Source organism: Furipterus horrens, unplaced genomic scaffold, assembly GCF_987537825.1.
Source record: "Furipterus horrens unplaced genomic scaffold, mFurHor1.1.pri manual_scaffold_6, whole genome shotgun sequence".
Classification (NCBI taxonomy): domain Eukaryota; kingdom Metazoa; phylum Chordata; class Mammalia; order Chiroptera; family Furipteridae; genus Furipterus; species Furipterus horrens.
Genome location: NW_028327176.1, coordinates 167,518,223 through 167,637,400, shown reverse-complemented (window position 1 = coordinate 167,637,400; position 119,178 = coordinate 167,518,223). Strand labels below are relative to the sequence as shown.

The following is a 119,178-nucleotide window of genomic DNA, read 5'->3' as shown; positions in this document are numbered from 1 at the left end:
TTATCACTTGAGTATCACCAAGAAGACTCTTCTCATTTAGGCTGATGAAACCAAGGTCTGTAAAGACTCCTGGTTGCTAAGCTGTAATAAACTTGAGTTTGCTAATCTTTCAGGAAAAGTATTAGAGACACATCTCGGTCACTAACAGCACCTATGTTCTATAGCACCAGCTCAGGTTAATTAAAGCAGACTAGAGGCAACACAAGATTCTAACTAAACTAAGAAAATAAGTGAAACTAGACTACCTTGTTACACCATATACAAGAAAGAACTCTAAATGGATTAAAGACCTATATGTAACACTCCTAGGAAAAAAAACATAGGCAATAAAATCTCTTAGCAATATTTTTTCCTGATACATCTCCTCAGGCAGAGGGAACATAAAGTGCTTCCCAGACAAGGTAAAGCTAAAGCAGTTCATCATCACCAAGCTATTTTATGAAATGTCAAAGGGACTTACTTAAGAAAAAGAAGATCAAAATTATGAACATTAAAATGACAACAAACTCACACCTATCAACAACTGAATCTAAAAAATGAGAACAAAATCCAACTAAGCAAACCAGAATAGGAAGAGAATCATAGGTATGGGGATCATTTTGAGGGTTATCAGCTGGGAGGGGGAAGGGGAGAAATAAGGAAATGGTGCAGGGATTAAGAAACATAATTGTTTGGTACAAAATAGACAGGGGGAAGTTATAAATAAATAGGAAAGGGTGAAGCCAAAGAACTTATATGCACGACCCATGGACATGAACTAAGGGGCATGGGATTGCTGGAGAGAAAGAGGGTACTGGACAGAGGGGAGCAAAAGGAAAAAAAGCTGAAATGATTATAACAACATTATCAATAAAATATAGACAAGTGAGTATATATATGTATTCAGCCATAAAAACAAATGAAATGTTATCATTAGCAACAGCATGGATAGACCTAAAAGGTATCATGCTAAATGAAATAAGTCAGCAAAGGAAGGCAAATACAATATGTTTCACTTATCTGTGGACTCTAAAGAACAAAATAAATGAATAAACAAAACAGAACAGACTCACAGATATAGAGAACAGACTGATGGTTGCCAGAGGGGACAGGGGTTAGAGGACCGGATGAAAACGGTGAAGGGATTTAAAAGTAGAGATTGGTAGTTACAAAGTATTCACAGGCATGTAAAGTACAACACGGGGAATATAGTCAATAATGCTGTAATAACTACGTATGATGCCAGGTGGGTACTGGAGGTATCGGGGGAAAACACTTTGTAAAGTATATGATTGGCTAAGCATTATGCTGTACACCTGAAACCAACACAAAATAATATTAAATGTAAACTGTAATTGAAAAATAAAATTAGAAAAAAAAACAAGTGAGACAAGTAGTAAACTGAAGAAAGTATCTTATTTTTTAAAAATCCTTTCCTTTCTCACTCTTCTAACCCTCTACTCCATCTACAAGTAATGAAATGAACAGGCAAACATAGAACACAGACCACATGAAACAACCTTTACTACCTCCTGACAAATACCTTTGCACCAGAAAATATCCTAAGAAGGTCAGAGAACTAATTATTAAGGAGGAAAAAGCACGAAGGAAAACTGAATGTAATTTAGATAGCAAACATCCATGCTTGGCTCCCACCTCTGAACTTCCAGGGAGTACAGTCTCTTTTTAACCTTCATATTAAGCAAATATAAGGCAATATAAACCAAGCCAGGGTCCCTAAAGTCTTTAGGATAATATTTATTAGAATTTTCAAAAAGCCTTTTGGCACATTCATTTACATGATTGAATTTAAGGCATGCTGGAAACATCAAGAGCCCATTCCCAAGCCTCAATCATGACAAATCACTCACTGTCCAGACGCCCTTATATGGCAAGACTTCCTATAAATCTGACAGTTCAGTGTATGCATTGCGTATGTCTTGGCTCTGAGTCACATTCCTCCGGTATGTTTCCCTGGGAGCTTTGATTTCCGCTTTGAGGGCTGGCACAGACTCCTACTTGCTCTTATAAGAAAATGTCCAGGATTCAAAGTTGAAAATGTGCAAAATTCCTTCTTTAAGTACACAAACACTCCAAGTCTAGCCACTTTCCTGTAGTCCTGCCAGGTTTTCTCTGTCTGATATCTGATCAAGTAACTTTTTTTTTTTTTTAGGGGGGAAAAACAACAAGAAACATACGAGAAGGAATGTAGTACATCCACAGCTGAACATCTTACAAGACTTAACCAAACGACCTGCACAAACGATGCCCACATAGACACACAGGTACCTTATATAGCTCTGTAAACAGAGCTCAGTGGCCAGCTTAGTGAATTCCTCATTTTACTAGGGGGAAAAAATGCTCTCTAAAAAGCGTTTGCTAGATAAACACTTGCTTACAAGACAAAATTAGTGCATCTTAACCATTTTGCACACAAATTCAAAGACCTTTTTTTCTCAGTGCTGGACCTACTGTCAATCAAAAGGGTTGGGATAAGTCAGAGTTGGATGTAGTTATAAGAAGCCACTATTTCCACTTTACCGCCCAGGGACACACAAACATTTGCTGAGTCATTTATAATAGTGTAAGAATTCAGATCCCCATGGCATGAGTTAGGGACAGAGTGTCAGCCCTTCCCTTCCCTTTGAATTTCCTGGCACTTGATGGTCCGTATCACAATATAAACATACTTTTGAGTCTGTGAATGTCTTGGGTGTCATTTCTTCCTCTCTCTCTCTCAATAATAATATTTTACTTTTAACCCTTCAAAAGAGTTTTGATCATACATTTTGTAATGCACAGGGTATTTTTCTATTCTGAGATTCCATATTCTGAATATTTCAATATGCTTATTTTCTCTTAGCCAATATTAAGACCATACATTTGGAGCTGCTGTGGACTTTTAACACTTCAAGGGATCACATGAATTTTACAGTATAACCATATACAGCATCATGGTATTTTTATCATCACGGCAGAATGATAATATTTTTGTTATGTTTGTGGAGAAAAGCATATCGAGAAAGACTAAAATTTTTAAAAAGTACCAATTCCCTGAGAATTTTAATCTAATTAACTGTCATTAAACCCTATGAAATAAAAATAATGTTCATTATTATCATCATTTAAAAGTGGAAATGGGAATATTGGCTCCTACTGTGATTTCCCTAAGATTTGTGAATGGCAGCTTCAAGAATACAACCCAGTTCACCCAACTGTAACCCGGTCCAGCAGTTTATTACCTCCATGAATGAAAATCTTCACTCTGTTTCACATGATTCTGTTGATGGTGGCTCTCAGACTCTCCAGAAGGTTAAAAAATCCCAACCTTTCTCCTTTCTACCTCACCCTACAAGCTGAAAGAGTTCACCACTGATCCCACATCCCACCTTAGGTGAGGTTAGAGCTTCACATACCTCCCCTTCCCCATTTACCACACCTTTCCAACTTTTTGTGGTAGATGTAATTGAAGGTTTAGGTCTTGAAAGATTTCACTGTGGCTTCCCACATATTTTGGACTTTTAAAATCATCCACAAGGGAAGAAACAGTTGGGGGCCAAGTTGCCTTTAATACACATGTGGCTATTAACATAACTTGGAATGTTCCTTCTTTAAATAGGAACGTTCAGGCCTCTTCTCTTTGAGGAATGCTTGGAAAGAACATTAAATAACAATGATGAAAATTCTTCCTGAGCTTCAGAGGCCCCCTTTGCTGGCCATTCACACTGTTGACATGCAACTGCACTGTACAACATGTGAATTGTTTAGCAAGGTAATTGTGTACAGATGATGTGGTCTACGCTGAAGTTGGAGTGGCTATGGTTTTTTTTTTTTTCCCCTTGGCTATTTTTCAATAGAATGAATTGAAACTTTTAAAAATATGCCCAGCTTAAACAGGCTGTTTTCACCTTGTAAATCTACAGTGTTGTTTCTGAGAACTGTCTTCACGTCAGAAACAGGTATGGTTATCCTAAACCAATAAAATGAAGCATCAACAACTCATTGATAACATCATTGTCAAATGATGCAGCATTACAGTAGGAAAAAACTGGCACGGTCCTAGAATCACTCTCTTTACATGAAATCGTAATTGGAACTATTAACAAAAAACAACTAAACTATAGATTCTAAATAAAAGCACAGTTCATTAACTAAGTCCTAAGTGAAACTAACAAACAATATTAAGGAATAGAGATAGGCTTAGACATTATTGGCCATGTTTGACATCTGTGCACAAGCAGAGGGAATAAAACCTGTTTTTTCCTTGACCTGATCTCATCCCATTAGGCTGCATACTCCTTGGGTAATAAGAAGTCATCGTCACTATTCACAGACATGTGGAGAATCACTAAAATTATATTATTCACTGACACACTTAATTCATAGCCAGATATAAGGAGAACGCTGCTCTTGTTATATAAAGAGTTTTTTGCTGCAAGACAAACTAAATACAATCCACTCTTGAAGATAACAGGTTTGAGTTTAAGAAAAATTACTCATTTCTCAAAGAGCCACAAGTGTTTTGAACACCCCAAGAACCCCAAGCTTCATAATGGTCCCTCTTGTCTGATTCCCCTGCCTCCCCACTTGCATGTTCTCACCCCAATATTCAGAGCCTCTACCTACACAACACATAATCAATCATCTGCTCTGACATAACAATAAGACCATTTTTCTGGAAATATTGATGCCCACTCATCTCCTTTCACTCCCTATACTCCAACAATAAAACTGCTACGTGGGTTAAGAGAAAACAAAGCAAAAGTGCTGGAAATCTCCCCCACTGCACACACACGCAGACTTCTGGCTTTGTTCTCTTTCTGGTCTGGCAATGGGCATCCAAACCGTTATCCCAAGCCACTTAAGACCAAATCCCTATATCTCCAGTATGGAATTCAGGCTTTTGCAGGTAGGCAGGCTTCCTGAGGATTTCAGCTTAGAAGCAACTAACTCCTCTTCTGCTCTCTGAAGAGTTTCAAAGGCAGACAGCCTCTAAAATTAAAATCATTACGAAAACAATAAATAGGAAAACCATTAAGAGTTTTTTTTAGGTATCTCTGTTGTTGGCTTCCTTAGTTACCTACATTCTAAAAAGGATTTGTCAGCGGGTAGAACAGGCACAGCTATTAGAAACAGAAGCGAGTGTTACAAAAAGTAATAACTGCCGATGTGTTTTTAAATGATATGTAAGGAGTGGTGCGAAGAGGCAAGGGGGGAAAATCCTATTTGGTGCTGGAACTACTGATCCTTTTCTATTTTATTTTTTATTATTATATGTGTGTATATATATACACATATATATACACACACACACACACACACACACACAAATATATATATACATATTTTTTTTTAGTGAACTGGATTGTGCCAGCTTTTTCAGACGGGAGGAATGCTGAGTGTCAAGGGGTCAGGATCAATCCGGTGTGAGTTGATGAGGCAGGAAGGTGGGGAGGAATGCGAGGAATGTCCCTGTTTGTGTGGGACTCCATTCAGCTCATTGGCGAGCCGGGGCCGCCCTGAGCGTATAAAAGCCTCGGCCGCCCGCCCCAACCTCACACAACAACTCTTCCCCGCTGAGAGGAGGCAGCCAGAGCAACTCCAACCACAGGCGACCGACCGCCTCCAGTCCGACAGCAGCCGCCCCGGCCGACAGCTCCAGAAACGACAGCCCGACTCCTCCAGGCCCCCGCCTCTGACTCGAGCCCGCGTCCCAGCGTCCCTCCGACCGCGACGCGCCCACCCTGCCGCACACTCCGACCCCTTGTCCGCAGCGCTCCGACCATGTCCTCCGGCCTGGGTCGCGTCTGTTTCGCCTTTGTGGTCCTGATCGCCCTCTGCAGCCGGGTAAGCGCTTGGAGACCCCCGCGGCGGCCGGCGCCGGTGGGAAGGGACTCGGCGGGGAAGGGGAGGGCCCGGAGGCGCGAGGGGCGTGCGCCCGGCTGACCGCTCTCTCCTCCCCGCAGCCCGCCTCCGGCCTGGACTGCAGCGGCCAGTGCCAGTGCGCGGTCCCGGCGCCGCGCTGCCCCGCCGGCGTCAGCCTGGTGCTGGACGGCTGCGGCTGCTGCCGCGTGTGCGCCAAGCAGCTGGGCGAGCTGTGCACTGAGCGCGACCCCTGCGACCCGCACAGGGACCTCTTCTGCGACTTCGGCTCCCCGGCCAACCGCAAGATCGGCGTGTGCACCGGTAAGACTTGCAGCCCCCGCCCGGGGTCCTTCCCCCTCGCTACCGCCACCGCCAGCCGAGGTGCCGGGGACACTTAGTGCCCGGACACCTCCTCCCTCACGCCCACCTTCCCACTAGAAAATAAGCCAACAAGCCTCGAGAGTTGAGTCCCTTCCTCCGGCAGTTTCCAGTCTGCCCCCTGGAACCTTGCATCCAACTCTCACCCACAATGCGCCTACTGTTAGAGTACTGGGGACCGATGCCTGACCCCGCATCGCCCCTTTTTCCCTTCTTCTCCTTCAGCCAAAGATGGTGCCCCTTGCATCTTCGGAGGGACGGTGTACCGGAGCGGAGAGTCTTTCCAGAGCAGCTGCAAATACCAGTGCACTTGTCTGGACGGGGCTGTGGGCTGCGTGCCCCTGTGCAGCATGGATGTTCGCCTGCCCAGCCCCGACTGCCCCTTCCCGCGGAGGGTCAAGCTACCCGGGAAATGCTGTGAGGAGTGGGTGTGCGACGAGCCCAAGGACCACACCATGGTTGGCCCTGCCCTTGCCGGTGAGTCGAATCTTCCTCTAAGTCAGTGTTGCAATTCTCCCCCAGGGACTGAGCCCTAACTTTGCCAAGGGAAGAAGGAAATGTCTTATCCTGGCATCTTATCTTGTGTTTGTGTGCTCTGCTCTCCCAGCTTACAGACTGGAAGACACGTTGGGCCCAGACCCAGCTATGATTCGAGCCAACTGCCTGGTCCAGACCACAGAGTGGAGTGCCTGTTCCAAAACCTGTGGGATGGGCATCTCTACCCGGGTTACCAACGACAACGCCTTCTGCCGGCTGGAGAAGCAGAGCCGCCTCTGCATGGTCAGGCCTTGCGAAGTTGACCTGGAAGAGAACATTAAGGTACATGTTCTTCCCCTATTAACTAATTTTCATGGAATGATGGTGGATAGGACCAAAGTTAGATCTCCTACCATCCTTGTTATTATAAGCCTATTATCTCCAAAAATATCTAACCATTGTGCTGTTTTGCTGGAATGAGATGTTATGTAATAGGAACCACCAGCTTTCCACTACGAAATCCGCCACAGTGTTAGTTAATTCAGGACATCCCAAGAGAGGCTATGCCTATTTTTGGAAAATTGGCAATAGAGACTCAAACTTCCTCTCCTCAGAATGTAAACAGAAGTCAGACAACATAAGCTCAGAACACAGAGAGATTGGAGAAAGCCACTTCCCTTGTAGAGTCATTGATTTTTTTCTTCTCCCTTGTCTTCCTTAGAAGGGCAAAAAGTGCATCCGTACCCCCAAAATCTCCAAGCCTGTCAAGTTTGAGCTTTCTGGCTGCACAAGCGTGAAGGCGTACCGGCCAAAGTTCTGTGGAGTATGCACGGATGGCCGATGCTGCACGCCTCACAGAACCACCACCCTGCCCGTGGAGTTCAAGTGTTCTGATGGTGAGGTCATGAAGAGGAGCATGATGTTCATCAAGACCTGTGCCTGCCATTACAACTGTCCCGGAGACAATGACATCTTTGAGTCACCCTACTACAGGAAGATGCATGGAGACATGCATAAAGCCAGAGAGAGTGAGAGACATTAACTCACTGGGTTGTAACTTGAACTGATTCACATCTCATCTCTGTGTAAACATGATTTCAGTAGCACAAGTTATTTAAATCAGTTTTTTAACTGGGGAAAAGAAACATTCCCTCCAAATTCAAAATATTGTGCCATGTGACATTCAATCAAATAGTCTATCAACCCCAGACACTGGTTTGAAGCAAGTAAGACTTGACCGTGGGACTACATTAGCACATAGCTCCAGAATGTATACTAAGGCATGGCTTTAGGAGCAGTGGGAGGGCTTGAAATCTTACAGTAGTAATGTGCCTGCTATTTGCAGTGTTATTGAGAAGGGAAACTTTAGCATGCTCACTGACCTACCTATAGCTGACAGCTAGGATGTGATCTGCCATCACGAGGCTGAGTCAAGTTCTTCAAGTTAGAACAAAAGATTCAGCTCTGACATTCTGATTCGAATGACAATATTCAGGAATCAGAATCTTGTCTATTAGACTGGACAGCTTGTGGCAAGCTAATTTGCCTGTAACAAGCCAGATTTTTTATTGATATTGTAAATATTGTGTGTGTGTATATATATATATTTGTACAGTTATCTAAGTTAATTTAAAGTTGTTTGTGCCTTTTTGTTTATGTTTTTAATGCTTTGATATTTCAAATGTTAGCCTCAATTCCGAACACCATAGGTAAGACGTAAAGCTTGTCTGATCATTCAAAGCATGAAATGGATATTTAAATGGGAATTCTGCTCAGTTAGAGTGACAGTCCATCAAAACAGATCATTTGCTGAAGGTGAGCCAGCAATGCCCTTGGAAGTCTGATTTGTAGGTTGAAAATGTGATAACCTCACTTTTAATGAACAAATGACTTTTATTAAAATATGAGTGGCTCTATATAGTTGATCAGTTTTTCCACCTGGGAGCATTTGTTTCTACTTTGACTATGACTGTTTTTTGGACAGTTTATTTGTTGAGAGTGTGACCAAAAGTTACATGTTTGCACCTTTCTAGTTGAAAATAAAGTATATATTTTTTCTATAAAGAGCTTGGTTATTCATTTATTCTCTAAATGCTTCTGAGTTTTCTTGCATATAAATGGGAAGCTTTTATCTTAAAACTATTCACCTATAAATTTCTAATTATGTACTAATAAATTGCTTAATCACATCAATATAATTTTTACATTAATGTATTTCACAGTGAATCAAGTGTCATAAACTTGCAGGAATATACACTATATTGAGCACATGGGCATTTTTCTAGCTTCACAGTACTTTATATATAAACAAATTCAGTTGTGTCTAGATTACTTCATTCTCCACTAGCCCCTATTGTATTACTCTTGATCCTTTTATATTTAATGCCTCTGGCCATTGTAGTCATTTAATTTCCAACCCCACATCACAAACCTGTGCCTTGCATATACAAAATGTATAATTATTTTTTGAATTTGTATGCTCTATTGTAGATCTATTTCTCAACTTTAATATCTTACTGTTAAATCTGAAAAATATAAAATTAAATCTGCATTAAAGTGGAGCAATTTAATAAATTTTATTTTGTATAATCCTGCTTCCAGTTGCCATGATAACCAATCACAAATAGATGGTGGCATAAGTAGAAAAGGGAGGATGAACAAATCTTCAATTCATTAACATTAATAGAAATTTGTCTTAAGTTAAAAGCAACTACTCCATTTCCCTAAGTTTTTGGCTCCTTCAGCTCTCAAAATCCACAGCTTATCAAGAGTGGTTTGTAAGTGACAAAATGAAAGTGCTCAAGAAACATGGTTTGGAAGTGATGTTGGGCCTATCCAGGCCTCTAATGAAAAGTGAACTAAAGTTAAGTGTAGAACAGAAATACTCCAAACAAGTGGAAACCCATTTCTTTCCAGATCAGAATAGGTATAGATTCTATGGGGGGGGGGGGGGGCAGGGGAGCTGCAGACAGAATAATGCATCACAGGGTAATTGGCAATGTTGTAGTCCTGGTGTCATTTTGAGAGACAAAAATAACATCTGAAAATAAAGACTAGTTCAACAAACAGAGTACTCATGCCACAAACCAAAAGGAAAACTTCCCATGTTCAAAATGCAAAAAATATTTCTAGTCGAAACACAACTTTTAGGACACACCCGCATATGTATATAGCAATGCTGTCTGCAGCTACATCTCTCTTCCCAAAATTAATCCACATGTGTGTGTGAGCCATGCAAATACACACACACCGAGTACCGGTGTGTTTAGTTCACTTTTCCTTTCTTTCCATTCACTCCTAGTTTCAAAGATGAAGAGCCTTAGTAAATGAGCCCGACTCTTTTCAGAGGAATTTAAGAATTCTGGCAAGACAGAAGTAGAAACAGAAGCATAGATTTTAGAGTTTCCATATTTTCACATAAAAAAAAAAACAGTAACTAGATTGCAAAATCAAAACTCCCTGAGCAATATTTATTTACAAATTAGGTGGCAAGCCATCCCTCAAACTCTGAAATATGAGTGGGACAAAGTCAACCCCCACAAGACCTGCACTGTGCCTGCATATGTGTAAAAAAAAGCAAAGGGATGCCGGAAGCTATTTGATGCTTCTGAGAACAAAAACACTCAAAAATAGCCAACAGTGAAATAGAAGGGACCAGTTTGAGATCAGCTACTGAAACTGGTAGGGGTTTTGCCCACTTCAGTGAAATGTACAGATCAAGGCTCTTTCGCAAGAAAGAACTCCACACTCTTGGGAGCAGAATCAAATTGATCCGGTCAGGGATAAGAAAGACATTGAGGGAAAAGATCCTGACAAAACTGAAGAGAGAAACAGAGGTTCAAAATCTCAAGAAGAAAACTGTCATTTTTAAAAAATTATATTTTATTGATTATGCTATTACAGTTGTCCTGATAACCGCCCCCCCCTTTTGCTCCCCTCCACCCAGCACTTACTCAGGCCATCCTCACACCATTGTTCATGTCCATGGGTCATGCATATAAGTTCTTTGGCTACTCCATTTTCTATTCTCTAACTACCTATTTGTATCTCATAATCCCCTCACCTCTTCACCCATTCCCCACCCTCATCTGGCAACCATCAAAATGCTCTCAGTATCCATGATTCTGTCTCTTTTTCTTATTTGCTTAGTTCGTTTTTCAGATTCAATTATTGATAGATATGTATTTTTGCCATTTTATTGTTCATAGTTTTGATTTTCTTTTTCTTAAATAAGGCCCTTTAACATTTCATATAATAATGGTTTGGTGAAGATGAACTCCTTTAATTTTTTTCTTGTCTGGGAAGCTCTTTATCTGCCTTTCCATTCTAAATGATAGCTTTGCTGGGTAGAGCAAGCTTGGCTGTAGGTCCTTGCTTTTCATGACTTTTCATAATTTTAATACCACATAAAAACAGCAAAAGAGGGAGCTCTGTGAAGTTAGAAAAGTTATCTAAACCAAGCCTCCTTTCTGAACAAAGTTTGAGAAAACTAATTTTACATAAAAAATAGGAAGACAAAATTATCATAGTCAAATCCAATACAAAATTATCTCATAAAAAAATTAAAGGACAGAATAACCTCCCTATAGATAATTAAAGCATGTCAGAAACACAAGCCCAGAAAATATGTCAAATTATAACCTGCAATTTCAAAATAATATTAAGAAAATAACATTAGACATATATGATAAAAATGGAAACGAGTAATAACATAAAATAGCAACAGAAATCAGAATTAATAAAACAGAAATAGGGTGATAAAACTCAAGAACAAATTAGAAATAAAAGAAATATATCAAACTAGAAAAAGCACAAGAGTGAATAAATACAACAGATAATTCCTTAAGAAGAATAAATGGTGAGAAGGAGAAAATTTATAAATTAAGAAATAATAAAAATATTTCAAGAAAAAGTAAGAAGTGTTGTAGATAAGCAAAGAAGATCTAACATATAAATAGTAGACGTTTCTGAGAAACAAACAAACAAAAAACCCTAAAAACTATAAATCACAAAAACTTTGTTGAAATAAAAATTATTTGAAAGCTCATTTTGATAAAGCATGTCATGTACCTAAAAAAAAAAAATCAACATCAAGATATATTCTAGTAAAATTGCTGAAATAAAAAGAAAAAGGAAAAAACATTGGGACCTTTAGGCAAAAAAACATGAGACTTATAGGTAAAAAAAAAAACTAAGTCATCATCAATATTTTGATAGCAATACTCTGTATCAGAAAAATTAGAATAACATATTTAAAATACTCAAGGAAAAAAATGGGAGCCCAATAATTTTTATCCTCCAAAGATGACATTTGTAAATAAAAGACACAGACAAATTGTAAATAAACATACAAGAACTCAGAGCATATTGTTCCTCTGAGCCTTTCCTGAGAAACCTACTAGAAAAGAAGCTCAGACAACAAAATGTCTGAGACATATTAACATAAGGATTGGTGGTAAGCATTTAATAAAATTTATCTTTAGAATTACAACTAAGTAAAGATTAAAGAGGAGACAGTAAAATCTATAGTGGTTATATCCTGTGACATGGTAGACTGCAACCACACAAGGTGGGGGAGAGAACGGAGGTAGCATATAACTCCCCCCTCCAAATATTTAACTGTTTTGTTTTTGTTTTTTTGGTTTTTTTGGTGATGATAGTTTTATTAATAATGATATTCTGAAACTGTCAGGTATGTAATTTGTGATAAAGCAAATGAGCCATTTTGGATATTCTAATTCTATTCCTAGTTTTGGTGAATACTGGGATTCTTGGTGAGGAAGCCAGAAAATAGACATATAATATAAAAGTGGTTAAGCAAAATTCTGTAGCCCTGAATTTGAATTAAATAGTAGCATAAACTTATGATGCATTTTACTTTTAATAGAAACAAACAAACACAAACATACATTCATGTTTTTCCTGTATCTGCTCATTGAAAAGGCTTAAATATGATGTCAACTCAAGAGCAATGAGCATTCCTAGGCTCAGATTGTGCTCTTGAAAAATTACTTTCCCTTAAGAGAAACTCAAGAATGGCTGATTTCAGAACTAGCAAAAAAAAAAAAAACAAAAAAAACAAACATATATATATCTTACATATATATATATATATGTAAGATAAATACATTTATGTTTAGAATATCTTTTCATGTTGTGTAATAATGAAGTTAAGAAGGACCATTAAGATCATATCTAAAGAACTCAGGAGACAATTTGAAGAGACCCCATACTAAAGATGGAGCAATTTGAATTTCAATGAGGATAAAAATAAAAATGGTGTGCATTGTGTATCATCCATCCTTAAATTCAATAGTTCATAATGAGATTTAAAGAGAAAACCTAATTGGTAATATGAGAATATTAAGAAACCTATTCATTATACTCAAAATACAATCTTTCTACAAAGACTTCAGTATCAATTCTTCAGTACTTTGCACATCTCACAGTGATTGGGCCTCAGAACAGACTGGCCCAATCTGTACAAACTCTAGTCATAGACGGGAGATGACACTTAAAAGAAATAAATCTCTTAGCCAATAGTGTTTACCTCATGATGGTTAGTTTAAAGCAATTTCACATTCTTTTTTATAATTTTCTGTATTTTTTCAAATGTTCCATGTATCGTCGGCAGCCGTCCGTCTCGAGAAACGATGGTGTAGCTTCTTAAGAGTCTATCTGCACCGCCGAGAATGGCTGTGCAGTCCGACTCGGGAGTGACACGGTATCTGTCTCCTCCCGTGTTGAATCGGCATCTTGTGATGACGCTGGAGTGTCCTCTCCAGTGAAGCTGAAGCTACAGAGCCTGGGCAGGGTGATATGGAGGGTCTGCTGTTGCCCATGCAGCAGACCCCCCCCTCTCTTCGCAGCTGAAGGGTCCAAGGGAAAGACAGAGTCAATACAGCTTGGCTTCAGGTGCGCCGCAGGAGTTGCCGGTGTTGACTACAACGTCAAACCGCCTTAGGGACTCCGGCTCCGGATTTTCTGTCGGGGTTTACTCCCTTAGCCTTTCCCCTGAAGAGGTATGCCGCAAGGCAGCGGAGGTTTTTTGGAGACAGAGTTTTCCTTCTCTGATGTGCCCTGACTGGAAGATCGAACCAGTGACACTTAGCTCGCAGGCCGACGCTCAATCCACTGAGCCAAACCAGCCAGGGTAAATGTTCCATGTACTACTTTAAAATCAGAAAAAAATATATTTGAAATAAATCTTTTATCTCCTCATTTAAAACATAGCAAGGCGGATGTCTAAAATACATTCATTTTTAATGATTTCAGATTCAGATAAACAGTTCACAATGCATAAATCAATAAATGGCTTAGCTATTTAAGCCCTATTTTTTAATTAGCCATGTGCCTGGATGCATGTGCAACACATATGTAACTTCTGGAGAATTTCCATAGTTATGTATATCCAGTATTCTCTTACCTCATTTCCCCATGCTCTAAAGGAAATCATGGAAGATTTTCCTACATAAGTTTATAACTATTCTTTACTTCATGAATCATACTGATTATATATAGACTGTTGCTAAGACTGTGACTAAAGTAAACAATATAAAATATATCCTTAAAATATTGTCTGATTCCAGTTTTAAATATAGAATCCAAAGCAATAAACATGGAGACCATCTCCTATGTTAAATGTTAAAAAGCTAGTTGAAGATGAGTTAGTAACAAATGTAGAGTATCATTAATTAATTAGAATTTACATCTCTGGAATTCAAAACATATTCAGAGTTGTTTAAGTCAACAAATTCTAACACTATTTAAGTCAGCACGGTTAACATGTGTAATTTAGAGAAATATATTTTTATAAAACTCTATGACAGTATTTACTAAAGCTAAGTCTATAGCTATCTGTGATATAGCAAAGGTATGGATACAAGAAAAATGAAAAAAAAATACATATATGAAACCCTCAAAGTAGTTTTATCCACCCCAACACTGAAAGTAACCCAAATGTATATCAATAGAATGAATAGAATGTAAAATATTCATGCAATGGAATAATATACGTCAATAGAAAGAACTGCTAACATTCTTCTGAATGGAAGAAGCCCATTTAATTACCTGCACTTCTGACTGACTACCATAAATCATGGGTTCCCACAACCATGGGTTTGGGAACTCTAAGCTAGAAACAGGGATGAAGACCAAATACATATTTCTTATTATAAATCCCAAACTCAAAGCTAGAAGTACCTATAAAAAGGAAGTCTCCCCAAATGCACAAGTATCTTAGAGGGGTATTGGCCTTTCTTTTAATCATTAGATGGACTCATGCCAATTTTTATTTAAATCTCAGAAGACAGGATGACCTCCTCCAACATTCATGTTTTATTAACTTATCAGAAGGCACATTCATTAAAACATACTTCCAAAATGAAAGCAGTGAATAGAAGCCATAAACAGTGTATTTGATGTATATTTAATGGGACCTAATAAACATCATGTAATTATAGAACACAACAAGATTTGAAGGTGTCTGGAGTCCCATGTGGAAAATAACATCTCACTATGCAAAGTTCCACTTCAGCAATGAGAGTTATCAACACATTATATTATGTTTATGTGCATTTCAACAGGTACAAGCAGGCAAATAGAAAAAAACTGCTTTTATGAAAAACAAGAACTGCTCTGATCCATACTGCCTTTACCTAATTAAAACAAACAAACAAAACAAAAAAAAACTAGAGGCACCAGTTAATGGAGCATCCTGGGGCAGGGCAGAAGGAGTCAAGAGAGTGGGGGAGGAGGTGATACTTTCAATAAATTTTACTCCTACACGATTTAATAAAATTAATTCAGCTATCTGTGTTTTAAAAATAACAATACTGACTTCCGGCCAAGATGGAGGCTTAGACAGACACGCTAGGTCTCCCTCTACAACTAAAGAGGAATACAACTACTTCAAAACAAAGGATAACTAGAAATTCCAGAAAATAAAACTACACGGAAGTCCAACATATGAAGTTATAAACCAGCGGTGCCATTTGGGCAGGTAAGAGTTAAAGAGGGCAGTGCTGTTTGCGGTTGCACCCGGAGCGGCGGGCCGCGAGGAATCCCGGCTGCGGTCAAGCCCCAGGCGGTGCGCGACCCCGGCGAGGAGTCCCGGCTACGCAAGCCCCTGGCGGTGCGCGACTCCGGCGCTGGGGAGAGCGGCCGCCGCATCGCCTTGAACAGTGAGGCCCAGGGGGGCGGGAGGACGGATCCCGGTCTCCTAGCGGAATAACTGTGTGAATCCATCTTGGACCCCCGCCCCCAAAGAAAGCACCACAGGGCTGCGAAATAGGTCGCTGATTTATGACGCGTACACAGGCACTGCCCCGGACAGCCGGCCCAAGAAAACAAAATGCATCTGTCAAAATGAGGCAGACAACTATAGAAATCCCGGTGGCACAGCTCACCAGGCAGCAGATAGAGAACCTGACAGATGAACAGATAAGAAACCTGTCAGATGCTCAGTTCTGGGCCATTGTTATCAGGTGGCTTACAGAATTCACAAAAGAGCAGGAAAAAGATAAGAAAGAAGCGAAAAACTTTCATAACGAAAGGAACAAAACCGCATACGAGATAGATGGTGAGAAAAAACAATCCAGAGTTCATTTCAACAAACTGGAATATGGAGAAGGAACAAGCAGTCAACCAATGCAGCGAGAGGAAATGGGAAGCAACAATGAGAGGATCAGAAACCTCTGGGACAGCTATAAAAGGCCCAACATAAGAATCATTGGTTTGCCAGAGAATGAGGAAGATGAACTAGAACTTGAAAAATTGAGTGAAAATATAATAAAGGAGAACTTCCCAGACTTGGGGAAGGGAATAGACTTGCAGGTCCAGGAAGCAAGGAGAGTTCCCAAGAGACTGGACCCAGGGAGAACCACTCCAAGACACATTATAATCAAAATGTCAAAAATTAAAGATAAAGAGAGAATCTTAAAAGCAGCAAGAGAGAAGAAAAGAATTATGTACAAAGGGGTCCCAATTAGACTATCAGCTGACTTCTCAAGGGAAACCCTACAGGCAAGAAGAGACTGGCAAGAAATATTCAAAGTAATGAAAATCCAAAACCTACAACCACAAATACTCTATCCAGCGAAATTGTCATTCAGAATAGAAGGACAGAGAAAGTGTTTCCAGGACAAAATAAAACTGAAAGAGTTCATTAGATCCAAACCACTGTTATATGAGATGTTAAAGGGACTGGTTTAAAAAACAGAAGCTAGGGAGATGAAACAAAGGCAAACTAAATAGGCAACGAGAGTGGAAAAGGAACTGTGGGTACGGGAAGCATATTGGGGGGAGGTCAACAGGGAGGGGGAATGGGGAAAGGGAGGGAGATGATATAGGAATTGGGGATCATGGTAGGAGGGAATGGAATAGACGGAGAGAGGTTGGGAGGAACTGTATGCACAACTAATAGACATAATCTAAAAGGGGGGGACAACTGGAGGGAGGGGGGCCACCGGGTGGAGGGGAGCAGAGGGAAGGGAAATTGGCACAAATGTAATATTTTAATCAATAAAACACATTAAATCTGAAAAAAAAATAAATAAAATAACAATACTACTCTGCATACACTCACTTTCACATAAGAAACCATGATTCATGAATGTCACTTATGACATCTGGGTCCTTTCCCTAAAAACACTGGGCTATAAACAATATAGTGATTACATTTTTAGTCCAAGATGTAATACCAACAAAGGGACTAATAATAAGGTCCATGAATCTAATTAGATGAGAAACATCTTGTACTTATTATCTTGTATTTTCAAGTGACCTTCAGCCTATCATCATTCCTATAAAAATAAGAAACAAAAAACACAGAAAGCACCCAAATCTAACTGTTGATGTGATGGATATTATAAGAAGAAGTTAGAATTTAGGAAATATAAACAGATTTATCACAAACCATATGTGATTCAATATTCAGTAGAGCGATTTGAATTGGGAAATTGTGATAAAATTTTTTGAATTTATGCATCATTCACTGCTAAAAATGTTGATTATTCTCCATTTTTCAATCCAATTCATACTGATTTATTCTATGTGTGGGACTGAGGTCTTTTGAAATTGAAACCATTAACATTTAAAAAAATAAACTATTATTCTTTTAATCTTTTTTCAAATGTTCTTTTATATCATTCCAGAGGAATTTTTTTAAAATGAGAATGGACCTAACTCCTTATTTTTCTCCCCAGACTAAATTCCTCTCTAGCTAAGTTTTTTTTCTGATCTGGATTCAGTATTTGTTATACCTTCTCTAGTGTGCCGTTATGAAATATTGAAAATGGCATTAAATCTAAGGACTTAGGAAATATTTTCTACATGGCAGCTTTTTAAAAATTCTACTTATTTGTTTGTTTTAAAACTTTACCCATAATTTGAGCTGATAAACCCAATGTAAAAATCATTTCCTGCCATTCATAATTTTAAACTCAGTGCTATTAGGCAAGTTTGCATGCTTATGTAAAGATCTCTGAGAGGTCTAGAGCATAGATGCCCTGATGTGGCGATGTAGTGAGAGAGGGGACACATGTGGGGTACGAGCCAAACACTACAGTTCCCTAGATTTGGGGAAGGAGTTAGGGAGCTTATAGTGTGACCTTTGAGACATCTCTCCTAGGAAAGACAGGAGCTTTGTTGGAGCTCTGGGGAAGTCAGTTCCTGTGTTCAGTCTTGGTAAACAGCAAAAGGAAAACAAGTGGGAAAGGCATCATGAACAGTCCCGAGTAATATTATATACGTTCATAGTTCAGTCATACAACACCTGGTGGCTTTCATTTCTTTTGGTATGAGTCTTTGTAAATTTTCTGCTTACATTATGGTAGTCTTTCTGTCATACTGTTTCAAATATGATTGTCTAGTGACCTCCTTATACAGATTGCTCAGCTATCTGGAGTACATAGAGAACCCCACAATAAGAAAACACTCATCAGTCTTTCAACCCAGAAGCCCAACATCTCCGTCTGTGGGACTTCTCTTCCAGAGGTATGTAGAGTAGGCCGTGGAAATCATAAAGGACTTTGAAAGTTAGTGTGGCACTGTAACTGCCCCAAAGGACTTAATCAGGAGCCTATGGAGAGCTGGCCTAGCCTAGAGGAGTGGTGCTGGAAGTTTAATGTTCTCGTTGGCTACCGAGGGAAACTGGAAGCTTTCTGAGAAGATTTTCGGATTGAGGTCCTTTAAAATTAAACTTCTTAGAATTTAAAGGAATTTCATGGAAATAGAAATCAGGAGCTGCTGGCAATCACTTGGAACAGTCAATGTTCATCAGCAAGAGGATCTGCTGGGAAGGGTCTGTGACAATGTGAGTGGCCACTGGAAGCTACTTCTATTGAAACTCATGCTGACACCCTTGGAAGTAGTGGCCAGTGGAAGCTGTCATTGCCAAGAGTTTCATGGTAGCCAAGAATCTACATAGAGATGTTGACTGGAAGCATCATTGGGTGTATCTAATAGAGAGCCAAGTCTGTCTACTTGAATAGTATTGGGGCGGCACTCTGTTAGAGTGCCAATTACAATAAAGTATTGTTGTTTGCTTTGTGTAAACATGCTTCAGTGAATTATCCTTGATGTTAGAGAAAAAGAGGTATACCATTGGTTTTATTATGCTCCACACTAAAAGAATATCATAATTTTGCTCAAAACCAGCTTCGCATTATGATACTGAATTTCTAATAATAACACTATTAATCTACTTGATACCCAGGTGGAAACACTCCACCTCTCTTTCATCAACATTCAGATATTTTAACTTCAGTTTAGAAATTCACTTACAGATAAAATAGTCCCTGGACCAGTTTTGGGGTGCAGGGCATGTTTTTGTGAGCTTTACCTCCAAGAGCTCTGTGAATATTGAAGGAAAGTCCCCTCTTACTTCATGCAGGAGAAACAGAAAAGTACTCTTTTTATTTATTTATTATTTTTCCCTTTGCAGTTTCTTTATTAATTATTTTAATTTTCAATTACAGTTGACATTTAATATTAGTTTCAGGTATACAGCGTAGTGATTAAACATTTATATAACTTATGAAATGATCTCCCCAATAATTCTAGCACTCATCTGGAAAGGAACCATTTTTAAATACACTAGAGCATTCTGTTCTTCTTCACAAGGTCAGCCCTCAGCAAAAATTATTTTACCAGAATCTAACTTATTGCGATTTTTTTCAGAACTTAACCTCTGAAGGGGGAAAGAAATACCTAATTCTAGCTCCCTTTAACTGTGTGGTCACATCTAAAGTGGGGGAAAACTCTCCCCTGTTTAACTTTATTCCATCAGCATCGCCTCCTGGCCACTCTCATGAGCTTTAAACTCGGCCCTGCCTCATGGCTTTTGGATTTTCTATTCCCTCCATCTAAGTAAATCTTCTTCTAAGAATTTTTTAAGAATGGTAAGTCCAAGAGAACAGGGTGTTCTTCCTCTTCTTCCCCACTTTAACTGTAGGGTATAGAACAGTCCTTGACATGGAGTCAATAAATGTTTGCTGAATGAAGGAATGAGACAGATGTAGAAAGACAAATGAGGACAGGCTTGTGGACAATGAGAGAGTGCAGAAATGTAAAGATTAGTGTAATAATTCCAAGGTTCTGAAAGAAGAGAATCCCTCTGTTAAATTTTCACTGCCTGACCAGATGGCTGCACTAAGAAAATTTCAAAGTAGCTTTCACTCAATAAATAAAAATGAACCAGAAACCAGGACAACAAAAAAATCTTAGTGGTTGCTTCTCTTCTATAATTGATGAAAGGTTATGTTCTTCTGAGTCAAGGAACTTCATTTTTCTAGAGCTCAGAGGAAAAAAAAAAAAAACAGATTCACACCATGGAGAAATAAGTAGTGTGCTAAATTAAACATTTGGGAAATGAGTTGATTTAATTAATGTTGATTTTCTGTGACGTGCAGAAAGAACCTTGCAAAGAATTCCTAACACTAGCAAAATTGGCAACAAAGAATATTTTCACACTTGTAATTGAAAAATGCAAAATGCTTACATCAGTAAGTCCCAAAAGATGTCACTGGGGACAAATAAGTAACTTTATTGGCCATTCAAATATCTCCATGATTTCACTCCTAGCGTTCTGACATGGGGCCTTATGGCGTGCAAAATGGATAGCACAAGGATTACTTCTGATGTTAACTTTCTAATTCTGTTAGAGTGCCAATTACAATAAAGTATGCACAACACTATTCTGAGGCAAGCGTAAGACTGTGATTAATGCAAAAATCTTCTTTTTTAAAAAATTAGATCAATAAAAGAACAATGAGAACACCCTTCTCACTTGGAGGACTTTTTCCTCCTGAAAACCTGTACTAATCAACCTTCCTTTGGTGATAAACCAGTCCCAAATCTCAGTATAACAACACACGTTTATTTCTTGCACAATTCCATTTTGGCAGCTGTACCTCGCTGCTGTGGCTTAGCTCCATGTCCCTTCTCATGCCAGGAAGCAGACTAAAAGAGCAGCCACATTTTGGACACGACATCATTACTGAGGCAGAGGGGAAAGGGTAAGAGGCAGAGCCAGATCACACAACTGCCCTTAAATGTGTTGCTTGGATGTGGCATTAGCACTTCCCATTGGCTGAAGCAAGTCATATAGCCAAATTGACATGGTTGCAAGAAGTATATTGTGCCCATAGGGTGGCTCTGCAAGTCACATGACAATGGGTGGGAATGCATAATTATCCTACAAGGAAGGGAATGAGTCAGTGGGAACAATAATGCCATCTACCACAAGACCCAGTTAGCAAAATCATTTTAAACATATCCTTTCCCCGCAATAAACGATAATGAGTTTTATAAGATTTGAGGTTCTGAAGCCTCCTGCAGTTTTGAACTGCTTAAGTCCTTGAACTTGAATTCAATTTTGTTTCTTTATTCAAGTGTGTTCTCCCATGGGGCACAAGGATTTAACCCTCCTTCCTTTTTATCTAGACCATACTACCAACCAACTAGGTAACGCATCATATGTAATCCTCCCAGGGATCTCTGCATATTCAAATGGGAGGTCTGAGAGGCTAATGAAGTTGCCAGACTTCTTATGCTAGAAATTAGTATGTCCAGGATGTGAATTCCATTGACTTTCTGACACACCTCTCTACTGGCTATGTGGACTTGCCTCATCCAGGAATGCAAAAGACCAGGTATGCACTGGGTAGTGGGGTCTTCAGGGTCATTTTAAGACCTTGGTAGGAACCAACTTCTTTTTATTATGGAGATTCCACTCTGCATCATATAAAATATATCAAAACAAACCATCCCACACTAAATATAATTTGGGGTTGTATATTTTTTTTAAAGGTTGCTTATAATTTTACTTTCAAAATGATCTGGTTCTAGGCAGCATTTGATTTATGATTGGCTATCATTTGTCAGCTATTACCATGTGTACTTAGGATGTGTTTCAAAGTAAGAAATTCCAACTTTCAAAATTATATTCAAATGCAATGAAATTTGTATAAATACTAAATTTGACAATGAATATAGTTGACATAGTGTTTATTCGTAGATTTTAATTAAACATTTATTACTTCCAATTTTTTCATTTTTTTAAATTATTTGGAGCCCATACATATTTTTTTCAGGACTCAAACATTTTTGTGGGCCTGTGAAAAGTTCATGAGCTCCAGGATTTGTGCCTACACTGCCCAACAAATTAAACAGTCCTGAAGATGCTTTACCCCAGAACTATCTGTTTGGGGTGAGGAAAAACACATCCTCAAAATATGGAGCCCAGAGACAGAGCCTTGAGAAGAAACTAAAATAAAAAGTCAGTTATTGTCCAGAGGTCAAAGCGTGGGATCTATGTGAGACCCCAGGACAAGTGAGACATTTGAAATTAAACCTGAAAATAAGAGTGAATGGGAGGGAGGGTGGGAAGGCGCGCTTAAGCAGTAAGATCACCTCAAGCATCAGTGCCTCTATGGGCACTGTGGAAGTTGAAGCTGCTGAAAAGATGGCCTTTACGTACAGCACATTTGTTTATGGTTCATCTTGGGTCCAAAAAATGTGCCTTTCACTTTCTGGCTCCAAATGACTACTCCGCTAGACTCTAGAACTCCTGAATGGCACCATTCTTGCCCTCTTCAGTTTTCAAAGAGATCCCTGTAGCTCCCCTTCCAGACTCTTTGCAGGAGATACTTTTTCCCCAGAATGGCCCCAGAGTTCTTTCCTTGGACATTTGGCTGTCCTGAGCTTTCAATGAAGTGTCGCTGACTCTGATCCCAAGAAAGCCATACCCTTGCTGATGTGTTTCTCTCTTGATTCGACTTATCTAATGGAAATCGTTCCGCTGTTGAGGTAGATTCTTTCCACAGGTGAACTGCACTTCTGCTCCCACGATTCAAGGTGATTTCCATGTCTTGCTCTCACTTTCTTATACTTTGACTTTATTAGTCTTAGGGTCATGTGGTCTCAATGATAAAAAGGATTTGTTTGACTGTGATGGAGCATCTTAACCCTCTGACATTTTCCATTTCCATGGAATTAATATTTTCAGTCTGAAGAGGACTACTAGGTTTCCACTTGATTTTGAAACAGAGACAATTAATATATCATCAGTAAAATTGTTTCCATAGCTTCTCTTTAATTATGAAATCAGGTGTCTCTTCACCTAATTTCAGCAAAAAAACTTCTAGACTCTAATTACTATTTTAATTTTTTTATAAAAATACTTTTTAAATTTAGTAATGATGCCCCAATGGGGAACACGATTATGAGGCCTAATCTCATCCCTTATTTATATGAACTGTGAGGACATTTTCTCAAGCAGTCTCTTACCACAGAGTTATCATGGAGATATCTGTTTATGTTAAAAAAGTCTTCAGGAGAGAAGATGTGGCTGTCTGGCCCAGTACCAGGTAGATGTGGAGGGAGAGTCATGAGATGCATGAGAGCACATCATCATAGTGGGAGAACCTGGAGCTGAGGATGTTCTGAATGTCGTGACCCACTCGACCGGCCTTTAGGGTGAGGCGACCATCTGACCTGGTAGTATCATTGAAGGCATCTGGTGGCCATGTAAGTTGATGTCCCCTGGAATTACACAGTTTGCCACCTGTGAAATCATACATTGTGGGCCTGACAAAGGGAACTGAGTCTGATAACAGAGAAATGGAGTTAAGATCAGGACAAGTGAGCAGAGGGCAGAGCCTCAGCTGCTCTGAGTTTCAGAACAGGAAGAGTCATCCTCTGGGGTCTAGAAGTGATCAGCAATTTGAGACTGCACGGAAATAATTTCACTGTTATACTGTCCAGAATACAGCCACTAGCCATGTGTCATTATTGAGCACTTGAAATGTGTCTAGTGTAACTGAGAAACTAATTTTGAAAAAAATTAATTGTAATTAATTTAACTTTTAAATTGATAATAAATTCGGTTATTGGAAAATTTCATATGTGATTGGAATAACTTGAGTAGATAAATATGTTTTTCAGCTATAAATTAATGAAATCTAAAGACATCAAATATTTCTCACAAAAACTTGTGTCCAAATTGAGATGGACTGTGAGTATAAAGTACACACTGATTTTAAACACTAAGTATGAAAAAAATGTAAAATATATCAATAATTTTATATTGATTTGATGTTGATATATGCAATTTGTATTGGGTTAAATAAAATGTATCAACATATTTTATCATGTAGATTAATATATTGTAAAATACATTAATAAATTGATTTAATATATTTAAATATAAATGTTAAACATTCATCTATTTTATATAAAATATATATTATACAAATTTAAAATAAATATATTTAAGAATATATTAATATATCATTACAATTAATTTTACCTGTCTCCTTTTGTTTTAAATGTGACTTCTAGAAAAGTTAAAATTACATAATGAGTTATATTTTTATTAAACAGTACTGCTCTATTACATATTGATGTATATCCTCTAAATTGTTTAATAATATAATTTTAATAGTCAAATATTGAACAAATGACTAAATTACCTTTTCCTACTCTCAACACATCAAGAATATTACATAAATAGATGCTCATACAGCTTCATAAGGGTTAAAATAAATGAGAGATCCCTGTTTGCTGGGGTAAGCTTCTTACTGAGCCAATTATATAAGTTGGATCTCCATTCCTTAATTAAACTTTTTCCCAAAATATTGAGGGCAGAAAGCTGGCAGGTGAGGGAGCCCCGAGCTACTCAATGTGTTTCCAGAATCTGAATAGAGACTTGGATAAAAGCAGTGTTTATGAGCTAAACCTTTCATGTTGCATTTGCCCTAGTTGCAGTAACTATAACAGACTATATTGTCTGTCAAAAGTATCTATGGGTTATTCTGTTATACAGGTTTATGATCAAGCAATAATACTATTTTTAGGGATGACTCTGTATTGTGCCTCTAAGCAACCAATACCAAGCAGATTGATAGGGCTTGCTGCACTTAAAGTCTTATAAGAGAACAGGGAATAATGAAAACTCAAAATAAATTTTTATAAGAAATTTTTCCCTTAAATGTCAACTTTTGAAGTTCAACTCAAGTATAACAAATCTGGACTTCTCATACATAACGGATAATTATTTTGTACGTATGCCTACATATACTGGCATATAAAGGCTAAATTATTTCACAGATTTCCAGATCCCAAAGCAATAGTTAATGGCATCAATATTCCTTGCACAGTAAAAATTATCCAAAGACAATATTCACTATTTTTTTAATTTTTTTTAATATTCACTATTAATGCTACTTCTCGGAGAGGTATTATGGTACTGTAGAAAAATCATGAATTTCTGGTGCTTCGAAGGCTGGCATATAAGTCCTGGATTGACATTTACTGGTTGTGTGATCTTAGACTGTAATTTAACCTTCCTAAACCTCAGTTTTCCCACCTGTGAAATGAAGCAATAGTAAATGCCTTGTGCATCAATGTGAATATCAAATTTACTATTGCATTCGATGGATCCTTTTAAACATTTATTATGTGCTAGCACATAATAGCTAATACATGATAAACCATTGGTAAATATTCTTTTTATTCCTTCCTACATTATGTTACTTAAGCATCTAACCTGGGTACATTAGAGAACGTGGAAGTAAAAGAGCAGAGATAAGAAGAAAATAGAAATAAAGTACAACACCCTCCACAATAGGATAATAAAACTATATATAGTTTTGGGTTTTTTTCTCATTTCACTTGCCTGTAATAATTTATTTTTAAAAGATATTTTAGAGGGAGTTTACTGCAATGTATCATTTACTCTTTCCTTTAATTACATCGACATTGGTGGTCATCTGAATATAACTGGAAATTGCCGATTATTATCCCCACATTTTTAACCTTCATCTGCAGAGTTGCTGCTCTATGAAGAGCTGAGTCTCTACATTCAAGAATTAAATAACAAAATAAGACAGAAGTATATATACTTATTTTAGAGGCTTTATTATCCAACATATCAAACGTTAAAATGCATCCACATTCCCAATTCAACATGTTAGATGGATAATTATAAGACCTGAGATTAGTTGACTAAATGATATTGTTTTGTGTTATAGTTAATGAACTATTCATTTTCATTTACATTTTGATACTTTCTTTTTGTGACTTGGAGATGAAACTTTGTTTTTCAAATTACACACTTCTTTGGTAGGCTTTTAAAATCTTATATCCCTGGGCAAGCACTCAACAGATAAAAAGCTTCTCAAATGTTAGAGATCATCAACATTCTGCAATTTTTGTTAAAACAAAGACTACTGGTCCCCACCCTGGAGTCTGACTCAGTAGATCTAGGGTGAGATCTGAGGACTTATATTTCTAACAAGTTCTCTGGTGACTCTCATACTCTGGGTCCAGGGACCACACTTTGAGAACCACAAATGTGTTTGCAACTGCGAGAATCCATCGGATGAAAAACACACCATTAGTGAGGGGAACTACACTTAAATAAGCCAGGGTGCCTGTAAATATACAGAAGATTTTTGGTTTTTACCTCAAACTGCTTACTGTGTGGCAAGAGTTCCTGTCTCAAAGACATGGTGCTGGTGCGGAGAACAGTGGAGTTCCAGTTTTCCATTAATTTGTAGAATTCTCTTGGGAAAGTCACTTCCTCTCTCTGGGCTTCAGTGCTGCCAGCGTAGAATGGGTTCTGAGTATCAATGAATTATGAAATGGTAAGGCACTATATCATTGAAAGTTATTCTTCTTATTAAGTGAGAAGTGAAATAAATGGGGAGCTTAATATCCTTGGAGGAAATATATGCAGTCTGAACACTAACGCAAAGTGAGGGGGCAGGGAGCTTCTGGGTGAGAACGCCAGTTTGGCACAGTCACTGGCTGAGGCTAAAAGGCCCTCAGTAGCATTCGCTCTCTCACAGCTTTAGAAAACAGTTGCTGATAATCTCGGAGTGAACTAAAAGAGCTGCAACCTGGCTATCCAAGTCAGGGTTCCTGCAAATTGTAGCAATAAACAGCAGGCCCCTGGACTCTGCAGGACCCATACCCAACAGCGACACCATGTGACAATGACAGTAGCGAGACTTCAAAAGAGAGACTCTAGACACTTTTAATAAAGGTAGTTAGAGTTAAAGGGATTACACAGAAAACTAAAGTGGCCCGTATTTGTACAGTGAAATTGGTGACCTGGGTCATGTTCATAATATAGTGTTTCTGCCTTGGGGAGAATGGTCCAGGTCTCAGTCTTCCATGTCTGAACATACAGAGATACAGATAAGGAGCAGCTGCCTCGGGTCTCACCCTGTTGCCTGTGTGTATGGATGCTAAGGACTGCTTGCATGTTGTTAGGCATTAAGGACTTTCTGGATGGATTTCTGTTTCTGGGCAGTAGATAACATTCTCTCACTAAAAACCTAGAAATTCTGGATAAATATAGCCAACATTCTTTAAAATGCATCATTCTACTCAAGAAAAAAAAAAAAAAAAAAAAAAACAGTTCTATACTGCCTTCAAGTCAAAAGAAATGTGAAACTCCAGGTATGAATACAAATAACACTGAGTCTACTTGGGAGGGAAGAGGGTTTCCAGTCCTAGTAACCAAAAGTCTGGGGTCTTAACACCCACATGAGCAGAGAATATGAAGCCCTAACACCAGGAGGTAGAGATGAATATAAGACCAGCACCCCACACCCCTGCCTCAATAAAGCCAGAACACTTGCTGTACCAAAGCCTCAGAGAAAGTTTGGTCTGTCCAAAGAGTAAAAGAAATCTCGTCTGACATATGTCTCCATGGGCTCTTCCATAAGCAGTTTGAGGTTTGAAATAGCATTACTTATGGAGTCTGGGAGCCCTCCCAAGCTAGGAGACCAATGTAAAAAGTTCATCCCAAGCTGCTAATGTCTCCAGGGTGCCTGACTAAAGCAAATTGGAAACACTGTTGGGAGACATATCCCCAAGCCAAGGCTGTGGAGTATTTCCATAGATTAAGATGAGTTCATAATTCAAAATTACTAAACAAATATTAAAATAATCTTTCACAAGTGAACATTGGAGCACAATAAAAATATATTTTTAAAAACCTCCAAAATTAACAGAAAGGAGGAACAGACATCAGCTGGGGACAGAGGTGAGGTGTGAGAAATAGTTCTCTGCTCCACGCACACGGTACGCGATGGGCAGCAACTCCCCTGAGCTCTTTGTGCAGAGGCTCCGAGGCGATGTCCTGGCTCAGTGGGCAAGTGTAATTGTCATGTACAGTGTCATGTATAGTTTGTGTACTTCTCTCTCCGGATCAGGCATACCAGGAGCAATCGGGTAGTTGTTGACGAAAATGTTTGTGAATAAAAGAAAAGCAGCAGTGAAATGTGAAGTCCTCTATAAAGCCTCCCCCAACCTACTCCTTTTATAGTTCTCATTGTGCTTTGTACACACCCATTCACTATTATAATTTATCAGGGACTAAGATTAGAGATTCAGAAATCTGCCTCCAGCCCTAGGTAGTGAGCTCTTTGGAGGAAAGAAGAACCATGTTTTGTTCAAGTGTGTATCCCTAGGGCTTATCCGAGCACTTGGCACATAGCATGCATGGGTTTAATGAAAGCGTGCACAACTGAACTGAAGAAGAGGAGTGAGTGAGGGGAGTTCAAAGTCAGAAGGTAACATTGTTTGTAACATAAGCAAGCATTTCATTCTTTATGTTGTCTTCTCAGACAAAAGAAAACTATTCACTTTATCCAAAGCACTAAAAAAATTGACAACCCCCAGAATCTGTCACTGTTCTTGGCACGTGTTCTTTGCTCAACAAATTCTTGGTAAGTGATTGCTAGATCAGCTTCTCTGAAACAAAGCTCTTGAGCTCTTTGCTTAGCTGCCTGTCTTCCTGGAATCCTAGAAGCCATGGCCTGGGTAGTGACACCAGCTGGTTAGAAGCATCAAAGACGGCATCAGCCCCCAGAAGACAGTCCCAGTGGGGCACAGGAAGTAAAGTAATGAAAGAAAGAGTAAGCAGCAGAACTGCCCTATCGGCCTCCTAAAAGCCACTGTTTTTACTCCTCACAAGGTATTTTCCACTTCAAAATCGTTGCCCTTTTCCTCTCGATATATCTTTTACTTCTCAATTAAGTTTCAGGCTTGCTTTCTTCCAGTTTCAAATCCAAATTCCCTCCCCGGAGATCTCTCTCCAAACACGGTTTTATGGGAAAGGCTGGTAGACCTGGACTGGAGGGGTTCCGGGTGAGAATGCACACAGCTCTCTCACCTCCAGGGAGTGCTGCCAAGCAGGCAACCACTTGAAACAGACAGAACTCCAGCCCTCCTCCCCTTCGTTACACCCCACATCCGAAATCTCTATCCATCATTCACACTCCTGTTTGGTCTGGACAAGGGAGTGACTTTGGCAAGGTTCGCAGAATATTCTTCATGAACTCCAGCATTCCGCTTTGCGGTCTAGTCAACCACAGTGGATTATTTCAGTTTCCCCTTTTAACGGAATTTTAGGAGTTAGTAGGCAAATTTAAAGACTCCTGTTGTTGAGGATCAAACTACTTGGTGTACAGCAGAATCGGAAATGTAAAGAGAAAAATGCTCCACCGAAGAAATGGCATTTGAACAAGACCTCAAGGGACATGGAGAAGGACACTCGCTGGGGACAGGAAAGAACACACACAAAGATGGAGAACAAGATGGGAGTGGGAGGTGCCTGTAAGACATGCCCAGAGTCGTGGTTTGGGTAAAGCATAATAAATATAACAGGATGAAAAAAGATGAGAAATAAAAAATAATTCTAATAAGTTGGTTGGGGTCAGATGGTGAATATGAAAGACTTCCAAGTCCTTCTGTGGTGAGAACCAAAACCACAACCATTTGAGTATCTACTACATGCCACGTTCTACCACGGCCACTGAGGTTACCATGTCGTCTCAGACCCAGGCCTCAAAGTCCCCTCCAGGAACTCAATGTCTAGTACCTAGCCACTAGATGCCTGAGAAACACACATAAAATAAGGGTGTTTTACCCTGGGACTTAACAAAGTGCCTCAGAAGCCAGAAGCCCAGGGGAAGAAGTAGCAGGGAGCAGGAGAGCAAGTTCCATGTCACCGCAAGAGGAAGTGAATTGGTTTGTCTTGTTTTTGCCTTTTAGCCTCCTTTACCCATTTACCCACCCCCTACCTCTGGCAAACACCAATCTTTTCTCTGTTTCTAAGAGTTCACTTTTTTTGTTTTTAGATTGAACATAGAACATACAGTATTTGTCTTTCTCTGACTTATTTCACGTAGCATAATACCCTCAAGAACATCATCCATATTGTTGCAAATGGCAATTTTCCTTTCTTTTTAGGTTAAATAATACTTTATTATGTATAGATATCACATTTTCTTTATCCATTAACAGACAATTAGGTGGTTTTTCATGTGTTGGCTACTGTAAATAATGCTGCAGTGAACACGGGAGTGCAAATAACTTCTTGAGATAGTAACTTCATTTCGTTTGGATCTATACCTAGAAGTCGGATTGGTAGATCATATAGTAGTTCTTTTAAAAATTTTTTGAGAAACCTCCATACTGTTCTCCCTAGTGGCTGCACCAATGTACACACCCACCAACAGGTGCAAGTGGTCCTTTTCTCCACACCCTCACCAACACCTCCTATCGCTTCTCTTTTTAACAATGGCCATGCTACTAGGTGTGAGGTGATATCTCACGGTGGTTTTGCTTTGCATTTTCTCCCTGATAACTAGTCGTGTTGAGCACCTTTTCGTGTACCTGTTAGTCATCTAGATATCTTCTTTGAAAAAAATGTCTATTCAGGTCCTTTGCCCAATTTTAAGTTAGATTATAATTATTATTTTGCTATTGAGTTGTGTGAGTTCCTTATATATTTTATATACTAATCCCTTATCAGATATTTGGCTTGCAAATGTTTTCTCCCATTCTGTAGGTTGCTTTTTCATTTTGTCGATCATTTTTCTTGTTGTGCAGAAGCTTTTTAGTTTGATATAGTTCCACTTGCTTGTTTTTGCCTTTGTTGTTTTGTGATTTAGGTGTCATATCCAATAAAATCATTGCCAAAACCAATATTAAGGAGTCTTTTCCCTATGTTTTCTTCTAAGAGTTTTATGACTTCATGTCTTATGGGTGAGTCTTTAATCTATTTTGAGTTAATTTTTACAAATGATGTAAGATAGGAGTCCAGTTCCATTCTTTTGCATGTGGCTATCTAATTTCCCGGCACCATTTATTGAAGAGACTCTCTTTTCAGTATTGAGTGTTCTTGGCTCCCTTGCCAAATATTGGTTACCCATGGAAGGAGGTCAATTTGAACTAGGCTTTGGAGAGTGAGATAATCCAAGGTTTGGGAATGGATAGGATATATGAGCAGCAGAAGCGGTATTGTTGAAGGCCAAATCAAGTGTATTTGGATCAGTGGGATATTAGTGAATATTTAACAACCAGTAGAAGTTGATGGAAGGTCATGGTTTGTGGCAATAGAAGATTTCTACTGCGAATGCTCCTATGAAAGCCAATTTCAGAACCCCAATGCAAAGTCAACCAGCTTGCAAAATCCCTGGCAAATTACGAATTGGCTCTTAACCAGCACACCACTGCCTGATCTAAACATGTCGAATTTGAGATGACTGTCAGACATCTAGGTGACTAGAAAGAATTACAGATGGGTTGTTCCCATGAGAAGCTGAGGCAAAGCAGAGGTTTTTCAAGTCCCAAAGGTCTTATTTATTTGGGCAGAGTGGCACTGAGAAGTTAAACTCCAAGCCCCTGTTCAACTAAGGCAGCTCCGCTATAAATCTCTTTTCAGCTTAAACAGTAGGTACCACTTCACCAGTTTAAAGGTACCAAATAAAATAAGAGTATTTCAGGTGATATTCAAATTAAAAGCTAACTTCAGATTAGTTTAACGACGTATACTCTTGGAATTATCCTTTCCAAACAGCCCTGAATAAACTCCAAGGTCTTTTTCGCTGATGCCTGTTACAGTATTTGCCATAATCATTTACTGCCATCTACTGGTGAAAAACTGCAGCACTCAAGGATAAACTATCTCAAGAACCAATCCATCTTTTAAGGAGCTGGGTTCTTTGTCTTCTGCTGTCTCTGTTGTTATTAAAGCAAAGCCATGAAAATACACCTAACTAATCTTTGCAAAAGGTCTAAAAGTGACGCAATAGCCTTTTCAACATGTGTGGTGCTGGAGCAACTGGATATTCATAGACAAAAATATGAACCCTGCCCTAAATCTCACATTTTATGCAAAAATTAATTCAAACTTTTGGATCATAAATTTAAATGGAAAATTTTAAACTATAAATTTTTTTGAAGAAATCACCAAATATTCAAGACCTAAGGCTTGGTGAAGAGTTCTTAAACCTGACACCAAAAGCATAAATCATAAAAGAAAAAAATGAGTAAATTAGACTTCATCAAATTAAAGTATTTGTACTTCATGAGACTTTGTTGAGAAAGTAACCAGAAGCTACAGACTAGGAGAAAATATTTATAAATGACATATCTGATAAAGAACTCACACCTAAAATGCGTAAAGAATTCTCAAAATACAACAGTTAAAAAACAACTCGTCCAATTAGAAGATAGGAAAAATACATGAAAAGATATTTCACCAAAGGGGATATAGAGGCCAAATACTTCCAGCAAACACATTGAACATCATTATCGAATAGGGAAATGCAATAAGATCATTTTGAGATATCATACACATATCAAAACAACAAAAATGATATATATATAATGACAACCCAGAATGCTGGCAAAAATGAGGAAAAACTGTATCTTTTATACATTGCGGTTAATGATGTAAAATGACACAGACACTCTGAAAAATAGTTTGGTAGTCTCTCAAAAAAAAAAAAAAGCTAAATATACACTTCCTATATAACCCAGCAATTATCCTTCTGGGCATTTATCCCAGAGAAACATAAACTTCTGTCCACTCAAAAACCTGCTTATAGCAGTTTTATATGTAAGAGCTAAAAAACGGAAATTAACCAAAACATCCTATAATAGGTGAATGTTTAAACAAAAAATGTACATCTACAACAAGAATACTGCTCAGCAATTAAAGAAAAAAAGAACAAGCTAGTGATATATACAACAATTGGGAAGGATCGCAAAGATACTATGCCATGGGGGGAAAGCCAATTATCAACAACTCACATACTGTATAATTCCGTTTATATATCATCCTTGAAATGACAATGTACCCAAGTATAATTCCTGCTCTTTTTTTTTTATTTGTTTGTTTATTTATTCATTTCTTTATTTTTAGAGAGAGGAGAAAGGAGAAAGGGAGAGAAACATCACTGTGTGGTTGCCTCTCACTCGCGCCCCCAACTGGGGACCTGATGTGCAACCTAGTCATGTGCCCTGACTGGGAATCGAACCAGCGACACTTGGCTCGCAGGCCGATGCTCAATCTAATTCCTGCTTTTGACTTACAAAATTTTCACGTCTATGTCTCTCTGTTATATGTCATATCCAGGGGCCAATGCCCTCCTTTGACAGGTCAACAGTTGCCAGGAGTGAAGGATGGTGTAGAGAGGAGGTGGGTATGACCATCCAGGGGTAGCACTGGGAGGTCTTGGTGGTGATGATACACTTTTCTTAGTACCACTGTCAATTTCCTGTTCTGAAGATGCATTCACTAGGAAAATGGGGTGAAGATTACACAGGACAATTTGTCCTATCTCTGCAAATTCCTCTGAATCTGTAATCATTTCAAAATAAAAAACTGTTTTTTAAAAAATCCAACTAGAAAAAAGACTGCTCTTTGACAGTATATTTGTGCACCCATGTATGATCCACTTAGCTCTTCTTAGTGAACTAAGGGCAGGAATCCAATTCACTAATTACACTGATGCTGAACCTCTTTACTGCTCCCTTTACGCTTCAGTTTTTGTACTCTATACATGGATGACTTCTATCACACATAACTTTTTATGGCATGTGATTTAATGGTGGACATGGCTGTGCCACTCTATTTGATGTCAAACACAGGTCCATGCCAATGTCATTTTTGAAACCTGTGTTTTAGCTCAGTGACTGGCACATAGTAGGGGTTAAATAAAGGTTGGTGAATGGGTGAGATATACAAATTACCTGTACGCTCATTTTAAAAACTAGAAGAATGAGTGAGTAAATAATTACAGAAAGTAGCTATGGGAGTTTAGTGTCTCTACAGGAAATATTGCAGAGAATGAATGAGGACCTGCGGCCCTCATTTCCTAAAGCTGAACAATTCCCAAGATAACCAGCAGGGGGAGAACTACTCCTTAGTTTATATTTAGAATCTCACATACTATCTGTGGCTACAGGAGTTTCCTGTGTTTAATTTTATCCAATGCTTACATTTATAGAACTAACAATGTCTCTAAAGTAACAATTGTTTTTGTTATTTTTACTGCTGTTGTACTTATTATTGCTGTGAAGCATATTTATAAACTTGCAAATTCCCCACCTACAATCAGGACTTACCACCTATCCTGTCAACATGTCCTCACCCCTCCTCAATTATTTTCTAAATTGTGGCAAAACAAACAAACAAATACACACACACACACACACAAAACACATAATAAAATTTACCATCATAGCCAATTTTAAGTGCGAATGTTAGCAGTGGTGAGTATATTCACATTGTTATGCAATAGATCTCCAGAACTTTTTCATCTTAAATAACATAAACTCTATACCCATTTACCAACAACTCCCCATTTTGTTCCCTCTCCCCCCAGCCACTGGTAACCAGCAAGCTACTTTCTGTTTCTATTAATTTGACATCTTATAGATGCCTCATAGTGTGGAATTGTACAATATTGTCCTTTTGTGTCTGACTTACTTAGCGTAGTGCCCTCAAGATTCATCCATGTTATAATATGTGACGGATTTTTTTTTAAGGCTGAGTAATATTTTCTTTTATGTACATAACATACTTTGTTTATCCATTCATCCACCAATGGACATTTGGGTTGCTTTCGCCTCTCGAGTATTGTGAATAATGCTGCAATGAACATAGGTGCACATCAACATGTCCTTTTAAACATGAAATCGGCCCCGGCTGGTGTGGCTCAATGGATTGAGTGCCAGCCTGCGAACCAAAGGGTTGCTGGTTCTATTCCCAGTCAGAGCATGTGCCTGGGTTGAGGGCCAGGTCCCCAGCTGGGGGCGTGCGAGAGGCAACCACGCATTGATGTTTCTCTCCCTCTCTTTCTCCCTCCCTTCCCCTCTCTTCAAAACAAAAATTTAAAAACAAATTTCTTTTTAATAAATATAAAATCAATATCCACACACAAATGACTTGTAACTGAATTTTCAACTCAGCCTTGTCATCATTAGAGTGCTTGGCAAACAACTGAAGACAGATTTTGAAAAATTGTAACATTACATAACACATAACAAGCCATCCTTTCTTCTGCTTCCAATAGCCTCTTCACAATTTTCCAGTCTCTGCTCACTGTCTGGTCCCAAAGCTAACACCTCACATTTTAAGTTGTTCTTATAGTACTTCTTTCAGGTACCAATTATATATTGTTGCATTAAAAAAAAAACACTCCAAAACATAATAGTTTCAAAGAATGATTTAGTATTTCTCATGAGTCTGTGGTTGTGCTCAGCTGAGTAGTTCTTCTGATAGTTTCAGCTGAGGCCACTCATCAGCGGCACTCATCAGGCAGCTCCATTAGGGTTGAAGGGCATTAGGGTTGAAGGGTGGCCTTACCCTTTCCCATGGGGCCTTGGTACAGTAATTAAGGAGCTAATACAGTAAATGGGGTGTTAACAGGGGGAGGGTTGCATGGGATGATTGTTATTTTCCTCCTTTTACTTTACAGTATATATTTTTTTAATTTTAATTTTAAAAACAGAACATCTGTCAATTAGGAAATCGTCATTCGTTTTTAAAAGAGAGGTTATGGGAGGTAGGGAGGTTTGGGGAGGCCACCTTATTGGAGTTTCAAAAAGGGGGAGCGGTTGATAAGAAAATAAAATCAGGATCAACGGTGTAAATACTGCAGGAAAATGGAAGAACAAGTACATCGTCAAAGCAGAGAGACTGAAGCAGCACAGGGCGGCAATCACAGATGTGTGTCTGAGAGAGTAAAGAGGGTTAACAACTAAGGAAGCAAAGCTCTGGAGGCAGGAAGGGGTCAGGTCTGGGGAAAAAAATCATACAGCCTCCGTGAGGGACCAGAAGGAAAGTGGGCAGGTATGAACACAGAAACACTTGAAAGTGGAAAGGAAGATGATAAAAGACAAACATCTTGTGGGATAGGGCAGAGTTCAAGTCAGCATGGGCCTTTGGGGTGGTGTTAACGTGGCTGTAGTGAATGGCAATGCAGTGAGGGAGTAGCTGTTATTCACTACTTTCTGCTTTTTTGGACACCGACTACCACCCATATAGATATGGTATATGTTGTAATCAGTGCTCAAACCAATAGTTTATAAATTTTTTTAAGTTGCTTAAAGGCATTTTCTGAATTCATTTTTTCCAGGTTATAAAATTAATGTGTTATAGAAACAAGAAAGTGAGGATCACCCCAAGTCCTACCACACAGATATAATCATTGTTAATATTTTAGTAAATTAACTTCCAGAGAGAAGAAAGAGTGGAGACACTGAGAGGTATGGAAGAAGAGGAGGGGAAAGAGGAGGAAAAGGGGATTTTATTTTTCTTTTCACCAAATGAATAAATGATCATATGCTATTTCAAAAGTCATCATTTTCAATTCTGATATTGTGATGTTTTCCACCTTAGTATAAATTTAGATAAACATCAAATCCTAAGAGCATATTCTATCATATGCTTATACTATTATTACCATTTCTCTAATAAGCATCAACCATTTAGATTGAGCATCACTTTCTTCCTACATTGTAAAGTGGCTTCTTCAGAATAAAGTTGAAAAACAGAAATATGAGTCATAGTTTATCAACAATATTTAGACCTTCAAACCACAATTATCAAATTGCCACCAACCTCAAGGCATGACTGCCTATTAATGTCACAACACTGGAGTTCTGTGTCTTTTAATCATTTCCTATATGGTAAGTAAAAAAAAAAAAAAAGTCATTGGCATATCTATGATTTAGTTAATGAGCTAAAATATTTTTATGTATTTGTTTGCTCTGCATTTCTTTCCTATGAATGTCTTAATCCAAACTTCTGCCAATTTTTCAATTAAGAGTTATCATTTTTCTGGTTTTGTGTTTTGTGCTCTTTTTATTTATTATTTTAATCCTCACTTGAGGACATATTTACTGATTCCAGAGAGAGAGAAAGGGGGAGGGAGAGAGACAGAGACAGAGATAAAGAGAAACATCAATGTGAGAGAGAAACATCGATCAGTTGCCTCCTGTAAGCTCCATGACTGGGGTTCAAACGCACAACCAACACGTGCCCTGACCAGGAATTGAAACTCGACCTTTCGGTTTATGGATGATGATGCTCCAGTCAACTGAGTCACACCAGCCAGGGCATGTTTTAGTTTTTTTATTAGTGATATTTCGTGCTATTAATACACTACTAATATTTATTTCAAGAACTGGTTTAGAATTCAACTACTGATGGAGTAGAACTAGATGATCTTGAACATTTTTAGTGCTCTTTTTAAGGAAGCAATATGATTTACCGCTTCCAGCCTTGCCAAGACCTGGGTTCAAATCCCTACAAGGGATAATCCCCTAACCAGGGTTAGGATAGTATTTTCCCATTACAGAATTGTTGGGTGTGTATATATATATATATATATAAAATATATATATTACTAATATATGCTATATATATTACTATATATATATAGTGTGTGTGTGTAGTGATTTACCACAATGTCTGGAACAAAATAAGCAGCCAGTAAAGACTAGCTGTTATTATAATTATCATCACATTTGATCTAGTTTCAGAGATCTTTGTTATCACAATAATATTACTCATAGGGTATATGAAAATTTGAGTTTATTGACTCTTTTCCATCGGACACCTAATGGATGGAATGATTTCACTCACCTCTATCACTTTTTAGTTCAATACATCTCCCCCAATGCCAGATTCCATAAAGAGAAGAGAAGGGGGTGGGAAAACCTTTCTCCTCTTTGGTAAAGCAAAGTTGCCTGGGATGCGTTTGTTTCAGATGCTCCAGTATGGCTGTTAGACCACCTGCTTATTTCCCTTCCAGGCCGATGCGTTTTCCTCACAGCAGAAGGTGTTGTCTGGAGATGATGCCGATGCGTTTTCCTCACAGCAGAAGGTGTTGTCTGGAGATGATGGATGTGAGGACTGGGAGGCGTTCCGGTGCGCCTGCACCACTGCCAGGGCACATTCACAGCAGCAGCAGCAGCTTGGGGCTGGAGAAACACTGTGTGCTTTGTAGGGAGGTTTCATCTGAGATAAAGCTCTGAATAGTTCATTCTTTCTTGTTCAGTTCAGTAGGCCTCATACTTTCCACAGGATGCAATGTAACAACTGTGAATGGCCCTTGATCAGCATTACTTGGGTCTCTGTTTACTGTTTTTTTAAATTCTGCCTTATGCAGTAGGAAGATATCTATAAATGAACTCCTTTTTAAAAATATCCCATTGAAAATACCATCTTGCACTTAAAAACTAAGAATGCGAAAAACTCTTAGTGTCTGTGTGTGTGATTGTTCTAGTTGCATGTCTGTGACCTGGGATCCCTTAGCTATTTAAAATGGATGTTTTGGTAGGATCATCTCATTGGTTTTTATTCATCTGTACTCTTTTATTTTTAATTGAGCAAGTACAATGTACCTGGCACTGTGCTAGAAACAGGGATATATAGATTATTTCTGTTATCAATGGCGGATGACTTAGGAAACAATAGATACATGAAAAGGAATGTATCGATTTAAGAAATATATGCTAAATACCAAATGAGAGTTACAACCACCAGGAGGAAATTCCCACAGTATTGAATTGTAATCCTTGTCCAACAGCACGGTTTTAACATCCCATCACAGTTCCAGTTCTGGGAAATAAGGTCAAAGGATACATGCTTAGCAAATTGAACCGAACACAGGCTGGTGAATGTTTAAGATAGTGCAGCTTCTTGGAACTTCTCAATTTCCTTATGCGGTTTGTGATAATGTGCTCTCTTTAGGACACAATCTTGCAAGGTCCCTGGAAGTCCCATGTGGAACCTATAACCACAACATCCTGAAATTCAATTTCTTTCCTTTTATGGTTTCAGACTGCCTTTAGCAAGTGCTGTGTTTGGATCTAGCATCAGGAGTCTGGGTACTGTTGACGTAAGAAATGCCCAAACCTGTAGAGAATGTTGTAAGACTTTATTTGAGCCAAACTGACAATATAACCTGGGAAGCCAGATCTCAAATGCTCTGGAGAATAACAGGTTTGCAGTTTCCTTTATGCATTTGAAATTAAGGAGAGAGCAGATTACATAAAAGTGGAAGCAATGTGGGGATCAGATTGGATTACAGGATATTTAAGATTATGTGTTTGTTCTCTTGAGGGTTAATACTCCCTTCCAGGGGTATTACTTCTGATATTTCAAAGATGTGGCAATTTAGATGCATAAGAACAATGGGTAAAGCTGGCTTAAAACCTTTCACTAAAGAAGTAAATGAGGTTCTGTGCTCCCTTGAGGGTGGTTACATCTTGAAGGGGTCTGGAAAGGAGGATTTCTGGCATTTAAAAGGTGTTAGCCCCTATGCACAAGGACAATGGACAGAGCTGGCTTTAAAACCTTTGACTAAACATATTATAAGCCTGGGGTGTGACTGCCCATCATGGCCTGCCCAGTTGGAAATTTACGATCAGATCATCTTGTGAGTTTGCTTTCAGTCACTGAACTTAAGCATACACCTTTCCATACACGATGGGCGAGCATGAAGTTAAATTTAAAACCACAGCTTCTGGTGGGATGAAAGGGACTTTTTGTTGTGGTGGTTTCTCCCTTTCGGATCCCATAGCTACACCGCCTGTCCCAGCAATTCTTTCATTTCTAGCAGGCTAAAGCACATTTTATGCATCTATGGTTTCTGGTATGGATATGATTTCTAGGAAACATCATTATTGTCTCTTCAATCACTATTTATGTACAATGGAGAGAACAGATGTAAAAATTTCACGTTGAAAAAAAAATCAATGGAATTTACGAGTTGGAGACTTTTCCTCTGGTTTTAGACCATCCTAAATACTGGAAAGCTATTTATATATGTCTGCTGCTTGTTTTTATACCTGGAAGTGTGATCAAATGTAATTAAAATACCCAAAACAAGAATATAGGTCACAGATCAGAAATGGATGTTTACTCTGTAAACCTGAAATGAACTTTGGCTCTTTTTTCTCCTTCCAACAATATAGCTGTGGTTCATTTTCCCCAACTGCCTCACTCAGTGTCAGTCCCTGAAGAACCGCCACCACCCCCACCTAACCTCGGCCCTCACCCTACACACACACACACACACACACACACACACACACAGGAAAGCAGCCAAGCTTCTGTATATACAACTTGTATTTGTATATCTACATTTTCTTAGCTTAGAGACTCTTATACTCAGTAGATTTCTTTTCTGCCTTAAAATACTCAGGCCAAAAATCCAGGGAGAATGTCCTTGGACTGTAGCCATGATAAAATTTTACTCAACACTCACGAAGGCACACACACACCAAAGTCCAGTGATAGGCTTCAGCAGGAAGTGTAATCTTCATATTTGGTTTCAAAGTTCAAATGCCATTTTCTATTATAAATAAGCATGTACCCACAGAGCAGGGCAGGACAGTCATTGCAGCTAATGAGAGAAAAATGTCAAGGCGGGTAAGAGCCTCTTCTGCAGCAATAGGTGGTTCTGCTCCATCCCCATCTGTCTCTTCTCCTTAAACATGACCAGGCCAACTGGCCTAACAGTCCTCTACTTATCTACTTAGCCCGTGGAACCTGAACATTCTCCTTCTTCCCCCCACGGTTTGCCTTCTTTTCTCTCATATTTGGAAGTATTTTTAAGTTCCTCCACCTGGTCATTTGCCCGCCATGTATAAATTGACTGGCTATGCAATTTTTATACGGTTACTTACCCCATTTAAGAAATACTGACCAGAGGCAGGGCAGTAAAATTATAGATAAATAAAAGTTTAGTTTAGCATTTGAGAAGCAGAGAATAGCCTTTATTGAAGAAAGCAGGAGAAAGAGTTTCTATACATGGTTGTGTGAATTCATCATTCGAATTGTGGAAGTGGTGACAGGTCACATGTTTTAAATGGATGGAAGAGTGGAAGGAGGGGAAAAAGGAACACTGTATAAGAGCAACCAGGAGAAAAAAGCTAAGTAGAAACAGATATGGATGTCGTTTCCTTTAAAGAGTCAGCACAGAATTTATAGTCTGACATTTCCTTTAAGAATGGGAGGTTATTATAATAAAGCAAAAAAAAAAAAAGCTATATATTATAAGTTGGTTGCAGATACTTGTAGAAAATATCTGAAGTAGCAGGAAATGACATTGTCAAAAATATATCCATCCAAGGGAGGCCATAATGTCCTCTCCTCGCCCATTCATCTGAAGAACTCCAATTCACCTTCAAGTCCCAGCCCCAGTGTCTCCGCCTCTGCCAAGCCACCGCTGATACTGCCAAGCAGCACCTAGTGCCTCCTTTGTGCTCCCTGGCATCTCAGCAATGGCTCCATTATACATTTACCACTTTTTAGGGATCGTTGACACCTCTGCAGCCTCTGTTCTTTCTCCAAGGCTGTAAGAAGGGTAATTTGTTTTGCTATGTATTCCTGGTGTCTGGCAAACGTAGAGACATCTACCTATGTAATTAAGATCTGCTAAGAAGCTCCACATTGAGGCAATCATGTGTGCCTGCATGCATTTTGAAGAACAGGTAAAAATCAATGAGATACTTCTATGAAGAAGTAGATATCCTTCTTCTAAGTACAGATAAAAAGCTTGGCTATTCTATATAAAACAAACATAGGAAAATACAGAAAGGGGGAGAGAAGACAGACAGGCTAGAGTACTTGGGACCCAAGTGGAAACACTGTGATGAGTTCCCAAGTTTTCTTGTTAGGTTATATATCCCAGAGTTGGAAGTGATGATGTCAGCAACCTGGAAATGCTGAGTGCAGACAAAAAGATGCCCTAAAAAAGGCCTGCGCTCTCCCACTCACTCTCTCTCTCTCTCTCTCTCTCTCTCTCTCTCTCTCTCTCTCTCTCTCGGCAAAGGGACAGAAGAGTAACCTAGCAAGAGGTAAACAGAAACTGCTCCACTTCAGCCAAACACCACAGAAAAGGCCATGACCCCACCCATGGCAGCAAAGACAGTGTGGGAAGCTAGGCTTCCACCCTTGGCAGGCTGTGAACAGGTGCCCTAAATCTCCTGTCAGGGTGGTGGTAGAGAATGCTGATTAGGGAACTGGTCATTTCATGTCCACCTGGTGATACTAAACCTTCCCCTGCCACCCCTGTCCACAGTATCAGAGACCACATGGGGCAGTACAGGGCACCCTGCACATCCCAGCCAGGGAGGAATCAATGGAGATCAAGTAGGGAGCTGAATTCCCACCATTTCCAGTAGCAATGAGGGTCCCCTCTCACCCCAACCATCAATGGAGGCTGAGTAGGGAACACACCTATCAATAATGAGGCAGTGCTCCCAATTTTCCTGCTAGGGTATTAAGAGAAATTCAGCTAAAACAGAAGGTTTAAATAAGATCAACAGTCATATAACATAAAACCTAAAATATCTAGGTTTCAACTGAAAATCATTCATCACACTGAAAAACAGGACAATCTTTTTGAATAAAAAAAGACACTAGATGCCAGCATAAAGATGACAGAGATGACAGAATTATCTGATAAGAATCTCATAGCAGCCATTATAAAAATACTTCAATGGGCAATTATAAACATTCTTAAAACAAATGGAAAAAATACAAAGTCTTGGCAAAGAAATAAAAACTTTCAGCAAAGAATAAAAGATATAAAGAAGAACCAAGTGGAAATTTTAGAAATAATAAGACAATAACTAAAATACTAAAAAAGAAACAATGGATGAGCTTAAGAATATAATAGACTAGACAGAGAAATGAACCAGTGAACTTGAAGCTAGAATAGAAATTACCCAATGTGAACAATAGAGAAAAATAAAACATTAAAAAAATAATAATGTACAGAGCTTTAGAGATCGGTGGTATTAAAACAAGAACCAATGAAATTTTCTAAATTATTAAATTAATTTAGATGCAAATTATATTATCTAAAGGCCTCTGGGGCCCCAAGGCTGTGGAAGAATAAGTATCATCTGAAGGACAAATACAAATCTTGGTGTACTAAATAACAGAACACCTAAATTAGACCCAGGTAGCCTAAAAGTGAATGTAGCCTTTGAACATTCACAGGTTGGCACTAAAGGATCTAGTCCTTGCAGTGGAGAAATCAGGTTCATTTATCATGACCACCAAGTAGATAGGAAGCGATGGTGACATGTTCTCTTCAAATCTATGAAACTTCAAAATGAACCCCTCAGCACAATGTTGCTCACCGCTGGCGGGGTCATTTTTGTGCAAAGGAAAACATTCCTACCGTCTTGATGAAAAATGCCCAGTTGCAGGTATTGACAAGTTCTCTGAAGTTTCATCAAAATAAGACATTTTTAACAGTCTAAAAGAACCACTTTTAGGGCTATTTTCAACTTATGTTAATTATCAGTGAACAAGATGGGAATATTTTTCTTTTTTGGTACAAATGTAGAGTTAAATTTTATAACAGAACAATATATTCAACTCACAGATTTTCCCTCAAATTTTAACTTGTTAAAGCCATTATATATGAAGAAACCCAATCATAATTAAAAAAAATACAAACAAACACAGGATTACATATTTTGGCTTTGAGAACCTCAGGAATGTTTTGTTTCCATTAATTTTTTTTTAATTAAAACTACAGTAAATGAAATTTCAAAATCACTTTTAAAAGAATCAATGATTCTTGTGAAGATACTAATGCAACATGGATTATTTCAATCCTATTCATAAGTCTGGCATTGCCAGCTCCATAAAAGTTTATTAATGATAATAAGGTTCAAATATCTGGTGTCCAGACAATGTTCACAGGCCACTTCTACCCTTAAGAGAAGTAGAAGAGCAGTTTTAGGTTTGGTCTGTCTTTATTCCCAAATGTGAATAATTCTTACATGTTCAAACATGTGCGAGACTCAATAGGAACACTTGCTGACTGCTATGCTGAGGCCACACGTTTCCCTGAGATGGTCGTATCACAGAGGATTCCCAGTTCTAACTCTGGTCAACAGCTTCCAAACAATGCAACAGTATGAATAAAGGACTGTAGAAAAAAGAAGATTCTTTCAAAAAGATTTACGGTGAGTTTTTGGAGTTAAAAAAAAATTAATCAGTCTTCTTGGTTAAAGGTTGAAAAATGTGTTTTCAACTTTAAAATGTCTGAAACTGGCTCTTTTCTTTCTTGATAGAAGCTGAGTCCAGTAATGTGTTCAACATCTGTGATCCGAGCTCTGTGTAACTTCATCAAATCTTCAACCCATGATGATTCATGCTTCCCGTGCTGTGAGGGCGGGTGGGACATAAAGAAGCGTCACTGGAAAAGTCAGTTCACTTTTCCTACAAGCCCTCCATGTCCCCATTTTAATGAGCTTTGACACTTTCGCTCCCAAATGGCAGATGCCAGAAGATTTATTAGGCATAATCCCTACTCTTGAGTAACTCACCATCTAATATATTCTACACGTTTGTTTAATTAGATGCATCAAATTTGGGGAAAGAAAAGTATAGCTGGATTACATGCTCATTTATTGCATGGGTGCAGAAATTTCATTGGTGTGGAGTTTAAAAAATGTTGGAAAACAGAAGCAACATGAGATGGTAGGAAGAAGCTGGGAATTAGAATAAAGAAACTTGGATTTAAATCATGGGTCTACCAGGCAAACTGAGGCAAGTTATTTAACATCTGAATCCTGATTCGCTTACCTGCACCCTCCTTACAGGGTTGTTTTAAGGATCCAATGTAATGATGTGTGTAAATGTACAATACAAATACTAGTTCTTATCAGAATCAGTTAAGTACATACTGTAACGAAGAAAGGGTTGAAGGAAGTGGTAAACACAAGTTTATCTCTGGTGAGGTAGTGAAGTCTCAGCTAATATGGGATCAGTACAAAACTAAAGGCATACGCTCTGGCACACGGAAGCAGAGGTGGTAGCTGAAGCAAGTAACAGAGGTGGATGAAAATCACACACCCACAGGTTAGTGCAAATTTTTCTGAAAATAGCTACTGAAGAAGGTAGATAAATGAATGAGCGATCATAGGACTCTCCCCAGCCAAGCTCAGACAGGGCCTCATGATCCTTTTGGGCACAGAACTCTAGGTGTCTACCACCGATTCACTGAGACATTGAGAGTGGTATTTGCCAGTGTAGGTCTAGACTTACTTTGTATGACTTCAATGGATTAAAAAAGAAGAAGGAGCAAAAGAAAAAGAAAAAAACAACTAGGATATCTGGGAAGTACTCTGAAAAAAATGTTTTGACTTACTATAAGGAAAAGTGTAAAAACTGCTAAAATTTTAATGCAGTCTTGACGTTCAAAGGTTAGAGTTTAGATTTTTTAAAATTCTGAGCAAATAAAATAACATAAAACAATTATTTCTAAATATTCGCATGGCAATAGAATACAAAAAGATAATTAGGGACAAACATTACTTTTACAATAAAGCAATATATAGAAAATTAATTTGAAATGTTGTCTAACTACAACTTTAAGATTAATTTATAAGCGTGCTGACACTTTTGGAATTACAAATCCACTTTTAAAACAAAAATAAGTTTAAGTTCACAGTTCACATAAACCTAGAATTTAGTTAGTAAACCATACAAAGTCACTAAGTTTTTACATTTTGATCTGATTTTTAGTGTTTTTAATAGACAAGGGATGTCTCACTGAAGATATGTTATCTTAGAGAATCAAATTTTAAAACCTTCCTGTAATTTCACAATATATGTACGCATATATTCAAGTCATGCTTTCGTCCACAGTAATGTAAGACACACACACATATATTTATATTTCCAATGGGTAAGGTAAATTGGCAAAGGCTACTTACCACACAGCTCTCACTGTTATCTGTCCTGTGAGGCAAAATGAAAGCTAAGGTATCTAAATTTTCACACTGTGTGGGGGTCTGGGATGTATTTTTACAGCTTGTTAGCACAATGAAGAAGTGGGTTGGAATCAGAATTTCTTGATTACGGATGAGTCTGCTGTTTCTGCAAAATATGACAATATTCACTTTAAGAAAGAAATAACTATCTTCCTTTTAATGAATATATCAGTAAAACATTTTTTTCAAACACTACATCTAAAAAAAATACAGTCAAATAACTAAGTGTATTATAAAAAGTCAGTAATCATAACATGTCAATCTATTCTGCCAGGTTGAGAGAATAAGAATTAAAAGAATCAGATAAACTCAATCTAAATAATTTTTATTAGAAATTTACTGAATTTGGAATTTTTAAAATTCTACTGTAACACACTGGAACTGAGACACAAATATTTCTGAATACCTACTGATACTCATTTAAACTCTCTGTAGTTGTGGACATGCAGTGGACAGAAAGAGAACTGGTTTGAGACTTTTTATTCCAGCTGCTTCAGAGAAGCCATGCTGCTATGAAATTAATTGTTTTAACTGGATTTTCTTTCCTATACCAATAACTTTATATTTTTTTAATTGAAGCACATTCTCAAAGATATCCCAAATATATTACCTTTGCCTCATGTTAAATCTACTTCCTTTGGTCTCAAAGCTAGTTTTTCTTTTTTTTTTTTTCCTCCAGCATCTTTCAAAATTTAAAGTAGTGGGATTTTGTTTTCAAATACAGTCTTATGTAGAACCATGATATATAAAACAGATTGAAACAGAGCGCTGGTTGAAATGGTGAATGGGAAAGGAACGAAGTTGTTTTCTTTACCCATTCTACTGCTGTGGCTTATGAGGCAGTTACAGGGAGCCCTTATGCCTCAAGGGATATTAGTAAAACCTTTTGTTCTATAAACTAACGTTATAGATATAATGTAAACAGTAACCCCTAAGTCAGCCTGTGAGAGATATTCTCGGAAATGGCTTAAATCTCAGCAGAGCTTTCAGTCCCTTTTTCTCATAGCCTTACTAGCAAAATTGCTTGCAAAATCTTCTAATTATTATTTTAATAAAGATCAGCTTGTTTCTCAAATGTTTTCCATCTCTCCTTTATAAAAACAGCACCACTGATGGTCTTCTCAGGATGGTCACTGGATCATTATCTTCCAGCCAGAGTTGGCTAAAAGCTGTGGCACTCACCCAAGGCCTACAGTTCTATAACCTTGCTGATTCCTTGCATCTAGCTACACCATATGGTTCTTCATCTTCTAATTGGAAGTATGTTAATTAAGATAGTTCCTTAGCCACACATAGATTTTAAACACTGATGTTACCTTCTTAACAACGGCAGGGTTGAGTATTTAACTCGAGCTCAAGAATTACTTATCTGAGCTAAGTGGCGGAGGAACACTACTTCTTTCATCTAAAAAATATTTTCCCACACACTGAGCAGAACATTAAAATTAATCAGATATGTCAAGGGGCTTCCAGTGTAATCAGAAATGTCACATACATAAGTCTGAATAGTATGGGATAAAACAGGTTCTGCTGACTCATCTGAATGGTCAGCCCACTTGATAGCTGTTGTTAGAGGAAATGAGGTGTGTTCTTACTGCTTCAGAGTCTCCGAGGCATCATAACGCCCATCATAATCAGAGTCAAACACAGGGCCGCTGACAACATTGACGCCATTTCTTTCCTCAGCATACCTCGGCAGCAGGGTGCCATGAAAGTAGCGCCATATCACTGAAAGAAGCAGGAGGACAGTGCAGTTTCAAAAGAACAAGGAGCCATGCCATCATGTGAAATAAATCAGCACCAGGATTCAAAATTAAGCATTTGAGAGATAAAAGTCATTTGGCTTCAGTTTTCATGTGAGACCAGAGATTCACTGTTCAGCTTTGGCCTTTGGAAGGACTAACACACAAACGTGGACTTCCAACTCTATTTCAGCCATTCCCGGAACCTGTGCACCATCATGAACTTTGGCCACATTATCACTGCTAAACATTTATTTAAAAATCACGAACAGAAACAAGGCAGGTTATGTACATTTATTGTTAATATCTGAATATTCCTTTTGAAATATTCACAAGTATTCTAGATGTAAATTCGAATAAAAATCTCCTTGTATGTGCTGTATTTTCAAATTCCTTATATAACTGAAGTATAAAAAGTACATTTACTCTTATAAGACCCAAAGGCTGCAATAATTAATAATGATATATTGACAATCTATTCATTTTAAGATTAAAAATATTATCAGGAGCCTCCAAATAGTTAAATAGGGAAACAGACTGGATGTAAATGTTAGTAAACTATATCAGCTTGGTAACTTAAAAAAAGAACATTACATAGTTTTTTCACCGGAAATGTTTATGAATGTTTAAGGAGAGAGCAGAAAAACAGATATTGGAATATACCATAATTATAATACTTGTATAATTTTTTGTATACTGGAATTCTCAAAATCAAACAAATTGGTAAGCATGTATTTGATATTTAGCTATTTAATTTAGAATAGATCTTATTACATATGTTATAGCTATAAACAATACATATATACACACAAACACAGAAATTCATTAAAATTATAAGATATAGGTTTAAAACTTTTTACCTTGGAAACTCTGATACATTGGCACTATATTTGTAGTAAGCAATGCTTCAGAATGCATTTTACTTGAACCTTTATTTAGTTCTACAAAGAAAATAAAAAGGACAACTATTTAATTCTTCACAAATAACATTAGAAATTATACTTTCTCATGGGATGCAATTTTTTTTTTTTTAATAAGCTGAGTATCACCCTAAACCCATAAAACATTCCCAGGTACTGGTTCAAGGGAGAAATGCAGTGTGTTCGTTTAAGTCTTTTAACAAAATAAAAATATTTATATATTTCTTCTTGAAGATGAATTTACCAAGACAAAAACTGTAATAAGAAAGGCCCTAAATTAAACATTTCAAATTTTGCCTTATTAGTCTTATTTCAACTAAAGCATATTGTGTTGACAATCTTCTGTCCTTAAACTCTTTCACAGTGAAAAGAAAAAAACAAAACAAAACAATATCTGGCTTCAGAACAGCACTATCCAGAAAAAACATCACAGGATGTCTGCCTGGAAATACTGTACAGGGCTTCTTTGTATGGATTTTCAGCTTGGACCTGGTCTATTTTTATAATGCAATAGCCAGGTTCTGACTTCAGACACTTATTCCAAGGACTAGACTGGGTATTGAGGGTATTTGAGCACTGGGAGCCTTCTGCTTTTTGCCATTTTAGGGCTGCCTCAAAATGTGTTCTCGTTAACATACAGATTTGCCACTTTAAAAAAAGAGAACCTTTAACTTCAAAAAGAAGCCATTCCCTAGCAGCTGTGTATTGGTGAAAGAACAAGCATACTTAGGCTCTACCTTTACTTAATTCTTTGACAAATTAATTTTATTTATTTATTTATTTATTTTGAGAGAGAGGGAAAAGGAGAGAGGGAGAGAAACATCACTGTGTGGTTGCCTCTCACTCGTGCCCCCAACTGGGGACCTGACATGCAACCTAGTCATGTGCTCTGACTGAGAATCGAACCAGCGACACTTGGCTCACAGGCTGACGCTCAATTCACTGAGCCACAGCAGCCAGGGAATTTTTGTTTTTAAATAACAAAATAGTATCTCCTTCCAAAGAACCCAGATGCATTTTTCTGACATCACTGGCTTTTCTTAAATTCTGGTTAAAAGAGATGCAGAAAAGTGAAGAAGGTCCTACCTAGTGTCTGTCCTAAATCAACTACCCTCCAAACAAAAGTAAAAGTTTTCTAAATCTTGAGTTTTAGACCTCATTTTAGAATTTCCTCTAATAGTAATATTTCTCACTCATAATTTTCATCAATCAATAAATAAGATGATGGACATTGCTGCATAAGAAAGAAAATGAAGAAAGAAAGAGAATAAGGGAAAGGAAAGGTCAGGGAGGAGGGAGGGAACTTACGTGGTGGGGAGAGGAACCCATAACTTATTTTCACATTATTTTTATAAAATGAACATTTGTGGACAGGACTAAGAGAAATTCGAAGATCCTCGTAAAGGCAGTTGGTAAAGTCTTCCGTGGAGAAACTGTCCTGAAGAGCAAAATGAAATGCACCATCAGGTATAGGTGTTTAGAAGAAAAGGAAATCAGTCTGCCTATAGTTGAGGTGAACTACACCATAAAACTATGGAACTCTGGCTGTCTGTTCATGTCCTCCATCATTTTTCCATTTTCTACTATTGTATTCATCTTTTTTGTATCTGAAGGGGAAAACTCTTTACAATATTAAAGACATTGACCATTTGTTACATATATGCAAATATTTTCCTACTATGTTGTGCTAATTCTGTTTCTGTTTTATTTACTTGATTTCAAACTTTTATATAGGGAATTGCTGGTTTTTAGAGATCTGAGACTATCTTCCCTACTCAACTACACAACCCAGTGTTTTGGGGAGGAGTGGGCAGATGTAAGAAAAGCTACTGAATAGCAATGTAATGTGAAGGCCTCAGGAGTAGTGATGATTGAATTTTTGTAGCTTTGATTACATAGGAAAACTGAAAATTTAAACAATGAAAACAACATAGTTGAGGTATTAACAATAAATTGGTTGGGACCTACAAAACTGTGTAGAATGTTATACAGTACAAAGTCAAGAAAAAAAAAGTGCAAAGTGTTTACTGTGGGTTTTTTTTTAGTTCAAGTTTAAGGTAGAAATTTCATGTAAATATCTGAATGTGTGTATAATATGTAGAGAGATTTTCTACACAGAGAAATTACACATATATTCACACATATCCTTATCTTTTTACTTATCAAGCTCAGTGATATTAACAATATTTTATTTTTTAAATCCAACTCATCTAAGGACTCTCAAATCCCGTTTTTATCTTTTAAGGGCATCATATAGCTTGTCTGACAGCTTCGGTTTCTGAAAATCTGGTCAGTCTAGTTTAAAAGTTCCATTCCAAGTAAAATCTAAATCTCATCTCCTCCTTTTATTCTCTCTTCCAAGGCCTATCTTTCAGCATTGCTCTTTATACCACAGCGCCCAGGAGTGAGGAGAAATGGTGATCTTATCCTGGGATAGCTTTCCTCACTCCTCGCAAGGTTGAAATCCTCTGGTCTGGAGGGTGAACAGGATCCCCAGCCTCTCCTGCTTTGGTCTGGGGGCCTTCCCGTGGATGGATGGTATACGCAGTGAGATTACTGAGCTTTCTCCATCAGTGAGAATCCGCTAAGAGCTGAGCAGTTGAGGGAAATCCTTGTGCTCACGTTCTATGTATTTAGACATGAATAATTGTGACTGATTGTAAAAATTATTTCATGACCTTATAAGTTAAAATCATAAGATATTTAAACCAAAGGTAAGGGGGAAGACTTTACTACACAAACTTCATTTCACAGGAAAAGTAACACGCTCATAGTCTCCAAGTCACAAGCTGGTTCGTGGCCGAGCTGGGACCAATTTCCCAGACCCCTAGTTCGGTGATCTAATTTGGGATTAACAGGGAGAAACGATGCTCTCAATGTTGGTGCTTAATGATAATTTGACAAAGGGGAGACAAATACTTGCATTTCTGTCCACAGTGTAGGAGGTCCAAAGGGGCATTTGGATGTCACGGCTGTAACCGCTCACAAACTGGTGCTGGTAGAGGATACAGACAGTGCTATTCTTCTGGAGAATTCTGGGTCTTCCATAAGGCAGAGTGCCACGCTTAATACTCTTCTCTTGGGTCACAGGAGGAAAACGAAACCCCCATTTAAATGTACTTAGGATGCATGACATGACAATATATCTGATACACTCAACTAATTCTCTGGTCTACTCAACCCTTTGAAAAAAATGTTTTAACTCTAAAAAACACTAATTACAAAGAGCAGAACCATAAACAATTAAGAAAACAAAAGGGATTCACTGCACATTTTGCCCCTACAGATTATGAAAGAGCAATGTAATATTAAAGATATCACAATATACATGAAATTTCAGCAATAGGACTTAAATTATATACTAAAATTCTTTGACCTTGTTTCAATTACTCAGTCTTCAGGATGTATTTCCAGAAAGAGAATTTTCTGGATGATATATGTACTTGGAAAGCAAAAGTTCAGAACTGAAATGATGAGATTAAACTGAATAAATCAATAATATTATATAGTGTTTATTGCCCTTTTCCCAAGTGTCAGGTGTTTTATAGGGTTCTGAATAGACATCATCCAGTTTAATTCTTAAATAGCCCTATGAATTAAGGTTTATGCCCTTTTTATAGATGAGAAAACAGTTGTGTATAGGAACTAAATACTTTTTCCATGAACATGTAGTTCCTAAGCTCATATTCAAACCTACATCTACTTAATTCCAAAAGTGTCACTCTTTACCACAATACTTTAAAACCTTGGGATTATCAAAGATTTCTCCACATGAACATTTACAGAATTTTATACAGACAAGTTCAAGTAAAGAATATTACAGAATTCACCTTTTTATTCTGGCAGGAATAAACTGTGAGATGAGTCATTTAATCTATCAAAGACTCTGTCAAAGTGGATCAGAGACTGTATGGAAGTGCCACTGCACATCCAAGTCACAACTGACCAATTTCATCAAGTGTCTGAATATTCTTAATGTTCATTCAAAAGTTATGAAGAAATAATTTTTGATAAATAAATCAACTTATACTCTGTATGTAATTAACTGGCAACCCAGCGAGATAGATATTTAACAGGTATTTTAAAATGGAAACCAGAAGATTTATTATAAGCCTATAAAAATTTTTAAAATCTCAAAACAGCTTCCACTAACTATATTGCATGCTTGCATGCTATTTCCACTGTAAATATCCCTTCTTCCCTTATAAATAACAGTCTAGACTATCAGGCAAAGAGATATCTGTTTCATCAGGTGGTCCTCCACTACTCCTTTTATTTTATTGACTATTCTCAAAAATGCCCCCATACCAATTCTCTGTGGTTTGCACTGTTGAAAAAAAGCCTGTGTCCATGTTCCAAGTTCAAGAATAAACACTCCTTACCTTCTATTGTGGTCAGATTCAACTGTGTCTGAAAATCCACGACTGGAAAAATCTAAAAAATTAATAATGCTATTTTTAAGGAACACAGACATGTTTTATTTTGGTAACAAACACCTTTTATAACTTAACTATTCCATTTTAGAACAAAGAAAAAATTTAAAACCATTTTGTACAAGTCAAAATTATTTTCTTGATGAAAAAAAAAAGGTAGGAATGAAAGTTGCAAAAATACACAATATTAGCATGAGCACACTATTAATTGAAATATAAGAATATAATCGCTGCTTTAAAATGCTTATCTCTGGTCTTACGGTCTTTCTATAAGCCTAAAACAAAACAAAAAGCATTAACTCCTCCCCTAATTTCTATCTTTAGGAAGCCTGTCATTTTGTTCATAACTTGTCACATATTTTCATCCTTTTATGACAACTATTGTATATATTAAGATTGGAGAAAAATGGAACAGTGCCATGTACCGATTTTGTACCAAAAAATGATATATTTCCCTAAATTTAAAGTAGGTGGTGTTGTACTGTAGAGAAGAAATATTGTGACCGGTTTATAATCAAGACCTCACTGCTGGGATAAGAGGACTCAGCTCAACTTCTCCCAACCTGCAAGTCAAGTCACAAGACCCAGGGATAAAAATAGAGGCAAAAATGCAAAAGAAGGTAGAGGAAAAATAAATAGTAAAAGGTCTGTGTGTGTCACTGAAATTAAAAATAAAGATTATTTTCACTCTCACTCATAAATTTTAATTTAATCATGAAGTATTTCCACAGTACATGCTATGCAGAAAGTGCTATGAAAATACCCACACCAGGCTCAGCTCCTCAGCAATACTTACTGAGGGATCACAGGAGCAGCCAAGGTTACCTCTAGGGGTCCTTGTGAAGGGGCACTGTACCACTGGGCGGGCTTCTTTAGGATGCTTTGGGGTGTAAATGGGATTCTTTAGAAAGTGGTTAAGACTTCCATGAGTTCCATTATTAGGTGCAGGTGTCAAATTCAGTAAATCTGCATAATTCCAAGAATAGTCAAGACTTAGTTGAAAGTTTCAAAGTCAAATAAATAGTAAACTTGTACTGTGATTCTTATTTTTTAAAACCAAACCTATTGGAGTCCTTAACTCTTTTGGGTTTTAGAGTATTTATAACTATGCTATTCTTTTTTTTTAAACGTGAGCTTTTATTTATTTATTTATTTATTTATTTATTTATAGAGAGAAAAGAAGGGACGAAGGGAGGGAGAGAAACATCAATGTGGGTTGCCTCTTGCGCGCCCCCAACTGGGGACCTGGTCTGCAGCCCAGGCATGTGCCCTGACTGGGAAAAGAACTAGCGACCCTTTGGTTCACAGGCCAGCGCTCAGTCCACTAAGCCACACCAGCCAGGGCAACTATGCTGCTCTTAATGGAAATACTGAAATATATGCTGTACTTCTCTATAAAAATTTCTGAACTGTAATGTATATAATAACTATAGTTAGCATATGTTGAATGCTTATTATATGCCAATTACTGAGTTAATATATTTTTATTACTTAATCCTCCAACTATAGCCTATTATCAATAGTTGGTGGATGAGTAATCAGAGCACTTTGCTCAAGGTCTCAAAGATACTAGCATAATAGACCTAGGACTCAAAACTAGCTTTGTCCACATCTAATATTCATGCTTTTAATAATAATAGTAATAATAATAGCAAACAAATATAGTAAAGCACTTACTATAATGCCAGGCAGTGTTTTAAGTGCTTTAGGATCTATAAACTCATTTATGTAGAGCAGATCCCTTTAAAAGAATTATACCTAGGATATACTTAAGGTTTTGCAAATGCCCAGTATCATTATCAGAAAAAGAAATATTTAAGATGTAATACCCCACCCATAAAGTACTAATTAAGAAGCTACAGAGTAAACCAAGAATATATCTAATGGGTCTGCCTTCATTTTTACAAACTTGACATTGCCATCTATTAATGCTTGTAGAAGATCCACCTGTTTTGTCTACATCTCACAGCGCCCTAACTCTTCTCTGGCTTCCACCACGGATCTGATTCAACGGTCATATAATTAAGCCCCAGGGCTTGTCAAAGTACTGGGCTCTGGAGTACTGGGCTCTGGGGATGTACACACCTCCTCACTCTGGGTGCTGTACTTTACTGGAATGCAGCCTAGTGGAAGAATCAGATAAGTAATAAGATGGTATGTCTGGCACATATTTTCAGTGACTCTGGGTCAGGAAGAAAAATGGTGAAAATGTGAGCATCTGTCTTGCCTCATCACCATCTCCACAAAGGTGGCTATCAAGTGGCTTATCTTTGATCATCCTATTCCAGCTCTGTTTTCAGAAGGGACGAAAGCTGCCTCTTCACTTACCACACATTAGATTGTAGACTTCAATATTTTCAAAGGAATCAACTTCCATGCCGTGCTTGAACCCAGGTCCATAGCCAATAAAGAGGGCCTAGATTGACCAGAAAAGTAGCAGTTCATAAGTTCCTGTTATGCATGTAGTTAGCCAAATATAAAGCATAGCATAGGGAATATACTCAATAATACTGTAATAACTATGTGTGGTGCCAGATGTCAATAACTAGACTTACTGGGGAATCACTTTGTAAGTTAGATAAATGTCTAACTGCTACACTATACATCTGAAACTAATATAATATTGTATGTCAACTGTAATTGAAAAAGACAAAAATAATGTTTTTTAAAAGTTACGTTATTTTATCTATATTGTACATATATAACCTTGTTATATTAAGAGGAAAAATACTATGCCTAATGAGCTTTGTGGAATTTTTTTTTTTAACCCCTATTGCACAAATAATCTAAGGCCATCTGGGATATTTCTCTTAGCTTTACTATAATTCTTGACTTGACATTCAGAACAGAATTATGATGAAATCAATTTTCATCTATGAAATGGAATATAAACCTTACCCTTCCCACTTCACACAATGTTGCAGGGATCAAGTAAAATATCATTTACTTCTTATTATAATGCTCAGGCTTAAAACATCAGCAAGTTTCACGTTGAAGCATTCTGGATGGCACTGAGCTGAGCTCTTGTCTCTGTTTATGGCTTAGTGAGTTACCTGAAGACTTTTTTTTAATCATTTTTTTATCGTTATTCTATTACAGTTGTCCCAATTTTTTCTCCGTTGCCCTCCTCCACCCATCCCACTCCTGCTCCCACAGTCAATTCCCACAGTGTTGTCCATGTCTGTGGGTCATTCATACATGTTCTCTGTCTAGTTCCTTCCCCTTCTTTCCACCATTATCCCCCTCCCACCTCCCCTCTGGTAACTTTCAGTCTGTTCTATGTTTCCATGCCTGGGGGTCTATTCTGTTTGTTAGTTTATTTTGTTACTTAGATTCCTCTCATAGGTAAGATCATATGGTCTTTCACCAACTGGCTTATTTCACTTAGCATAATATTCTCTAGTTCCATTCATGCTGTCACAGAAGGTAGGAGTTCCTTCTTTCTTTCTGCTGCATAGTATTCCATTGTGTAAATGTACCACAGTTTTTTGATCCACTCATCTACAGATGGGCACTTAGGCTGTTTCCAGCTCTTGGCTATTATAAATACCAGCACTTGGCTATTTAAATAGTACCACTATGAACACAGGGGTGCATAAGTTCTTTTGAATAGGTGACTCAGGATTCTTATGGTATATTCCTAGCAGCATACTTAAAAAATGTTTAAATGCAAGGTAAATTTAAGATATTATCTCCATTTAGAATATAAGAATATCTTTTCAAATATTAACACTGTCTTGCATTTACTGTGGAGCAATATATATTTTTAATGAAATATAATATATACAAAATAATTATTAGAAATTTTGTAGGAGGTACATGTTACATGTTCATGAAATATGAATATAACAGTTTAACAAAATTTCATTAATGCCCAAAGGAAAACAGCTATATGAAAGTCGTTGGCAGCCGTCCGTCTCGAGAGACGATGGTGTAGCTTCTTAAGAGTCTATCTGCACCGCCGAGAATGGCTGTGCAGTCCAACTCGGGAGTGACACGGTATCTGTCTCCTCCCGTGTTGAATCGACATCTTGCGATGACGCTGGAGTGTCCTCTCCAGTGAAGCTGAAGCTACAGAGCCTGGGCAGGGTGATATGGAGGGTCTGCTGTTGCCCATGCAGCAGACCCCCACTCTCTTCGCAGCTGAAGGGTCCAAGGGAAAGACGGAGTCGATACAGCTTGGCTTCAGGTGCGCCGCAGGAGTTGCCGGTGTTGACTACAACGTCAAACCGCCTTAGGGACTCCGGCTCCGGATTTTCTGTCGGGGTTTACTCTCTTAGCCTTTCCCCTGAAGAGGTATGCCGCAAGGCAGCGGAGGTTTTTTGGAGTCAGAGTTTTCCTTCTCTGATGTGCCCTGACTGGAAGATCGAACCAGCGACACTTAGCTCGCAGGCTGACGCTCAATCCACTGAGCCAAACCAGCCAGGGCTATGAAAGTATATACTTCATTACTTCTTATTCAAGACATACAATGCCTGTGTTTTTAAGTCTAAAACTTTATATATCAGTTTTTCTTCAGATATAACTATGATTTAAAAATATATAATAGGTTTACTCACTTGCATATTTGAAAATATGTTGTCGGAGCCATGAAATCCACTTCCACAATATTTCCTTTCTGAAGGATTCCTAATTTTTACATAATATGAATTAATGTAAAGTCCATTCATAAAGCAACACTGATAACCATGGCATTATTTTCATTAATAAAGAATAAATAATGATTTTGTTAAACAAGCCAAGGAAAGGTAAATAAAATCACCTGGCTTTGAGAAGTATTAAGAAGCCACCTTTATTTTTTGTTTTGTAGACAAATCAACTATAAGAAATATAGTATAGAGGAGAGAAAAAAAAACACTGTCACTGAGACAGAACTGGTTTTGAACCCTGATTGTGATAGTAATTAGTTGTGACTTTGGAAATTTAATTCTCTTTTCTTGGTTTCAATTTTGTCATGTTGGGTTGTTTGTAAAAGTTAAATGGTTTAACCTCAAGAAATGCTTGGAACATAGTAGATGTTCACTAAATATTAGTTTTCCCATGTGGGTAAGAACAACCCTCTCTCTCATATTCCCCAGCACCAAAAGCACAGCTCTCTAATAAAGAAGAGTGCACTTCTGTTGACTAAATTCTGGTTCACTGCTTAGGTTTTGCTTGACAGGGCTATTCATCATCCCTGGCTTCCTGGCAGCCATCAAAAGAGTTAATGATCAAGTTTTGAGATGTTAACCATATTAATTATCCACATAATTTGAGAAACACATCAATAAACTGAGGATTATTGATGGATTAGTACAAGAATTAAAAAAACTATGCATAATGATGAAGGTAATTGGACATTATAAAGTGCTTTTGCCAATTATTTGCTGGACTCGGATGATATTGTTAGGCAAAACTGAAATATGCAAAAGAGATACAATGGCAAGTGGTAACACAAATCTGGAGTATATGAAATAATCACTATGGATTTGAGTGGGCGGAGCAGTGGTTCCTAGCTGTGGGTGATCTCCCCTTGTCAGAGGATTTCTGGCAATGTCTGGTGACATTTTGGGTTGTTACAACTATAGAAAGAGTATTTTCTCATCTAGTAAGTAAAGCCAGGAATGCTGCCGAACATCCCACAATAACAAGACAGCTCCCCACAACGAAGAATTGTCTGATCCAAAATGGCAAGAAGCCAAGGTTGAGAAACCTCAGGATAGAGTATAGAGAATTATATTTGCGCAGTTTTCATATAACAACATTGTTGGAAAGGACCCAACAGTTACCTTGAATTACTAATAGGTAAGGCTAAGTTTACCTGGGAGGTTGTCAGAACTTACAATGCAAGTTGCCACTGTGGGTCCAAGTAGAATGTCAAGGGCTCAATCCTGTCACTTTTAGCAAAGTGCAATCGTTTGGGTAAGAACTGTTTTAGGTAGGGTTTAAAGTGCTGGTTTGGCTCCCGGCACTGAAATTGTAGGAGGCAAAGAAAAAAACATTACTTGCATATTTTCTTAAGTGTAAACTTCTTTTGAAAGTGCTTTCTAACTCCATACTAATTTGTTTTCTTACATTTAACCAGCATGCCCAATAAATCACATATGGAAAAACATCTGAGTTCTTACTACTGTATAATGTACAAGTTGAATATTCCCAGCTACTGAATATTCTTATTTTTAAATGAAGTCATAATCATTGTATAGTTGTCCCAGGATGCTTAGAGTGTGGCACAAGATTAATTTGAGGTACTACTGATCATCCTATTTTCAAACACTAATGCAACCATTACTGTAAGAATTTTCTCCAAAAGTGAAAATGTTCGATCAAGTAAAAAAAAAAAAAAAAAAATGTAGTACAGATAGCTCATCACCAGGACAAAAGCTTATTTTAAAAACAGGTATTAAAAAAGACTGGTTTTATATATATATACACACACACACACACACACACACACATACACATAACAGTGTTTAAGGTGGTAAAGCTATAGGGTGCTGTCCTTCTACTGCTTTCAATAATTTCTTGTACTATTACACAAATTTAACAATGTCAATAAACAAATTCTTAAAAACTTTCAAATCTAGATCATTGGGAGATGTCCTTAAGCTCTTTAAAAACTACAGAGTATTTAAATGTGGGCCCAGATACTGAAAAATGCTAATCCTATAATACCAAGAACAAACACTGAACCTTTTCTAAATATACAAATATATTATACAAAACTAACAGTAATTAGATAATAGAAAAATAAAGATACTCACAGAAAGATTTCTGACAATGTCTTCATAATTAACTGAAGGGGATAAAGATAAAAAATAACAGATGATGGCATGCTACAATTAGAAATAAAAATAAGACAAAAATAATAGACTGTCAGACTCAAATCACATATTTAAATATCAAAGCAGGTTTCAAACAGCTCATTTAAAACATTATATATTAGCCACTGACAGGAATAAGACAGGTGTTTAGGAACCCTCACCCCAGGTCTATGAAATAATGTCATATTGTTAAATGAAAAGGCAAGTTACAGAACAGCCACCTATCCATCCATCTCTCCATCCTCCATCTGACCATCGACCCAACTGCCTGTCCATCCACCTATCCATCCATTCATCCATCCATCTGTTCATGCATCCAAATACTCATACATCCATATATCTAGAGCTAATATGGTTTCATTTTATAAAAATAAAAATGAATGTGTTTTATTTACACATAGAAAACATATGAGGAGACACATTCCAAACTTAACAGGGCTCATCTCTAAAGAGAGACACTGAGTTGTGAATTAATTAGGGGAATTTAGGGTAAGAAACTGCTACTTTGTACTTTATATGCTTTGATATTCGAATTCCAGAATTTCAAAATAAGAGGGATGTAGGGGAAATCGGAAGAGAGGACAAGTACAAGTCCTGTAACTGTATTTTTTGCATAGCAAGCCCACAGTTACCTACTTAATTTAACATGTGTTAAACTTTACGTAAATTTGAGAAAATTATCCAGATAAAAGAATATGTACTGTATATACACTTTTATATATGCATTTAGATAAGTAGATATAGATTTTGCTTTAATCTGGGAAACTTGGGGGGCCTAACTGAGCTAAGGGTGTGGCCAAAGTTTTGGCCTCGCCCTCCTAAAGATTTCTGCGATCTGCCATTGCCTCTATAGTTTTTGTAAGAGGTTTAATAACTATTGTGTATTAACTTTTATGTATTTAAAAAAATACTAATTAAAGGTTGCCATGCAGATAGAGTCTGTGCTTTGGGTTACTATGTTAATATATTTGCATAACCATTTTCCTGCAGCAAAGTCTATTTTTTTCTTTATGAATATTCAACCGTATCTTCTATTCAATAGAAATGCATATAGCACTGTGGTGCCCAAACCTAACCTAGTTTTGATAACTATCAGAAAGATTTGTCTCCTTCTATTTTAAAAGTTAATTGTCACAAAAAGATAAACAAAATTTCCCCAAAGTATCTGAAAATTACCAAGAGTGATCATCAAAAAGAGGGATATACATACAAATTCTTGAAAAAGATTATCTTCTAATTTTAGAAAAATTGATAGCCTTACTATTGTAAACTTCCCTATCTATAATAATAAGATTTTATGACTTGTACAAACAAACCAAAAAGAGGGGCATAACAGAGGTGTAAACAATTATGAAATAAGTTTGACTTGCAAATAAATCAACATTTAAAAATATTTCTTGGCAGTCCTGGTGGTCAAGAGAGAATATAAAATTTTTTCTTCTGTTTACAAAATACATTCTTACTGCTTTTTGAAATGGTTTAAGGAAGCCATTTGGAGGACAGAAATCAGTTGCTTATATAATTAAATTAATCATCTCTGCCAGCATTCCTCCTCATAACAGAATACTATTCTATAACTTTGGTAAGTTATTTTAATAATATATCATTAAATGAAGTTGAAAAAAAGTAGTTTAACTTTTCTCATAAGTATTTCTTTATTTTAAAGCAAAACCTAATACAAGCAAAACACACAACCCAACACAAAACTGTACTGAGTTCACTGAATAATATTCCTACTCATGAAGTGCTTAGACGTGTCCTTGCACCCAGTCCCTTTGGGTGCAGAAGGTCTGCACAAGAGATGTTTAATCATGAAAAGGAAATCAACTTTGTTTCCCTTTAGTTTAGACATATAATGATTTAGAGGAATATATTCTAAATATAATCACATTCAAAGCTAGCACAACGCTATACTTACATGAATAGTATTTATCTGGGACATCAGAGGGTCTCAATCGAGCTGCAGGTCCATATACAACTTTAATATTTTTAACATCCCCCAGATATTTATTCAGATATATGTATTTCTTACAACTGCCCTGTTCCATGCCTAGGTTAAAAAGAAATCACAACATGTTGCAACTTTAATAAAAAATTTAACATGTAGAACAAAATTGCTTTCACTTCCAGAATTTAATTCAATAAACATGTGCTCAGTGCTCATGTTAGTTAAATATCTAACAGGTAAGACACAGAATTTCAGCTGTATATACCACTTCACTTTAAAAATAATTTTTCTTTTTCCTTTATCCAAAATTAGTTTTATTTTCTTATTTATGTATTATAATATCTTTATGCAAGTGAAGAGGAATATCACATTTTTAGACTAAATATGAAAGCCTCGTTATTTTCCCCCAAATCACCCAGGATTTAACTGGGAGTATAAAATTCTTATTCTCATTCCAGCACTAGAGTTTCTTTAAAATACGACTTTTTAGGACTGTTTCTAGAAATAATTCGCAGTAATTATTTCTAAAGCAAACAACAATAACAAGAAAAAAAACAAACAATAAAAAGAACTTGTTTTCTATTTTCTTCTATAGTCCCAAGGCTATATAGAAGCATGTGTTATAAAGGTCACAGTAAAAGTGAAAGTAAAATATTGCCAAAATTAATATATACTGCCTCCTAAGTCAGACTTGTCATGCTAAAAAAAATAGAAAAGGTATATAATAATCTGTTCAAATTAAATCTAAAATTGTTAGAGTAGATTTACCACAATTTAATATTGAAAAAAAACTATTTTAGCTATCCAAGTTCCTGGTGTAAGCCTTCCCCAAATCAGGAGATGGGTGCATTTTGATTGATAGGCTCTTAGATTTCTGTGAATTCTGTTTCGTTTGTACTTTACATTTAATATATTTTCCTAAAGACTTTCCACAAGAAACTTTTTTTTAAATAAAATAATCAGAGGAAATAATGAACAGTAACTGATCAAGGACATTTGGGTGGGGTAGGGTACCATTTAACTGGATGGGTAAATGATGCAAATTCAGATTACCATGATCTGAAATGAGGATGAGGTTCAGGCATCGATGCAAATTCAGCTCTTTTAGACCATCCATCAGCATGCCAACCATGTTGTCAACCCTCTGTAATGCTTTGATGACCTAAGAAAGAGAACCAATCTTATGTGATGCATTCCACAGTAAGGGCTATTCCTATACAAAGTTATGTCTGTGGAAGGAAGGAAGGAAGGAAGGGAGGGAGGGAGGGAGAAAGGAAGGAAGGAAGGAAGGAGGAAGGAAGGAAGAAAGAGAAGGAGAGAGAGAGAGAGGGAGGGAGGGAAGGAGGGAGAGAAGGAGGAAAAGAGGAAGAGAGGGAGGGAGGAAGGAAGGAAGAAAGGAAGAAAGGAAGGAACAGACTTCAGTGGTTGCGAATACTATGATGAACTGATTCACATTAGCCTAAGAAAGTCAGCTAACACCATTAACAGTGGAAGGGCCCAAATTTCATACGTGCTTAATCATAAGTCTTGGAAACAGTGTTAGCTGTACTGATCAGCTTTCCCTCCCTGAGTTTGGAAAGTTACTCCTTAGGCCGGACTCAATTTAAGCCAAAGTAATAGTAACCCAAACTCATAGTTTTTGGCCAGAAACAAATGTATTCTTACTTATTACTTCCTTTTCTACAATCAATTTCCCCTTGTTCTTTCTGATTATCTAAATGTTTACTGCATAAATGCAATGGTTTCCTCATTTTCAAAAATGTTGCAATCATTCATGAAAGGCTTCTACATATTTTTTAAAAATAAGAACTCCTAGGGATACAACCCATTATATCTTTATAATCTGCATGTATTTTGCACATAAATACCACAAAAACAGGCAAATGGTTTTGGCAAACTGCTTTTAGTATTTCTCTTTTCCTCTCTTTTTATAAAACCATCTGAGGAAAACTTTTATGCACTGTTGTGTGTGTGTGTGTTTATAGTGTTTCAAATCAGTCTAATCTTTATTTATAGTTAGTGTATTTCACTGTTTATTAAAACAACCTCTTTCAATATGATCTTTCATTCACTCAAAGATATCTAAGCAACATGAATTGGAATTTTCAAGTATTAAGATAACATGTGTTTTTGATGTGCCAGTAATAATAGCAGAGTTAAAAAGAGATTACAGGTTGATGAATACGATTCCAAAGCAATGGGCTCAACCTTGAATAAAGATGAATCCGAAAACCAGGTAACTTGCAAAATCTTTAGTGAATTGGAAAAGGCAGCACTGATTTTAAAACTTGTATGAGCTGCAAGTACAAAATAATCCTTAGTCTCCCTTGTAGCCAAAACTGACCTAGACATGGGTCTTGTGTCAGTGACTAGTGAAAAGACTGACGATTACACTAGCATCTGGCCAATTATTCAAACCAAGATAACAGCTACAAGAAACTTTTCCCTTTGACCAATTATGATATGGCCACTTTGTCGCCCACACATCTTCCTTATCCCTCCCCTAAGAAGGAACATTTCTACTTAAAGAACAGGATCAAAACAAGAGCACAAGGGGTTACTAACTACATTGGAGCTGCTAGAGATGAATTTTGCTAGAAAGAATACGAAGAGTAAATATGACTCAGACAAGGGGCAATATTCCTCTCTCCTAGCTTCCTTTTATCTGATGAGAAGGCACCCTACAGGACCCTACTCTCCAACAGGGCAGGTCTAGGGTAGGCCCAGGCGAAGGGAAACCAGAGGAAGCTGCTTTACATTCAAGTGAGAAAGACGAGCATGCTTCTCCTCTCTTCCTTCTGCTGTCGCTGAAGTAAGCACTTGGAGCATGCAGCACCCTCAATCCCAGGGCCCACAATAGACATGACAGGTCGGACTCTCAGAACCCTATGCTAAAGAGTCCTTGAGGGATACAAACTCTCTAGCCTGGGCTGCCTGGGCAGGAGAACTGATGAGAATTTGGGAGTGAAACTCTAGTTATTAAGAAAGAGTGTGTTTTCCCAGTCTTTTATTTCTTGGAGTCACGGAGGGAGGGAGATAATTAGACAGGAATTCTGAGATTAGGGTTCCTGGCAATATAGCTCTCTTTCCTCATGACCAACGATATTTACAGAGCCCGACTTATTGGTTTCTCTTCATATTATAGGTCACAAGTAAAATCTAAGTCATAAGGAAAGTAAACTTAGAGACACAAGGAAAGATGTTCATATCATTTTCTGTTTAAATGTTTCCTGTGCTCCGTGGTACAAAATGATATGGCCACACAGAAACGGAAAGAGCATTTGAGGTTTTAAGGCACTGTACCAATTACAAACACAGCCAGGAGTGGGCTCGGTTCCTAAAAGGGTGTCAGGTCAAACAAAATGGTGCATTGAGAGCCTCAGACCACGAGCTGTTTCCCTATCCCTTGTTTCCTAGTAACCACTCAAAACAATGTCAATAAGACAATGATTATTTGAAGTTCACTATACTTTTGATAAAATTGCCAATCCTTTGATGTCTGAGCTCTGCTGTAAGCACGGGCTCAGATGGTCAGAGGTCTCCTAAAGCGGAGAGTTCATGGGAGGCTGCTTCTGCTATTTGCTATATTATCCTACATTTTCCTAGAAAACTGGAGTCTTACCCATTTACAAAGTTTTCAAAGAGCACTTAGTTCTTTGGCCAATGTAGGGGAATATGGAGTGGATAAGGGCTTTGGAATTGAAAATACATATTGGATTTAATTCATCATCAGTTCAATTTACCACTAGGAAAATTTAGCAAAACTATTCTCCCAACTCTTACTTTGATTAAAGTGCATTCTTTGGTTTAGTAAAATTGCACTTAATACTCGCTCTTTCCAGAAATCATGAAATCTTACAAAACAGTCTAGAAACCTGCTTTAAATCAAGGTTTAGTTAGGTATTATCAGGTTTAATGAAGTAACTACTGATAAAATGTACTTACTTCACTGCTGACTGGTCCATAGGCATGACCTGAAGAATCTGGTTCTTCTAAATACAGAGTGTAAAAGTGTGGTCTAAATCAAACAGTATCAAAATGTAATATTTTATGAACACATTGTAAAAGAGAATGGAAAGAATAATTCAACAATTCATAGTGAACAAAAATTATACAACACTGGGGTAATATTTCTAAACTTGCTGAGGAAATAACGTACAGGTTTCAAATTCTTCAAAATGTGACTGCAATTGCTCACTAAAGAGTTTATTTGGATATAAAACCTCATAGCCAATACCTAAGTTTTCTTGTAGTCTATTTGAAAACATATTGTGTAATTTCTGTAAAACAAAGGAATATTTACAATACATACCTTTCATCTTTAGGAAGCTGTAGCCATTTAAGAACAGCTAAAATTCTCTCTTCAAATGGTACTGAACTAAAGTTAAGAATAAACAAAATGAAACAAATCTGTGACAATTGTTTAGGTTTAAAATATAGCATTTTTCTTTTAAAAATTGCATTAAGAAAAACTAAAATATTCTAAAGCATCAATTGTGTTTGAAACCACATCAGGATTTTATTTCAAAACTTAAATTTGTTTTCCCAACAAAGGAACAAAAGTTAAGTTTTACACATATGAAAGTTATCATTGGGCTTAAAAACTTGCTTCCTATACTCTACTTGGGGATATTTTTCCTCTACTTGAGAACAGCAGTTGCTACCACATGAAAACCTATGTATCAATACACTCTTCAAAGGGTACCTCAGGAAGAACCCACTTATTGAGATTCAGTAAAAGAGGGAGGTAAGCCACATTTCCTCAGCAGAATCAATTGCACCTTCCTTTGGGCACAGGACTTTGTTTACAAAATTCCATCAGAATGCGTGCTTGTCCAACTCGAAGTACAATTAGTTGTATTCTCTATTAGACTTTAAGAAGCCAGACAACATATCACTATTCTTTGGAACTCCAGTGCCAGTATAAGGCATGGCAATTAAATCTCAGTTACCATCCATGGAATGAAATTAAAGGCAAATAATAAGGTGGGAAGGGCACTGTACTGTACTCAAGTGAACCATAAAGAATTAACAATAGCATAAGATCACCAAAGAAAATCATTATACATTTCTTGTCTAGAATTTCTATTGCATTGATTTGGGGACAGAAATTTCCTAAGTGTAAAATAAATACAATTATTTTGGTAGTGTCACTAAAGTTACCCAAAGGGAGTCTTCCCCCCAAAATGTTTGTTCTTTCTTTTTTTCTCAATACATCACAGATTTTGAATATCACAGGGAGGTGACTCTTATCAGTTTCTCCATGGAAAAACTGCCTTCCATGAAACCAGTCCCTGGTGCCAAAAAGGTTGGGGACAGTTGTTATAAAGGCTAGAAAAAGTACATCTACACATACCCATTATATATTTTATAGATGTCTGGGAGAATACCATTAATTTTCACATCTGAACCTGGCCAAAAATATATGCCAGTCTTCAGGCCCTGATGGTTTGCTGTGAGCCATATCTGAAAAAGATAGCAAAGAAAAGTAAGGAAATTATGCAAATATTCATCTCCTAGGAAAGTATGTGTTCATGCAACATCAATGTATTCCTCTCAAGTGCTAGGAAGTTTTCAAGGTTAATGAGATACAGCAGTGATATTAAAAAGTAAACATGTAGTATGACTCTACATATAAATAATCTCTAAAATAATTAGAGATTATTTTAACCTAAAAAATATGGACATAAGTCAGTTGGCAACTACTGCATCTTTTAAAGCCATACTCCTACTTAATAGGCTCCTCTTGAAAAAAGAAAAATTCACAAATATACATGACCAATTTATTGATATTTGAACTTATATAACTAACATTTATTAAGCATTTATTATTGCCAATTACAACTCTAAATTATAGTCCCATAAGCATCTTAGAGTACTAATTTAAGTAATCCTCAAATAACCTCATAAGGTAGGTAACAGTATTATCCACAACATAGATTTGAGAAAACTAAGAAACAGAAAAAAATAGTTTGCCCAGAGTCACAGAGCTTCAATTATCAGAGCTAAAATTTTCATTTATAACCTATAAATTAAACATCATGTTCCTTTTTCCTTCTAAAAGGATTATTAAAACTATATCCAAATAGATCCTATAGAATTGTTACAATTTTAAAAAATAAAAAGGATACATCTAAATCACAATCAGAGAGAATCTTCTAAGTTAGCATATGCAAAAGAAGTCAAAGTGTACCTCTTACAGAAACAATTAGCTTCATGTAAATCAAAATATTACCTTCCATTCATCGACTGAAATATGTTACTAGTGCAAGAATGTAGGATCAAGCGAAAGGAAAAATGGCTCAGAATAACCCAAGCCCAGTTTTGAAATAAACTACTACCCTCATTATATAATAACACAAACTGCCTTTAGGATTATCAGCATTTATCTCCACTTACAAAAAGATGGCCATAGACACAGTAAATGAAGTAGGTTAATAAGAGTGCCAGGGAATCTGTATTTTACTCTCAATTGAGATAGATGAGAGTAATAAAAGAAACTGTTTTAGTAGCTAAAATAAACAACTTACCGGTTCTCCTTTGTACCACTCAGGATTAAATTTCTCTTTACTTCTAAGTGCAAAGGAAGCATTCATTTTTGGATCGTACATTTTATTGTCAATTATGCCATGGGATTCTGGATAAAGACCCTAAAAATATAAAATACAGGTTTTATGCAAGTTTTAAGTGTTTTAACGTTAAAAATCACAATTTCATCAAAGAAAAACAGGTTACTGAAGCTACAAGAAACAACACAGTTTAGGGAGGGAAAAACAAAACAATGGGTATTGTCAAAAAACACAATGATCCACTCAAAATTTTATATAGTATTTGTGTTTTAAATTATGTAATAGGAGAAAATAAGACAGCAATACTATGGATGAAGGTCTATATAAATAGGCTGCCTCCCAAATTTTGAGAGAAGTACTTTGTTATCTTTTTGCATTGTTGAGTGAAGCATTTCTGCAGAACAAACTTTTATTGATTGCGCCCAAGAATGGCTTTTATCAATCAATACAAACTAACTTATTCATTTTCTAGCTTCAAGGCCAAATGAATTCCACTTTTTTTTTTCTGGATTCACATTAAATTTGGAAACTTTGACTGCAACAAAAACAGTGCTGTAATCCTATCCAGTGTCAGGTAGAATGACTTGCTCAAACTCATACATCAAGATGACTGGAAAGACAAGTTGAGAACACAAGAATGTGATCGTTTGGGGGCTCAAATAAAGTAAGCTACAAAACTAGTAAGGAAAAACAGAATTTATAAATCAGAGATCTTAAAACTAAAAGGAAACCAAGAAATCATTTATTGGGGTCATTAGTCGCCTCCTTTCACAGATGAGAAAATTGAGACTCAGAAGGTAAAGTGGCCTTCCCAAGGCCATAGCTGAGACCAGAATCTAGGTTTCTTGGCTTCACTATACATTGGAAAAGAAGTAATTTTTTTCTGATATGATATCTAATTAATCTCTCAAAAAGTCCTAAATTTACATCTCACTTCTGTGAACACACAAAGTTGAAGTGCAGAGCTTACTGTGACAATGCTGTAGTGATTGGGGAAAGTTTTTGTTGGATATACTGGTCTCATGTTTTTAGCATATGTTCCACAGTTTTCTACAAAGGAAAAAAAAAAGATTGCTATTAAATACAACTGACAATCTGTTTACCTCCTTTAGCTTTGGTACCATAACAGTCTAAATCATATAAGAAACAACCCAGAAGGAGTTTATAATCACATACAAATTCAGGGTGAATTATAAAGCAAAACTGTGAACTCAAGTTCAATGTTAATATTAAAGTAAATTTTTCTCTTTGTCAAAAGACATGAAACAATATAATTAAGCCAATGAAATAATTATTCCATACTAATCAATAACATTAAGTTCCAAAGAAACCAGTTGTACAAATGATGCTTGTTAGAGATCTTTGTTACTATTTAGTGGTCACGCACTTCAGTTGCAAGAGGAAGTACAAAGCACAAAACAACAGCAACAAAACACTGAACTAATACCTAAGTCTATAAAATTAAAACTAGCATGAAGCAGTGGCTGGGGTGACAGTGTCACAACCCATAGATTCAGAACTAGCTAACTGGACAAACGCAACGCTGATGAAAGAAAAAAAAACAAAAGGCATACTCTGGCTTCAAGTCAGAGATAGCGCAGAAGTCAGACTGTTCCTGACTTAGCCCTGGTGTCACGCTTCTCTTTTCCTGTGTCTGCTATTGAGGAAGGAACATATAACTAACAATTTTAGGGTTTTAATACCCCATGGCCTGAAAATGTTCCTTAGATTGGCATGTGTCTATCTCATCGCCTTCCAAACAGTTCATAATCTCAGATCACATTCCCTAACTATCCAAAGCTAGGACTGTGGCTAATTGTGTATTGGTTTCCTTTAAACTTCACATATAGATACCTACAGCTACTTAATTCTGAGCTCAGGACACCACATTAGATGCCATCAAGACAAACATTCCTCCTAATGGAAACAATGGGTCAGATTCAAGCTTCAAAGCCCATGGGCCTGGCTGATTAGGGCAGAGCCCTCCTTGCTTGCGTAAGCTCTTTACTAAAGAGTTTTGATGTCAAATGATTATTTATAAAAACCACTTTCTTCCAGTTAGATATTAAAAACTCAAATTTTTAGAAGTTTTCCAAAATTATTTTAGCTTAACACAAGAGAAGTACAATAAACGTACATATGAATTTAATATTGAAACCAATTTCAGATACTCAGGTCCAGCAAATAAATATTTTAGAATTCCAGAACATAAAGTATTTGTATTTTCTTCTAGTTCAATTCAATATTACACTGTAGCTAGTTAAATACTGATCACTGATAAATAAGCAAAGTTCTACAGTTTATATCCCCATTTTCAATTTTTGTTTCTTTTTTAATAACAATGATGATATAAGTGATACCTGTATTACTGATGGGTAATGTGATTTAAAATGTTGGCGTTAATACTGAGAAAAGACCGTTCTATTGCATCAATAATTTATAGAAAAACCAATTAAGGCCTTGATTGAGACAAAGAAATTGGAAGGATGCAACAAGATATTATAAGATAGCTAGCAGACAAATATTCTACGTCTACACTACTAGTATCACATCAGAAATACCTTCAGTTTTTGAAATTCTGTTTGAAGATATAATACTTATTAAATAAAGAAATGATTTTTCCATGAAAAATATTGAAAAGTCTAAGAAAAAAATTATATATATATAAATATATTATATACATTAGCTAAGGGATAAAGAAGTCCTAAGATAACTCTATTATCTTAAAAGTATTTAAAAGGCAGCTTTAGAGTAATTATAATATTAAAGACTCGTTCCTTATCATCAGGTTCAACCTCTTTGTATGTATTATAGTTTAGTAAAACAGTCAAGTTCAGCCAGTACTTTTCCAAAAAAAAAAAAGACTGCATCCCTAGTGTATCTCATTGAAATTGTGATACTCACTTAGTCTGCTAATAACAGGAAGAAGTCCACCCCAAGTGTGTAAATATTCTGCTCTGAAACCATCCAAAGAAAATAAGAGGGTAGGAGGCATTTCAAACCTGGGCAATAAGAGAAAAACAAAAAACATGTTTAAAGAAAGAAGACACACCAAGTGAAGATTTTCTCCCTCCTTGACACAGATCCAGTGAAGATTTTCCACTGAGGTCAGTATGCAATCTCGAGTTAACTAACAAGCTCAGCAAGCAACCTCATAAAGGATATTTTACAAGCATTTATATTCACATACAGAGTGCTTTTATATTTTTATTATATATCTATCTATCATCAAATAGTATTTATTAAGCTACTCATACACTGACACATACAGAGAATATCATTCATGATTTCTTCTATTCCATGAACTGACCAAATGCTACTAAAATGTAATGTAATATTTTCCCAATACATAGGAAAATAAATGTTAACACACAGTATTTTCTTAATTATGTTTTTGTTTCCATTAATTTTTTTCCTGAACAACTGCTTTCTGATACTGTCTACTTGACTCTAACAGATGGTACCTAACATCACATAAATTGTATACAATATTGTTCAATATATTTTAAAAATATTAATATTTAACACAGAAGTTTAAGAAGTAGTTACTGCATTTAAATATATAAACAAAGAAATGATCCGAAGCTACAAATGAACAAGCAATGATGGCACACATGTGTGCACACACATGCACAATTCATGTGTGTGGTGTGGAAATCTAAACAGGGAAGCAAAAAAGAAAAACAACCACACGCAATAATATACTCAGCAAAGGAGAAGAACCACAGGCAACTATTACATGGCTTCACCAAAATAGGCATGGTTCAGAAATGTTGCAACTTCTAATGGTATCTGGTAGATGGTGGGAGAGTTGTATACCATTGAATAACCACAAAAAAACTTTCCACTGAAAATTTACTCAGTAACTCAAATTTGAGAACTAATGCTTGCCTTGCCTCACTTATTTCAACAATATCTCCTCCCCAGCTTACTCTCATATACAAACACAAATAGAAAAAGGAGAAAATGTATATATAATTTACGTAATTTATACCAACTCAGAGTTCTGTTGGGTAACTGCAGAATCAGCTGCATATAGTCTCAATGGTCCGTTTTTGTGTAAAGTTCTTTATATTCAATCAACAGAAAACATAAAAACAGTTTGCTGGACCACCAGGTAAATATACTGTCATAATAATTTCCAGAATAATAAAATGTATTTTAAATTATGATTTTCTTGTAAAGAAAGAAGTTACATGTTCCTCTAAAAGGTCAACATTAAAATTGAAAAATAATAATCAATGTTTAGAAGGAAAAGGAAATATTCAAATTCACTAAGTTTAAGTTTTCCAATAAACCTTGCACTTCAAGGCAGATTAGGGTACATGAAAAGTGGTCTTTGAAAAAAAAGCCTCTTCTTTTGGAACTTTTTTATTTGAGTTTAGGTTTTTTCCTATTGCTATTAGTATTACTTTAAACAACAAAAATATATTCTCACATCCAAAAGAAAAAAAAGGCACATTTATAAAGCAAAAAGAAATTATATACATAAATAAAATAAGCTAAAATACAAATATAAAATGTTTAATAGTTTGGAAAAATCATTTTAAAGTAGTAAAATATATTTCTTAAGATGAATAATTCAAATTATATGACGTAGATCTCAAGTGGAGGAAAGCAAAGTGTACCCAATACCTTTTAAAATTTTTTCACCATTTGAATTCCACAAAAACTTTTTTTGATGGTCTTGTGCAAAGTACTGTGCAAAATACTTTAAGGACAAAAAGAACAAATATGAATTTGTAAAAATTATGTAACATCCTCTCACAGGCGTGTTGCTTATCCCCCAAATTTACAAATGTACCAAAATGCAAAAAATAAGGAGAAGCTGTCATTTGTTACGAGCTCAACGCCCATAACTCCAAGGGAAAGAAAAGGGCCTTCTCCTAAGAGGGAAGATACAAATATTTCCACCCCGCACTCATGAATAGTAATGGCTACATGCTCATGCCCCCTCTTTTTTCCACCACCTTCCAGGGTGGGAGGTCATATCACTCTATACCTCCTCTACACCCCCAGTGCGAAGAGGAGGCCTGACTACAAATCGTGTTTAATGAACCAATGAATAATTATTTTTATCTTTTCAATTTGGAAAGGAAATAAAGGTATTTCTAAAAAAGAAGAAATTTGTATCTCAGAATATCATCTTACCCTGCTGGACACTGCGGCTCATTAATGCTCTCACATGATTCTTCTACCCAACTTTTCTCACCTAAAATATTTTAAAGAAATAAAACACATGAACACACTTGATAATAACGACAATTGTGATGCTTGTGAGACACATTAGGATAGATTCCAAAAACAAAATATGTTAACGTTTACATAGGTAACATGGGGCATGATTTTAGGGGAAAAAAATGAAAAGAGGGAGGTTATCTGTTTCAAATTAAAAATCTGTTTCCAAAGAGTTAATTGGTATCAGGGAGAAAAAAGCAAATGTATGATTGCAGGATTAAACATAACATTATATTTGTGAGATCTTAAAAGCATCTTTTCCATTTTGATTTTTAATGAACTTATTGGGGTGACCCTGGTTCATAGGTTTCAGGTACACATTTCTATGATACACGATGCATATTACATTGTGTGCCCACCAACCAAAGTCAAATCATCTCCCATCACCATATAGTTGGTCTTGCCAAACTGTTCATATTTTTAGCCAAAATTCACAACCCTCCTTCCGTCCACCCAACAAAATCGTCAAGGCAAGACATCCTAATAACAGCAGTTTACATACTACCCTATAATCTTTTGCAATAATTTCACATCCACTCTCTCAATGCATGGCAGACTTTTTTCTTTTTTAATATAAAAGTGTGAGATGCTGTCTATTTGCTAAGAACTCATAATCTAACTATGGAGAGAAAGTAAACATGAGACTATAACAACTGACAAAAGAGAATCTGCAATTAAGTTTGAAATGAGTGACACCAGCAATATGTGAGAGAGTAGGTCAGAAACGAAGTAGATGGGATGGACACTTCTCTCCTTGTGTTTTAACGTAAGCTTCTTTTTAATGATCTATAATACTACTACTGAAATTTAAGAACCTAATTTTTTTAAACAGAATATAATCTTAATACTATGCCTTAGGAAGTTGAGTTTTTAATATTTTCCCACTGTACATTTCACAAAATAAACAGGTTATCCTAAATGCCTAAATTATTTCTGGTAAGAATTTAAGCAATGGGCCTGGCCAGGTGGTTTTGTTGGTTGGAGTGTTGTCCCATCCATGAACAGGTTTGTGGGTTCGATACCTGGTCAGGGCACCATTCCCTAGGTTGTGTGTTTGATCCCTGGTTGGGGCACATATGGGAAGCAAACAATTGATGTTTCTCAGATTGAAGTTTCTCTCTCACATTGATGTTTTTCTCTCTCTCTTTCTCTCTCTCTCTCTCTCTCCCTCTCTCTATATCTCTCTCTCTCTCTATCTCTCTCTCAAATCATTAAACACATATTCAGGTGAGGATTAAAAAAAAAAGAATTTAGGCAATGTGTAGTCACTTTTTCCCCAGACATGATGACACTTTTGATGCAATGCTATATTCTTGCTGCACTTTTTTTTTTTTTTAATTTGAGGAAGTGGTCACTTCCCTTCCTAAGACCCTTTGACCCAGCTCTGTGCTGTGGATCCCCAGACAATCTGCAATAACTACTTGACTACACTTTTAGGAAATAAGATGACAGAACCCTATGGAAAAGTTAGTCCCATGTTCATTTGAAACCAGCCTCATGATTCCTAAGAGAGGCAGAGGCCGTTGTAAAGGACAAATGTACTTTTATTCAGTGAGGCATATAGAGACAGTGTTCATTGTTCGAGCACAGTCCCTGAAGCTGTGAGCCAGCTCTCAGCAGTGTCTCAGAATCTTGTGACCATGTCATACTCACTGAGCTACGTCAGGCTACAGTGTGCCCAATAGTTAAAGCTATATATAAGCTCCTCCTATTACTCATGTCATAAATTCAGTATCTAAGTTGTTGCTATTTTTAATTAAATTTATGGGGGTGGCGTGGCAGGATTTATCCTCAATTTTTTCACAAAGGAACCTGGGACACAGGAGACAGCCAGGACGATCTTTCCACAATATAGCATTAAATATATAACTAATGTCAAAATAACATGGTCGGGGGTGGGGGGAGGCGGCGTTGGCAGCAGGCAAATGAGATACTATGTGCAGATAATAATTATTAAGCTGGGTATGGATACAATGTTCATTACACGTGCTCTGTTTACTCATATATATGCTTGAAATGTTCTTTAATATGATGTTTAAAAACATATTTTTCAGCTAATAGAGTTGGCCACTAAATATGATTCCTAATGTAAAAAAATAAAACCTATGCCAAACTCAGCTAAGATCCAGGAAGATATCAGGCTGTGGTCAAGCCTATTGAGCACATGGAAGCCTGACCTCGACACACAGGGCTGTAGTTGATGCAGCAGTCACCGTGGTCCCTGCAGTCATCTGAACAGGAGCAGAGGCTTCTGGGTAACCTTTTCTCACCACACCTGAATTTGCTGCAAGTCCATATGCGCTCTAGAAATAAATATCAACAAAAATGTTATGGTCCAAATTTAACACATCCAAAGTAAACTCAGAATTGTGGTCTTCTGGAGCAAGACCCATAAAACACAACAAACCAGTCCCTAACTCTTAAGTCACTCCCAGACTTTGCTATCAGAATGGTCAATTACAACCAACAGATAGAAAACACACAGGCGGCAATTGTGATTACTTCCCCCAAACCCCAGAATCTCATCATTTTAAAATGGGACAAACAATTCTTATTACACAATTCATATGAGGGTCTTGGCTTTTTCTACCAGCCATTTTCAGGGTTCTCAAACTTTAATCTAAATCTGGCTCACTCCCATTGAAATATTATTCCATGTCATACGAAGAGAAGTCCACATCAGACTAAGATAAATTTCCATGTTCTGAAGGTTTTATTTTAAAATTTAAGTGAACATCTTGCTTTAATAAGCCCACAATGAAAACATTTACATATTTTATGTAAATTTAATTTAAATGCAAATTAGTCTGTGTAGGCTTTAAGCGTACATTAAAAATAGGCACAGTTTTGCTATCCATACAATGTTTAATGGCAAAATATGTGGAATTTTTTTCTCTAAGGGAATATGAAAGCCAAATTTTTTTAAATTTCAAATGAGGTAAATCACAAAACTTAAGGTGCAGAACCACCCTACGATCTTTCATGAATGTCCATGACTGCATTTTTTTTTTTTATCCCTGCACATTTTTACCTGGTTCTATACAGGTCTCCTGGTAATCTAGACAGCAGTTTCCAAGTTCAACACAAGCAACATCACAGCGACAGTTCCCAAATGTTCTTTCAAAACAGCGACCTTTGCAACTTTTAACTGAAATATTGAACAATGAGTTAGATGTTTCTAATCATTATAAAATTACAAAGCAAACATCAACTGATACACCTAAGCTGGGTGCAGAGTAGATTCAAATACTACTTTTGAAAACACAGATGGGATAATAAAGTTACCTAAGAAACTTTCACAAATACACATGGAAACTGATACAAAGAGAAGGTAACATGTACACACTTTATGATTTTCTCTCTTGCTGTAGAAAAAAGAGAACTTTTTTCTTTCACGTGTCACAAACCGGACTGGTCTGATAAGACTTAAATACTTTATGGTATGGTAAAGAATCATCAGGATCGGGGCTTGTCTGACGGTTGGCTTAAACAACCATGGAGTTCTCTATAATTTCAAAATGTGAGAAAAGAATTTTACAGTGATTATCTCTGAATCTTTCAGAAAGAGAAATACCTGACTTACCTTATTCCCAGTCTTAGTCACTTAATTCCATTTTTACCTAGATTTATTTGATTAGTAGCCCAGTCCCACACACGAATCAAAATTCTTAAGAACAAAGGCCACACCTAAAGTTTGCCCAGCACAATGTATCCCTTATACCCAACAAGACACTTGACTGTCAATTGGTACTAATAACTTTTTGTTAAATGGATAAATGGCAGATATGGGGAAAAATACTTTTCATTAAAAATAACAATTTTACACTGTACCTCTTTACTAGACATCTAGAAAAACTTAGAATTGTATTAATTTCTAAAAAAATCAGGTTGATGAGAAAAAAAGCACATGTAAAATAATGGAAGACTAACAAGAAAAAGGAATGATCTTAACTCTTGACTTTTAACAGCCTCCTGACCCAAAAGACACTGCCACAGAATTTAACTCTCATGACACTGGGAAACTAGACAATTTTTAAGGACATGAAATTTTTAGAGTCAGAAGTATTTATTTTCCTGACCTAGAGTGGGGGAAAAGTTATTAGAATAATAGCTATTATTTTAAGCTCATTAATATGCATCTAGCAATTTTTAAAAATACTATGGGCACTAGGTTGGGCTTAGATTAAAAATGTTAACTTTATGTGCCAAACTGAACTCAAGGTAAATTACTCCATATCAAAAAACTATACACGTAAACACTAAAGTCTGCAGCTTCTTAATTTTTCTCTGAATACAGGCATACCTCGTTTTGTTGCGCTTTGCTTTATTGTGCTTCACAGATGCTGCATTTTTTTTAACAAACTGAAGGCAAGACCTCCAACTAGCAAAAAGAACACAATTTACTTTATTGCCATACTGGATCTATTGCAGTAGTCAAGAACCGAACCCGCAGTACCTCGGATGTATGCTTTATCTTGTTAACTAAATACATAAAATTATTACATTTCATTCATTTCAATAATAAATGATAGCTTAACAATCACTGGAAAATTTTTAAATAATTAATATTACAATTACAGAGTAGTTGAGTACAGGAAAAGAATTTTCAAAATTTAAATCTCTGGGGAGACCATCAATGATTTTTACAAGGGGAAAAAACCTACCTCAGAGGCAAAATGACTACTGCAATGCACTGTGATTTGGTTTTATTATTTACAGTAATCTTATCAATGCTGGATAATTTCCACACTCGCTATAAAGAGGAAAAACACATGTAGAATCTTAAAAACACCACTCTTGCTTTGAAACCACCAATGCCCACAATTTTAAAAGCCTTAAGAGCAGGTAAAGATGAGTTTCTGGTTGCCCAGGGATGCTGACTGGTCACCTAGTAACCTCTAGGGCTGCTTCACAACTAACAGCTTGGGGAGAAAGAGCATCCTAGAAGTGCCTGGAGGAAGTCAGGGAGCTGGCTCCGGAACTGTGACACCAGAACCTGCCAGCCATGTCTGCTTGTTTGTTTCTTTGTTCTTAATTTATTTTTTGTTTTTTCAGGGTTTTTCTGTTTCTTTGGTTGGCTTTTCAATCACAGCCCCTCTTTGTGGTTTTGGGATAAAGTTTTGCAAGTAAATGAAATATTATATGAATAAAATAAAAGTTTTAAGATGGCTCAAGCCAGCATCAAATATGCAATTTCTGAGCGGCCATAGGATTAGCTCACCACATTCTGAAGGCCGACTATCAACACACACACACACACACACACACACACACACACACACACACACACACACACACCGGACTAATTACCTTCTTTGGCACAGCTTGGTTTCAGCCCAAATATACAACCGAGGATTGTGGTTAACACACAGACTGACAATACCTGTAGGCAGAAAAAGAGAAAATTATATAGCTTCAGAACCCTTTTACTTCTTCAAATGTTTTTGTTTTGTTTTTTTTTCTTCAAATGTTTCTAACCTTGCTGGTGCCACCCTATTTCCTGATCCAGATGCTGGTCACACAACTGTGTTCACTTTGCGAAAATTCAGACTGCATACTTATGTTTTATGGACTTTTCTGTATGTATATTAAACTTCAACAAAAAGGCTATTTAAATGTTAGCAACAAACTGGTGCCATCCAAGGTTAATACTGTCAGAAATTTTCGACTTAATGTAAATTAATCCAGTTAGAGAACTTGTAATTGTTAGAAGGGAGAAACGGGAAAATCTAGTTAGAGACTTGAGTTTCCCATTTGTTAATCCATAAAAGGCAATGCAAATATTAGATGACTCCTTTAACAGTTTGACTACACAAACCTACACAAACCTACACACTATACTCACATGCACTGTGGCAGCATGTGGGAATGAGCACTGGACAGGGTTAGGTGAGTACATCTCTGATCCAAATGTTACCACAGTTGGTTGCATGATTTGAGGCAAGTTACTTAAGCATTCTAAACATACAAGTCCAGGAAGCATAGAGAGTCCCAAACAAGTTGGACCCAAAGAAGACCACACCAAAACACATCAAAATTAAAGTGCCAAAGGTTAAAGATAAAGAGAGAATCTTAAAAGCAGCTAGAGAAAAGAAGAGTTTGCCTACAAAGGAGTTCCCATAAGGCTATCAGTTGATTTATCAAAAGAAATGTTGCAGGCAATAAAGGACTGGCAAGCAGTATTCAAAGTGATGAAAAGCAGGGACCTGTAGCTATCATTTAGAATGGAAGGGCAGATAAAGTGCTTCTCAGACAAGGTAAAGATAATCCTTATCCTCATCATCATCAAGCCATTATTATATGACATGTTAAAGGGACTTATTAAAGAAAAAGAAGAAGATCAAAACTATGAACATTAAAATCATAACAAATTCACAACTATCAACAACTGAATCTAAAAAATAAAAACAAAAACAAACTAAGCAAACAACCAGAACAGGCACAGAATAATAGGTATGGGGATCATTTGGAGGGTTATCAGCTGGGAGGGGTAAAGAGGAGAAATGGTGCAGGAATTAAGAAGCATAATTGGTAGGTACAAAATAGACAGGGGGATGTTAAGAACAGTATAGGAAAGGGAGAAACCAAAGAACTTACATGCATGACCCATGGATATGAACTGATGGGGTATTGCTGGAGGGAAGGGGGATACCAGATGGAGGGGGGAAAGGGGGAAAAATTGGGACAACTATAACAGCATAATCAATAAAATATACTTAAAAAATAAGTAAAAATAAATAATAAAATCTTTTTTAAAAGAATATTTTCTGTGTCTTTGTGAATTGTCACATTCCTTTCTAGCTTTAGATCAGTTTCCAGTGCTTTAACCTTTGCCTTTTCAATATTATGAAATACCTCCAAGAGTTCCTTTAATACAAATTTTTGGGTCAGCATCACTTCCTTTTCATCACAACCACACTCCTTATTTACGTCAGTAACTTTGCCATCACTAAGTTCCTCTGGCTGCATATCTAGAGTTTAGTAAACAGTGGTAGTGTTAACATTTCACAGTTAGCTATTTCTTCCATCACCCCATTTACATTTGATATGAAGTTCACTTCCAACATTATCACTTTTATTTTCTTAACAACTGACTTAAAACATACATGGTATACATAGACCTTTACCCTCCTGTTAAGCTACAGAAGAGACACTGATTTTCTGAGTCACCTCTTCTTTGCTAAATGATGCTACTTAGATTTTCCGTGTATAAGGTAATGCATAGCATGTAACTGAAACAGAAGTACAACAGAAGCAATCATTTCTCATCTATAATCCCATCCATACAAGATGAAACTTGGATTACTCACTACTCCGTTACACAACACCCAATCAGAACAGTTTCCAGTAAGAAATTTCTCATCTACAATTTTGAGAGCTATGAAATCTAATTAGATTTGAATTTTCTTCACCAAGTAGTTTAATTCTATAACACAATAGCACAATTTCTTTATAGAATAAAACTATAACTTCAAAACTATCTCCATTTCTAATTTATAATAACCTTCAATATAAATCCTTTATATCTCTGTATTTACAACTCATACTCCACCTCATCAAATTAGATTTAAAAATTATTAATGTCTACTTGTACTCTGCCAGGGGAAACATCTAATGTGATAACAGTCTTAAGCAGAATACCCTTTTTCCTCAAAATTATGTCAGCTTTGGCAAATATGGGAATAGTGATATTGTTTATTATCTCATCAACTGGTCTCAATTCAGAGTCAAAAGAATACCTATCAACTTCCGACTAGCATAGACTGAAGACTACAATGACAGAAGGAAGAAAACGTGCTAAAATGAAAGTAATCTAAGAGTCATTTTGTAAAATTGTAAGCAATAAGTAGCAATTTATTCAACTACATACACCATACATATATACATACACAATGACAACAAACCCCCAAATATCTAGGGTCTTGGTGGACAAGGTCATTTATTAACAAACCACTGCTTGTAAGAGTGACTAAAGGGCCTATCAGAAGGCTAATGACAACATAACAGAGGATAACTCTACAGCGGTTACTTTGGCTCCGCAAAGATTCAGACATGTGCGTAACTTGTCACTACATGATGAAACCCAGTTATAAAGCACTTCTAGGACCTGGAATTTCAAACAAGCTAAGACCGAAAGCCATACAACCTTCCCTCAGAGAGACTCCTATTTCTGTGGATTAAAAGAATCTCTGCTCTATGGATACCGCACAGCAGTTTCCACAAACATAAAAGGGGAAAAGTAAGAGATAGTAAGTCCACAAAACAGGCTTCAAAGACATATCACAGAAGTTTTGTTTGACTTTCCAAGAATCCAACATCAACAATTTTTTTTTTTTTTTTTTACTGTAACAATTAACAGAATTGCTGGATGTATGCCATCATTTCCAACAGTACTTGGTTCTAATTTATGTCAGAAATTGTGCCATGAACCCGCTGCATTTTTTAAAGTGGCAAATACTTCTCATATTTAGTAAGTGGGAAAATGAGCAGCAGGCTGAGTTTAAAAGACTTTACAAAAGTGGATTCTAGTTGTGAGTCAAGTGAACTACATTCACATTAAAAAAACAAGCAAACAAACACATGCTCGCCTTAGTGGGTGAGGCTTAGTTGGTTGGGCATTGTCCTGCAAACTGGAAGGTTGTTGGTTCGATTCCCAGTCAGGGTACATGCCTGGGCTGCGGGTTTGGTCCCCAGTTGGGGGCATGTGCAAGAGGCAACGGATCAATGTTTCTCTCTCTCACACTGATGTTTCTCTCCCTCTCTTCCTCCTTCCCTTCCCCTTTCTCTAAATCAATTTTTTTTTAATTTTTTTTAAATCACACTCTTCTTTGGGATCTCTATGTTCTTCTTTTTCTCATATCTTTAAAAAAAATAACATAAGAAAACTAAAATTGGAATGAGGTAGAGCAGTTTTGTAAGGTACGAAACAGAAACCTTTAAATCGCTGTTATTTTAAATACTGGTCCTTTTAAATGCTCCCATGTGGCATTCAGGGGCTCTGGGCCTTTAACCCTTTCCTAAGTGAGAAAGCAAGATAATAGCTGATACTTTTTTTTTTTTTAATTCAGGTATGACACTATGCACATAAAAGACAGAGAAGACAATGCCTCCAATCTAACATAAATCTGTCAGGAGTCGCTGATAATAGAAAGTGCAATTTAAAACAATTATTTTGAATATGCACAGGCAGAACACATTTCGTTGAACTAGTCTTTTGGGAAGATAAAACTATGAGATTCTCCTCTAAACTAAAATTAATAGTCCATGTGTTTTTGGGACCTTTGATATTTAAGCAAATAAGCCATTTCATCATTTCCCTGCTTTTCAATGAATTATCCTGGTCAATAAGCATTTGAAGAAAAGTCTCAAAGAAAGCTCATGTCAGTAGTCCATGGAAGCTGGTAATGACCATTGAAAAATATATTTTTAGGCTGAGTTGGTGAAGAATGGGGTGGTCTGTGGGCTTCACTTTAAAACTGAATTCTCTTTTCTATCCTAATGGCTTGGACAGAAAGGGCCCAGAGGTCTGAGAGGGGGGAAACATAAACTATTTCCCTCAGCCCAAACTAAATAAAATGGGCAAAAGGGTTTTGGACAGGAGAGATGTGCCTAGCACACCTTCCTCCAAAGAAGCCCTTTTTTTTTTTTTTTTCTCCTAATGTGGAACATTGAAAAATTAATCCCTGCCTTTTGCCACCTAGTAGTTATGGATTGAATGATGCTTTTTAACCCTTTTTGCCAAATCTGTTGCCCCCAGAACACAACAAGGATGCCAGCCTGCTAAACCAAGCACACCGTTGTCCGGAGACAGCCAACTGACCTGGAGTCTGCACAATCCTTCCCCATGTGGGAAGGCCACCCTCCCCTCCACACCCCCACTGTTATTAGGGATTTCTGGACCCAAGGGTAGGTAGGACGACGACCATGTCCAGCTTGAAGCAGCTAGAGGAGCTTGAGACCTTCGCCCATTGTCCTTTACAAGATTACAAAGGGTCTTAATATCTGAGAGGGAGGGATAGTTATTTTTTACGAACCATGGGTATGGACTTGGGGGGGGATGCTGGGGGAGGGAGATACTGGGTGGAGGGGAGTAAAGGGGAAAAAAAAAATTGGAACTACTGTAACAACATAATCAATAAAATATACTTTAAAAAATAAAAAATAAAATAAATAAAATAACTATGGCAGTATCTTAAGACAAATTTAAAAAAAAAAAAAAAAAAGAAAAATATATTTTTAGAAGAACAGTTAAAATAAAGTACAAATTAAAAGGCTGGAATAAGAAAATAAATAATGCTAGTACTTTACCATGAACTATAACAAAATTGTTAAAATTCTAGCAGTTTTTAAATTAAAAATATAAGTACAGCAAAATTGTGACCCTAATCACAAAGAGACCAATTATTCTCATGTCCTTATATCCAAATTAAGATGAGCATTATATTTGGAGCTTTGTGACACTGAGAGAGCCATGTCATCCATAGTCCCTTCATTGGAATGGACTAGATATTCTCTATAGTCCCTAATAAATCTAAGCTATCTACAAATCAACTTCTCCCTGACAACTGATCCTACCTTTATTTGGATCACTCCTGACACTACATCCTACATAATCCTTCATATTAGAATGTTTTCCTGAGACCCTGCAAAGGGCAGTGACTCTCCTTTCCCACGATGTTGCTATGTTTTTGTTTCAGAAAGTACCGAGAATTTTCAAAGGAAAAGAATACCAACACTCACTTTGCCTGAGTGAGAAAATCACTTCTCCCAGATCTCACCGAGTACTTGCACAGACCATTCCTCTCTGAAGTTAAAGGTCAAAGAAGAAAACATCCATTGATAGTATACAGTTGTTACTACTCAGCTTGGATGGCATCCTTCAGCCCAGTACTTGTGGACCTTCACTAAATCTTGAGGTGCAAGCACCTAATCAACAAGGTCAGTAACAAAAAACACCTCAGTAAATGCGAAGGCTGGGAAATCTCAGACACAGCTTTGTGCCTTGAGGACTTCTCTTTACATCCACAAATGGGTAATGCCACAAGTGATTACAGAATTATTAAATACCAATGCTCTGGTTTTGATCCCATGGCTTATGTAACTTTCTTCTGTCTTTAGTAGGACTGTCAGTACAGCAAAATACATTTTTTGTGGCCTTTATATAATCTTCTGATTCACTTAAGCTTCTTAAGGAAAATAATCTATTGAGAGTAAAGATCTTGAGGGAAGTATGTAGTAAAATGCATTTCTATCTCTTGCCTTATAACAAAATAAAATGACAGATGGAATTAATATTTAAAGGTTTACTGGGAAATCACAAGGAGAAAATATGGACAATTATTTTTATAATTTTATGGTGGTAAACACCTTACAAACATTGTGTAAAATTCAGAACTTATAATGGAAAATCTGATGTATTTGAATCCATAAGAGTCCATAGAAATTTCTGTAAAGCTAAAAAAGAGAACATCTACTACAAACAAAATTGGAGTGGAAGAAACTAGAATAAAACATTTTCAACACATGACAAAGGTTATGCCCATTATGAGGACAACAGAGCCTATCAGGATCCCTCACTCCAGATGCCCAGGCATGGGCTGCTTAGAGATAATGATTAGATTCGCATGCGCAGCACACTCACAGTTGTATAAGCATTGACGTCATATTTTGGCTAGTAGCCGGCTTTGCCTATGCATAGTATATAAGGGACAGAATCCCCACAGGAGTATTGCACGTCAAGCGATGGAAGCAGAGGAGTATTGCACGTCAAGCGATGGAAGCATGGTTGGTGGTCAGCTGGCAGATCAGCGCATGCCTGCAGCAGAGGGCAAGCGTGAATGCTGTAATACCTGCAATAAAGGAACGTTAGACATCCCATCCTCACCTCGCATATTTTTCCAGTAACCAGACAAGAAGAACCTACATTAGTTCCATGACACCCATGATAGATAAAAAGTGTATAAAAATCAAGTAGGAAAAGATAACCCATAGGTTTATAATACCAAAAAGAGTAAACAAATGTTTAAAGAAACAGGAGATAAAACTATAAGGTATATACCTTCATTAAAATTCAAAGAACTATAAATCAAAGAGTCCACCTTTTACCCAATGAAACTAAAAAACGTTTAATAAGTTACTATTTCAATGATGAAAGAATGTGGGGTGCAACTGGCATTTTCACACTGTCTTCATGGAAGTTCCTTTCCAAAAGGTCATTTAGATGACTCCACCTAAATTTAACATGTGCATATCCTCCACAAATATTCACATGAGCACATGAAGATGTGTATAGACATTTATTTATTGTAGCATATTTAGGATAGCAATAATGTGCAAATAACCTAAATTCCTGTTAATAAAAAATTGAGTAAATGTAATACATATGGTAAACCCAAACAATATAAAAACTGATTATTTTAAATTACGTAGATCTATCACTGGAATATTTTGGAATACTTGCTCTTAAGTTCTTTTCCCGGCCCCTACCCCACACAACCAGCACTCTACCCTGAGGCCATCATGCTTTGAATAAGCCCAGACTACCCCAGGCCTGGAGACCACTGCGCAAGTCCTAAAACTACAGAAAGTGGGAGAGTGACACCTGGCCAGCTCTTACAAGCTCCATCCCCTGCTGCTGCTGCTACTGCAGCCCCAGCCACCATCTATCTGTCTGACTACAATTGCAAAAGAGTCTAAAGCGCATCTGCCCAGCCATGCCTTTCCCAGATTCCCGACCCATCAAAAACTGTGAGAGGTTTTGGAGTTACAGAGATGATGGCTAGATGCTGAACAGAGATGAACTTAGCAACTTGGTAGACCTAACCAACATGGTTCCCTGACCACATGAAAGAACATGTTTGTTTTTCTCCTTCTCCCAGGTTATATGCCTAAATCATTCCCGAGGAAAGTGATCAGTGAAGGAATCTAAGGATTGCCTCTGCTGAAAGCGCACAGTAGGCCAGCTTCAGAGGTCATGACTGGTTCTTTATCATTTCATTGGAGGAAGGGACATGATTAAGGCTTGCCTCATTGCCACACCATCCCTTGTTTGGCTTTCAGCTCTTCCAACACCTCTGTAACTTATGTGTTTTTATATTAACTTCCCCCGAATAAATTATCAAGTATGGCCTTTGTTTTTCTGATTGGACCCTGGCCAGTAGAGCAAATGATCAGACAGACACACACACCTGGGCATACTCTAAGCTAAATTTGATATAGGCAAAGAATTTTCCATTTTGAGAGTTTACTTGTTTATAATTCTCAATCTCTTAGATGTAAAAAATATTTTAATAACATCTTGCTTCAGCTGAATTTAAAGGAAGAAAAACAGCATGACCAAGATAATCCTGAAAACAGCTTTTCTTCTAAAGTGAAGATCAAGATATGACTCATTAAATAAAAGTAGTATTAAATGATTTAGAAAAAAATGGTTTAAGTCCAGTTAAGCTCATGAGATGGAAAAGGGAGGCAAAGTAGTTTATGTCATGGGACAGTCCTTCCTACCCTCAGGCAGAGGATAAAACAGACTAAAAGTTAAGCACTGTGGATTCTATCTAAAAGACCTTGTTTTTCTTGCTTAGGCAGTTTTCTTGCCTACACAGATAGTAGGTCAGAGATGAAACACAAAGGGTAGGGGGAAAAACACTGGGCTCAGTTTGTTTCTGTGATTTCTTTCTTTTTATTCTGAAATAATTTTTGAAACATAATGACTAGAGCTAAACATGAAAACAAACAGAAAAAAAAAACAAAAACTTCAGTTATATCCAGCTGTTCTTAAAACAAAAACCAAAATCCCTAAAATGGTCTTCAAGGCCCTGCCTGGACCTGGCCCCTGACCACCTTTCCGGTCTTGTCACCCACCACACACCTCTCTGTATACCAGCCACCCTGGCCTTCTCCCTTTTTGGGAAGGCCCATGCTCCCTGCTATCCCAGAGCCTTTGCACATGCTGCTGCCACCTCTCAAAGTCCTCTTCTGCTCACTTGTCACTTCCTCAGACTTTTATGACTAAGCTCTGTGTTCAGCCTTTAGGCAGCACTCATCACAGTTGCAACATGAAGCAACTTTTGGGGATTCTTTGATAAATATCTGGTCCTGGAAATATATTCAATAATATTGTAATAACTTTTTATACAGTGACACGATACTAGGTTTAGTGTAATGATCACATCCTAAGGTATCTCAATGTTGAGTCACTATGCTGTACACCTGAAACTGATATGATATTGTATATCAAATATACTTTAATATAAATTAATTAATTAATTTCTGGTCCTGTGGGGATGGACCACAGAAAGGGGGAATAAGTCTTTCTCCTCCTCTTGTCACTGTTTAGCCCCTACCTTTTCCAAAGAACTGCTCACACAGGAGGAACCATAAGCATTTGTTGAATTAGTCACTAACCATAACAATAAACCCTAATCTAGCATCTACTACCTCTCAGGCACTTTTATAATTACTTCACGTATAATTATTCATTTAACCCTCAAAATACAGTTATGAGGTAGCTACTATTATTATCCCCATTTTACAAGAGAGGAAACTAAGGCACAGAGACATTAAGGGACTTGCCCAAGGACAGACAGCAGTTATTGGCCGACACAGGATTCACATTCTAGCAGTCTGGCTCCAGAGTCTGGCCCTTAACCACTAAATTCTACGGCCTTGATATGCTTAAGTGACATTTGATTAGTTCAGGGACAGAGGAGGGCTGACCAAAGAGCAGCTAAGGAATGTTTCCTGTGGGAGGATAAATTGATTTGGATCCCAGTGTGTTGCATAATAAAAGGGACGTGAAAAAGGTCACTCCTGGGGTAGAGACAGAAATAATCTACGCAAGTGTGTTTGGGGAAGAGTACAAGTCTGAGCTGGGAGTAATGAAAGGTGTTTTAGCAGAGCTGGAGTGTTTGTGAGAGAGACACATCTTGAGTCCCTGACTCTCTAAATTGACAAAATGCAGTAAGAGTAGAAATTGACTGAACAATACCTGAGCCCTTTGAACTCCTAATTCCAAGTTATGCATATAATACACAGGTCCTATTTACAATAAAAGACACAGAGTTTCACTGATGTGTGGGTCCCAGACCAGACCCACTCACCAGCCAACACGTTTGCTCCCTCCTACCTCACACATTTACGTCAATTAAAAGGAGATCAAGTCCTTAACATAGGTTCCGACAAAGACTAGACTCCATCAAGGCCTGTGTGAATTGCACATCTGTGTACACTGTGTACAAGGGCCTGCTCTAAGTGCTTGACAAATACTGACATAAATGACTACACATATATGTCACAGCACTTTAAGAGTGCTATGAACAGAGGAAACTGCTCATCCTAAGTGACACAAAATGAGGTTAAAAAGAATATTGTGTTTAGGAGTACACATTTCCCCACACATGGGGCAATCTCTGGGAAACTCTGAGCAGAATCATAATGAAGGGAAATCATTAGGGAAACTACTAATGAAATCACAAAAAAGACATAAGCAATGGCAATAAAGTTAAGAAATGAATAAACCAAAAATGTGTATTAAAAAATAAATTATTGGGGACTGATTATATCTGAGGTATCAGTAGGGATAATTTCAAAGACTACACCATGAACCAAGGTTAATAAAATAAAAGTCTCAAATCCTATTCCTGAAGATGCATTGAAAAGCTTTCTAGCAATAGTAAATTCACAACTGAGCATAAGTGAAGAAGGGAAATGATACAGTATATACAGTAGGATCTCATTTTTGTAAAATTAAAAAACAATGATCCATACACATAAAAAAGACCCTCTGAGAACAAATCAAAATATAAATAGCATATAATAAGATAGCAACTTATATATTCTTCTGTATACTTTTTTGCATTTTCTAAACTTTCTGCAATATAAAATATTTTTATAACAAAGGGAAAAAATATTGTAAGCTCTCTGTACAAAGATTTTAGACATGAAGGAACACATAATCTAAACCCCTCTTATTATAGTTAAGGAAACTGAAAGTCAGAGAGGCAAAGCAATTGTTCAAAGGTCACATGGTAAATAATTTCTGTGACTCCGAGTTTAGGACTCTTTTCCTGACCCCTGTACCTTAAAACCTTTTCTGAATCATCCAAGAAATATTAATATTCTCTTTTTCTTTGAAAGCTTCCAAGAAATGACAAATGTAAAACACTTCTATATTTCCTTCCTTTTAGCTATCAGTAAGATATTTAAATTAATGGTGTACAGTATAGAGTTGTTTTGTACTTATTTCCCTGGTTAATCCAAAAAATAGAAAAGACCAACACAGCCTACTCCTAATGCTCATGATCCACACCCTCTTCATTTGAATATACTTCATTCACCTGTTTCCTACTCTCCAGAAGATTCTAATCTAAATAATGCCAGGTGGTGCTTTATAGAAAGCCAGTGTGTTTGGCTAAGTAAGTATTATGGAACAAACTCTGTGCCAAGGACATTTAACCTGACTCAACTCCACCTGAAAAAGCCCTAGTAAAATATTCCTTTGTTTTGGTTTTGAGTCAAGTATATTGTTGATTGTGAGAAGGTACTGCCGTGGAAACTTTGAAGAACTCTATTGGTGGTAAGGTGCACAGTGAAATATTCCTAATATTCTGATAGGTGGATAGTTGAATTGGATAGAACCTCTGATGTTATCACATCACAGCAAAGGCAGATTGGCAGAGCTGAAAGCAATGAAGAGCAATTAAAGGACAAGCCAGGGCAGAGTAAGGAAAAGTACAAGAAAACAAATGACCGCACAGGTAGGCTCCTGAGAGATGGATACTGCACAATGAAGGGCGTAAGAGACTGGGTATCCAGTGTATGTAACAGCAATGGACTACTTCCATCAATGCATCTCTGAGGTCCGAGGAGGAAAAGGGGCAAAATGCAATCAGCAGCAGCAGTATTTTACCCCAGCACCAACATGGTTGAGGTCATAAAGGGAACATCTAATAATGTTTTAATTTTTTTATCATAGCATCATGTATGAAGTCAATGGCTGAACAAGGGTTGATGAGAAGCCACAGCTGAAGAAATTCTAGTTGCTTTGTCTTCTGTACCACTCACAGCTTAAGAGTGCTGCTCCTCAAACTTGAATATGCAGGCAAATCCCTAGGGATCTGTGGCAATGCAGATTCTGGTTCAGTAGGTCTGAGATGAGGCTACGTGATGAGATTAAGAAGTTTACCACTTTTGTGATTTTGAAAAGTCTTCCAAATTTCTCTGAGCCATCATTTTTCATCCCTAGCATGGGAAAAATGATGGAGCTGTGGTTTGGACCAAAGGAGGTATTAGATGTAGGATTATTTTGAAATCTATAAAGGACCTTACTTAAATAAAAATACAATTGTTTTAATTCACTGATTCTTTTTATGTCTTAACCACCTCCCCTCCCCCCAGCCCCAGTTCTGAAACAGTAATGAATGTATACCTTTTCTTAAAGCAGATATTCTCAAAACTTTTGCTCTCAGAATTTCTTTCTATTCTTAAAAATTACTGAGGATCCTAAAAAGCCTCTTGAGATAATTGTGGACATTATTCTTTAAAACTACACCCAAATTCTACAAGTGGTAATTTCTTAAAGGCAAAATGCAACATGAAAAGTTAAACAATATTAATGAACTTTTCATACAGTAACACTAAAATCCATTAGTCCATATTGCACTTTGACTGGCACTTAAACCCATGCATGGTTTTGTAAATCATCCATTGGTCCTTTGGAAAATATTGGTTCACTGAGTTACGTAGTTCTTTCAGATGTTGACACATGTCATTATGCCATATAAAAAAATCACATTCCTATCTCCATCAATTTCATCAGAAAAGTCTTTCAGGGCTGGGAAGTTGTCAAGCTTACAATGGCAGATACAAGTTTTTCAAAATTGTAAATTTTGCTTGAAAGCTCAGATTTTATCAGAGACAACAGTTACTTTCATTTGTTTTCCTTGAAGTGACATGCTAACAGCATTCATTTCTGATAATGTATGTGCCAAATACCCAAGTCTGAATAACCACAGCTTGTCAGCTGTCCTTTCTACTGCAAATGATGACCCATGAAAAGCAGCAGCTAGTTCAGCTTTCAACTCAAACAACCGCACAACTGCTTTTCCTCCAGAAACCAAGGGTATGCAGCAGAGGCACTATATGCATACTTCCCTTTTTGTCCCACAGAACAGCAAAGCCAGTCGCTTTAGGGTGGAAATTTAATAAAATCTGCTTCATCAGGGACATTTCTAACTGTGTCATCTAGCACACTCTTTTAAGCAAAACATTTTTTTTTATCCTTACTCAAGGCCATTTTCTCATTACTTTTAAAAAGAGAGGAAGGGAGAGAGAAAAACATCGATGCAAGAGAAGCATGAATCAGTAAAACTTTTTTTTTTTTTTTGGCAAGTGCATGACCACTTGTACAACAGGTGCCACTGCCTTGATTTCCGCTAAGGGGCCACTAGTTCCACTGGCACCAATCTCTTGATACCATAAGTGTAAACGTCACCATAGGGAAAAGACAAACAACATCTTACTGTTGCTGTGGGAATACTGTGGACTTCATGGTTACCCTGGAAGACCTCCTCCCCTTCATCTCTGGATCCACAGACCATGCTTTAAGAACTGCCCACCTGAAATATTTTGGCTGAAGCTCCTCTCTACCTGTGTTATCTTATTTATAAACATATTTAGCCGAAATCACATAAAGGTGCTCTGGAGAATATGAGGCTCTGGTGGAAAAAAGTCTCACAGTAGTTGTATTTATTTTGTGGCACAATAGCATCATTAAGAACCAATAGCATCATTAAGAACCACTTGAGTTTCTTTTTGGTTTTCTCTCCATGAGCGAACACAAACTCCAGATGCTTGCTAATGTCAAAAAGCTAGTTGAGGGAAAGGACCTACTTTAGAACAAGCTACACTCTCAGAATCATGCTCCAGAGAACCATGACATAATGATCTTTAAGGGCTCCAAATAACACTTGTGATAAAATGTTTGTCACCTAAGTGTGTGTAAAGTCAAGAGCTATGATGAGAAAATGATCAATCCACAAATGAGACAGACTTGGAAAACTCACTCCCTCCAAAATGACTTTCTATCATAACCATTTCTTATTCTAGTACATTTAAAAATGTATGAAGCCCTTGCTGCTGTGGCTCAGTGGATTGAGCATCGGCCTGCGAGCCAAGTATCGCTGGTTCGATTCCCAGTCAGGGCATATGAATAGGTTGCACATCAGGTCCCTAGTTGGGGGCACAAGTGAGAAGCAACCACACAGTGATATTTGTCTCCCTCTCTTTATCCTTTCCCCTCTCTCTAAAAATAAATAAACACATAAATAATTTTTTTTTAATGTATGAAGAAGGAAACACCAAATAAAAAGAAGAAAGCCACTCTCCCAAAAGTTTGTGTACACTGGGAGCTCACAGGACTATGGACTTTGCACAAAGCAAATGGCAACTGGATGAGATGGTAATAGCCATTAGTCCAAAATAAAACTTGGCATTAAAACTCCTTTCACTTATCATAGTCCACTACTTGCTGATGGTGTGACTTTTGCCTATAAATCTAACCCACGGTTTCTAGAAATAGAGTACATGAACCACCTACATCTAAATAACTTGAGGCACTTATTAAAAAAATGCAGACTCCTTGGATCCATGCCTGTCTTAGTCTGCTCGGCTGCTATAACAAATACCACAGACTGGGTGGCTTAAACAATAGAAATTCATTTTCTCACAGTTCTGGAGACTGGGAAGTCCAAGAGGAAGATGCTAACCAAGTCTCTTCCTGGTGAGAGTGCTCTTTCCTGGCCTGCAGATAGCCACCTTCTCATGTCCTCACATGGCCTTTTCTCAGTGAGGGCACGGAGAAAGGGTAAGATCCTTCTCTCCTCTCCCTCTCCTTATAAGGCCACTAATCCCACCATGAGAGTCCCACTCTCATGACCTCATATAAACCTAATTATACTTCCCAAAGGACCTATCTCCAAATACCATCACATTAGGGGTAGGGCTTCAGCATGTGAATTGGGGTGGGGATAGACACAAACATCCAGTCAATGACAATTCCAAATTTCCCAAATCAGTCTCTGAAAGTAGAGCCCAGGAAGGAACCCATGTCTTTAAGTTCCCAAGTGGTTCCTATGCACATTAATGTTTGAGAATCCTGGTTGTACCTTTGTGAGCCAAATAAGTTTCCTTATCTGTAAAGTAGGATTGTCACCACACATTCCTGTTTCAAAGTTGTTGAAGTGCTGAGGGTCAACTAATATTATATGGGCCCTGACTGCTGTGGCTCATGGGTTGAGCATTGTCCCACAAATCAAAAAGTCACCAGTTCAATTCCTGGTAGGGCACATGCCTTGATTGCTGCCCAGGTCCCTGGCTGGGGGCATGCGAGAGGGAACCGATCAATGTTTCACTCACACATCAATGTTTCTCTCCCTCTTTTTCTTTCTCTCTTCCCCTCTCTCTAAAAATAAATAAATAAAATCTTTTTAAAAAGAATATATGGAAAATGCTTTCTAACACTGCAAAGTGTTATGTGAATAATTATAATCATTTAATCTTTTGCTACCTACATCTCCACCAAATCTTATTCTAAAAACTAAAAGTGAGCCCTGGCTGGTGTGGTTCAGTGGATTGAGCGCCAGCCTACAAACCAAAGGGTTGCTGGTTCGATTCCCTGTAAGGGCACAACCTGGGTTGCAGCTAGGTCCCCAGTTGGAAGCATGCGAGAGGCAACCGCTTAATATTCACTTCACAGGTTTCCCTCTCTTTCTCTTTCTTCCTTTCTCTAAAATTAAAATTAAATCTTTAAAATAAATAAATAAATAATAAAAGTGAGTGGAGAAGAAAATAATGAAAAATATTATAGATGTTATCCTAAGTCTTGTAATTCAATCTCAGATAACTAAAATACTCAGGAAAGCGTGGCCTATCCAGTTAATATTTACCTAAACTTCCTGGACATTTTTAAAAATCTCTCTTAAATGTATTATTATACTTTCTTTTATTGGTAAATACATAACTTAGCTCTTATCTGATGCCCAAAGGTTTTCATGTTGGGTCAGCATTCTGATTATCAGTTCTTGTTGTTTAGTATTTAGGTTTAGAAGAGTAATCTCTGTTCTTCTAAACACATTTTTGTTAATTTCTTGTTGTTTGGAGGATATTTCATAGTTGATAGATGCATGTTTATTTCAACCAAAGGCAGGCAGATCTCTAATTACAAGTTGTATTCCAAAAGCTTATTTGTTCCTAAATTGTTTGGAACTTGAAATGCCCTTCCCTGTCAGGGGAAAAAAACATGAATCACAGTTCAGTTCTCTGGCTTGTCAAATAAGCCATACTTAAGGTAAAATACATTTGCTCTATCTTATAAGTCACAAATATTTTGCAACGGAATCATCAGAAACAAAATTAGGATATGATGGCGCAGGAGATGGCAAAACTGAGTGTCCAGAGTTAATGGAAAAAGTACTGTAGAACAGAAGGGAAAAAAGAAAGCTCTTGAAAGGGTGGCTGTGTATCCATGAGAAAGAGCCTGCATGGAGTAGAAATAGCTGAGATATAAATGCTGAGAGAGAAAAAGGCCAGAATGTGACACAAAGTAAGAGAAAGCAAGGCTGGAGAAAACAGTTCCCTACAAGAGCCACAAAGACTGAATTTGCGATGTGACTGCAAAGTCACCAAAACAGAAGAGGCCTTGGTATAAGCGAAGGGGACTCATTTTTGCACCTACAGAATGGCCTTACTTGTACATGCCAGATGGTCACACTTGGGTTGTTTGTACCTGAACGAATGCCCAATGGCTAGATCCTAGTTATGAATTCAAGTTATCAAGTTATCACAGAGGCCCTGTCTGGCTTCTTAAGTACACTGGCCTTAGTTATAACTTTTGTTTATAGTTCATTCATCACCTTTTCCATCTCCATTCTATAGCAACAATTATTATATGTAATTATATATTATAGTGCTAATTATCATTACATGCTAATGAAATGTTTGATCCCAATTTGATCTTCTCCCTAAATTTATACCCAAGTTTCATCTCTCTCAGTGCACCTATATTTGGGTTCCTGGCCTTGAATTGGCCATATGAGTACATGGTTGCATATTTTGTCTTTCCATCTGGCCCTTTTCCAAGTCAAAGTGTTACTAGGTCTAAGAGAAAATGCAGGGCATTCATTCATTCATTCAACCAAAAGCTAACATTGAGTGCAAGGCACTGTGTTAGGCCCAGTAGTAAACACAACATGTTTGTCAGGCTCCCAGAAATATTTGGTGCATTTTATCAGAACATGTGAAACAAATACCATAAGGGACAAACAAGAGACTTCTCTGGCCTTTAAGATGCCCTGGTCATTTGAAATAAAATGTGAAACTATGACTGGATTGAGTTTAACTTTACAGACAAAAGGCAATGTTGATTACAAGTAAGATTAAGAGGAAGAACTAGCTTGAATATTCTCCATGTTGTATTCTAGGGATAAGATAATGTGTTGCAAGAGGAAGGAAAGAGAAATTAAGATAATTAGTAACATTCACACCCAAATTTCTGATAAACAGGGCCCACTGCCACTTATAAAGATGTTCTGGTCATTTTGAAATAAAATGTGCAACTAGGCTGGACAGATGTTAAATTTTATAAATCAAAAGGCAATGTCAATTCCAACTCAGATTAGGAGCAGAGAACTATCTAGAAATAAGAAAATCTGCTGTAAAAGGAAGAAGAGAGAATCTTACAGAATTAATAACATTCATGTCTAAATTTCTGACAAACAAGGCTAACTCTGTCATTTAGAAAGAAGTCTTTCAGTAATAGGTGAAAGTAGTCTTCACTTAACCACCACCAACACAGGCCCTTTACACATACAGAGTTCTATGTATTCATAAGTACAGCAGAAGGTCACAAACAAAAATAATGCTGTAGAACAGCTCACTGGAGAATGGACAAATTTATTGCCATGTGGTTGAAAATCACCTAACCCTTTAAAATTAAACCAGGGAACAAGGACATTTCAAGTAAAATTCAAGTTCAATCTCAGTAGAAATGGACATTTCAGTTCAAAAGTTAATTTGGAACCAAGGAAAGGCGTCTAGTATTTAACATGCCTACTGAGGTATATAGAGAACACTACTTTCTATACAAGTAGAAAACTCTTGGAGTTTTCTGCAGTCTGGCTTGCTGCCTACAGCAGAGCCAGAAGAAACAAGGGTAGGGCAGGATCTTCACCCTCGGCATCCACTCTCACATACCTACATCATTTAAGTATCCGAAACATCTTCATAAAAATGCAACAGTCAGGTTGCCACTGATTTTCTCCTGCATGGCAACTCTTGTTTATCCTGTGAGATATAAACTGTGTGTGTAAGGACCTCCTAGGTGGCTGGCCTCTAATAACCTCAACCTCAGATGCAGTGAGTCAATCCACTTCTTTAGCATTATGAAAAGTATGCTCATGTTTAACCTGAAAAAGAAATCCCATAATTGCAGCTCCTTTCTAGAAGATATGTCCCAGAGTTCTTTGGTGACAATTGTCATGTTCCTTTTGGAGACTTTTCCCTTTGGAAGTGCATTGTTTGGAAAAGGTCTGGGGGGAAAACAAGGGTATTGAAGTAGGGAACAAAAAAACTGTGTAAATTAAAATGTTTTAAAAATATAGCAATGAGTTTGGGTGTATAGTAATGTTCCACAGTATTTCAACAAAAGACAGGAGGCAAAGATTATTTCCAATCTAATTTGTGTTAGAGCAAAAGGCCCCACTAATGAGATAAAAAATACTGAGGATTATCCTACTTTTGAAAGTAAGTCCTAGGACACTTCCATGTCATATGAGAGTTGTATCATCAGAACAGAACAGAATGCTGTCTTACCAACCAATTGCAAAGGTCAAAGATCGGAATGCATGTTTCAAAGGTAGAATTTTACTGACACTGATTGTGGATCTCTAAGTAAATGAGTAGGAAAGCTTTAAAAACTAAAATTAGCAGCTAGAAATTTAGCAACCTTTCAAGAATATGGGCATTTAGATATGATTTCACATTGGAATTCACATACAGATTCAATGTATACTTACCGAATACCTCGTAATGTGCTAAATACCTGAAAGTACTGATACCAAGTAATTTAGGTTAAGGTCTCCTATTATACCAAAAACTAGAAGCATGACTCTCATCAATGATGACTTATAATACAAAAAAAAAAAAAAATCTTCAGATAAAAACATACATGATTGGTTCCTTGAAGCAGTGTAATATCTCCATGATATCCAAAATACAGTGAAAATGAAAATTCTTGTGAAAGGAAAAAAATATTTCAAAATCAGAAAAGCTTTCTCTACACAGCATTGTTCAATCACAATATGTGAGGCTATATTTTAGGGTACACTATACATAGAAATCTGTTCTTTCCAAATAACACAAAAATAATTGCTTCTCCTTGTAGTTTTCAATTTACTTCCCCATTCATTGTTCCACGTGATCCTCAATAATCCTATACAACGTGCAACAGGGTTGATGTTGTCCTCATTTTAACACACAACAAACTGATGTTCGAGACGTTATACAAGGCCTCAGCAATCAGTAACAGGCATTGAAACCAAGAACACCTGCCTCTGACTCTCAGTCCAGCACTTCTCACCACAGATCTAGACTGAAAAACCCTCACATTTCATGAAGTTGACTGTGGGTTCTGCAACTGTCGTATTCAAATAGCAGAGGGATAATGAGGACTTTTGTTGGCAACAAAAACCATTTAGCTTATGGTTAAAAGAGTGGACAGAGAATAGTAAGCATTTATTTACACTCAAATGACACACATATTGAACAGGTGCAAGGAAATTCTTTAACAGAGCCAGAGCAAGAAGTATTTTCTAAAGTTCTGATAAAACTTGAGCTCTGTTAAATCTTTCCAAGTGGAATCAGTTAATGGAATCCGGGAGGTCATCAACACTGCACCCTGAGCCACCCTAACGCCACCCAGCAGAGGCAAAACATTGTTGGTGGTTCCCAAGACCAACAGCTTTCTGGTTGCTCATTTTTCCCTCTAAGAACCTTGTACTCTCTGAGGGTTACAGGTGGCATTTCTAAAGATTACAATTTTTTTTAACAGCCGCCTTTTATAAACAGGTCCTTTTATAAGCATCAGGTAATATAAGTGAAAGTGAACTGTTCCCCTGGGGTAAAGGGTAGGCAACGTGAGTGATGAGCACGTATTGCAGCCTGCAGAACGTGAGGTGAAGAGCAGCGAACACGATGCCTCTCTCCGGGCCCCCGGTGCTGACCGAGATCGGAGCGCAGGAGCCGGGTGCTGCCCTCCCCGCCCGGGACCCCGCGCCGGGCCGCGGACCTACCAGCGAGAGCACTTTATAGGTGTTGGGGTCCTTGGCCGGGCGGGCGCGCGCCGCTTTTTCCAGCGGCTCCTCCCCCAGGTCCATGGGGGCCAGCAAGGAGACAGCTGTCTGTGGGTCCCCAGACGCCTCGGCACCGGGGCCACAGCTCGGGTCGCGGCCGTTCCCCGCCGGGCCCTCGCGGCGCCCGTGGCCGCCCTCGCCGCGGCTCCCGCCCCCCGCGTAGCCATCGCGCTCCATCGTGGTCCGGGCGCTCCCGCCCCGGCTCCCAGCCGCTCCTTTAATAGGTTCCCCAGCGGCCCCGCCCCTCCGGGCCGGTGCGACCGCCCCTCGCCGCCAGACCCTTGGCTCCTAGCCCGCCGCCCGGCGCTAGAAGTGAGGGGAAAGCAACTCAACGCCCTGGATTATTTGGCTTCCTGTCTGATTTCGGGCACACTGCGTGTCGGTTATTTTGGGCCCTTTACGTGGGCGTGTCTTTAACTTCCCCCTAAGCCTTCCCCTCCCCGCGCCCCGGGCACCTTTCGAACACTTGCAGGAATCGCCCTGCGTGGCCTCACGGCGCGGGCTGGACTGGAATTGCAGTGCGGTCTGCAGAGAGCATGAGATCATGGGGCCCCAAAATAGAGCCAGAGGAGAAGGATGCCGCGGCCGGGCTGCAAGGTGGGAGAGTGAAGTCGGGACAGACCCATGTTTGTGACTGCACATGCAAATAGACTCTAGGGCAGAGCGTGGGGGGCTGCGACCTCCTTTTTCTCCCACGTAGAAACGAACAAGAACTCCTTCAAAGCCCAGCTACGCACTGCCTATGCTATCCTGAGAGTGGAACATCCAGCCTTAAAGATCTGGTTTTACAAAACACACGGAAGGAAGTCTTAAGTTTTCCACGGGGGAGTGGGTGTGTGTGTGTGTGTGTGTGTGTGTGTGTGTGTGTGGTTTCTGGGTTTTTGTCCTTGCTTTTGTTTTAAAATATTTGCATATTGTTTCTTTTACACTTTCTATACTGAAGGCTTCAAAGTATCATGTCACGGTCTCCTGACGTTGACGATGGTACTTAGTTACTAATATCAAACATTTCACCCAATCTGAAATACTTTGACAGTTTATATTTGAATCAGGACATGAACAGTAGGCCATAATTCTTGGTGAGTGTTGATTCACCTTTGATTCTACAACTTTTACATTTCCTTGCTCATCAGCGAGAAAAACCACAAATGTGTAGTGAAGGGAGTCTTGCCTGTCAAGGGGAAACCATGACTTCCAAGGGTTTTGCAAATAACCTGGGACTGCCTTCCCTAAGAAGAATTATACAATCCAAAACAGTTCATATTCAATTCATTTTGATTACATGAATATGTTCAAATGTTTATAAAAATGAGAACAAGTGTTTAACAAATATAAAGTGTGGTGTTGTCCCCTTTAAAGTAGTCAACTTGGGAGGCTTTCCATTTACATCGACACATTCATTCACTCCATTCATTCATTCATTCATTCACTCAATAACGAATCCTTCGATTCAAGCTGTTAGCCTCCAATACCAGATCAAAGATGAATAAAAGTATATCTTTCCAAAGTGGCTTATAGTATGGTCCAGGAGGGTGAAGGCAATAAACAAAAAATTAAAACCCAAGTCATATATGCATTATACGGTCACAAGTAGGATATTTCAAAGGCTTAGTGGAAAGGGTAACTGCCATTTGGAAGAAGGAAAGGCAATATGTCAAAGTGTTATTGAGCTTTTTTTTAATTTAATTACCTTTGAGTCAGCTTACAACCACCCAAGAGAAACAAGTTTTCAACATTTCATAGTCACATATTTTTTACCCCAAAATTGGCTCTAAATTTTCCCTTAACTGTTTCCAAAATCAGATTCAAGGACAAAGATTTGCTCTAAGGAGACTGATCAAATGAGTGTCAAAACTTCTAAAAGTGACTCTACAGAGAGAGTCCAAAATGGCTTTGAACCTGACAAAACAAAAGGAGTAAGTGTACTCTCTGCATCCCAAGGCAATAAATCACTTTAAAGACTTCAGCTATTGGAAAAGTCAGTGTACAGTCTTCAGGACCACAAATTCAAACATCTAGGCATCCACAGGAACCAAAAATAACTTGAGGCAGCCTCCTTTAGGTGAATGATGTGCCCTGATAATGGGGACACATTTACTCATCAGTAACTGGATCACAATCATGTGCCCATTGTGGCCAGATAGATTTCTCAAGAGAAACAGGAAACTGAGATGTTTGTTTGAATTCTCCAGATTGAGAAATTTTGTCTACAAAATTCATAAAAACAATTTATTCAAACACTTTAGAGGCCAAACAAAATGCAACACATCTGCAGGGTGGACCTGGAACACAGGCCACCAGGATGTGGCCTCTGCCTTACGCTCAAGGCTTGCCTGTGCCAGTTGGGACTTTCATGGGTAACTATAAAAATCCTATTGCAAGTCTAAAATCAGAGGAATAAAAATGAATCAAGTATGCCACTCCTATTGTTTAGCTGTAGACATCACAATGCCTGTCATTAAGCCTTGTCTTGGTCTTATTTAGATTCTAAATGGTCTGAGGGACAGCTTTAAACTCCAAAGTACAATGAGGTCATGAGACATAAAACTGCAACACAGCTTGGTCCTCTGGTTAGTGCAAAGGTGAACGATGAATGTTTCACTCTCAGTTCTAAGACGCTCTGTTTTAAAGCTTGAGGGCTCTAATCTAGTACATCATGAAGGTATTATAAGATTTTATAAAATGTCTTAAATTTTACTGTATCGAAGTACTTAAACATTTCTCCCTTGGTGCTTCACCTGTAGAACAGGCCAAATCACCAGACAAACCCTATTTATCTATGTTTAAACTATGACTTTTCAAAGCTGAGAAACAATTCTTCTCAGATTTTAGAAAATGAAATATGCTGTAGACTAATTATTTTTGCAGCTGCTGTAAAGCTTCCCCAGCTTTCTCAATTCTCCAGTGAAACACCAAAGACATCTAGCCCAGTCTAAAAAGGAAAAATACCTCAAGGCTCTTTAATCTTTAAGAGACTTAGAAAAAAAATTTACTATGACACTAACTTATTTTTAAGATTTTTGTATGACATCTTCATTTCTCTTTCTTTTTTGTAAGCACAAATTTATGCCTTCTGGAATAAGCTTGGATAACTATGTGGCCTGGTAGAGATTACAAGAACTCTCTGAGACCTGTTTTCCTCATTTATAAAATGGTGTTACAAATAATACCATAAAATTGCACTGCTATCTCTAAATGCCAACAAAATGTTTAACATTTCCCAAATTTACATAAAAATTTAAATTTATTCTTTTTCCATTTAAGTCACCTAATTCCCACCTCTAAGAGAAAATCCCTATTTTACTTTTACGTAAATCAGGCATGATTTATACATAATTCTGGGGAAGGTTTGAGCACTAAAGTTGAATGTGCATCTACAGAGGGAGAGCCTGTCAGGGCAGGAAGGAATACGTGCCCATCTGGGATGGCATACAGACACCTTCTTGTCAATCAGGTCCAACATGAGTGAACTGAACCCAGAAGTGTAAGATGCAATTGAGAATAATAGAAACTGTGGAAATAATGGAAAATGCAACCCCATCTAAAGGCACCTGCTGCTGCCAGTTCTTCACTTTTTGATTGTCTAGAGTCTCTGTTCCTCCCCCTTTGTCTCTTATACCTCATTATGCACAAAACCTAGAGTTGCCAATAGTCTGCATTTATGCCTGTCACTTTGCTATTGTTTTCTATTTTTTTAAAAATAATTTTTTTTATTTATGTGTTTATTTATTTTATTTTTAGAGAGAGGGGAAAGGAGAAAGAGAGGGAGAGAAACATCACTGTGTGGTTGCCTCTCACTCACGCCCCCAACTAGGGACCTGACGTGCAACCTATTCATGTGCCCTGACTGAGAATCGAACCAGCGACACTTGGCTCACAGGCCACACTCAATCCACTGAGCCACAGCAGCCAAGGCTGCTATTGTTTTCTATATGCTTCACGTATTTTAACTTTTTTATTTGTCCGCTTTTCCTCCTTTACTTCTTTAAGTTTATCTTAAAACTATTTTTTATTTTGTCATGTTAATTCCTCTGCTAAATGTTAGTTTTTTTTTAAACTGATTTCCTTATTAGCTTATCTAGAGGTTATATCATGCACCTTTAATTTATGATCTACTTCAGATTAATACTGACTTAATTCTAGTAAAACATAGCATTTTTCCTGTAATACATCTCCATTTTCTGTGGAGAAAATAAAACAGAGCCTTTAGACTCTAGGATTCCAAAACTAAGACATAAGGAATTAACATATGATAATTGACACACAGTAAACTGTGCACATTTAAAGAGTAAAAAGAAATTATCATATTAATATATTTAATTAGTTATGAATAATTACCAAAATAATAAATTTAGTATAAAAGATAGATTGAAATGTTTATGCTGAATGCTAATACACCAGCTCTCTGAATACACATTTATTGCCTACTGTATACTATACTAGAAATATTGGGGATAAAGAAGAAAACAAGAATAATCCATTCTCACAAGAAACTCATAGTCCAGTGGGAGAGACAAAAATATTAACATTTAATTGCAATACAGTATGTTGAGGAGCCTGTCATGATGAGGAGACAGAGAAGTATGGTCCAAAAGGGGGAATGCACCAAGGTTCCAGTGGGAGAACTAAGCAACGAGGAGATAGACAACCTAACAAATGAGGAGATAACCAACCTAAAAGATGTAGAGTTCAAAACACTAGTGATAAAGATGCTCACAGGCTTGACAGATATGCTTAAGTATGGCAAACGCATAAAGGAAGACATGAAGGTTATGCTAAATGAAAGGAAGGAAATTCCACACAAAACCAAGGGTGAAGGAAATGAAACCAGGGTTCAAGTCAATGATTTGGAACATAAGGGAGAAAAAAAAAAAAAAACAGTCAACCAGTACAGAATGAGGAAACAAGAATTGAAAAAAGTGAGGAGAGGCTTAGGAACCCTTGGGACAACTTTAAAAATGCCAACATCCAAACCAAAGAGGTGCCAGAAGGAGAAGAAGAAGAGCAAAAAATTGAAAACTTATGTGAGAAAATAATGAAGGAAAACTCCACATATTTGGTGAAGGAAATAGATATATAAATCCGGGAAGCACAGAGAGTCCCAAACAATTTAGACTCAAAAAGGACCACACCAAGACACGTTATAGTTAAAATGCCAAAGGTGAAAGATAAATACAGAATCTTAAAAGTAGCAAGAGAAAATTAGAGAGTTACCTGCAAAAGGGTGCCTATAAGACTATCAGCTGATTTCTCAAAAAAAAACTTTGCAGGCAAGAAGGGACTGGCAAGAAGTATGTAAGGTGATGAAAAGCAAGAACTTACAACAAAGATTACTCTATCCAGCAAAGCTATCATTTAGAATGGAAGGGCAGAGAAAGTGCTTCCCAGAAAAGGTAAAGCTGAAGGAACTCATCATCACCAAGTCATTATTATATGAAGTGTCAAAGGGACTTACCTAAGAAAAAGAAGATCAAAACTATGAACATTAAAATGACAACAAACTCACAAATATCAACAACTGAATCTAAAAAATGAGAACAAAGTCCAACTAAGCAAACCAGAATAGGAACAGAATCATAGGTATGGGGATCATTTAGAGGGTTATCAGCTAGGAGGGGGAAGGGGGAGAAATGGGTAAATGGTGCAGGGATTAAGAAACATAATTGGTAAATACAAAATAGAAAGGGGGAAGTTAAGAATAATATAGGAAAGAGTAAAGCCAAAGAATGGATATGCATGACCCATGGACATGGACTAAGGGGGGTGGGATTGCTAGAGGGAAGGGCGTTACTGAGAAGAGGGGAGCAAAGGGGGAAAAATTGAAACTACTGTAACAACATAATCAATAAAATATACCTTTTTAAAAATACAGTACGTTAAGAACTATGAAAATGTATTTCAAGGTGTTGGAAGCCCATAGAAAGGTACCAAACTTAAAGTGGAGGGTCATAGTCCATATGGCCATGATTGCTTACACCTCCTGTAGTCCACTTTAGAAAACCCGTTTCTCTTAGAGCCAGTCCCATGTCTCCTGGGAATGGCACTGCCCCTGTAATCATCCTGATTTCATCAGATGCCTCATTGAAACCCAGCCCACCCATTGACTGTGTTGTGACTGTGTTTACCCTGGCTTGAGCTATGACACTTGAGAATTTTGCATCAAACACAGCTGAAAAGTCATGACGCAGCTTTAAAGAGCACATGAGAGAGACCACATTGGGCTTTGTGCAAGGTGATTCAGGAGAGGAATCTGTTGTAGACATCAAGGGAAGCATAGAGCAGGCACTTCGAGAGAAGCAGCTTTGCAAGTGAGCGTGAAGTGACCTACTGATTTTCAGCATCCCAGATCAGGATTTGCGTGGCTCATATATTTTGTTTACTGTCTTTGAATTTTACCCATTCTATTCTTAAAAAGAGTGCTCCTTCTTTTTGCCACGATCTAATTTTAGTTGGTTTCTTTCCTTATATACAAAAAGACTAGCACATTAAGAAGACATACCACTTCTACAGTGACCAAGACACGGCAACAACCAGAGTACCTTCAATAGATGATTGGATAAAAAAAGATGTGGTACATATACTTATATACAATGGAATACTATTCGGCCATAAGAAAAAATGAAATATTACCATTTGCAACAACATGGATGAACCTTGAGAATATCATGCTAAGCCAAATAAGTGAGACAGAAAAAGCTAAGAACCATATGATTTCAATCATATGTGGGATAGAAAACTTAAAGCAACAAATGAATAAACAAGAAAAATAAACAAACAAAAACTCATAGACACAGACAACAGTATGGTTGTTACCAGAGGGAAGGAAGCTGGGGAGGTAGTATTGTAAAAAATAAAGGGGGTCAAATATATGGTGGCAGAAGATGATTTGACTTTGGGTGGTGGGCATACGATACAATATACAGACCATGTATAATAAAAATGTACATTTGAAACATATAATCTTATCAACCAATGTTATCCTAATACATTTAATTTAAAAAGATAGGATAAGTTGTGATATTCTGGGTCTAAGAGAAAAATTTACAGAAGAATTGCTGTGTATAAGTATACTGCTTAGAAAACTATTTCAGAGGGGGAAAATGCTTTCAAGATATCTTGATTACCTAAAGCTATAACTAAACTTATTTTTAAAAATTAAATGTAAGATGAATGAAATAGTAATTATTCACAAGTCTCAAACTTTCCATGTGGATCTAAAATCAAGTAATTCTGAGTTCTTGCTATCAATACATTGAGAATCAAAATCTAAATTAACTTTATCATAACAAAAATTAATTGTTCATAAGTTCCCATATTATTGGAATTATCATACTTATTCTAAAGAAAAATAAGTCTTAAACTTGCAAATTTTATTAACGTGTTCAAATTAAAATGAAGAAAATCAAAGGTTTTTTTTAATGTATCAATAATTAACTTTGTTTGCTCCAGGTTATGTATTTTTTGATTGTGGAAATCCTGATAAGAACAGGTAAAACCTATATTAAAAATTTAACTGTTTTAATAAAAACAAATAAAATCAAGGTAAATATACATTTTAATACGAATGATTACTAAACAAATTATTTCACATACCTAAACATTCATTGATTTATTCCTTATTACTATATATTTACAAGTACAGACACATAGTTTATCTTTCTTTTTCTCCATATCTATTGCACAACAATAGAAAAAAATTCAACTATTGGAAACAAACTATTTGAAGGAGCACATAACTTTCAGTTTCTGAAGCCATAGTCAGGTCTCAAAAAAATTGAAATACTCAGCAAATTCATTTGTTCTAGATGGAAACTCACAATAATAATATTAACTATCATTTTATTGAGTGTATTGGTCATGGTTCTGTGGACTTTAGTTAGTCATTCATGTTTTTAACCCCTTTACTTATTCATTTATTCACTAAATATTTATTGAATCTCTACTGTGAACCAAGCATTATTCTAGGCTCAATCTATAAGGGTAAGAGAACATCAGTCTCCTTAAGGAGTTTAAGAGTCTAGTGAAGGGAGACCAATATTAATCAAATAAGAGCTCAGAATTATAATAAACACTATGGTAAAAAAGTATGAGAGGCTGGAATGTACAACTGGAGTGTCTGAACCAATCTGTGGTAGGGTTAGGATGTGGTCAGAGAAGAGCTCCCTGAAGAAGTGATGCTAAGCCAAGATTTAAGAAATAAATAGGGCTTAGAACTAGAGGAAGTGGAATTAAGACCACAAACCTAGATGATGGTGAAAGATGCTTTTGTTGGTTGTGTAGGATCTGTATATAGGAAGAAATAAAATAGATTGAACATGAGTCATAGAATGGAGACTATCAGTTCTTAATCCACCAATTTTATGGGTTCTTTTTTATACATGAAAACAATTCGAGATTCCCCCCAACCCCAACATTGCCAGAAATAGTTTTGGGATCCAGAGACCAGGGGACACTTGAATTGAAAGATTTTTTAAAATTTTTCAAAGAGATTAAAACAATAATATACATTTGAAATGTAATTCAGGTATATACATTTTAAAAATAAGAAGAGAGCTCTGGCTGGTGTGGCTCAGTGGATTGAGCACTGGCCTACAAACCAAAGGGTTGCTGGTTTGATTCCCAGTAAGAGAACATACCTGGGTTGTGGGCCAGGTCCCTGGCTGGGGGTGCACGAGAGGCAACCACACATTGATGTTTCTCTCTCTCTCTTTCTTCCTCCCTTCCCCCCTCTCTGAAAATAAATAAATAAAATCTTTAAAATTTAAAGTAAAATAAAAATAGGAAGAGAGACCATAAATTAAGTAAAATAAGGAGTGCAACAGTAAATATAAAAGGAGATTCAGAAAAAAAGCAAGTCACAGAATGATGTTGAAAAAGAAAATCAGTAAGATATTTTTGTTTTAATTTAATTTGAGTTGTGAGACACTGTAAGTAATAAATTGAATGCCTTGTGCTTTTTCTCCACAATCATATAAAGTTAATCTTACAAAGACATTTCATAGGAATGACTGAGTGGCAAAGTGGAAAATGCAACATAAAGATTCATTTTGTTTATTTTTACACTTTCTTCAGAATAGACCTATTTAAACCTTATAAATATGGTGTTGCAAATTATAAAATGTACCAAAATTTCATTTTAGTAAATTATTATGTGTTTTCCCAAAGAAGAGGATGTGGACAGTGTGGGTCACAATGTTGAGGCCTTTGTCTGTCTCTCCACAAGGAGCAATTGGCTTCCCAGCCTGGAGCAGAGGCTGCCACGTGAACAGAACGGGCAGCCCTCATCTCTAGCAGCTACTGTGTTATTGTAAACAAAAGTGAAGCATCGCCGAGTGCAGACATAAAGGACCTCAGGGATTCACATGCTCTCCTGCTCTTGGACTGTAAGCCATGACTGGGCCTGGCTGGGTAACAGCTTCGGCTGACAGACCCGTCTGGCTAGCAGCTGAGACAGGAAGCTGCTTTTTTTGAGCAAAGGCTTAAAGCCAATTGTATCTCTAACAGACATTGATACAAATGATCGTAGGCACCTCGTTGCAATGCGACTCTATTATATCGTAAATGATGACAAATAGTAACTGATATGAGGTATCACTTTGGGGGCAGTAAGAGTACACTAGGCACTGAGCTATGCAATTTACAGATGCTCTGTGATCAGTCCTCTTCAACGTTTATAAACCAGCAATAGCTAGAAAGCTGGGCTGCCACCACCCATATATATGGAAGAGGCAGGTCCCGTCAACTACTGTTGAAGAGACTGAAAGTTTTCAGTAGTTTCACAACATTTCATTGTACAAAGGAACCACATCTTTAAACCAATTTCATATGGTCGGAGTGGGATATTAGGTTGTTTCTAATCTTATTACCACAATGTTACACACAATGAGTACGTTTGCATGTACCATATTTCTCATATGTGTGATGACATTTATATATCTCCTTACACACGGAAATGCTGGGTTGTCACTTCTTTTAGTTTCTAAAGATTCTGGCAAAAGGCCTGCTACATAGAATAAATGAATTTGCTCTCCCACAAGCAATGCATGAGTGTTCCTGTCCCTACCCGCAACCTCTCTATATAGCAATAATAATAGCAATCTCATGTTGGTGCTTACTCGATTCTGCTGTTGTTCTAAATAGTTTACAAACATTAAGTCATTCAATTCTCACAAAACTCGAAGAGATAAGTACTATTGTTATCATCATCATTTTATACATGAGAAAACTGAGGCAAATCCAGATGATCACATTCAGTCAAGGTGACACAACCAGTTAGCCACACAGGCTTTGGAGGCCAGGGCCCATGCTTTCAGATTCCTCGTTATGTGGTTCAAATTTTGCTTTGGTACCTCATTGCTGTGTTTACATCGATTTCTCAGCCCCGGTACCTTGTGCTCAGAACATCATGCTCCATTAACTATCTTCATAGCTCTTGGTGGCCCAGGCTCTTCTCTTTGCAACTCTTACGATGCTGTTCATAAGATGATTCGTCGGCAGCCGTCCGTCTCGAGAGATGATAGTGTAGCTTCTTAAGAGTCTATCTGCACCGCCGAGAATGGTTGTGCAGTCCGACTCAGGAGTGACACGGTATCTGTCTCCTCCCGTGTTGAATCGACATCTTGCGATGACGCTGGAGTGTCCTCTCCAGTGAAGCTGAAGCTACAGAGCCTGGGCAGGGTGATATGGAGGGTCTGCTGTTGCCCATGCAGCAGACCCCCCCTCTCTTCGCAGCTGAAGGGTCCAAGGGAAAGACGGAGTCGATACAGCTTGGTTTCAGGTGCGCCGCAGGAGTTGCCGGTGTTGACTACAACGTCAAACCGCCTTAGGGACTCCGGCTCCGGATTTTCTGTCGGGGTTTACTCCCTTAGCCTTTCCCCTGAAGAGGTATGCCGCAAGGCAGCGGAGGTTTTTTGGAGTCAGAGTTTTCCTTCTCTGATGTACCCTGACTGGAAGATCGAACCAGCGACACTTAGCTCGCAGGCCGACGCTCAATCCACTGAGCCAAACCAGCCAGGGGGATAAGATGATTATGATGCTGATAATTGCACCCACCTTGCTTCTGAAGGCTCAATGCCATCATCAAGCCTCCATTTTCCTTGTAGCTTTCAGGAAATTCAGTTCTATAAAGTTGCTCCTATTCTCAGCCTTGGCCTCCAGAGAATGTCACTGAGCCCTACACAACACCTGTGCACCCTCTGGAGTGCGTTCCTCATGGGTTTTGTAAGCTGCCTTTTTCTGGGCTCTCCCACCTCTGGTGGCTTTCTGGCCTTACATAATATATTCACTCTAGCATGCTCACTTCTTTGAGCCTTTTAATTCCTTCCTCAGCATTTTTCATGCACTTCTGAAATTTCTACTTAAGTTAGTGTGAGTTATTATTTTCCCAAAGTTTCCAAAGCCAGTCTAAGCCTAGTAATGTATTAATACATTTTCAGTGGACCCTACCAGTTTAAGTCCTGTGTCAAGAGAGGGGGTTCCTATATCAATACTCTTATTTAACTATATTAAATATTATATATTTTATTCTATTTGATTTGCCACCCTCCCAAAAGTTCTCTTAGAAACTGCCAATATATGTTAGCTAGATTCTAAATCTGATATGGTGTAATATCCCTTTTCTCCCCAGCAGGCCCAGCAGTTCACCAGCTAGATATGATCTCCCCAAGTTGTGACTTGACCCTAGTTATTGGTCTGGTTGGCAGGTACAGGGGGCAGAGAAGAGGGAGAGTTATTTCCTGAGGTGGGCATGTGTTTCCTTGCAAGGTCTCAGCATCATCTTCAAAATGTGAATACCAGTTACTAGTCTTTGAAAAGGAAGAATGAGCCCATTCTGCTTACTGGAGTCCTGTTTTCCATCAGAGAGCAGAGAGCTTTTGAAGGATAGTGAGAGAAATTCTTCAGAGAAGAATTTGGGCGTGGACCCAAAGCAGAATACAGACACATTGTACAAAAAGTTGTTGCTTCATTCTTCTGGTCATCTCTGGAAAGAACGTGAAGCTATCTATATTTTTGACCTTTTGAAGCAACTTCAAAGACAGTTATCGCTGACTCAGGATACTTGAATTACTGTGTAGATATTGCATAGAATTTTGTATTGTTCTGTTTTCTTTATACCATTCCTATGATGCGCTAAAGACATCCTAAATATTTATATGTTTATCAGTTTATATGGAATCTCGGGGTGATCAAAAGACCTATTAAGAAATAGTTGTTTCTCTGACTCCCACATTTGGAAAATCTGCTTCATAAAATATACTTATACATACAACTTCCTCCTTTGGTTGCAGATATTTTAATGGGAGATTTTTGTTTGAAGAGTGGGTGAAGAGAAGGGGAAGAGGTGGCAGGACGGAAGCACACGATTAGGTTGTGCCCCATATCCTTGAGTCCCAACTGGACTGTACCCAATGTAATTTATTTGGGAGTTGAAGGGAGGTGAGTCTACAAGTGTTTGTAGATAAAGGTAGTTGAAGAAATATTTTGTGGTAAAAAAAAGCTCTGGAATCAGTATTACCTTTGTTAAAGTCCCAGTTTCTCTATTTAATAGTTGGAGCACCCTAGCCAAGTCATTTAACTTCTTTCTGTTTTGGTTTCCAAAAACCATTTAAAAATGAGGACAATTATATTATCAGCCCTGTCAATCTCAAAAAAAAAAAAAAAAACTGTTCAAAATATTAATTAACATTTTGGACATGAAAGTCTTTGTGAATTTTTAAGAGCCCTTTTGAGTTGGTGATGAGGTTCCTGTTGTAATTACTACAGAATACTTGCAAACTGAAGGCCATGTTTATTCCTACAGGGTTAATTTGCCGCAGTAGGATGGAGCTTTGTTTCCTCTAAAATTCCTAGGACTTTTATTTTTTAATGTGTCAAACTAAGTAAGTATTGGCAAGCATAATTGGTAAACATTGTATGTTTTAAATTAATGTTCATTTCTAATTTCCTATCATGACTATTGAAAAACAAGTTTTCACCCTGGAAAAAAAAAATGTACAGGTTATAACCACAGGGAAGGCAGATTGGTGTTTCTTAGTTGCTCCAAAGGACAGTCTTTGTATAAATTTGTAGACGTTCTGAGAATCCAAAGTAAATTTCTAAATATACTGAAGTCTATACAAGAAAATGACCCTTTAAGATTTGTTTGCTACTTGGCATTACTTCTTTTTTTTTCTTTTTTTGTCTTTTTTTTTTTACTATATGCTGACCTCTTATCAATTAATCCTTTTTAGTCTGTTATTCCAAAGCAACATCAACATGCAGATAAGCACCATTCAAGTATCCTTTCATAAGAAAGATTCTGGATATTTCTGGATCCCCTTTCCCCACCCTCAATATCTCCTGCTTTTTTCTTTCCAAAGATGTATTATTATTCTATGATATCAACAATATAATTAGATATAGTGATACAAAATTGTATTCTTGTTATTATTATTATGAATAAGTGAAGGTTTTGCTGATTATAGATTACTCTTTGACTAATGGTAGAAAGAAGTCCCTGGAAGATACTATCCTGTTAAAGAAACAGCTCTTTAAAAAGATGATTCTCGGACTTCCGGCCAAGATGGAGGCTTAGACGGACATGCTAGGTCTCCCTCTACAACTATAGTGGAATACAACTACTTCAAAACAAAGGATAACTAGAAATTCCAGAAAATAAAGCTACACGGAAGCCCAACATATGAAGTTATAAACCAGCGGTGCCATTTGGGCAGGTAAGAGTTAAAGAAGGCAAAGCTGTTTGCGGAGCGGCGGGGCGGGGCGGCGAAAAATCCTGGAGGCAATCAAGCCCCTGGCGTGCGGGACTCCAATCAAGCCCCTGGCGTGCCCCACTCCGGCGCTGGGGAGCAGCCGCAGCATCGCCTTGAACAGTGAGGCCCAGGGGGGCGGGAGGACGGATCCCGGTCTCCTAGCTGAATAACTGTGTGAATCCATCTTGGACCCCCGCCCCCACAGAAAGCACCACAGGGCTGCGAAATAGGTCGCGGACAGGCAGGCGACTCCGATCAAGCCCCTGGCGTGCCCGACTCCGGCGCTGGGGAGCAGCCGCAGCATCGCCTTGAACAGTGAGGCCCAGGGGGGCGGGAGGACGGATCCCGGTCTCCTAGCGGAATAACTCTGTGAATCCATCTTGGACCCCCGCCCCCACAGAAAGCACCACAGGGCTGCGAAATAGGTCGCGGACGGGCAGGCGCCGGCGGTCGCTGATTTGTGACGCGTACGCAGGCACTGCCCCCTGCCTCCGACAGCCGGCCCAGGAAAACAAAACGCATCTGTCAAAATGTGGCAGACAAATATAGAGATCCCGGTGGCACAACTCACCAGACAGCAGATAGAGAACCTGACAGATGAACAGATAAGAAACCTGTCAGAGGCTCAGTTCTGGGCCATTGTTATCAGGTGGCTTACAGAATTCACAAAAGAGCAGGAAAAAGATATGAAAGAAGCGAAAAACTTTCATAACGAAAGGAACAAAACCACATACGAGACAGATGGTGAGGAATCCAGAGTCCATTTCAACAAACTGGAATATGGAGAAGGAACAAGCAGTCAACCAATGCAGCGAGAGGAAATGGCAAGCAACAATGAGAGGATCAGAAACCTCTGGGACAGCTATAAAAGGCCCAACATAAGAATCATTGGTTTGCCAGAGAGTGAGGAAGATGAACTAGAACTTGAAAAATTGAGTGAAAATATAATAAAGGAGAACTTCCCAGACTTGGGGAAGGGAATAGACTTGCAGGTCCAGGAAGCAAGGAGAGTTCCCAAGAGACTGGACCCAGGGAAAACCACTCCAAGACACATTATAATCAAAATGTCAAAAATTAAAGATAAAGAGAGAATCTTAAAAGCAGCAAGAGAGAAGAAAAGAATTATGTACAAAGGGGTCCCAATTAGACTATCAGCTGACTTCTCAAGGGAAACCCTACAGACAAGAAGGGACTGGCAAGAAATATTCAAAGTAATGAAAATCCAAAACCTACAACCACGAATACTCTATCCAGCGAAATTGTCATTCAGAATAGAAGGACAGAGAAAGTGTTTCCAGGACAAAATAAAACTGAAAGAGTTCATTAGATCCAAACCACTGTTATATGAGAAGTTAAAGGGACTGGTTTAAAAAACAGAAGCTAGGGAGATGAAACAAAGGCAAACGAAACAGGCAACGAGAGTGGAAAAGGAACTGTGGGTAAGGGAAACATAGTGGGGGGAGGCCAACAGGGAGGGGGAGTGGGGAGAGGGAGGGAGATGATATAGGAATTGGGGATCATGGTAGGAGGGAATGGAATAGACGGAGAGAGGTTGGGAGGAACTGTAAGCACAACTAATGGACATAATCTAAAAGGGGGGGACAACTGGAGGGAGGGGGCCACCGGGTGGAGGGGAGCAGAGGGAAGGGAAAGTGGCACAAATGTAATATTTTAATCAATAAAACACATTAAATCTGGAAAAAAAAAAAAAAATGATTCTCCTGCAATAATAACAAGCTTACAATGAAGAATAATTAAGCTCATAAAAAATAAATAAGTGGCTTGTATAGCATTTCATGTTTCTAAATTTTTCACCCGTATTAGGATGAATCTGTGCACAAGTTTTAAATCTGGGAATCATTTACTCTATTTCAAAAACATCAGGCAAACTTGAAGGGAAGAAAGAAAATATGTTCGTCGAGTTGAATTATTTCAGTTGGCTGTTTCCCATAATCAAACTGCTGGGATAACTGGCGAGTCCATTCCTTTGCGTGGCGTGCCACATACTTCTAGTAGAACCAACATACCAGGAGTGTTTATAAAGATGAACCCTCTGCTGAGCAGGGTGATTCCAATGGTTCTCCACACCTCACCCTGAAGCCCCAGAGGGACTAGGACCCCCGGAGAGGTTATCTATACTTCAGATCTAAGAGCTCCTGTGGTATATTAGATTTTCAAGGTGGCATGTGTGTTTCAAAAAAATCAATATTGTGATAAATTTTATATTTGGAAAACCAAATAAAAATACTTATTTTGAAAATACAAATTATGTATTGTTTATTTGGTTTTATAAGGGAGGAATGGATTTTGAAATGTTGAAATGCTGTTCATATTTTTTTGTTCTTTCTGCTCCTTGAGAGAATGTTCCTGCTTTTCATGCCAGAGACAGAATCTGTACTGAGAGTGGATGTGGATGTCAACAAGACCACTAGCTTCCAAAATGCAAAGGAGAGAAATCCAGCTTCCATCATCCCCCATCTCAGGGCACAGATGCCTTATGTTTGTCCCACCCTTCTTTTCCTTGGTCAGCTTTCCTGTAGAAACTGTAAACCCAATGCCCAGGGGTCACAGGTGAACCTGAAGCCATGTGCCTGGAGAGTGAGCGGGTGGAGCTCTGGATAAGAGTTTGGGTACAAAAAGGGTGGCCATCTCAGACATAGCAATTATCTTCTCTGCCAGTCTCCTGAGAGAAAAGTATGAGGGGAGAAGGGGAGGGGAAACCTAGCTCATACTTGTCAGTATTGGCTTACTTGAGTGTTTTGCTAAGTAATCATAGAAAAATACATTGACACCAGACTTCATTACTGCAACCAGAAAGAATTTTTCATGATTAATTGTTTCTGGGTCTCCAAAGCCTAGAATAGGGCTCTGCTAACAAGAATGCACTCATAGTTCTCAAAAAACCATAAACAAAGTTAAAATCACATTTGCTGGAAATATAAATATATATGCATAATCATATAAGCTTGATTATTTCTTACTGAGAAATAAAGACGGAAGTCAGTTTACCACTCAGTAACCAACGGGATGATGAATTGGCTCAATTTCTATACCTAAGTGTTACTGAATATTTACATTTCTTCTTAATCAATGGTTATTCCAGAAGACTGAAGTCTAAAGATTTTATGGTCCTTATACTCTGTAAGCAAAATGGAGCACTGCCCTGGCCAGTGTGGCTCAGTTGGTTGGGCAACATCCCAAGAAGAGAATGGTCTCCCATTTGATTCTGAGTCAGGGCACATACCTCAGTTGCAGGTTCAGTCCCCAGTCTGGGTATGTTCAACAGGCAGCTGGTTGATGTTTCTCTCTCACACTGATGTTTCTCTCCCTGTCTTCCTCCCTCCTTTCCCCTCCCTCTAGAAATAAATAAGTAAATAAAATATTTTTTAAATGAAGCACCTATTGTACATAGATCAATCTTGAGAGTCCTAAGGATCCCCAACCTTAGGAAGGAAAGATCTGAAGGTGTCAGACAAGAGTGGCAGCATCTCTTCTATGCACCCACTAACAGACTATGATGTCAGAAACCAAAGCCTACAGATCCCAACATCCCACCAGTATACCAGCAGATGCTGAAATTACATAATTACTACATTTGGAATGCCTTTGACATAATACTTTATTTACCTCTGTAGACGGTTCCTAACTTATGATAGCTCAACTTACTTTTGACTTTACGATGGTGCTAAAGCAATATACACTCAGTAGAAACCATACTTTAAGTTCTGAATTCTGATCTTTTGTCAGGCTGGTGATATGTGGCCTGACACTGGGCAGTGACAGCGACTGACAGTTACCAACCAGCCACGGGATCAGGAGAGTAAACAAATGATACTCTACACTGTATTGTGTTACCAGCATTTTTTAGATATGGTATCTTATGTTTTTGCATAAATTACATAAGATATTAAACATTGATTATAAAACAGGCTTTGAATTAGATGATTTTGCCCAACTGTAGGTCAATGTAAGTGTTCTGAGCATGTAAAGGTAGGCTAGGCTAGCTTAGTGTGTTTGATATTAAATACACTTTAAAAATTTTTTTATTTATTTAATTTTAGAGAGAGGGGTAGGGAAGGAGAGAGAGAAACATCAATGTGTGTTTGCCTCTCATGCGCCCCTAACTGGAGACCTGGCCCAAAACCCAGGCATGTGGCCTGACTGGGAATCGAACTGGCAACCCTTTGGTTCGCAGACTGATGCTCAATCTGCTGAGTCTCACCAGCCAGGGCTTAAAAGCATTTTTGACTTAGGATATATCAACTTGTGATAGATTTATCGAGATATAACCTCATCATAAATTCAGGAGCATCTGTATTAATACTTTATTTACCAAAATGCAAATATTCTTGAGAGGGATAACAGAATACATTTTGTCTAGCATTTAAATATTAATGGAGAGAGGTTTATGATGACTTGGGAGCTGGTTCTGATGGGGAAGGTAGAAAGAGAGGAGGGCACCGAGCATCCGCAATGACTGTGACAAATGAGGGTGTACACAAAGGTGAAAAGGGACCCTGAAATCAGTTTGCTTATTTATTTTCCAGTCTTTATTGAACCTTATCCCTGACAGCATTCCCCTTTCAGGACAGCACAAGTTTCCTAGATAAAAGAAAGAAGCAGAAACTGGTTGTTAGAAACAAGGTCATAGTGACTCCCAAACCAGTAGCAAAGTCATTGGTAACAAAAGGCAAATGTAATTGAAGGGTCTTAAGGGCAAATGTAATTAAAGGATCTCTGAGAAGGGAGTGGATAACATTAGCATATTCACAAATCACAATAGGGGCATTTAGATGAACGCGTTAGATTGTACCTCCGGAGTATCCAGTCATGGAGAAACGGGGAAGGAGGAGAGGGGAGGGGAAACTAGTTGCGCTAGGGTGGGGAAGCTAAGACTATAAAACCAGGTTCCTTTGTCTACTTGGGGCGCACATTCTCCTGGCTATGAGGGTGCGCCCGGCTCTGCAGACTCGTGAATAAAGGCCTCGTTTTACTGCTCAAGTCCTGTGTCCCAGTTTTTATTGTGAGCGTTTCTCACACTGGTGAACAAGGTAAACCAGGATTTCACCTCCAATGAAGCAAGTGACACAAGATGGAGCATCCGTTGGTCAACAGGGCATGAAAACACCCACAATCAGAGGCTAGAGAAACCTGGACAAGGGTGTTACAGAAAGCATGTGTGAAAGAGCTCTGAGAACACAGTGCCTTGGTATGAAATGACGTTCCGTACTCCTAAAGTATTCAGGTTGCCCTGGTGTGAGAAACGCTCACAATAAAAACTGGGACACAGGACTTGAGCAGTAAACCGAGGCCTTTATTCACGAGTCTGCAGAGCCGGGCGCACCCTCATAGCCAGGAGAATGTGCGCCCCAAGTAGACAAAGGAACCTGGTTTTATAGTCTTAGCTTCCCCACCCTAACACAACTAGTTTCCCCTCCCCTCTCCTCCTTCCCCGTTTCTCCATGACTGGATACTCCGGAGGTACAATCTAACCCGTTCATCTAAATGCCCCTATTGTGATTTGTGAATATGCTAATGTTATCCACTCCCTTCTCAGAGATCCTTTAATTACATTTGCCCTTAAGACCCTTCAATTACATTTGCCTTTTGTTACCAATGACTTTGCTACTGGTTTGGGAGTCACTATGACCTTGTTTCTAACAATTTCCCCCTGTCTCTTTTGGAAAATTGACTACTCAAACCATTCTATTTATTCCTCCAAATTTAAGGAGGATTTCTTGACTTTCTTCCTCATGGTTAGGATTCCCTTTGGTCTCTCGGAGGAGGAGATTATGAAAAGTTGCTGCATCTGTTTAGTTAGTGCAGTCTCAATTAGTCTTTGAACTAAACCTCTGATGCATGGAATACAGCAGCCTAAAGCTGTGAGGACGCCTGTTACCACTATGAGGGATACCAGAGCTGATGAGATTATTCCTTTACAGTTGCCAAACCAATTTTCTAACCATTCTGTTATGGGATTGTCAATACCTGAGTTTTCTGCTAGCTTATTTGCTAAGGTAGTTAGTCCCTGCAGAGCCTTAGTGATAGATT

The 119,178-nt window shown here is 37.7% G+C and overlaps 2 protein-coding genes across 2 annotated transcripts; one reads left to right on the top strand and one right to left on the bottom strand.

Annotated features, from left to right (window-relative positions):
- The first annotated feature begins 5,524 nt into the window (after window positions 1–5,524).
- Window positions 5,525–8,763, top strand: CCN2 (cellular communication network factor 2). The gene is made up of 5 exons (XM_090279853.1): window positions 5,525–5,826; window positions 5,946–6,165; window positions 6,448–6,699; window positions 6,830–7,041; window positions 7,421–8,763. The coding sequence occupies exons 1-5, from the start codon at window positions 5,764–5,766 to the stop codon at window positions 7,739–7,741; spliced, it is 1,068 nt and encodes a 355-aa protein (XP_090135979.1). The 5' UTR covers window positions 5,525–5,763; the 3' UTR covers window positions 7,742–8,763.
- A 35,275-nt stretch (window positions 8,764–44,038) lies between these two features.
- On the bottom strand, window positions 44,039–99,556 carry ENPP1 (ectonucleotide pyrophosphatase/phosphodiesterase 1). The gene is made up of 25 exons (XM_090279852.1): window positions 99,320–99,556; window positions 79,287–79,359; window positions 77,008–77,124; window positions 76,154–76,279; window positions 73,890–73,950; window positions 71,643–71,740; window positions 69,709–69,788; window positions 68,700–68,819; window positions 67,526–67,635; window positions 66,482–66,547; window positions 66,115–66,187; window positions 63,223–63,331; window positions 62,140–62,271; window positions 60,162–60,193; window positions 59,241–59,368; window positions 57,978–58,047; window positions 55,747–55,834; window positions 54,215–54,384; window positions 53,368–53,419; window positions 51,909–52,063; window positions 50,294–50,423; window positions 48,926–49,006; window positions 47,919–48,051; window positions 46,267–46,429; window positions 44,039–44,711 (listed from the first exon to the last, which is right to left on the bottom strand). The coding sequence occupies exons 1-25, from the start codon at window positions 99,554–99,556 to the stop codon at window positions 44,541–44,543; spliced, it is 2,775 nt and encodes a 924-aa protein (XP_090135978.1). The 3' UTR covers window positions 44,039–44,540.
- Window positions 99,557–119,178: the final 19,622 nt, after the last annotated feature.

Coding starts and splice junctions, on each gene's coding strand:
- CCN2 (XM_090279853.1), top strand. CDS start 5,764: ATGTCCTCCGGCCTGGGTCGCGTCTGTTTCGCCTTTGTGGTCCTGATC. Junction 6,166..6,447: donor CAAGATCGGCGTGTGCACCG/GTAAGACTTGCA, acceptor CTTCTCCTTCAG/CCAAAGATGGTGCCCCTTGC. Junction 6,700..6,829: donor GGTTGGCCCTGCCCTTGCCG/GTGAGTCGAATC, acceptor CTGCTCTCCCAG/CTTACAGACTGGAAGACACG.
- ENPP1 (XM_090279852.1), bottom strand. CDS start 99,556: ATGGAGCGCGATGGCTACGCGGGGGGCGGGAGCCGCGGCGAGGGCGGC. Junction 79,360..99,319: donor CCTATAAAGTGCTCTCGCTG/GTAGGTCCGCGG, acceptor TTCTGCCTACAG/GTATTGTCAGTCTGTGTGTT. Junction 73,951..76,153: donor CTACAGCCCTGTGTGTCGAG/GTCAGGCTTCCA, acceptor AAAATATTTTAG/GTGAGAAAAGTTGGGTAGAA.